Source organism: Solea solea, chromosome 16 (genome assembly GCF_958295425.1).
Source record: "Solea solea chromosome 16, fSolSol10.1, whole genome shotgun sequence".
Lineage (NCBI taxonomy): Eukaryota > Metazoa > Chordata > Actinopteri > Pleuronectiformes > Soleidae > Solea > Solea solea.
This window is the reverse complement of record NC_081149.1, coordinates 7,586,950-7,703,310: the sequence shown is the minus strand read 5'-3', so window position 1 is coordinate 7,703,310 and position 116,361 is coordinate 7,586,950. Positions and strand designations below refer to the sequence as shown.

General features: G+C 40.9%; 2 protein-coding genes across 4 annotated transcripts; one reads left to right on the top strand and one right to left on the bottom strand.

Annotated features, from left to right (window-relative positions):
- Positions 1-34,060: 34,060 nt before the first annotated feature.
- usp31 (ubiquitin specific peptidase 31) lies at positions 34,061-49,041 on the bottom strand. The gene is made up of 16 exons (XM_058653295.1): positions 47,850-49,041; positions 46,995-47,129; positions 46,552-46,646; positions 46,363-46,455; positions 45,237-45,372; positions 44,729-44,876; positions 44,456-44,636; positions 44,032-44,143; positions 43,853-43,947; positions 42,381-42,458; positions 41,250-41,379; positions 40,689-40,808; positions 40,365-40,590; positions 40,119-40,277; positions 39,521-39,673; positions 34,061-38,602 (listed from the first exon to the last, which is right to left on the bottom strand). Exons 1-16 carry the CDS (start codon positions 48,372-48,374, stop codon positions 37,113-37,115), a joined length of 3,876 nt encoding a protein of 1,291 aa, XP_058509278.1. The 5' UTR covers positions 48,375-49,041; the 3' UTR covers positions 34,061-37,112.
- Positions 49,042-55,030: 5,989 nt separating this feature from the next.
- On the top strand, positions 55,031-106,326 carry baiap3 (BAI1 associated protein 3). Of its 3 annotated transcripts, none has more exons than XM_058654308.1 (34): positions 55,031-55,203; positions 67,966-68,108; positions 77,829-77,916; positions 78,986-79,069; positions 79,304-79,411; positions 79,840-79,899; positions 81,592-81,658; positions 83,599-83,812; positions 84,013-84,057; positions 84,851-84,928; positions 85,988-86,093; positions 86,245-86,352; positions 86,451-86,543; positions 87,478-87,581; positions 87,691-87,808; positions 87,980-88,104; positions 89,418-89,508; positions 90,064-90,120; positions 90,209-90,306; positions 91,431-91,482; positions 91,565-91,716; positions 91,813-91,936; positions 92,787-92,927; positions 94,294-94,389; positions 94,602-94,817; positions 96,198-96,266; positions 96,354-96,433; positions 97,597-97,705; positions 98,880-98,951; positions 99,051-99,134; positions 100,109-100,229; positions 100,298-100,421; positions 100,511-100,716; positions 100,920-106,326. In XM_058654308.1, the coding sequence occupies exons 2-34, from the start codon at positions 67,975-67,977 to the stop codon at positions 101,021-101,023; spliced, it is 3,528 nt and encodes a 1,175-aa protein (XP_058510291.1). In that variant the 5' UTR covers positions 55,031-55,203; positions 67,966-67,974; the 3' UTR covers positions 101,024-106,326. The 3 variants fall into 3 exon arrangements, 2 of the variants coding, with proteins under 2 accessions (XP_058510291.1, XP_058510293.1); XM_058654310.1 differs by having other exon boundaries at positions 55,031-55,208; XR_009242552.1 differs by lacking the exons at positions 99,051-99,134; positions 100,109-100,229; positions 100,298-100,421; positions 100,511-100,716; positions 100,920-106,326 and adding an exon at positions 98,165-98,262 and having other exon boundaries at positions 98,880-98,945.
- The last annotated feature ends 10,035 nt before the right edge of the window (positions 106,327-116,361 follow it).

Genomic DNA, 116,361 nt, shown 5'->3' with positions numbered 1-116,361 from the left:
TGCTGATATCCGCTGACCTGCTGCAGTTTCACGGTGGACCACCCACACAGTGATTTATTTGTAGCCACCTCCACAATATTAACACCAATTGTCAGATCTCTTTTTTTGAAAGATTAAAATCTTATTTCATGTGACAGCAGCATGAGTAGAGCTGTGATTCATTCATTCAGCTCCTTCCAACCTCCCCCCCCCCCCCCCCCCTCCATAATTCACACAGACACATCTGTACACTCTGACTCATCATTTTGTGCTCGTCCACAGATGTGATACAATCACATCTGGTTACATGAGACAAAATTGACTTCTGTTTTGCAGCCAGTAGAGGCGCCCCCCGATGGCCAATTTAGAGAATACAGTTTCTAAACACTTCCACGTTGGCTTTATTTTGCACATTTGAGACAAAGTCTCAAACAAATTGAACACTTAAAATCTAGTGTTCATCTAATCTTCATTTACATTTGTTATATTTTTTGAGAGTTATTCTGGGCAAAAGCACTTATACTCACAGGACACGTTCTGGTCACGTTTGGTTAAAATAAGCAAAAACGTCCAGACAGACATTTTGAGCCTTAGCTGTTCAAGGGTTAAGAGCTCATTTAGTTTATTTAGCCTCATTTATTTGAATCCAATTTGTATTGAGCATCGGTGAAAGATGCCATACAAATCACGTGCCGAGTTGTTTGCATTTCTATGGATTTTAAATTAACTTCCACACTTCGTATGTTATCTGTAAGTGTCAGATTATGACCCACTGCAAAGTGTCGAGAGACGTCATGTGTCATTCTGTTTGCTGCTGGTTTTCTTCTTTTGTTTCTCAATCTCATGCTGGTGCTTTGACATGCACATTGTAGCCCGACTTTAAAGTCCATGTCTTTTCTTTTCCCCTTTTAGACTTGCCAGCGCTTCCACTTTTCTTCAAGGCGTTGAAGCCGAAAGTCTCTGAATGGGTTTTTCCCCCTCTTCTCTCAAAATAAATGACTTGTACGCTACATCCGACAGCAATGATCTAAACAGAACGACGTTCTTATGGTACTTTTAAAAAAATTCAACAACTCTGTTTTTAGGTCATTGAATTAAAGAAAAATCACATTATTATCATCATTATTATTATTGCTGCTGTGAGTAATTTCCAAAGTTTTAAGCTCAACTGGATTTGTTTTTCCTGCTTTGGCAGACATCGAGTGGTCTCAGTTCTTGACAATGAACTTTGAGCAGAAAGTTAAACCTTTAGATCTTTAGTTCACGTCTGTATTCATGTGTGATGATAAACACAGAATTGTGTGATTCTGTACTTTCTTGCATTATGCACATTTTCCAATGCATACATTTAAGCATTTAAATTCATAACATGAGTTTGGACTGTGGGTCATGCAGTTGTAGTGGTTACCACTGTTGCCCTTGCAGCAAGAAAAGCGGAGGTTCTCTGTCTCTGTGCACCACACCTAACACCCTCATGTTTAATTTGGATTTTTGTTTTGAAAAACTGAGTTCTCGTGACACAAGTGTACATCAACGTCAGCTCGTTCACAACTTCAACTCATAAAGGCGCACATTAAAAACAACACACAAGAATTTCCAAACATTGCCACCCAGCCCCAACTGTTCACCCAGCCCTTCCTCTAGCAGTAAGTCTCGCTTCTAGCAGCGAGCTACTGCATATATAGGGAGAGGTCATGATTACAAAGCAGCCTCAGCTGTGACTGCCTCCATGAGCCATGACACACCTGCACTCCCTCATGCAGCTGACTGCCAGACACGCCCACTTCCACACACACACACATATATGTGTATCTATATATATATATATATATACACAAAAAAAATCTATTTATGCTGTTCTCTATCTGTCTCAATCTGTTTATTCTTCATTACATTTTCTAATAAAAAAAAAAAATTTTGCATCAAAAACATACAATTTGAAGTTGTTATTTAACGACATCAAAGTTGTGGTGACCTAAGAACCCAGCACTTGTTTGAATCTGTATGTACAAAATACAAAACAATGGGAGTTTTATTTATTTATTTAGCTTTACCTGGAAGGAGGAAAAGTTTGGCCAGCCCTGATGAAGAATCACTTGCTCTGGCAAACAAATTCTCCCACACGTTATTGCCTAAATAACCCCTACTTTTCATTGTTAAACCTGTTAAATGAGCTAATTTAAGAAGTTTATACTGTTATTGACAAGCTCTGGTTTAAAAAAAAAACTCTTTGCCGTTTGTCTGAAATTGGAATGGGGAAAAAAATTGGTATTCACTCCCCATCCAAAGGACTCAGCATTAGACACAGGTTTGTATTGACTGCGTAGCCGAAATTGTCAGTGACAACTGGGTGAATGCACTTGTTTCCTCTTTTGCTTGTTTATTTTGGCCCTGACTCTGAACACCGTGACATTATACCACACACTGTTCAAGCTTCGATCCGCCATCGATCAGTCACTTCTCTGTTTGAAAGAGGGACTGGAGTGAAAGGTATAAAAGTGTAAACAGTGTCATTGGTCTCCACGGTGCCTCCCTCTGATGTGTGCTGTGCTGTTTTTCGTATTAAGGATATTTAAAGACACTTCTACAGGCGCCTTGTTAAATCTGAGGCATTCAAGAGGGTGATAGTTGAAAAGCCTTTAATTGTTCATGGTTATTGAATCAGATCAACTGTAACCTTACAGTATTACACTATTGTAAATGTTTTTTTGGTATTTAAATGTTAACTTAAACGCTTGTGTTTTATGTGTTAATCCACAGCCCTGTGGTTATTTACAGCAGCAGCTAATATCAGCACAGATTAAGGACATTGGCCAAACACAACACTACAAATGAAATGTTAAAAAGACGAGGTGCTGATGAACGAAAATTAGAGTGCAAGTGCAGAGATAAAAGATGAACATGACAGGGCAAATAAATTCAGGGTGACATGGGTGAGCGGATATGATGCATGGATAGCCGAGCAAATACAGTGTGTCCTGGCTGCTTGATTAATGCTCTGGAAATGGATAGTGGCCTTTCAAAAATCCCAGAATGCTGTCATGCATTCTCGCGCACGCCGGAGAGTTGAGCCTCTTTGCCAAAGACTCCCAAGACAAAACGATATGTCAGGACTGCAGCCACACGTGGTTCATCATGCAAAGGTCACTCATATTGCAGCGCGGAGGAGCATCCAAAGTCAACAGGAACTGCAATTTGATACAGACTCTCCGTTTGATACTAAACACTTCCCGCTCCTCCAGTCTAAACAAAACCATATTTCACCCCCATAAAAGTCACTTTGTGGTGTCGACACGACTCTAGAGGTTTTCAGGAGCCTTTTTTGGAGTCGCTTCGGGCCTTGTTTTGATTTGAAATCTTATGAAAACTGAGGTTTTTCCTTCACAGGGTTAGAAAAAACAAAACAATTCAGTTGAGAAGTGGGCGTGGTTGGCAGCAGTCGCAGGTGTGCTAGTTGCCACGGCTGGTGTTGCTTAGTAATCATGCTCTCTCCCTTTATAAGCAGCAGCAGCTCCAGCAGACCTGCGGCAGAAGAGTCACTGCTGCACATGAGGGATGTTTCAACATGGGGAAGTCTTAGTGTGTTTGTGATGTGTGTATTTAGCTGTTAAACAACCAGCTTTATTCCTAGTGTGTCCCTAAAACCCACAGTGGCAGCAAGACATTCAACTTCAAAGCCTGGTTGACCAATTACAGGGGAGATGGGGAGTAGGCATAATGGCAACAATAAAATAAATAAACTGTGGAAATCTAGTAAGCAAAGCTACAACGAGCACAGGTTTGACAAGGTCTGACGCACAGTGTGATGTCACAAGCCACAAACTCTAGTTTCCCTGTGAAAATCTTCAAATTGAGTTTTTCAAAAAAATAAAAATACCTGCCTCTGTGTGGACTGGGCTTGAATATGGACATAAACATGTGCTTCCTGATTGTACTCCTCACACCTCAACCACTAGCAGTAAATTCAGAGTTGCTACACCCTCATCAGTAGTTGTGTTTCCAATACTCTTAAAAGTGCAAAACCTAAATATTGCAATTCAAAAAAGAAAATCATGACAGTGTAACACTTTACACGTCACTGGACATCAAGTAGGGGGGGGGGTCACATGACCAGTTGTCACTTCAGACAAAGTGGCACTGTATGTTGTTCACCCCCTGCCTTCGTCTTCTGTTAAACAATCACTCCAAAAGTAGTCGCGGCAATCGACATCACTGTTCCAAAACCATGGAAACGCAAAATGCTTCCGGCCGTCTTTAAAGTGGAGTCTCGGAATGAGGTTTCATGAGAAATCAGAGATTGCGCCACTAGGATATGAAAAACATATCCAAGTAAATCGTCATTGGTCCTTTTTTTTTCTTTTTCTTCAAACTAACTGCAGATGATGCAAAACTGTTGCACATCTGTTCTGTTTGCAGGTGTGCTGGCACTGACATTGGGAGACTATCTGATTTTATAAACTGTCCCAATCCAGGGACCATCTCCCAGGGATGATTAAATCTGCTTTAAACCAAAATATCCTGGTCTGTTCCTGTCATTCGCAACATGTTGCTTGCAGCGCCCCTAGTGGGCCATGAAGGAACTGTTGGTGGGCCTTGAGATGTCATTACATAGACAAATGCAAAGGTTTTTAACAATCAAGTACTTGGATTATTAAGTGTTTGTTTATTTTATGCAAAAGACTGATTCCAAGTTGACTTTTTCTGTCTTGCATTTAAAGCTTTGGTCTCCGATTTTAAGACTTTAAATTTGGCTCTACCATTAAATTGTTGAATAGCTGGTCTGTGGAGGATAACCCTATTGCATCACCAGCTTCTACCCTTAACTCTTGTCACCTAGCAACTGAGCTGCATCTGGACACAAACTGCATGTAATGTAGTACATTTTAACATGATTGAGTTGAGTCAAGTATTTATATTTAAAGCACATTCTTTATTTGTTCTCATTTGCCAACATATCTTATCAAGAGCCAGATAGTCACCTGGATCCTCTTTCCATGGGAAAATGCTTTAAAAATGGGACTGCTCAGTCACATCACTGCGATGCATTCAGCTTCCAGGATTGTGACGCTAAAATGCTTACTTAAATTTAATGCATTAGCTTTTTCTTTTTTTTCCATCAAAACAAACTACGTGTGCTGTACTTACCAGGAAAATGGAACAATATCTGTTTGTGCTCATGGTTTGGGTGAGATACGCTTAAGCTGCTGCAGTAGAGATGTTTGTTCTCTCTTCACAGCAAACAGCAGCTGGTTTCGTGAGACTTGGAGCAACCAAAGTATCTGTGTTTTTGTTTTTCTGGGCAGAGATTTTTGGGGAGAATGTCAGTCGCACAGGAATATAATTCACAGAAATGACTCGACACTGTTTTTCATTGACAACTTTTACCAACTTACCACGTCAACATGTCCACTTTTACTGTGACCGGGACACTGCCTGCTCTCACACAAGGGAAGACTCCAGAAAAGCCTCCTACCTGCACAATTTCATAAATATTAAATGTCTCAAGAAGCTAAAAAGATGGTCCCACATATTTATATGGACTAAGACTAAATATACTAATAACGGATATTTCCATTTCCTCTAACCTTAAGTTGACAAATATACCAAATGTGATAATTCACATTCATAAAACTGGAATGATTGTATGCAATTGAATGCATGATGATCATTAAAATGGTAAATTGCATAAAATCTTAGTATGGTAGTGCTCCATATTCTCTACCCTTCAGGTAGCTCACAGTCTCAGGTTGGTGGCGCCTCTAGTCCAACATTCAAAACGATCCCGAGAAAGATTTAAAAGCCATTTCTAAACGTTCTTTTCTACTTAAATATTTGGACTTTGAGTATTGCTCTTAACTTTGAGTAACGGTTAAATGTTCTAACGGGCCAATCAGGCTTAAAGGGTTAAACTACTGTAACCCAGTATACAGGAAGTCCATTGGAAGATTGATTGGGGTCATCTTTAAATGGAACACGTCCATGTTGTGTTTATAATATTGCATATAAAAGCTGCTAGATGCTTCTGTCGTCGTGTTCCGGTCGCTTCAGGCACGTCAGAGGGGGAAAAAACAACATGTTTGGGAGGCATTCTGCAGTCGGCCAAAACAATGTCCTTGCCAAACAGATCTGCAGAGTGAAATCAAATAGCTGGCAGATTCGGGCCGGGTTCACCAAGGCTACATCAGACATACTTTCAGTTTATCCAGAATGCCTCAATGAACATCAAGATAACATTCATGCCTTTCTGGGGATAAAATGAGTGGAATGAACTTTGTCTTTGAATGATAACATGAGGATTACCTTGAGCTGAGCACATTTCCAAACGTCACATCAATACTGACCGGCGTCGCATGGAAAAATCTGAAGAATTGCCACAAATGACAGGAAGTAAACACTGAACAAAGAGCTTATCGTCCCATATCTGCATTTCCCTGCCATGTTTGTGTGTTAGGTATTTCTTTACATATTCATAAACAAACTAGATATATAGTTGTTTATGAATATGTATTCAAATACCTCACATACACTTTGAACTAGACGGAACAGGCTGCAGGGGCAACTCGACGTGTTATGATCTGGAACAGGCAAGTGGTGAGATGTATCTCAGCATCATGCAAGAATAAATAGTGCAGTATTTGAAATTGTCCAATTCCAAATACTGTACATTCAAAGCATGATGATGCACTGCGGGGATGGGGAGACGTCACCGAATCAGCATTGTTTTGAAATCAGGAGCCTTCAGCAGAACTGCCGGAGAACTTCAAAGGGAACCAGTGCGGCGTTGTAGTTTTTGATCATTGGCAGACAATTGATCCTTAGTGTTCAAAGAGTATTTATGCTTCAGGCTTTCCCGGGAAACATTTCAAACAACCTGCCATGAACAGTGATCGCAATACCAATAGTGCGAAAGATGCAAATAACACCGGCTGTTTGTACAGTATAGTAGCTGTTGGTTTATCTCTTGTTTTTAAAAGAATATTAGTAAAATAATCACTCGGTAACATTGACAGTGAGTGCTTTAATGCAGGGAAGGTGATTGTGCTGACTTTAAAAAAAAAAAAAAAAAAAAAAATCCAGTCCTCCTACCCAAATTGACAGATTGATCCACGGCTTTATATCTACATATTTATGACTGGTTTCATTAATGCACTGAAGTTTAGAATAAAACTTTTAATAACTTGTGTGTGTGTTTGTACACCCAGCCTGTGCAACACAGTGCAGCTGGAGTTCAAACTGAGCGCTCTCTGATCTAATTTCACGACACCAGTGTGTGTGTGGATGAGAGCGGGCAAATTATCTTATTGGGAATAAATAAAGCTGGGAATAAGCTGACTATTTACGCCACTGTATTTTAACGGGATATTTTTTTTTTCTCATACTTTGTCCTGATTCAAACCAGGAAATAAGAATAGATTAACCGCTAGGAGGCGACTGCTTGTGGCAAAAATTGTTTAACTGGAAGTCTATGGGAAAATGAGACTATTTCCACATGATTTATAACATTAGTAAACTTTTTCTGAGTCGTTTTATGGTCAAAACCTCTACTTTCAGTCTCTTCAATAGACAATGATGTAGGTTTTGTCAACAATGTTCCAATTTAGAGGAAAATTGATGACAAAGCATGACACCAGCCAAATTGAAATCTCTGCACGTTCAAAGGGAGCGTTCAGATTTCTACTCTGAGGTCTCACGATGGCTGCTGAGTTTACTGCAGTACTGTAAGAGTAACAGACGTTTTTCCACACCTTTTTGGAATATAAAGAGGATTTCAACACCTGATAAGTCTTCAAAAAGTACAATTCTAACCTTGTGTTCAGTTCTCATGACAAATATAGAGACTAAAGTTTTCTGGAGAAAATGCTTCCTCGGGACTCTTGCAAGAAGAAGACATCTCACTCTATCAACATTTCCATTTTTCCCTGATTTATATTTAAATACTTTTCCCATCCTTACATATTCTCCCATATCTCCGTGCGTGCATGCACACAAATCTGCGTTTTTATGCATATGTTGCTGCTTGTGACATATGGTATCATATTGTCCTTTTCAGCTTCTTCCTTTAGGGGTCACCACAGCAGAGCATCAGCCTCCATACCGTATCATATCATGAATTCAGCTCAATAAAACATGTACCTAGCAGCTTTTCAGCAAGAAAATTCAGCATCTTGCAGTTGCATAAAGACGGTTTCTTCTATAAATCACCATAGAATCTGCAAATATAACAGCCATTTAATGGCCTAATGTAATCTGTCATGTTTGTGTTTTTTTTATTACGGCAAAGTCTTAACATTTCTTGCAAATTCCTCTACCCAAAAGAACCAAATCTGCAAATATAAAAGCCATTGGTTTAAAACGATGCCGTTGATTTGTCGAACAGTGACAGACAAATTCCGGTTTCACTCGAGGTCAGCGAGGTGAGGTCTGTCTGAGTGAACCTCACACAGCCAGGCACTTTCTGTGTTCTTCTTGGCAGGGACTTGCTTTTCGCCCGGAGCCTCAGGAAAAACCCAGCTGGTCCTTTTGTGCCAAAACCCTGAGTCACTTCATGTCCAGGAACAAAGAGGCTCTGGCAAACTCACACACAGCTTTATCATCACGATTCAACATGTTGTGGAGAAGAGACTGTAAATCCACCCGACAGCCTGCGCACAAAACCCTCGCTCCAGTCGGCGTGAATGAATGTGTCACACGGACAAAAGTTGAATGAGAGTCTGAATCAAAACATTTTCAAATAACTGAAACAAATGACTGAATCCACTCAATAAATTGGACAAATGTCATTATGCAGAAACACAGATTCAAAATGATGCAAATCAGGGCGTAATTAAAGTGCCCACTTTATTAGGTACACTTTTCAAGGGCATTTAAATGCAAGTAGCTAATCACATACCTGCAACTTGATGCATTAAGGTATATAGACATGGTCAAGATGACCTGCAGAGTGGGTAAAAAGGTGATTTATGGGACTTTTGAATGTGGCACAGTTGCTGGTATTTGGGCAGCTGCTGGATGTGGGATTTTCACACACAGCCATCCCTAGGTTTTACGGGGAATGGTCCAAAAATGAGGGCCACACAGTTGTTGGCGTGGTTAGCACTCTTGCCTTTACAACAAGAAGACCCGGCTTCATTTGCACGTTCTCCCCGTGTGTGTGCATGCTTGGGTTCAAAAACATGCAGATTGGGGGATTAGGTAAACTGGACACTCTAAATTAACCTTGTGTGTGGATGGTTGTCCCTATGATGGACTGGCAAACTGTCCAGGGTGTACCCCGACTTTTGCCCTGTCAACTGAGAGCAGCCCCCATGGCACTGCAGCCCTCATGTGGATGATAAAGCCGGTAGAAGATGGATGATGGGTCTGAAAATGTGGAAATACCCAGTGCAGCCAAAAAATGCCTTGTCAGAGGTCAGAACCACACATGGTGTCAGTCGAGTCACTTTATGTGGAGTTCTGCATGCCTGAAGTGGCCGGTGAGTGTATGCATCATACAAATTGGTCTATAGGAAGAATCTCAAGGCTCTGCTGTGAAGCAATCAGACAGCAGCTCCCTGACTGTACAGCAGCCACACACAGGCTGCTCATTTGCACTCACTTCACACTTCCGATTACACAAGTGGTGTGACTTGATGTATTTATGCGTTAGTCTTTTTTTTTTTTTTTTTTTTTTTTTTTTTTTTTTTTTCAACCATTGCACCCACACCTCACTGTATCCTCCTTGCAGCGAGCAGCAGGTGCTGCCGACTCGCCGCAGACGGGGATCTGCAGGCAGACATGTTATGCACCGCGGCGCCCCGCTCGGGTCGCAGAGCACGGAAACTGCAGTTGTGATACTGACTGACAAAACCTGGTATTTATACCCTCCAGCCCCACATTCTAATCTTCACTGCAGGAATAGTGGCAAGACATTTTAACAAGCTTGCAACCTGCAAGCAAGAGGAGTGGCTTTTTTTTCTTCTCTGATTTTAACACCAGTGGAAACATTTTCATATCACTACATTTGCATGGCTGAGTATTTCTCATAAAAGATGCCATGTCAAAAGTAATGAACCCAAATTAGCAATCATGTAGCGCTGTGCTAATCAAACTGTGGTACCTGTACCACTGGTGGTACACGTACCTCTGGTGGTACTTTCACCTTATCTCTTGCTGCACCTGAATCTAATGTCACTATACCAGTGTGTGTGTGTGTGTGTGTGTGTGTGAGGGAGAGGAGGAGGATGATGAGGGTGCAAATTATTTTATTGGGAATAAATCTGGAGAGGAACTTGTTGGATAGTATCTGGTTTGCGCAAACAACCAGATGCATTGTGGGTGCAGTTGTGTTTCTGATCATCTTTCCCTCCTTGTTGGGTATGTCTGTTTGGTGGTGCAAGTTTCTGTATTTCAATTCAAGAAGGCCAGGGTGTTCTTCACGGGTGAATTTGATGTTTACGTGTGGCCATAACAGTTTATGAAAACTGTCCCTGTGCTATTTAATACAAAATTGTGTCATTTTATACAAAATTGTGCCATTTAAAAAAAACAAGGTGAACTTATAGGATAATGCTTGTCAGAACATGCATGAAAAAGATGATACTTTTCAACGTTGTCTCACGTCAGTCATGCTCCGCTTTACAAATGCCTCTCCCGTTGTTTTCTGCACAGAAGCGTCAGTAGATGACAGGCAGCCATGATGTGCTTCCGTATGCTTTGAGTTCAGTGTACGGTAACAGAAATGGCAGAAATGTCAGTGCTGGTGTAAACAAGATGCTGATGAGTAAAAGTTCTATTTTAGGGTGAGGAAGAAGCTAAGAAAGTAATAAGCTTCCATAAATGGGAATGTTGGGCACTCTAGTGTAATGGGTGTAAAAATAAATGCAATGGACACTGATTTAACGCATGTCATTTGGGGAATATGAATGGAAAAGCCTCTTGTATGCAGCGTTAGCTTTTTCAGAAAATGTATTTACCAGAAGCTTTACTAATCCATAATGGTAATCCAGGGTCAGTTTCAGCACAAGCCCGATTTTCAGAACATAAGGTTGGAGGAGTTGACATTAATGTTGAATATTTTTTTTTTATTATCTGACTCTGCAATTTCTGGAGGCTAATGATCGTGATTGCGTTTAATCAACCAGCAAAACAAGCAACTCTGGAGCATTTCCAGCGTCACTGTTGCGTCTTTGTCAAGTGAGATTTGACGTTTCCCCCATTAACCTCCCACTCATTCCTACTTTTTTCAAACGACTATAAAGCAAATGGTCCTTGAAATTGTTTCGTCTTCATTAGTCGAGATGCGTCTCCATCACGAGATGAGCCGCGGTCACGGAGAGTCGCTAAAGATGAGCGATAATTGGATAAAGATTGAGGAATCGATTGCATTCATTTATTAGCGATGTGTTAATCATAACTGAGCTATATAATTATAGCGACACTAAATGGTTTTAAAATGCCATGATGAAATTAGAAGTAGAAACAAATGTGGGTTGTTGTTGTTTTTTTGGCAGGAATTTTAACTTTCTTTGGTCAATGCTGAGCGGCGGCTGCGCTTAAATAGATTATGAAAAAATATTGGGCAACAAAGCTGTTGTAATAAAATGCACATTACAGGAGTTGCCTTTTCAGAGCTGCGTTAGCGTTTATTTAATATCCATGAACTGCAGACACACTCAAAATGCACAACTTCTATCAAAGCTCTGCCACAAGAGTTTAGAAATGTGGCTTTTTAACTTTCATTCAATTTAGCTCGCCAACTTTTGCCTGTTGTATGCCGCTGGATATGCCAATCCTTTCATGTGGTGCAAATTGCATGACTGTTTCAACAAAAAAAATAAACCCTAGCTTTAATCGTGCCTGAAATATCCCGTGTGCAACATTTGGGATGGTTTATTGACAGAATAATAAATGCATACTTACCCCTAAGTGTGTTTTTTAACAAGTGTAAAATGGCTTAAAATAAAAGTTTGATTTCATAGCCGTGGAATAAACCTTTTATATTCGGTAAGGATCTTGTTCATGGAGACCACTGTCATGTTTCTACAGCAGCCTGAATGGACAAACAAGGTTTTGAAGCAGAAACCATTGAACTGCTTCCACTAATATTAGTCACTCATGTGCTGAATACAAAATACTATAAAAATATCAAAATACTCATTTTTAAAGATGTGAGCCCTTTAAACCGACCATTTTAGCCGGTTTGTTGGAGCTGAGCTGGAAATGGTGTCAAATAAAAATGCACAATTCATGCCGCATGCATGGACACAGCCAAAAATGATCCAAAAACGAATGTGTAACAGTGTAAAATGTGTACAGTTAAACTATACTGCAAATGATGTGTTGACTTTTGCTCGAGGTGCATGTGGGCGTCATTTCAACATCCACAGATCATGCTGGTTTAACCTGTGACGCAGTCGTCGGAGTCCTTTTTCTGGAATTGGGGAAAGCAGCAGAAACAAGTGGGAGCTGTTTTTCTTGCATTATTTTTTTTTTTTGCAGTGCAGACGGCGCGGGGAGACTTCTTTTGTTCTCTGGGACGTCTCGCTCTAGCGCTGTGTTAAAGAAACAGCAACAGTCTGGTAAATAACATGTCAAAGTGACGTGATTCATTGGCAGCAAGTAGAGCAATCGTGGATGTGGCCACTGCGCACACAAAATAATACAAACACTGGTGTCGGGGAAAAACACAGAAGCACAAAACTGTTGCCTCCGTTTTTACACAGAATCAAAAAGTACAGTTGTACAGAGTTGGTTGCTGTTCATGACTTTTTAATAAGAGCAGGGTGTTTCAGCTGTTGAGAACCACCGTGTCTTAATAAATGAATTAGAAGAGAGAACCAGCGTGTTTGATGTTCAGAACAGCCTGTAGGAGAATATTGGGTGTTCTGGTGATGCACACGTGAGTTTGCTGCTGCAATGTGCTCATTAGATCTCAGTAAACCCACTCAAAAAAACACACCAACCAAATATCAAATGGCTGAAAACTTTCTTGACGGCTGAAGCAAACTCCCTCCAGACTTCACATGCAGCGGCTTCTAATTCACGTCACTGCCTCGACCGAAGTGGCTGCTTCGAACTCTTTATTATTGAGCGCGATGTTGACTTTCATCACGTAAAGGTACAGTGTGTAAAATGTGTATTGTTGCACCTGAATTAGACTTCAGTAAGTGGGCTACCATGGTAGTCCAAAAATGGCGGCCATAGACCCAGCTCCTTATATACATTTAAAAGCCTCAATCTGAGGTTAATGGAAAAACGATTCCTATAATCGGGTGACGTCACCCAGAAGAATTTGAACTTCCAGCTCCAAATGGAGATTCCAATTTTAAATAAGTCACAACTGGAAATTCATGGGCGTCGCCTGCCAACGTTCTCTTTATTATCCTCAGAGGGGCAAAATGAACGAAAGATAAATAAAACTAGACAAACAACATTTTACAACGACGGAGACGAGCAGCTACTATGTGAGATTATTCAATGATTCAAGAGGCCACACCCACAGATAAAAGTGAAGGTTAAAACCCAACTGTCAATCACACTGGTGTCCACTCTTAGACGAGATGAAACTAGTGATTGGGACAATTAACTTCTCAGGAAAATATCTACTGGCACTAGATAATATTTTCCCACAGAGTCTCCCTCTGGTGGCTATTCAATATTCTTACTTCCTGATTAGCTTCACTTGTCAAAACCCAGAAGCTTACATCCACTTTTACAGATAAAGAGAACTTTCATTTATCCTCTTAGGGCACTTCAGTTTTCACTGATTCACTGCTCCACACACAACATTCATCAAAAAACACACAAACACTATATTAAAATGATAAACTGGGCTAAAAAACAGGGTTTTGAATGAATGAGGAAAAATGAATAACTAAAAGTATAGGGAATAAAATCTGCCTTGACTAAAAAGTAAAGTAAAAAATGGAGTCCAAAGGTGTTTTGCACATCGCCCTGCTCGTATATAGTATAGTCATAATTATACTTTCTACATTCAATCTGTCACTTGTGCTGAGCCAAAGCAGTCAGAGGAGACAATGCTCCATCACTGAAATGATAAAAATGCTCCGTAACCTCTGTTTGCAGAATTGAGACACGATCAATAACAATCAAGACTCTCGATTACACGAGAGGGCCTATCTTGTTTGGGCTGCCTTACCCTCACATCTTGACCTGTGTGTTCCGAGGGTGAGGACAAATGACGCTCACTTAGCGCAAACTGAAATATATTATTATCTCTGCTTTGGCTTTAAAAAAGACAAAGACTTTCTCACTTCCAACACTGCACCTTCACCTTCATATATATGAGATTTCATTGGTGTTGGGAGATATTTTATAAATCTGTCACACACCAAGTCAGAGAAGAGTCTCTGTACTGCAGCAGCATCAGTTCATCCCCAGAGCTGAGCAAGGGATACTCTCACTCCGAGATCCGGGGAGACTTTAAAGATGGTGGCAGATCAGCTGAGAACTGCGGATGAGAAATGAAAGGCAACGGGGGGGAGGGGGAGGGGCGGGAGGAGAAGAGATGGAGTGAAGTGGGAAGTTAAGATCTCCTATGCGACGCTGTCCATGCGAGTGTGCCTGCAGGAGGATATACCTTATATAACCCTGCAGTCGGTGAACACACTGCATGTGCGTGTATACACGTTTACGTGGCAGCGTTGTCATGAGTCGACAAAGAAAAGTATGGAGTAAAGAGTCCTGAAGGTGGAGTGGCACATTTCAATACCTGACGTACAAATAAAACATACCGAAGCTTGAAATAACTCAATTTGTGTCAAAGTCCATGTACATTCAGATATTATTATTATTATTATTATTATTATTATTAGCATCTTTTAAACAGGGCTGTCAAAGCCATTAAAAGTATGTAGAAGGAAATAGTTTCTTGTGCATAAACTCATTATGTTATGGTGTTGCTCTTTTGTTTAACTCAGCCACAAACGGCTGTGACAGTATAGTAGTACAAGAACTCGGTGAGCTGTCGGTGGGTGGGTGTGGGTGAGTAGTAGGTATGCGTGTGTATGTGCGATGTCTTCCATCTGTTGGATTAACATAATTTCGTTTTAGCCATTCATTTCCTATGGCGGTCACAGGTGTGACTAAGTTGAATAAAGCATGCTCAATGTGGAGGATTTCATGAGGTCTTGAGGGTAATAAAATGCAATATTAATGTGTTGGGAAAGTTGTAAAATCGCTCAGATTATAAACAATATATATTTTATTTTTGTTTTAGTTAAAGCACGCCATGTGTGATTCAACTGATTACACAGAAATAAGACACCATCCATATTAACCTTTAGAACACAGCATTTCAGTGGTTATAAGTTTCTTATATCCTTTTTTCAGCACAACCTTAGCAATCTGATCATTTTCACCAACTTTGTAAACATACCTGAGTAAAAAGTACTAAAAAAAATGTAAAATCTGATTTAATTTATGAAATGTGGAAGTACGTCGGTTCCAAAGTTCACTTGTTTTTGTTTTTATGAACAAAAACCAAAGAGAGAGTATAATTTTGACTTCTGCACAATTATTTCTGCTTTATCACTACTAAAGATTAGATATAAAATGAATCATAACTTTGACTCAACAACACATAAACAATTGTGTATTATTCCCACTGCAATTTACTATGTGTTAATATCCATCACCTAGAATCCTTGCTTTCACTGTTGCATCCTTTTTCCACCAGGATGTCAAAGACAACTAGATTTAATCCCTACAAGAGAACTGGAGCTGTATAGATCATATTTTTCATGCCGGGTGTTTATGACACATAAGCAGCTCTGAGGGAGAAAGTACCTGTGTCTGCATCTTTTACGACTCTCCTGCTAGACTGTTTTTTTTCCTGTCAGGAAACTAAGTTTGTCACTTTGTGAACCTTTCACTTTCCTCCCCAAAAGTCCATGGGAGGAAAAAAACAACAATTTTAGCTTTCAGGATAGAAAAGTAGTGGGTCGACTGCTGCACTCAGTTATATACTGATTTTTAGAAGTAACTTATGCGACCCCACGTAACGTTCCTTTTAATTGCTTCACGTGTTGAACTCACTCGCAGAGATTTTCGTCTCAAATCGGAGACTCTGGCAGACGTCTGAGAACAGACTGCTGCTGTCATGTGAGAGGATCAGTTTAATGAGGTTTATAATCTTTTAAAAAATGCATTCCTTACCTGGCACAGTGAAGCAGGAGTCTGACACAATTGAATTTATTCTCAATTCAAATTTTTCTTTATTTTTTAAAAAAAAAAAAAAGACCCCAGTAGTGGTTTTTTTTTTTTCTTACTAAATCAAAAGTGATTTTGAGAAAGTGCTCAGTAATTCCAGTGTATCCGCCGTGCAGCACTTATTAGTATTCCTTCACACTCCGTAAGCAGAGGGTCGTTAAAATACCTGACGGTAAGTCCGACTGCACGTTGTGTTTTTTTAATAGACTTACATAAATAAATAAATTGCTGCAATTAAACAAGAGCGCAGGTTCGACTTCAGTCCCCGAGCGACGTTTCACGCTGCGTTCATCCATCCAGCTGCTGCGAGAACAGAAAATTGATATCGCATTACCGTGACGCGTCCATTCTGTTCTCAGCGGCGCGCAGGCCGACCTTTGTCTCATCTCAGTTACGTGGTTTTAACGGCTGAATTACAAAGACGAATGAATGCCATGCCGTTGATAAAAATCAGGGGATTAATAATAAATAAAAAAATGACGTGTGCAGCATTAGAGTGATGTATGATCACGAAAGTGCTGCCATGATCATAAAGGCGTGAGCTAACGCCTCCGTTTCAAATATGTGTCTTTGTTTTCTTTGGGGGTAAATGATATAATAAAAGCACAAGTGATTTATGACGCAATAAACTCGGCTGGGGAAAAAAAGACTAAATAAGGTTTTATAATCATTGCCGCAAAACGTATCTTTAACTGACTGATTTCCACTTTTGTGTATTTCAAGAACTGTAAATCATTCCTCAAACCTCCACTTTTTACCTTTGACTGTCGATTGTGGCTTCTTTTCTTTTTTCTGCTTTATTAAAAGACCGGAGCACAACTCTGACCTGACGGACGACTAATCGTGAAAGCCTCCATATTACGCTCTCCGCTACCAGAACCTGTGCACCAAATTAAGATTAATTACAGAACAGGCCAATATGCTGAAATGGGAAATTATATGCTCCCAGGAACAGAGCTCTATAGATGCTCTGTCTCAGTTAGTGGAACAGCTTTTAGATTGCACTCACACATCGTTATGCTGAGCACAGCAGGCGCGAGGTTCACTGTCTCTGTGTGTGTTGTGAGGCTGTTAATGGCTGGCGGGGGGGGGGGGGGGGGGTCTCTGGATATGATGACACTGATTAAAGCCACTTTCATTGCAGGTGACGTCCGAAAAACACATGCCGGTGTTTGTCTGTACAGTCCACTGCGCCTCAGAGCATCAGCTTTTACCTTCATTATGAGGATCTGTGTGCAGGCGGCATCACAAACGAGCTGAAGGCCTCAAAGATGAACAACCTGCGTCCACACTAGAGCATGGACAAACATACAGAACAGTAGGTAGGCGGGATGTGAGCTGTGCACAAAGGAGGTACATCCAGCAGCTCGGTCTGTGGCTGTTTCACTAGAAGAAATCAAACTTTGTATGAGAATAGACTGCAGGTCACAAGGGACTAGTATTTTTCTGTGACCCCTAATCAGCTGACTGCTGTGGGTGGAGTCAGTCTAGCTTCACCCGGTCTGTACCATGTACCCTAAGGAAAGGGTGGCAAAAATGGAACGGTCGGGGCCTAATGTGTACCCAACAGTTCGACTCATAGTACTTTCAGACAGACATGGCTCTGATTTTGGCTCGGGTGCTGTTCTGGAGCCTCAGAACCTTGGTGCTTTCTGGTGAACCGGCCTGCATTCACAACAGTTTAAGAGGAACCAAAGTGGGAGGACGTTACACGGCGTTACACAGGCGGAAGTAAACACAACGCCAGCAAACTCTCCATACTTCCTCTTACTTTGGGCTTGTCTTCACAACCCAGAATATGACACGCCCACTATTTTGTTGTATCTTTTACATTTTGTTTTGGTTCAAACACGCAGGTCGTTTCAGAATTAGGTTTGGGAACTGAAAGTGGCAACGCGGCTAATCGTCGAGACACGGTTGATGAGAACAGATCGGGAAGTGAATGTGGTTTGACTGCATCACTTTCAAAGGTCACCTTTTTTTTTTGTGGAAGAATCAAATCTAGGCACTTATCTATTTTTATTCAGACTAACAAAAGTAGACAGTGCCACAAACTTTGGTTCATAATCTGCCACAGAATGATGCAGACAAGACTAGCATCCCTATTTCTTTTTGTTTACGTTCAGTGTGTGTGTGTGTGTGTGTGTGTGTTCACTCAGCTGCACACACTCTTCATACATCCCCGACAACTACTGAGAGCATCCTCTTCTTTGATGCCGATACTGTAATGTTGACAAAGCCTCTCCATGTATTGGAGGATACACTTTGATCAGCATGGACCGGCTCAGCCACACAATCCCCACCCCCTTCCACCCACCCCCCACCCCACCCGCTGTGTACATCACCAGAAGAGAATCCACGCAGCGAGAACCAATAGAGAACAGGAGAAGGAGTGGCACCTGCCGCTTTATGTAATGTGAGGACTTCATTGTTCAGCGGGCAGCTCTGTGTGTTTCTGCTCTGCAATCTGTGAAGCATTATGTCCTGGACCGTGTTCAATCCTCTCACCAAGGATGGAAGCGGTGATGGGCAGCTGGTGGCAGCGACACGCTTCTGCACTATTTCACACATGCCAGACTCTGACACGACATTCATACATTCAGTACTGAAGGCTCTGCACACTTGCAAAAACAATCCCGACTATTTAGAAGTAGACGCGAGCGTTCTGTCCTCGCAGCTTCATCAAGGAGAATTCACAACCTTTTTTTTGTAATGGGACCAAATGGAGTTGTTTTTTTTTTTGCAGGATGTGCTTCGGCGCTGCAGCGGCCAATCCGTCTGATGTTGTACAATAGATGGATTATGTCCTGCACAGGTTTATCGCCGCTCGCAGGGCTGACGCTTAAGCTCCAGAAAAATGTCCAGACTTTCTCTGGAGTTGGTCCTTGACATATTAACTAGTGGTACGCAAGTTTTTTTTTGGTTTTTTTTGGTGATACTTGGAGGAAAATCCGAAATATTGTCCTGTACCAGGATATGTGATCAGTGGAGCAGAGGAATTTTGCCCGGAGGGTGTAGAAAATTAAACATTCATCATAAATGGAATAACAATTGGAGTCACCTTACCTTAAACTTTTTTACCACGTGAGCAAAATTAGATTGAGAACCTGTGGTTCTACACCAATCAGAAGAGATGTGAGTATGAACGGTTGGACAAATCACTCGTGACATACAGAGAAACCGAGTGCACCTGACCTTTTTCCCCCCCATGTCAGGTGGATTTGGCTCCAGCCAAACTGCAACCCTCAAACATTTATGGGTGGATGTCACTGAGGGAAACATGAGGGGTGCAGCAGTCCAAACCCTGGTTAGAACTTTTGGAGTTGAGATTGAATTTCATACTGGGAAAAACCAACAGAAATGACTTTAGTTCAACATGGAGAAGTGGAGACAGCATTTATCTGTGCCGTGTGGGTTTTTCACACTCTGAAAACATACAGATTTATTAAATACAAACTCATGAGTGTGACTGTGTTTGTGTCTCTGATGTTGACCCTGACAACAGACCTGTGACCTGCCTCTTAACCTTGGATGGATGGACAGGTGGACGGCATGGACACAAATCTAACCGCAACTACTGATGTCCTCTAATCAACAACATAACCCCGTTCCTGACTCCCCGCTCCAGAGTTAATGGCGGGTTTTTATAGCTTCTGCATCTGTGTCGGGCCTCATCACTCCGAATGTATCCTCATCCTTCAGCAGAATTTTAGAGTGAACCCGAGACTGAAGAGTGCAATGATTAAATTCCCACCTTCAGCCACAGAAACTCAACACTCGGAAGGACGGAACAAACAAACCGAGGTCATTGGATTCACGTTCCAAATGGCGGCTCCTCGCGTCGCTGTGTTAGTTTCCCCCTCTGATCCTCCTGTGAAGAGTCTTGTACGATGTCACGATGACGTTCCCGAGTATCAAACGCAACGAGCTGGTGACTGTTTTAATGCTTACGCTGCAGTTTGGTCTTAACTATGATTCATTACTGTCACCGGATCTTCTATGAAAATAAAAGAGGAGCCCGAGGAGGCAGCTGAATTGAGCCACACTAAATTGCTGTAAATTGCCTCTGTGTTGCATGTAAAGAGTTTTTTTTTTTTCTTCTCCAGGAGTTCATTTCGGTCCGTTTTCTTTCCCCCGTCCCTTTATTTCACCGCCAATTAAAAATGCATGAAAATAAGAGTTTTACGATCCTCATGAGCCGCCACTGGGTTTTCAAGTTTACATACTCCGGGCACAGTTTGATATTTTATTCATTAATGTGTTTCCTTACATCATAATTATAGAGGTGGACTTAAACAGTTTGCCTGAGAGTAACGGCTGACATTTCTGATTTTATGAGGCGCTAACTGCACCAAATCTTCTGTGTCTTCGGGGCTTGGTATCGTGGCTCAGAGTTACGGCTAAATTAACTCTTTAGAACACTTTGGCTTTACAGAGGAGATAAAGGCAGCCATACTGAGGTCAGAAATGTGTAGAATGAGAGGTAACGCATTACTCATCAGCAAGGGCCCAAAGTCGTCCACATCTGTTGTTTTTTTTTGTTTTTCTTATTAAAAATTGTCTGAAAATGTTTGTTTTTTTCATATTGCTTAATTATGCATCTTCATTAATGTTTTAAGAATCTCTAGTTGTTGTAAGGGTGGAGCTTAAATACGAGGTTGAAAAGCAAAGTTGCTGCTTGTCATTGAAGTGAGGCACTTTGGAAGGCCAGTCGAGTCTGATGGGAACTAGAGGGACTCAGTTCTTCTAAATTAAGGTTCTGCCTTATTAGGACCAGTTTTTGGTCTCCACAAGGACCACGGGTCCTGACAAGGTCAGCGTTTACGCCAGGAAGGGTTCTAAAGAGGTGACTAATACAAGTTCTCACACACAGAGAGCAGAGGCGGCGGCAGCAGCAGCAGGGGTTTGGTTTTGGGTGCTGCTCTGGTTAAAGCCAACGCTTGGCTGACTCGATACAGCGCTGCTAGTGCTCTCATTAGTCAGTTCCTATGGGAACCAAAAAAAAAGAAAGAGCTTAAAAGTGCCTTTTTAAATGGTCACCAAATTGTACTGTGTACTAAACCTTGCTTAGTCTTATCTTGTGGAATATAAAGGAAGACCTATAATTCATTCTGCTGGGTTCATTGTTGTTCTCATTGGTGAAGAGGAAGAGCAAAGCCTGGGGAATAGGATCGTGTCTCGTCCCACTGTTAATTAGCAGAGCAGAGAGGATGGCTTCTCTTTCCCCTCAAACTTGTCATGAACATGACACAAGGCCATTAGGTGACGGGGGAGTCTGACTCATTGTGATATTGCCCAGATACAATCTGGAGCTCACTTCTAATTTTAAAAACTATCTTTAAGGGTAGAGGTGGAGGAGGGAACAGTGGCGGACACGGATTCAAATGCTCGAGCCCTTGTTAGTTTACCACCGGTCCCTGCGTGGTTTTTAATTAACAGCTTTCAGTGAGGATGTGTCGTTTTTTTTAAGGCAGCTGTTCCAAAAGGCGGGGTCAGGACCTGCTTCTGTGTAAGGCCTTATCGCTCCGAACATATCTCTCGTCCTTCAGCACAATTTTAAACCTGAGACTGAAGAGTGTGATGATTAAATTCCCACCTTCAGCTGCACAGAATGTCTGGCTCTAATCAGGTACTCCATCTCAAAACTGCTTTCTCGCTGTGGACTGTTAAGCCGCGTTTCCACTGAGTGGAACGCTTCACTTTGGATCGTAAGGAATGTGTTTTTTTTTTTATTGTTTATTTATTTATTTGCGTTTTCCATTAGGAATAAGACCAAAATAACCCAGCTGTTCAATTCTTGACACCCTTCCCTTGGGGTACCAGAGTAAAACGGACAGTACGCTCCACCCACAACAGGTAGGTGATCGGGCGACAGAAAAACGTCACTCCTTTTGTGACCGGTGTTTCTTCCACGCCCGCGGTCTAATCCCATACAAATGTCCACAAACTGTCCTGCTGCTGTTTTGTTGTCTTGTTCGATGTCCTCAGGCACGGCCAACACCAAACCGAACAGCACCCTGACGGAAACACGGCATCAGGGCCCCCCCAGGTAATCGCCCTGCGTTGCCTACGCCCCTGCATATGTGAGCACACATTGATCATGTGCACATTAAACCAGCACGCAGTGTTCGCCAGAGGTGCGTCGGCAATGTAAAGCAGTTTTAAATGAAAACGCTCAGTCAAAGAGTGGCTCATTTAAGAGTGTACTAATATAGTAAAGTCATAAATATCCTTCAAACTCCATTAAAGCAGCAATTCAAATCCCTTCGCTGCTTCAGGTTTCCATCAGGATCATTAAGAAATGTGGATGCTTTTGTGATGTGGAGCTGCATTAGTCTTTCTTTCTCTTTCTCATAAATGTAATTTGCCATATTCAAGGACATGCCAGCCTTTAGGTGCAATAAATAACAGTTGTGCTCTTGACAAGAATCATTAAATTTTCATTCCAGTTTGCAGTAACTGTAGGTAATAATAATAAAAACATTTACATGGATCCTAGTGCTTCAGCAGGTTAAACCATCATCCGCCGCCAGGGTTCTGCTTTTCACAATTTAAGAGGATTGTCCGTGACATGGAGGGATGTGTGTGTGTGTGTGTGTGTGTTTGAAAGGAAAAGGAAATAAAACCACATGATGAAGTGTTACTTTTAGAAATATGACGGGTAATAAAGAATCTCAAGACCAAGATTAGCAAATACTGTGTGTCTGACCATTTCCCTAAGCCCAAGGACATATTAGTGCAGCTGGAGAATATTCATTCATAAATAAATAATGGTGAAACGGCTTATGGGGGCATCTGGCTTTATATTCATATTAGCTCCTGTGCTCATGAAGCCATGTATCATGATAAAGGGGATTCATGAGCGTCGAGCCTCTTTTAAAATATGGTTCCTTCCAGCATTTTGTTGTTGTGGAGGAGGAGCAGCATAACACAATGAGTCAGGCGGTGTTTCTTTTGCTTTTACTGCATTAATCCAATACAATGTAGATATGTGACCAGGGGGAAGAAAATTGTCTTGGAATGGTCGCGTCGGCTTGGCTCGAACCATCTAACAGGTGGTGAAATGCTTGTTAATGGTTGGAAACGATGAGAAAGTGATGTGTCGCGATGTGCGCTCACTTTTCTGCAGGTGTGAAAGCAACAGAAAAGCTCATTGTGGTATATTTCCAGATATGTGTTGCATCTTTCCTGCTGCACTGACACTTGTTGCTTTCAAACCTGCCCTGCACATGCTATATGAATCATTCCAACATTTGGTTTCCTCCTGCACACTTTGTTACGTACTTTATTCTAGTAAGTTTTTGCATTTCTGAAAAAGCCTCAATGGTGTATGTTTTGTTCTAGGTTGGGCGAACATTTAAAATCAAATTACTTAATTTATGGCTGTTTTCTGGACACCCAAATTCCTTTTTTAAAGCAGCTAATTTTCAAATGCGATCACAATTGCTATGATTAGCAAAAAAAAAACGCGTTGGTTCTCGAATTTTTTTATATCAAGTACTTTGTGAGGAAAATAGTGAGTTCTCGAAGTAACGCCATTATCGCCAACGTTAAAATACAGTGGTGTTAATTCACAAACTAAACACACGGCTTTCTTCTTTCAGCTGAAGTCTTTGAGGATCATCTCACACGAGCTATGCAAACGTACTTGTATGTATGAAAATTGAGAGGGGGGTAAAAAATAAAGCATGCTTGTTAACTTATTTACATTTATTTTCTAATTGACCTTATCCCTTTAACACCTAAGCCTCAAAATGTCCATGTGAACAGTTTTTTGCTTATTTTAACCATAAAAGGGCCAGAAAGTGCAGGACGCCCGGATGTGGCCCAGGGGTCGTACGATGTCCAGGTCAGCTCTAATGTAACGTTCAGATTAATATACCCATCTGTTGTTCTTTCAAAATATAGGTAATTGGTTTTAAATGCAGCAATAATAAAGATATCTGTATTAGCCACCCCGTCATCCTGGAATGACTTGATTTATTGACGTACGTAGTTGCGTTAATTGAGTTTTAATTAGTGACCAGTTTGTTTTTGATGTGGTGGTTGTTTTTTCTGTCTTGTCTGGTTTTATGATGCCACGTTTAAGAGTACTGATGCTTGGCCAGGTCTCTCTTGAAAAAGAGATCTGAATCTCAATGAGACTTTTCTTACCATGTGTCCACTCCCATGTTGATCTGGTTAGTCTTTACAGTACATTTACAACAGATTGTGCCATTAATCCTGATGATTTAATCATGAATAAATTAAATGAATAAATATTTCAACTGAAATCAATGCAGAGAAAAAAAAACACAAAAATAAAACACATGTCACATTAACGTGGAGTTTCAGTCCTCAATCACAGTGGAGCTGCAGCTGAATCCATCAAGGGAGACACAGCAGGACACACATCCATAATCTCCATGTCATGCACGCCATGTCAGAGGCATATATATATATATATATATATATATATATATATATATATATATATATATATATATATATATATATATATATATATATATATATATACTGTACATACTACATGCAAATGAGGAACCCAATTATTGACCTGCTCGCTGACAAGGTGCAGGCATGTTTTATCCCACCTTGATGGAAACTTGGCCAAACACAGAGAGACGTGTCACGGGAGTAATTGGTAAGCACTGTCAGTGGAAATCTGCCGAACAGAGCGAAGGGTCATTACATCTGCCTGATGCAGGTCGTATACAACCATCACAACAGAAGAATGGGATATTTTAATTCCTGCTGCAAACCACCTGGAATTCACAGCTCTGCCGGTTAAGCAGTGACCCACGCTGAAGATATTACTACAGCGAAATAAAAAAGATTATTTTGCATCTAATGAGGCATGTGACACACTGTCAGACTGACATCTGGGTATTAAGATTTTTTTTTTATGTGGAAAAAGGCAAAATGTAGAGTTTTCTGTTTGCATAATTCTTGTGGGCGAGAATAATAATATTGAGCGTGTTTCTATTGAGTCGTTTTTGTCTCATCACATTGTTGAGAATCTTTGAGTCGCAGCTCAACATCACAACCCTGGATGTACGTGAGAAAACAGAAGTCCTAAAATGTCAAATAAAGCCATTTAAATGCATGTATATGCAGACGTCGCACAGTTAAACGTCTCCTTTTCGATGGTAATAAAATAAATCACTTTAACAACCTCCACAGTGCATTGTATCAAAGTATTCTACAATTCTGAGGTGTGTCTAGGCCTACAATAAAAATAATAATAATATTAAAGACGTTAGGTCGGTTGTCCAGTTTGCAAAACTATAGGAACAGACAGACTTGTAATGTGTCATGTTGGTTCGATGTTTTTATTAAATGACTTTTGGTCTCTTGACAGACTAACAGAGCACAGGTTACAATCAACTCCACTTTTGCCGTCATCACGTATCTTAAAGTATTTCCAAACCGCTGACATAGTAACACATCCGCTTATTACCGCACACCTGCTGAATATACACGTGAAGTAGTATCGGAGAATACAAGTACACAAGGGCAGCATATACCTGGAACTGATACTGTGCATCCCCAGTTGTTGTTGTTGTTGTTGTTATTATTAAAGTAGCTTTGTTCCAGCAGCCATTGCATAATTGAACAAGGAACACTGCACATTTTCTATAGCTTTATTTAATTTTCTATAGTTTTATATCTGTCATGCCTGTGCTGTGTGAAAATATTTGCCAAAAGGATGCCACCGTCCTGAAACTGCAAATCTACCAACTGGTACAAATGAAGTAACATAAAGTTTAGCAGAAACTGTGAAACCTAAGCAAAAATGCTTCTTCGCACACACGCTAAACCGGAGCACAAATACCAGCTCACTATTGTGATATTACATTTTTTTTTTTCTATAATATATACAAGTGTGTTACATTAACAAGAAGAGAGAAAATCTGTGCATCACCGTAACAGCATTGTGACTGGAAGTCCACGTGTGTGCACATCTATATTAAAATCAACTCTGCGTTCGGAAGGAGCTGATCGAAATCAGGAAGAGTGACAATTTCTCTCTGTGCTAATCTTGGTGTATTTGCTTTGTGTGAATACACGAGATAAAGGAGGGAAGGAAATGACGAGAGGGAATAATAAAAATTCAATAAAGAAAACAAGGAAGAAAGGGTTTGTTTTTTTTGAAAAACACACACAGGCACCTATTTTCATTGAAGTCTCAGTCCTCTTTAATCACATGAGTCCCCTGGTGGATACATTTTACTTGCAGGTATCATTCAGCAGTTCTGATGGTGCATGGTCCTGATCCAGAAGACCACACACACACACACACACACACACACACAACACATGTGCCACAGCTGCTCCACCTCCAGCACCACTCCACTGGTGCCTTGGATCACTGCCCATGTTGTCCGGCACTGTTCCGCCTGGGAAAGCGCTCAACTATCAATCTCCAAACTTCCAGCACGCACTGACCCAGCGGACCCCGGACAGTTCCTACACCACAAATCAAAGTGCTCTCCCTGTCTGTAATAAAAAGTCTGTTGCTGTCTTGTCCTGCTTTGAACGTCACCCAGTGAAGGTTGATTGAGTGGTCTCAAGGAGAGAGGGAGAGAGAGAGCGCAAGAGAGACTCTCAATCTTCAGTTATTTGGTGACATATCGTGCTATCATAAACATGTCATCCTTTTAAACACAGCTTTTTGTGGTGTTTTAATATCATTTGTCCACATCATTTACTTCATTTTAGATTTATGTTTCTGTTTTTGATATTAATAGATTCATTTAAATATAATATTGTGACGTATACGACGTTCCATATCAAATTCAGCACTTTTATTTTGAAATTCGGTGAAATACAATATGAAAATCTTGACAGCGATATCATTTTCCCGCTAGAATGGCCCCCCCCTTGGCCAGACTAGATGCTCACTGGCCCCCAGGTCATTTGTGTTTGACACCCCTGCCTTAGATCAAAAGGGTAACAGCGATTTGTCACTTGCCAAATAATGAGCCCACATGTATCTGCACTGTGAAGCCTCAGGTCTCATGACAGACTTTGCCTTTTCCATCAGCCACGATTTAGTCTGAATACACCACAAAGGTGAAAGGTATAACGGGATAAATGACTGACTCTCAAAGCTGTTCTAGGAACATTTCATCACTTCATATTGCTGTCGTGACAGACTCTCTCCCACACCGAAGTCCGTAAAGAAAATCTACTCTTTTACCAAATGGGGCTTCAGAATATGCAGCCTCTTTGTTTGAATGGAAATCTATAGGAAAATAAGCCAACAAGACTCCATTTTGCTATTTGTTAGTGTTAGTATTAGTATCTCATTCTTAAGATAGAGGAAACATCTTGCCAAATAGTGAGACCTGCATTGCAATGGTATAATTAGTAATAAAGTATTAACAATCAGATTAAAAACCTAATTATAAGTCATTTACCAAACCGTTATGAGGTCAGTGCTATAGTGAAGTGGTCGCAGTTATTTAAAAACGATCTCCACTGCACTGCCTGCACCTGCACACAACTTACAACTTCCTTTTTATGGATTGAAATTATTTACAGTTAAGAGGCGGCGTCACTTTTTACTCTCCTGTTTTATATGTGAGACCTCGGTTTAAGTGCGAGGCCTGGACACTATAATCTGTTGTTACAGACAGGTTCATGTTGGTGACCTTTCGCTGTGGCATCACATGCATATTATGCTTAGGGTCTCGCACCTCCCTGCGAGTGCCTCTCTGTCTCTGTCTTCCCTCTGGTCCTTCCCTTGAATTCCAACCTCCTCCTGCTCCCTCCTAAAATCGATGATGATTGATTTTTCGCCTGCGCTCTCCGGGGTGGAGTCCAAAAAGGGGGACAAAGGAGATAAAACCACAGGCGAATTGCTGAAGTAACTCCACTGATATTCTGGTGAGAGAGGTGCTGTTTGGATTATGTTTATTAACAAAATAAAAGTTTCATAGGACGAAGCGACAGGCGGCTGCCAATCAAACAGAGAGGAGATGAAATACTTCACACACACTATAGATTAAGCGCTGCTGTGTGTGGAGTTGCTTTTTATCGCAGGAGTACTTAAAGCTGGGGTAGGCAACATGTGGTCGGTGTTACTGATCAATAATAAGCTTTTGTTGTGACGTTAGAGAGTGAACTAGACTTCTGTGCCTCCTCTAGACTCGTGACTGAAGACGTGGACCAATCACAGGGCAGCTCAGGGAGAGGGTGAGTGCGCCACCTACTGACTGATCTACCAAACAACTGCATGTAGATGGAGGTTAATGCAAGATAAGACGCAGGAAACTGCGTTATTGTTTCTGAAATGTGTCCCAAATGTCCCTATTTTGTGTTAGTGTGGACAGCAGAGCTCACCTGTCTCACGCAGGTTCTCGGCAGCAGGTGGCGCTCACCGTGCAGTCAACCCTGTGTATTACTTGTGCTCCGTGATTAAGGAGCTGAATGAACGTCACCATTATCAAAATGATCCATGTTAGAGATAGGAGTTAATTAACATTGACATTTTCATAGAATTCTTACATGGAAATATAAATAATGTAAAGTAAATCTGTAAAGAAAATAAATATATATACAGTATATATATATATATATATATATATATATATTAGCTCCTGTAAATTCAAAGTGCATGTTAGTGCTGACCTGTGGAGTTTAAATGTACACAAACCCTTTCCAGTCTAATAAAATATGCAAAATAACAATGTTCAAAAAGGTGTAGGGTGACTAAGAAAACTGTGCAGTCCTACGCCCGTTCTTTTCTGTCCTTCTTTTTCAGAGAAACATTCAAACAAACGACAAAACAAGAGGCCACAGTGACCTTTGCCTTGTAGCCACCTAAGTCTGAAGTGGGTTGTTTGTGCCAAGTGATAAGAAATTCCCTCAAGAGACTGTGTTCAAAAGATCAATCCTGTTTTATAATGCGCAGTCACCCTGCCCCGTGACCTTTGACTCCCCCAAATTTTAAACAATTCATCCTTTTTTGAGGGTAGCAAAGTTGCAGAAAGTATTCTGGAGTATGAGAGAGACAAATGGACGAACCTGATCAAGTGTTGATGGATCAATAGTGGCTCATCGGATCAGAAAATTAAAATTGTATGAGCTGCTCTGCTGTAGTCACACTTTATAGTAAAATTATGTGGAACCACTGTACAATACTACCTCTTTTACGCCTTATAGATAGTTTATAATTAGGTTGTTACCCTTTTATAAACATTAGATGTCATGACACGTTAGATAAAAAGGGAAACACAAGTTTGCCACTTGCCAAATAATGAGCCCACATGTATCGGCATCGTGAAGCCTAAGATTTCATGGCAGACTTTTATAATACATAGACACCCTGACCTCCATGACCTTGGACTCCCACATTGTAAACAATTCATCTTTGAGTTTGAGGGTAACAAAGTCGTAGAAACCATTCTGGAGGTACCAAGCATGAGAGACACAAATGGACAACCTGATCAAATGTTGCTCGTCAGATGAGAAAATTGGAAATAACTACTCATGTCCATCTAATCTGAGTATTTAAATCCACAGGAACATGGAAGGTCGTTCTTACTGCTCATTAAAGCGAAAATAATCCGACTTTTCACCCTTTCTTTTGACCACTTCGCACCTGAACGGCAAATTTCCCAACCACGTCTGGAGATTTTAAAGGTGTTTGAGTAAAACAAGTGGACACTAATCTGAGCTCAGAAACACCTGCATCTACATTCTGCACCGAGCTCGAAGATCTTGAAATAATAATCCCGCCGAGAAATTTAGAGCCGCTCCCGCTTCACACAGCCTTTGAGGTCTCGGGTAATATAATAGCAGCGAGACAATAAACAGTAGATTTTCCAGGATGAAGGAGGATGAAAATCGTTGTCTTTGAACAGTTAAAAAAAAAAAATGCCTTCTACAGTCGCTGCTAAAGTACAACTTGTAACCATCAGTGAGGAGATAAACTCCTTTATGGAGGCAAACTGGGGACAGATGGAAGAAGGATCAACAGGCTTCTGTGACAAATGTGGAGTCGTGAAGCAAAAAAACACACAAACCTCAGCAGCTTCACTGCTCCATTAACAGATTATTGTTTCATTGCCACATCAGTGAGTCTCTATAAACCACTGAAATCAAAGAGCACTGTGTTTGTGTGTGTGTGTGTGTGTGTGTGTGTGTAGTCCTGCTGGGGGCCAGTTTATTAGAGAAAAGCTCCCTCTAGTGGAGAAACCCAGCACTGAAAACAGAGCCGGGAAACTTTTTTTTTTTAATCAGATTTTTCATTTTGTACTTGCATGGGTAAACCAACAAAGTATGTACACATTTGGGTAATTTTAAAACATTTAAAAAGTGCATATATATATGAGAACAAAACGGAAATAAATTAACACAGAAGACTAACTTAAAAACAGTTCAAAATGTACAAAATGAAGTAAAAAAAAGAAATATTGGAACTGTATGTAAAAAAATTAACATTTCATAATACAGAAAATCCATGAACCTGGTACAGGAAAGACAGTATAATGGCCTTAATAATTAAGTAAACAATGTACACAAATGCAACATACTGTATTTTACAAAATGCTTTGTGAATGATTGAGGAAAACATACAAGCGTCAAAGTGGAGACGTGCTATGGATTTCAGCACTTATAGTGTTCATTGAGTTCAAACCCGTGACATTCATTCATTCACTCACTCATTCATTCCACAGCTCTTTAGTTTGTGTATCACCCAGATACAAGGTAGCCATTACCATTTATTTAGCTTAAGGCTTCTGAAAAGTCTCTTTTATGATTGAAGAAGAAAAGGCATAATTGAAGTGTTTCTTTTAGCTGTCGTACCACAAAGTGTGTGAGGAACTGGAAGTTTCACTTGCAGTTGATGTCGTTGGAAATTTGGATTCTCTAAATCCAAACTGATTCAGGCAGAAAAGCATTTTTTTTTTTTAACAACTCGAGTTGTTTTATTTCCCATTTAGCCTCAGTGTTGCTGCTTTTTGGGGCTTCTAAGTCACTGTTTGTTTGATAAACTTCCGTTTTCTGACTTAAAAAGTGATAAAAATCACATTACGGTGAGAGTGGACCAATGTGGAATAAAAGGTTTCAACTCAACATTTGCATGTGAATGTCACCGTTCATCGTAGTATAACGTGACATAAAAACTTTGCTCTCTTTTATTGCATTGAGCTACAGATTTGTTTGCGTTGCCTTTTTTTCTTATATTTAATGCGACCGAGAACATTTTGAATGGGTTGACGAGGCCTTATGTTACAATACATACATTAAGCTATAACCACACAGATCATCTCATCCATAGTATTGTTTCTGCTGGTGTACAACAGTAAATATTAAACATCTTTTTGTTGGAAAAATAAAGAGAGAAATAACCCACCGAGTTTGGTAGGAGCACCCAGATCAGCAGAAATGAAATGTATTTATATTATATAATGAAGGAAAAAAAAAAAATACTAAAAGCGCAATTATGACATTACATATGTTATTACACAGGTGAGATTTTAAGGTTTAATCCCTTTACCCGACAAACGTGAAATACTCTGTAATTTACAAATCCCTAAATATTGGAATGGTGTGCAAATGAAGCGATGGATTATACCAGCCATGCGCTGCCCCCTGCAGGAAACTGTACACAGCTGCAGACTCTTGCATAGTTGATGGAAAAAAATACATGCATTAGCGTTTTCATGCAATACTGCATTCCTTTTATAGTCATTCGTCATCGACTTTGTACATTTATGACGTAAAAGGAAGCGAGAAACCAGAGACAGTTTTTTTTTTCTTCCTGTGTGTTTTCACTCATTTGTGTCTGGAATATTCAGACAGAAATGAACAGCAACACATCAATGGACTTTTGAGAGATGTTTTTAACCCCTTTTAAACTTTCCTTTATCAAACCGATACACATCAAACAATCAGATATGATTCTTGGATTATTGCTTCACCACCAGAACACTGGTAGACGCAGAATAACAAAGTCTTCAGGTAGGTTTTCGTTAAGATTGGACGACACTGATGGTAAAGAAAGTTCCCGTTTGCCACTAAATAACTGCAGGTTGCTGAAATAGGGCTGGACGATTGTTTTCCCGTTCTTTTATTGCCTTTTCTTGGTCATCAACTGCTTTGTTGTTTCTGCCATTTTTGGAAAAACGAAAAAAAAAATGGCAGGAAAAAAAAAGAAGATGACTTGCGTGAATTATGGAGAGCGACTGTGACATTTAACGTGTGAGAACGCCGCGCGTTACGCCTCAAAAGAGTCGATGTGATACAGTCGGATGTTAGTGTTACTTTAACACGGTTTTAATGTGTATAAATATCACATTAGAACCATGAAACCAATGGGTTGGTGAGGTTGCTCAAATGCCACATGGGATTAAAAAAAATTTGCTGCTACTTTTACCGTTTAATAGCACTTCTGTCGTACACAAAGGGCTCTTTCATTTTTAACCTCACGCTCTCTTGTGTGTGCAGAATACCGTGTAGATCAGGGGCCTCAAACTCAAACGACCCAGTGGGCCACTGAGCGTCTAGTGGGCGGGTGATAAGAGCTTAAAATGATTCCATCGTGATAGCGCAGTGACGCTATTTGTGATGACGTGTAGTCTGCAATAAAGTATTTATAAAAAAAAAAAATATACAGAAATGACTCGGAGATTAGGTGGTGAACTCTGTGTGAGTGACGCCACGCCCCGTTCCCCCAGAAATGGGAGTCACTGATACATTACTCAGCGAAAAAGTATTTAATGCCAATTATACTACGTTCACTGTTCATTATGACACATTCGCAGTATTTATAGGATTATATTGTCCAGCCCTACGCCACAACACAGTGACAACAACGTTTGTATGACGCACTGGCTTTCGATGACGGCTCTACACTTTCCTAAACCAGAATGTCTGATTTTAAAATGTTATAATAAAAACTGTAATGCTGTTAGACCCAAAGCAATAATGTGTTTGATGTCATGGCGGTGATGAGAGTTATTATGGAAAACAAGGCAACAGGCTGCAGCTTTGAGGAAGAAGAAAAACCAAAAAGGTTTGGCTGGCTACAATCTCATTTAAAAAGAAGGAAAATAAAAACAGCTCAATTGAAAGGATATTGCATCCTAATGTGCTGGGTTGTGGCTACATGAATGGATTAATAATCCAATAAATGGCGTGTCAGGATAATCCTGCTTTTGAAATGCACACTAACTACTACAGCACAATTATAGAGTGAAAGTCAAAGTGGTCCTGCTTTGATCCAAAGTGCCACGCACAGGTTCCTGATAGATAACGTAGAAAAAGAGCAGCTAACAGGAAAAAGCCACCGCAATTTAACAATAAGGATGTTATTTCTATTCAACATTCTATTTTTTTTTTTTTCTTATCTGGGTCGCACAAAGTTTTTGGGGGGAAAACTGTGGTGTAGAGCAGATAGCTCCTTGCATTATTATCACCCGAGGACAGCACACGGTGTCGAGTCAGAGAGGAACACGGCGATAAAAATGTCCCGAGGATACGCAGACGGTTCTGGCGTCAATCTTGTTCAACGAGTAAACTGACTGAGACAATCTTTTTTTTTTTTCTTACCACACACTAAATGTCAGGTTTGTGGCTCTGGCTTTACAGATATATTTTACAAGTTTCCAACAAAAATAAGTCAGAGTGAAGGAATGCAGAATCAGTGTTCTTTTACACATGGCTGTAAGAAGCTACTGCGTTAGACTCGGAGTTAGTCCATGTGAACTAAAGTGACTTTAGGGAAATTGTCATTGCAAAGAAGAGATTTTGATTCATTATGTGTTCAATAATATCCAATGTTATGCAACTTGATCGAGGTCTACCGATATGGGTTTTTCTAAGGCTGAAGCCAATTTTTAGAAATCAGGGCATAAAGAAGAATAAAAATGTGTAATTAAGGGCAAATATAGGCCTGATTAATTTCTCTACCTCTACACGTTATGTACATTTCTTCTGAAGATGCTGATTGTCTCTGCGTACCATCTCATATGAAACAAGGTTCTTTAAAAATGACATTTAAGGACAAACTAGAGCTCGAATGTGGTAAGAGAAAAGTCTTGTGATGAAGCTAGACTGTCAGTTTCAGCATGGCCAGAATGTGAATGTGTTTTCAACTTGCTGTCCGTCTATTGCCGACGTATTATTACGTTACACATGACGCTAGTATCCGCTCATGCCATAAAAATAACAAACTTAAAGCTTTAAACTGCGTGGCATTTCCTCTGAGGACTAATGTAAACCTGCAATATGCTACAGAGAAACAGAAAGACTCCCGATATGTAATTCAATTTAAGAATAGGATCAATTCTTAAATTAAAAACCCGCTTACTAATGAGCTCACCCACACCCTTTCACTGACAACATACACGATGCTGGTATCTAACGTGTGAATATTGCAATTAATTCTACGACGGTTGAGCTGTTCAAACGGTGGCTGACATCGCAGCAGCTGAGATGACATGAAACTCTGATACTGCATAAAGGAATAGAGCCCGTGTCTTTACAGCACCGGATAGTGGGCCAGCATTTGAGCGGCTCATTGATCATAATATAACAAATGAAAATGGCTCATTATCAACATTCAGTTTCAGCCTGATGAAGAAACGATAACTGTAAAAAACGCGTTGTCCTCTCCGAGGAGGTACCACAGGTTATTGTGTGAAACGCTTGGTTGGTTTCGTAGGTTCACTGAAGTCTATGTGGTCACAGTTCTGAACATTTTTTTTTAGAAAACATGGTAAGAAACGTCAGTGCCGGAGGAGCAGTGGTCTGTTACAGCACCAGGAAGAATGAAGAGGTGATTATTATTTTTCCACCCCCTCTTTTTAAAAAAAGTCTCCTGAAACATTGAAATGAATGTTACCTCTCACCATTCCATGCCTAAGGCCTGCTGACTCTACTTTTTAAGATATGTTTTGAAAACATGGATCATTTATTTAAAACAAAAGTGATCGTAGTGTTCTGGTTGAAGCCTCTCGATTTTGCAAATTGGACCGGCACAAGCCGTCAATCACACCGGTGTCCACTCATTACTTGTTTCCTCTAAATGGGAAAAAACATATTTACAAGATGACATCATGTGCTGTTGATGATTAAGCGCTAAAACAATGACCTTGTCAGGAGAGTGTCTGAACTAAATGAAGTGAGGAAACAGTCTCGTCTTCTCAGACTTCCAAACGGAGCGGTATCGCCCCCTGGGGGCTATTCAATAGATTGTTCATTCACAACCAGAAAACTACGTCCACTTTTTTTGTACACGGTCTGTTTTTGAAGTCATGTACAACCATGTTTAAAAATGGGATACTTACATTAAGATAGTGTGTGTGTGTGCATGTGTGTAATATATATACTTATATATATATATATATATATATATATATAATTGTTGAGGGTAAGAGAAAACTACTTTATCTATACAAAGTGCAAACAACACAACATTCCTACTCAGTGATGCATACAGTAGTAGACTACTATGTTGCCAAAGGCAATTATTTGTTTCCATGTACAGTATTTGAAAGGCGCTTAAGATCATTTTCATGTTGCTCGTGGGAAGAAAAAAGAAAATAAATGGGCTATATACTTCTCCATGTACATATCTGTACCAATGCATCTATACTCTATGTGGATGCATTTTTGCTTAACTTAAAGGGTTTCATTCCAAAAAACTTAATCTCTTTTGAGGGGAAATTAGGAAAGTTCTGTAAGAAATTAATAAAAAATACATTTCTGTTGAAAAGGTACTAGTATTAAACAAAGATAAAAATCTGTCGCAATTTATGTACCGATCGTTGTGATTGACTTTTTTTTTTTACCCCCTTTTTGGGGAAAGGGGACCTTCTATATTACATCGCAACTATTCATTTAATGGTTATAATAATAATAATAATAATAATCCATATCCTGATCCTCGATACTTTTCCAGACAGACATGAATGTACTCGAGTACAAACACATTCCGCAGCTTTAGACAAAAAACAATCGTACTAACGTCACAAGGTGTGAGGAGAAAGAAACTCTGATCGGCTGAAAACAATCAATGAAAAGTACATAATCATTTAGCCACAACTATTTCGGAATGAAACTCTTTTTTTGTGTGTGTGTGTGTGTGTTTACATGTGTGTGAGAGAGGAGAGAGGGAGAGCATATATCGACTCTGCTGCAGTATTTGTCAAGAGACCATTATCAATGTTGTGTTTCTGTTAAGGCTGCAACAAATAATCGATGACTGATCCACGACTAAATGAACCACTTCATTTTAAAAGGTTCCATGACTTCAACCTCCTTTAATGTGAGTATTTTCCTGGTTTCTTTGACCAACTGACGTCAGAAACGAGGTTTAAGCATCAACATCTATGTTGGGGGGAAAAAGGTCTATAAAATCTATAAAACATATACAAAGTACCTCAAGACTAATAATGCAGTGTTGATGCGAAGAAGGTTAACATGTCTCTCATTCCCACTACTTTTAATCAATAGGATGCTGCATTTTAAATCAGCCTTCTCCGGCTGAATATTTTTTTTAAACATGTAACAAGCCTCTAGTCTGAAGGAAATGTAATTGGATTGCAAGATTACAACGGGGGAAATTCTGTCAGCTGTCATACAGGCCGCGTATAAATACCATCAAACTGGTTGTGCTGAGCTGCTGAATGCATATTATGCCATGCTGATGTACTCGCCATAGCAGAAATCGCCAAGAATAACTCATTCAGATTCTGATAAAACCCAATAGTTAAAAAAAAAAAAAATATCTTAACCCTCCTACACATCTATTGTTAGATCCATCGTACAGAACCTTAACATTGCATGTGTCTCTGAACAAATACGTCGAATGCTCTCTGAAATGTAGGCACGAAGAAAATAGCTGCAAAATGTATGTTCAGTATTCCTATAATGGATTTGTATGTATATGTGTATATATATATGTATCATTGAGGCCTCTGTGTTGTACGTGCAGGAGATTGCATGCTTGACAGCTTCCGGGAAGACGCCTTCTTTTCTAGGGGCTTCTTCCCGTTAGTGGGAGACTTGAGACTTAGGTCAGAAGTGGAAGACTTGGACTTGCCTACATTTAACAGAGTGCGACTGAGAGAGCTGGGGGGTTTGGAAGACTCTTTCGTCTCTGACTTTGTCTCACCTCCGCGGGTATCTGTAGACGCCTGTGGAGACACAGCGTCTCCTGTCTTTGCGTTATCGGTACCGTTGTCCTTGGCTTGTCCGTTCTGCTTGCACGTCCTCTCTGAGGCCTTTTTAGCGAGCAGGGTGCTCTTTCCCAAGTCAGCCGACCGGCGGCTTTCCCTTTGTCGAAGGGCGCTCTTGAAGAAAGACAGCCCTTTTTCCTCGGACTTGCTGCTGCGCTGTAGGTCTCTGTTGGACACGCTCGGCGAGCGCAGGCTCGTGACAGAAGAGCTGCTGCTTGAACTCCTCACAAATCTCCTTTCAAGACGGTTGCCTTCACTGCTTTTGGAGAGTGAAGGACGAGCTACTGAGCTGCCTCTCAGATTGTTGGCCATAGGGCTGGTGTGCATAGAATCTTTGCTGAAGCTCCTTTCCACCAGTCGTTTACGACTACTCGTGGTGCTTTTATCTGCAACACTGGAGTTCTTCTTTGCAGTAGGTGAGGGTGACGCAGACGATTGAGGTGTGGAACGGACACATGGCTTGTGCTGCGGTGTTGATTCTTGAAGCTTAGTTGCTTCCCTTGTTTTGGAGGGAGTCCCGCTGGGTGTTGAGGTGCTTTTCTTTACATTTGCACCATTCTCTTTAGTCGTGGTTAACTTCTTGCCTTTCACAGGTGTACTGGAAGACGTCTCAGAGGCGGCGGGCTTATGGGCGGAGCACAAACGTTTTTTGGATGTTTTTTCTTGCTCCACTTTGCTGGAGCTCTTCGCAGAACCTGTGCTTTCTGCCTTTGAGGCAAATCCTCCGATACTGCTCTTGCGTTTCTGTTCTTTGGAGGGAGTTGCTTGGGCGGGTAGTACGTTTTGGTCTATAGCTGTGATCTGGTTGTTGTTTTCACTTGGCTCATTTTTGCTGCTCTTCTTTTCCACTGGAGTGGGAGCCCTGCAGTAAATCATATCTAAGAACCTTTTATTATTGTCCTGGTCACTGACGTTGCTCTCCATCATAGACAATGGAGTCCTGCTGCCAAAGTAGCGCTCGTGTCTGCTGTAGCTGCCGAAACAGGATGTGGATACCTTGTCATCGCAGGCCTCTCCTATCCTCTCCAGTGGAGGTGAACATCGAGAGTCCAGGGAGAACCGTGAGGGGGAGTTTGACCTCATTTGCAGCTTCGCAGAGAGAGACCAAGAAGGCTTTATCCCACTGTCGCTGAGGGCTAAGGGACTCGCGATGGATGAGCGGGAGGACAAGCTCTGACGCTGAATGCTCCTCACAAAAGGACGAATAGAGAATCCTCCTGAAAACAGGAAAACAGAAACATTTTTAGTTAGGTCCTTTACAGGCATGCACATGCAGCCCTCCTAGCAATCTGAATCATAGCTTAATTGGCCTAAAGAGCTTCCGGAAATCCCAAACGTATGCAAATTACAAAAGCTTTAGAAAAGGTACAATTTCAGTGCTACTAAAATAAATTCTTGTAATGTGGCCCAAGAAAATCCAGAGAAATATTTAATGCTGGTGCCAAAAGTTGATTGTGTAATAACACATAAAAATACGGTTTATACAGCAACATGCATTACATAATTTGAATGCTGGGATCTGTAAAAATCTCCGTTAAACACAGGTTTGCCTGTCCAACATTTTGGGACGATGCTTACCCTGTATTCTCAGGGATTACATAAAGCCTGCATTTATATTAACCACAAGACATAAGTTCCAGCCAGCATCTGTTTCAAAAAAGGATTCTATTGGAATGCAAGGTTTCCCATTCTGCTGCGCACGTCGTCTTGTTTGTCTCAGTAAAAGATGAAAAATGAAACTTTGGTTTCACCCTCAAAGTTTCTACTTTGATCCCTTTGAATTTTTCCTTCCGACTTAAACACAAAAAGCTCTGAGAAACCTTCGAGGCATCTTTCAAATCCAAAAGAAATATTGTTAGTGGAAGGAATAGTGGACTCTTGGTACAAAGGTTTGTGTTGCTGTGGAAAACACGGCAACAACCCAAGCAAACATGCGTCTATGAAGATTTTCTCTTTTCTCATCAAGTGATAGTTTTCCATGCGTATGGACTTTTTGTACCGAGTTTGGTCTCTGGATTGATATAAAAATTCTAATAACATGGTGTTGCTTCTGTAAGGTGTAATGACAACACACACAAAGCAGAGACATCAAAACTCACAGCAAAAGAAAAACATATTTCAGCATCTGTACTCACCATCATCCTCATTGCGTTCACCGGGAAACTCTACGGACTCAGCCAGAGAAGCCAGAGAGGTGCGTCTGGACGAGGCTCCGGAGGCCAAACTAGCAGGTCTGCTGCCAGGCAACCTGTTGACCCAGTGATCGCACAGGGATGAACTGGTGGAACCTGAGGAAAAAAGATAAAAAGTGTGTTCAAAAAATCCCTAAAGTTGGTTGATGAAAATCTGAGTTACTCCATCGTACAGCACATGACAGTGTTGGTGTCTGTCTACTATTCAGTTTGACGCCATAACATTTGGAATCCATACGGCACATATGGAATAACCCATGACGCTGCCTCTCGTTTCAGAAACTGAAGCAAATGCAGAAGTGTCTCAAATGTGCATTGTTTTGTATGGCCATTGGAGGGCGACGTTTGTATGTACAGTCCTGAGGAGTTCAAGGTCTCCAACACTAGTTCAGGTATTTTTTTGTAAATTAGGTTCCAAAATAGCGTGAATTGGACATTAAAGAAGGTTATATATAGAGGCGTGGATACTTTGTGATTGACAGCTAGCACCAGCTATGTGCATGGTTGACTAAAATACTGCAAATATTAAATAGGCACTGACCAGCAACAGAGCTGTTGGCTGACCAGGAAGGAATAACGGTCCTCCGCTGGTAGAAGAGTATATAGGCCGTCTGCTGACACACGTCATCATCAGCTACTGGTGAAACTTCACTGTCGTCAAAGCAGTACCACTGACCATCAATGGAGTTCTTACAATAAGCTGCAGATAAACGACAACAACAAAACAATGGGTTACATGGATGCATGGTAAGAAAAATTACATTCATTTTATTTGCAACTTTATTACCGGTGTAATGGCCTCCATGCATGTTGCCATGGTGGTTGCACACAGCGTACAGGTCATATAGGTAGTCGTCGGGGTTTCTTCCCAGTCCGTAGGGTCTTCTCCATGGCGACCAATGGGAAGGCAAACTCCAGCTGCTCTGACTCCTCTTTACCACATGAGGCGCCATGTCCATGCCCATCAATGGGAACCGCACCATGTTCTGCATCTTCACCCTCCGGTCGCCCTCCTGAGAAAGACGAGCGCATGATACAGACGTGGATTAGCATTTGAATCAACTCTCATGTCAAGCAACACTTCCGTTTTTTTAGCAAAATGCTGAAATACCTGTCTGAACCGCTTGAGATGCAGTATGAGTACATCCGGCAGCGTCCACAGGCTGAGCTTAATGCGGCCCTGCTGCAGCTGCTTGCAGTGGGGACAGCGCCAGGCGTCGTCTGGGGCCAGCTGAAACACACACACACACACAGCCCAAGCAGCAGCCATCAAGGACAAGCTCTAACCACACTGCTTATAAAATAGGCCTCACACAGGATGAGGCCCAGAGTTTTCCTCTCCATTCTCCTCTAGAAACGTTCACAGGCGAGTCAAACCACCGTGCATATGTACGTCTGCGTTCAGGATTTCGAGTTGAATCCAAACATAGCATTAAAAGTCAAATAAACAGTAAAAATACAGTGAGTGAAAGGCTTTTTGAACTTTAGTGGAAGTATAATAAACCAGTGGGGAGGAGACAAATGTGAGGCCATAAGTCAAATCATACTGGCCACTGACATGTGTGAAGGCAAATTTAAGATTGAAGTTTTCTCATGTCAAACGAATGACTCTGCAGAAATCAACACTGTCCGTATTTGTGAGGCGTGCACCCGCAACATCTCCAAATATTACCTGCTCCTCCTTCGTGTAGAGCTGGAAGCACTGAGCGAGGGTGCAGGCCTGCGGCTGGCGGTGATGTTCTCTGTGCAGATACACACTCTCGGCATCGGGAATGTACTCCTCCTCAGTGTGTCCAAACAGACTGTGAGAGGAAGAACCACAGTCGGTCACTTATTCAACAGCTCAGACATTTTAAGTAGTTTATTACATCTGACTGTGGTATATATTTAATGAAGAAAACTGAACAGTTGTTGGTGACATTGTAAACATATTACTATAGAGAAAAAGTTAACTCAGTACTTGGTACTGTCCTTAGGTCCTAAGGATCAAAAGGACCCATGAAGAACATTTTAACAAAAAAGACAAACTCATTAACAAACAGAACTCTAGCTATCTGGGAAAAGGTCACAGCATTCACAAAGAAGTCTGCCCTCTCTAATGAAGACTTAACTCTAATAAACTCAGTGCTTCAGTCAACAGAATTAGATAAAGTAAAACTGGATTTTCTCATATATTGATGCCATCACTTCGGTGCATCTTTCAATAAAACACAAAACACGGTATCTGATGGTTTATCTCATATTCAATTTAAGAGTCTAGTCTCCTAGAAAATGTAGTGAAATGAGTGGTACAACCTGTTATTTGGCGTAAACATCTCTCTTGAATTAATACGTTTGCAATGAGCTTTTTTAAAATTCCTTAAATCAATGACTTGCCCAAGGAAATTCATCAGAGAAAGTTGGTTCCAACTTAAAACATACTTTTGTTGGATATCATCTCCTGGTTTTATCGGAGCTGTTTGTGTACTTTTTTCAGTGTTATTTTGAAGCACGGTGTTTGCTGTGTTTAAACAAAGCTACATTAATAAAGTTTTTGATTAATAATTGATATGATTCATATTAAAGCTGCAAGAGTGGTCGACCGGGCCCTCGCTCTCCAGGACTAAAGGACGACATCCATCTCCTCATTTTCCACAAACAAAAAAAAAGTTGAATGTAATGTAATGGATTTTTTCAGTGTTCCTGAAATTTGGGCAAACTTTTGTAAGCTTGCGATATCACAAAAAGGCAGAAATAGAAAATAACAATTGGAGGAAAAACAGCATAATGAGTATAATAATAAATGTTAATCTTTGTCACTCACTAGTCCTTGGTCTCTTTGTCCCACTCGACCACAATCTTCACATGTGGTGGTCCACCTTGTCCACAGGACTTGTACGCTCTGTAATGGAAACGGATGATGTCATTAAAGCAGGTGTCATTAATAAAAGGAGTTTCAAATCGCCATTATTTATTCATGTCACTGTAGGCGGTGAAAAACTGTTTGTCTCACAGTAGACGAGCGATTAGTGTGCAAATTGTAACCGTGGTCAGTGTGAGAGGGTGGGTCAGTCAAATGCAATATGGAAAAACTTACACTTTACAGAGCAGACATATTTTCTCGATTAATTATTTGATCAGAAAATGTTCCCAAACCTATAAAATTATATTTTCTAATGTCCCATTATGTCCACAAACTAAAATCTGTCAAGTTTTTAATGCTTTCTTTGTGATATGTAACAAGGAAGAGATCTTCTTTTAATTTAGTGATCAATTAATAATGGATTAATCAGTTAATCGTTGCAGTGCACAGCACACTATGACATTTCTGGTTGTCCCGAAAGCACCTGTCGATTTGTCAAAGTAATAAACACACCTTAACAAACCAGCAACGTTACAACTTGTTTGATTATTAAAAACTGGCTGGATGTAGGTTGACAAACCGGGTTAACAGTCAAAACGTCCTGTTAGGACATGTCGTCTAATCAGAGAAACAACAGCGTGTGTGTGTGTGTGTGTAAAGAGAAGATCAGCGGATGGATATGATTTTCTAAGTCCCCCGATTACCCAAGATTACTTCTGCCTTTACCTTTGTGGTTATAACAGTATTTGCTTTGATTTCTGTCAAATGCATTCTTCACTAATGAGAATGCCAAGAGAAAACACACATTACTGAAACCCTCCATGCAGAGGTGATTCATCCAAATGAAAATAATCTATATTTGACCTATAATTACTGTACTGCCACACTACAAACTAGTGTTCAGTTTCTTTTGTGCTTTTACTTGGCTGCATTTGTCTGGATGACATTTCAGACTAGCCCAAACTGTTATTTTGTGAAAAGAATTAACATTAAAATGTAAGTAATTATGTGGCTTCTGCTGAAATATTGTTATTTTCACAAAATATTAGTGTCTATGCAGTATATATTTGCCAAATAACAATATTGCAATCATAATTTTTCCACCTTGAATTATTATTTTAACATAAAATAGCCACAGATAAATAAAAATAAAAGCAAATACTCTACTGTTAATACGATACTCCTTTCCTAGGTCAGACTGGAAAGCTTTCTATCCTCATTAAAAAATAAATATTTTACAAGAGCGCTTTTACTGGGTTTCAGTTTGGATTGTTTCTTTTATGGACTTTCTTTTCTTATCTTTTAGTATCTTATTCTGCAAAGCACTGTGTAACCTTGTTTTGTAAGTGCTACTGAGAGAGTTTCTGTCTTTTAAATTAGCTGCAGCAATAAGTTTTGGTGATACGGTGATTGTACAAAATGTCAGAACTGACCTTTCCACGGTTGGGTGGCACAGCGGTCGCTCATCTTGGGGGAGGAGGTAGGTTATACCAACAACGCCAACCACCCGGAGACTGAATGGTCCCACCTACACATAGCAACGACACCTCTGTTAATAATTCTGTGAGACCAGTACATCTGGTTTTTTTACGAGCAGTGCCCAAACACCTACCTGGATGTAGACGCCAGGCCTCAAAAGATGACGCATTTTCTCCAGGATCTCTTTTTGGAGTCCATCCCATGTCACAGTGCGCTCCATGTACAGTACAAAAGGCAGGCCGAACCTAAAACAACATAATAAGCTACTATTAACTGTTCTCAAGTTCTCAGTGAGCTTTCAAACTTTGGTGATACTCTTTATTAGCCTCTTCCACAATGAGTAACAAAAGATAAAATGAGTGTGACTAATGACTAAAATACCTCCTTGACTTCCACAATGGCACCCTGACCAACTGCTAATTTGTATATCTTCCTTTTTTTTTTTAAATGAAGATTTCTATCTACTTCTGCTGTGACATGAGTATGAAAAATGTGTGTAATGTCACTACAGAAGAGACGAAAAATAAATAAAGATAAAAGTTTTGTGGTTGTGGTACCTCTTTCCTTGGTGGCCGGTACAAGCTCTGTTGCACACCAATAGGATAATTTTTTCTGGTCCCAGGTTTTTATTAGGTGATGCAGTTACAGGAGTCGTGGCCCCCTGCATGAAAGACGGCGTCCTGCTGATTTCAGTCCCATACTTCAAGTTGTTATGATTCAGGTTTGCGAGGAGGCTTCCTGTGAGCAATTCACAAAACAAGCCGATTTAGATTTTCTTCTGATGTATCAGTTTGAAGAAGTTTTTTTGAAAAGGGTAAAGAAAGCATCACCTCGTTTTGTGCGTATGTTTTCCAGTTTGAAGGTCTCTGGCGTCTCAAAGGCAAAGATGGAATCGCTCTCTTGAATGATATCCAGATCGTCGTCGTCGTCACAAAACGAACGATGGAAGCCATCGTAGTACATTTCAGTCAAGACGAACTGAAAAGTAAGAAACAAAAATAAATAAGAAACCATGTAGCCCTCCTAAAAATGTGTATTTATATTGTGATTCCAAAGTAAGCACAGTCTCAGTTTCACTTCACATGCCACTCTGGCTGTCACTGACATTTACTCTCATGGCATTTTCACCCTGTCACTTTCCATCAATGTTTGCACTCTGCTGTTGCAGCCCTCAGGAAAAATGTGTTTATAAACCTGTTACGCTCCAACTGTGTATTGAGCTCACTCTATGAAGAAACCTGACTTTCTTTCTCTCTTTGTGTTGAGCTAACACTGTGTGACTGTAATGATATAGCCTCGCGTGACAGACCCAGAGCTGATAAATGACAGAAATAGCACCTGGTCCAGTGGGATCTTGGTTTCGCGTGACACAGCATCTCGGAGGCGATAGACGGTGCTGTTGAGGGGAACAGCTACTCCAATCCTCATACAGTGAGAGTATTTCCCCTGGTACACCACAGTCACATACAGGGGCCTGGAAAAAAAAACAAGGTATCATAAGTAATCCAAGAAGGACGACAACAATAACCTATTAATATGTCGATTATTTCCCAAAACCTTGAAATTATGGGGTTTGCAAATGTCCAAATTATTAAATTTTATTCACTATATGGAGCAAATAATGCAGAAAATATTCATATTCAAGAAGATGAAAAATAAAAGACCTTGTTTTAATTATTTAATAAATGCTAAAAGTGATTAATCAATAATAAAAAATAGTTGACAATATATTTAGTAATTAATAATAATGAATCATTCCAACCCTATTTTCTACACAAGCATGGCACATTTTAATAAACAAACACCATAAGGACAGCTTTATTTACTTCACAAATGCGTGATTTTGTAGTATTTCCTTCTTGGTTCTTTATGTACGTTAAAATGTATAACAAAAATATGAAAATGTACAATAGTGGTTACGGTTCAGTGTGTAAAATTTAGGTTAAATAATCAAAATAAATGCACAGATGGGGTAAATACCATTTAAGCACCCCATATGGCACTGTATTTTGAAGCATTTAAAAGGAAAAGGAAATGTGCAGACAAAATATACCAAATGAGTATAACAACAATTCATAAATTAATACTTTTAAAGCTGAAATAAATAAATTTGCTCTCCACTCACACTGACTTCATCAATATAAAATGTTTAGGGTGTTTTTTTTTTTTTATTCCCTGCACTGCAGAAATGCAGAAAATAAATGAGCTCACTCATTTTGCTTTTTGAAAGTGCGGGTTCCTCCCTGTGCCTTTTGTTTCTCCTCTTACACACTCAACCCCCCCCAATAAAAACAGGTTACATTCCTCCAGAACCACACATACGCATGCACGCACACACACACACACACACACTGGTATTTGCTCCAGGTCCTTGTGAACTTGTTAACACAAACTCATGCATACGTGAAGGTGAAAGGTGTCTGTTTTTGTGGAAGGCTGCAGCACAGCTCGGGTGTGCACTCACCGTGTGTGTGGTAGTGGGATGGGTAAAGAGATGCAAAGGAAGGGATCGAATGTATTGCTCTGCTTTTGGCAATGTGGACAGGTGAGAGAGGATCTGTTTAGAAAAACAAATACATTTCTCATTAAAGCAAATTATAGGAATATTGTGGGGGGAAAAAGAAACTGAACCTCTACTGGACATAAAGCCTACCTGTACTGAGCCTGAAACAGTTCCTGTACGAACGACCCAGCAGAGAGAGGAGGAGAAGGCCCCTCAATGCTTTGATCATCTTCTTCAACAGGGGGCTGAACAAACACACAGGTTACATGAGTCCGATTTAGAAATCATACATAATAGCAGACTATTGGTGCTAATATGCTAGCATCAAACAAACAGCCTTCACCTACCCTGGTGTTACTCAATTGTCACATAAAATCATGAGAAAACAAGACGAGGCAAGTCTAGCTCAAGTGAAAGATGCTGATAGACCAGAATTACTAGTTAAAATATAGTGCAATGTAATAACACACTTGAAAAAAAATGTTCAGCCTTAGACAGTAGACACAGCTGTATGGATGAGCAATGACTGTTAACGATGTTCTTGATATTGAAAACACAACTATTCAGACACAAACACCAGTCTCGAAATTCACCTTTACAGGAGGCCTGCTGTTAGGGTTCACTATGTTGAGATCCTCGTGTACTCTGTCCAGCAGCCACAACAGAAACTCCTGAGCATCGTGCTGAGCGTTCCCTTTAAACTGGGTGGCGTTTTTTGACACTGCATTCTGCAACAAACCATGAGACCCAAACGTTACAACCCATGCCATGTTACAATGTCAGCAACTTTGTAACAACACTATGTAACTCCTTTATTTTCCCTGAAAATAACAGCTTCAAACTAATTTTTGATGGGTCTTGCAATCTCCACCCTTGCACTTAGTGAGTTTGACGGGTGAGGGTCAATAATATACCAGTTAATAACAGACAATACCTCACAAAGCCAGAATCTGAAGAGTAATGTCAAAGTGGAGTAATTTAAAAATACTTAAAAGGTCATTAAACATCTGCTGTCATTATGGCATGTCTGCTATAGCAAACGTATGTCCACCAAAGTTACAAAGTGTTGCATTAAGTAACATCAAAAGTGTCAGTCATTAGGTTTGACGAGCATTTACACATCTTATATTATAATAAACATTGTTATTGCTATAGATAACCATCTACAATAGTATAGATACCAACAATGCCATCCTCTGTACTGTGTTGTTTTTTTTAATAGGACAAGAATTGTTTATGACTGAAAATGTTATGTTTCACCTAAAATCCCAGACTGAAGCTGAGAAACCCAGTGTTATAGATGGTATCAAGTATTGTCTTGGGTATCAGTAACAAGCATGGAATTACAGTATTGTGACAACCCTGTTTACAACTGATATCTACGCCTGGGACACGAGTCTTACTGCAGAAGAACATCCTTGTAACGACACAATGACAGTCACCCTTACCTTGAATTCTCTGCTATGCTGTGGTGTATACTCAAACGTCCATAAAGCCCGGACAAGTCCTGACAGTTGCTCCGTGACCTCTCCTTTGGCCAGAGGACCTTTCCTCTGCAGATGCACACCATTTGTCTTCGGCTTGTCTTCGTCCCCCTCCTCGTCTTTGTAGTGCTCCAGGACCAAGTACTCAGCGAAGAGTTCAGTGTTGCTGAGACACTGCAGGATTGCATTCATGAAGCAGGTATTCCCATGGTTTTTGAGACCTGACACTCCAGGCACTCTGTCCCCACAAAGGAGAGCCCCCAAGTCCCCATCGTCCATGGGCACATCTTTACTCCCAGATTTGAAAGTGGAAAACCCTCCATCATCCTTGTCCTCCTCTGTTGGCACCTCAGATCCAAAGTGTGATAAGGCTGTCAGTGTCCTCAGGAATCTGCTCATAAAACTGCCCACAGATCGCACTGAGCCTCGCCTGAACAGCTTCTTGCTGAAGCTCGACTTCTTGTCCTTGGTTGCGGCTTTGCAAGACATGATTTCTTTATTACAGCTCTCAGACAGACGTGCTGTACAGAGTAATAACCATCTCTGCGACTCCTACATGCTGCTCCATCACCATCACAATACTATATTTACACATCAATAACGCCAGCGTTAGGTGTGTAATCTAATCTGAACGCGTAGTAACATTTTAATGAGAGGGTTCGTGTAATAAAGCATGCAGCTGAGAGTGTTTACCTTCAAACTTGCGGGGAAAAGCGTTAGCATTCCGTGCACTACAACCATTCCCGTAAAGCTGGCCGAGGCCACTAACGTAAAAAGCGTAACGTTTACATTTCTCGGCTCTGCTGTTTGTGTGCGGCGCTCGCTCCACAGTCACCTTGTTTGTGTTGTTTTGCGGTTTGACTTCCTGTCCCGCAGCAATGAATCGACAGCGGTTATGACAAGAGCGAGGACGGCTCAGCGGCGACGGCTAGCGTAGCGAACGCTAGCTACAATAACAAGAGCCGCGGAAACCGCGACAGTCCCTTTTTGCCAGGACTTCTACATCCGACAGAGACCGACAGTCCGCCATGGTGTGCAGCCGGATGCACCCAAAGAAAAGTCCGTTTCCGAGTTTTCATAACCTCAAAGTACTCACATTTTTGGAGGCACATTCGGGCTAAACTACCAAAATAGCGGAATCGTTTTTTTCACTTCATTTTCTTCTTACTGTGTTGTTGGCAGCGGGTCGTAGAGTTGGCATCTGCACGGGCGCCTCCTACCGGACTGGAGTTAGAACGACAGTCTGCATAAATTCCAGATAGATGGATATGATTTAGGTGCAAAAATATAATAATTTGTTATTTTAGGCGGCTTCCAAGGTATTCAATGTCACCTTACAGGCAGAGTTAGAAGAAATGAACAACAACATTAGGAGAAAACAAGTTAATAACGAATACAATCATTATATACAGAGGGATTTGAAACAAGAAAACAAAAAAAGTGAGTGTGCTAGTTTGTGTTTTCAGATAGTATTTGAAATATAGTCAGAGTTACAGGAAATAGTGTCCCTTCCTGCTTAGTGAACAAAGTTCTCTAAGAAAATTGAAAATGTGTTTTTGTTTTTTTTTTCATATTGAAGTCTGTATAATGACCTGCACAGGTCAGCATTTTTTTGTTGTATTGTATTTTTGTTTTTCCTACAGCTGAATAAAATACAGTACAGCACTTTTTTTTGTAGACGTTTCCAAGTTACTCCATGCTTTTAATGAGAGATCACTAAAGAAACAAATGTGGGGAAATAATTGAGCAGAATCAAAGTTTTAAAAATGAAATCATCAATTTGTCAAAACAATCCAACTTGTTTTTTGTTTTTTTAAAGAAAGAAATAGGAATAACTGGGTTATAAATGCTGAGTCTCGTTGTCAGTTCACTGTTCTGCCTGAGGGAGGCACACAAGGCATGAGAAACAAATGAGATGAGAAAGAAGAGGTGAAGGATGTGTCCAAGATAAGTATATTTATTTATTTATTTATTTAAGTATATGTCAAACAATAATGTCACAGCGGTCTGTTTGTCTGCATGTGGATTTTGTGTGTTTACACTGAAGTGATGTGTCTTTGCAGTGCAGTATTTTCTTTATGAAGTGTAATTGCTCCACTGAAGCTTTTATGTCCACATCTGATTGTGTGGAATAAAATAGTCAGGATATTATATAAACAGCGGACTCAACATGGAGCAGAGCCTTTTAATCAAGATGAATCATCTGAACGGACAATATAACAAATTTCCTCTTCATCACTTAACAGTGTGGAGAGAAGACATAAATATAGTAGAGAAGAGGGGGGGAACACCCACAGTTATCACAAGAACAGTTGGTTTTAATGATGCCAAATGAAGCTTTAATTATTGAAAAGAAAAGAAAAATCACACTCGTCTTACCCAGTCATATTGACCATAAGGACAATCTTCAGTTTTCACTGTTTAAACAAAAAGAGCTGGATTCAATTCAAGTATCCCAATCCACAAAAAAACCTCATGTGCAAAATATTACATTCTTCCCAAGAGACAATAAATGTGGCTTGAAATATTGGTTTTGCCATTTTAAAGGTTTAAAACTTAAAATATGGGAACCCAATAATCCACATACTGTAAATAAAATGGGGAAAAGTGAGAGAAATTCTAACATGTAAACATTAAGTTTCCATCACGATGTACGTCAGTGACACCACATTATCTCATGTATATTTACTGTAGGCCTGTTTGTCCTTCTGTTGTTATTTCTCTCATTCTTTTGTGCTGCTTTTTTCATTTTAGGCCATGTTGAGTCCCTCAGGGCAGGGGTCAACTCAAATGACCATGGGGTCACTGAGCATTTACTCTGGCCACTAGTTTTGAAAAAAAAAGCACTTAGCTGGAGCTTAAAATGATGTCAAGATAACGCTTGATAAAATTCTGTGAAATAGGTTTCATAGAATTTCAAAATAAAAGGTATATAAACGATAATATATATATATATATATATACATATATATATATATATACTTCACAATAACAACGTATTTATGATGCAAAATGACACTCTAACTACAAAAAATATATAGAAATAACTTGATATTAAGTGGGTGGGCCACATGAAATAGACTGGAGGGCAACATGTGGCCTGTGGGTCGCGTGTTCGAGACCTCTGCCTCAAGGTAACTATACTAAAAGAACTATTACGTTACCTTACAAAGTCCTAGTTCCCAATTAGCGACAACTGACCAGAAGTTTAGGAGGTGTCTCATAGTTTTATTAATTTAATTAAGCAGTAAATCTAGTGTCACATTTTTAGTGATTATTTTGTATGATAGCCTGAATATGAAGGGATGAAAAAAAACATCTGAACTCTTCATGAGGTAAAGGTTTGTGTAGTTCGCATGTGAAGTTTCCCACTGCTCTTTGAGCAGCCGAGAATTGCGCAGGTTCTTCCCGCCTTCCTAGACATCGTTGTCAAAATTAATGCTGCATAAAAAGTACAGGTAAAAGTAGAAATGTACACTTCCTATGACAGCTCCTATTCAATCACACGTAGGGAGACGCCACCAACGATACTGGGCTGGATTTGTCTACACCTAATCATTTTCCCCTACTCTATATGAATTTACCAGTCAGTCACTGTGCAGGCATTTGAAATGTCTGATATTAAGTCACGAATCCCACATACCTACATATTTAGCTCATCATAAGCAGAACAAAGTGGGTCAAATGTGAGCGGGTGCACTTGTGAACCTGTCGGCACGTCTGCCAAACCTGATGACAACATTAAAACCGACCAAAAACAAGTCGGTTCGTTCCCTCTGTTGCACTTGTTTACAAGTCTTGAGCTGCCGAACATGATGACGAGCATGGCGTTTTTGAAGGGAACAAAATAACTGAAATATGCAATGAAAACAAAGTCTCTTTTCCGCTGAGATACATGTCATACATATTCATTAGAGAGATGAAAAGGAAAGAAACAAAGGCAGAGTTGCATCTCTAGAACCAATTGCAACAAATGCTTTGACTTGGCAGTCAAGTAATTGGAATTTATTCAACGTTTAATTGACACATTAGTCACAATTAGTGCAGAGTCTATCAAACAGTTTCAAAAATACCTAAATGTATCTGCTGCATTTGCTTTTTTATTGAACTGTACCTTTAATAAGACAGAGTCCTTTGCTTTTCCTGTCAGTTTGTAACCAAATCTTCTGCTTGTTATTCTCCGTCAGCACATCAGTTGCAGCCAGCTGGGGGAACTTCTCTAATGATGTGTCCATGGAAACAAGGCAAAAGGGTCACATGTGTCTCATCACTCAACATGGGAAAAGTCTCCTGTTTGATTATTTTTTTTTTTTTTCTCAAATGGTGTCAAAACACATCAAAATGAAACAGGTCAGAGCTTTTGAAGAGTGTTTTTTGTGTGTTTGTTCGTCCACACTCAATCAGTCGTCCCTGAAAGTTGCATTATTAAGGAGACACAAAGTGACGTTAAAATAATAAACCACGGCTCATTTATTATCCAATCATGGCTCATTCAACAATCAAGTATTGATCATCATTTTATTTGAACCGGAAAAAAAAAAAATAGTGGATGAGGGATTAATTTCCAAACATCAGGCAGCAGCTATTACCCAATGCAGCGTTTTGACCTTTTACACGAGTGCAAAGAGAGACCTAAAACAAGCGTTTTTTAACCTTTTTAAGGAACCTGATGTTTGCAGTGTTATTTACACAAACAGAGCAGTTATCTAGAAAACCAATTTCCAATTCTAATGTTTTGGTTTAAATCATTCCACGTCCTCCAGTGAATGCTTCAGAAACTCCTCTCTTTTTTGCGTATGTGTATTTTAAATTAGAGGAATGATATTACTGTAATCGCAGGATGTGGACAAGCGTTGACTTCTCTGACGCTGATGGGGGGGACGCACTGGTGAATTATCAGTTCTTCATCATGAGATGGCTGCGGCTCCTGTGATAATGGCCACGTGTGAAATCATGTCTGTGCTTAGAGGGAGAGGGAGAGAGAGGGAGAACGAGAGGGAGAGAGAGAGAGACACCTCTCCCTGCAAGTATGTAATTAATGTTCCTGTGCCTATTTAAAGCATTTGTGCCTTTCCTCTCGTGTGCAAACAGATGAGTGGGAAAGTGCCTGACATGTTCTCTATGATGTTCACCATCCACACAACCTTCTTCACATGTGCTGTCAATATTACTGTGAGACTGAAGAACACTGTGTCTCAACAGGTGTCAATAGCCAGGATTGTGTGTGTTCGTGTGTTTGTGCTTGTATTTGCATCCTCTTTAAGACCTTCTCTCTGGCATAAACACTGACCTCGACAGGACCAGTAGTCCTGATGAAGACCAATACCTGGTCCCAATGAGGTAACACCTCATTTCTTAGGAACTGGCTAAGATTTAAATTGTGCTTAAGGTTAGAGTAAGTCTCCAAGAAATGAATTTAAGTCAATGTCCTCTGAAGTCATGGAAACCACACTTGTATTTGTTGCCTCCTTAGGACCTTCTCTGGCAGTAGTCCTTACGGAGACCAAAACCTGGTCCTAATGAGGCAGAACCTCATTTCTGAGGAACTTAAATTGTGGTTAGGTTAAGTTAGGGTTAGGGTTAGTATCCTAACAAGAGCAACTGTACAAACCTGTGTGTGTGTGTGTGTGTGTGTGTGTGTGTTCCAGGTATTACTCATGTTGTAGGGACAAAAATCAAGTCCCCATAATCTAAATTACTACATTTTAAGGTGAAGACATGTTGTCTGGTTATGGTTAAGGTTTGGCCAGTACTAGTAATGGTTAAGGTTAGAGTAAGTCTCCAAGAAATTAATTTAAGTCAATGTCCTCTGAAGTATTTGTTGCCTCTTTAGGACCTTCTCTCTGGCAGTAGTCCTCATGGAGACCAAAACCTGGTCCTAATGAGGCAGAACCTTGTTTCTGAAGAACTGGTTTAAGTTTAAGGCAAATATTTGAATTGTGCTTAGGTTAAAGTTAGGGTTAAGTTAGTGTCCTAACAATAACATTTGTGCAAACCTGTGTGTGTGTGTGTGTTCCAGCTGTGTTGTGGGGACCTAAATATGTTCAAACAGTCACATTATGGGGACTTGTTCTCCTAAGGACACACATCAAGCCACCATGGTGAAGACATGCTAAGGTTAGGGTTAGGCCAGTATAGTTATGGTTAAGGTTAGTGTAAGTCTCCAAGAATTTAAGTAAATGTCCTCTGAAATCATGTTGTGTTTTCATGTCCCATTCAAGTGTTGCTCGAAAATAACAGCATTGAAAATACACTGTTTGAGCGAATTAAGCACAACAGAGTGTCAGTGAGACTGACAGCGGGACCTGGTTCACCTCCGTCGCTATGAGAATTGTGTTCGGCGACATCCCTCAGCAACAGTCAAGTGATGCCTTCAAGTGCGCACTGTAAAAATTCCTACTTTTCCTATCCACCTCAAAAAGGGCTGTAAATGTTTCAAGCAACTTAAATGAAGACAGTTCTTAATTATGCTGCAGTTACTCTTAATTTAAGTGTAACTCTTCTGTGGCCAGTCAGTTTAGAGGCACTAATTATGTGTTCCACTTACATTGAAAGACACAAAAGTAGTAGAAATACACAACACACAGACAAATACCTACAAAACCTGTATGTTCTATAATTTTTCATTTGAGTTATTGTAACCATGATGTATTTGCTTTATATTACTTTATACTATTTTACTTTTGTTCAACATAGAAAGTCCCATTCACATTAAAAAAAATATGTGTTAAGTAAAACCTGGTTGAGGCAGCTGGCATCACAGACAAAACACAAAAATAATCTGATGGAAAATCATTAAACTACAAATCAACATTTCACTTTCAGCTAGCTTAATGGCTAACCTTTAATCCGCTAACCCTGTTTACTTTGAAATAGAAAGCAATAGTGAATGCTCATAATAGCTGAGGCACAAGCGCCAAAATAATCCAACTTTTTTCCCCCACAGATAATTGAAAAATGTTCCCAAACTGTTTAAGAAGGATTACAGTAAACATTTTATTCTTCAATAGTACCTGGCACAGTTACAACAACCCTCATATTATTTTGAGATAAGCTAGTAATTGCCATATTTCCGACAGTAGACATAGACCATGAAGTGTCCCTACTGCTTCCTCTGACCATATTTGGGCGAGCATCGGCGGCGCGTGAGCCCAGGAAACAAGAGCAGAGGGACTGAAATGAACGTTTTCGTCTGTTTTCCTCTCACAAGAAAAATATCCACACGGTGCCGTGACAGAAGTTAGACCGTGAAGACAACAGCGAGTTAGACACTCAGAGACACAGGGACACACAGAGACACAGCTGTCCTGACACACAGGTGAGGTGAGCTGAGATTATTTCATCATTGAGACCCCCTTTTTTTTGGGTTAAATTACCACTCTAGTTTAAAAAATGCGTCAGAGGCTGCTTAATTTGCACTTGTTGATTAGAATGTAGTGAATTTTTAATTTTAAGTTGTGTTAACATATCTGTTTGTCTTCAATTTTATTCAAAGTGTTATTATTTATGTCAGTTTTTTGAGAGGGAGACTTTTCAATGTATGGTTTAAACCACTGTCTTTTTTTTAAAGTGTGCATATGGTAATACACTTGTGTCTCATAATCTGTCAAAAACCTGAGTTTTCAATCCTCATCTCATCCAAACACTGTCATCATGTAGCAGAACTTATTTTTGAGTATAACACAAACACAGTGGAGGCTGGTTTCAGTGAAAGGGTGCATGATATTGTTGTTTTGGTTGCTGCTGCTGCTGTTTTATATGAAGACTCCACAGGTGGACAGTGTTGTATTGTTTTCTGACTCACTGCTTGTGTGCATCTCTAAATGCTCTCTTGTTATAAGGAGTCAATTTACCACCCACTTTACCACACCCATTAGCTATCAATTAATAAATCCATCAGTAAATAAATAAGAAAAACATGATACACACAGATGCAACACAGCTTGATAAATTCTACTCATAATTTTCTCTTTTCTACTTTTATCTTAAGATAAATCCACATGAACACTGCATGTATGTGCTTCATGAACCATTTACATGATATTTAGGGTTTTTTTTTTTTAATCACAGCAGATTTTACATTTTTCTTTTAACGATATCCGATTCGGTGATTTTGCACACCGATGCCAACGCGTCTCATCCCTGACACAAGTGGTGCTTTTGTTCTGACCTATTCACATCTATCGACCGTCACTTTTAACCCTCTCTTAGCCACTCACACACAGCTGGAGATTTTTTGCACTCCGTGGGTGTGTGTGCGTGTGCGTGTGTGTAAATCAATTGGCGGTGCTTGTGCACACACTCACACCTCTCAGCCAGAGCTATCTTTACCCCCCACCCCCACCCGCTAATGGCAACAGCAACAGCGAACCTCTAATTTACCTGCATTTTAAATAATGACAGTGGTCAAAGTGTGCAGCACATTTCACCTCCAGTCTCCCGTGTTCTTCTTTCACTGTTAACTGTCTGATGTGACCAGTGTGTTTTAACTGTTCTTGTATGAACATTTAAAAAAAGAAAAAATCGATTTTCTCGATGAATGTAGTGTGCCATGTAGTGGTTAACATGTGTAACTGCAGGGAACAAAGAACGCGCTATATGTATCATGGCATTTTGAGGTTGTGGATTAAGTGGGATTGGACACATAAACACAATTTAGCCTATTACTATTAAGTATTTGGGCCTGTACACATGAGGCATTTTTGTATCTGCAGTTTGAGCCCTAAAACACAGAACATGGGTGTAAGTATCTCAAAATGCCACTTGCGTGTGTTTTTGTTCTTGCTCTTCCATTCGCCATTGCCGTCTTCACGGTCGTCATTTATCTCTTCGCGTGTTTGGAGTTTGTGCACAGCTTGCAAGCTTCAAGCGCAAGCACCACGTCTTCTCTGTTTTTGGTGTATTTCTCTTCTCCCACGTTACAGCACCACATACAGGCCTGGCATATATATATTACAGCGTTTAGTGTCATTTTGGAAGGTACAGAGACAATGATCGTAAGGAAAACCGGTCCCGGGGGCAGAGAAGGGGGTGTGGTTAGAGCTATGGGTGAATGTGGATGTGGATGGATGAACACATTATACTCATACCTAATTAATTTCCGGTTATTTTTGACCAGAAGCCTCAAAGGTGTGATTTCAAGGGTAACTAAACACCCCTCTTCTGGGCTTACTCTCCCCAGTGCCTGATTTTAAATTAACGGAGCCTGAGACAACAAGAGTGGACGAAGAAATTTCAATACCTTTGTACCTAAATCAGCAAATAATATTAACTAGATACCCATATACACTGGTTTGCACCTGAAGAAAAGTGGTGTAAGGGTTAATTTCACTTTCATCAAAACAAACGATGCAAAATTCAGTGATATTTGTTTAGGTGCTTATTGTGGTGAGTGAGTGCAGTGAGCTCTTGAGGCAATTAGATAATAAAACCCACTATTTATGCTTTGTGAAAGTTGTATAATCCGTCAGACCTGAGCGAACACTTTCTTTTCAAAGAGTCGTTTAACTCAGTGGTTGTCAAACCTTTCATACCAAGTACCACCCGAGAAAATACTGAGCTGTGGAAGAACACGCCATTATCGCCAACGTTAAATTACAGTGGTGTGAATAGGTCGAGCAAAGTCAGCCACTGACTTTTTACAGGAGGTACTCGTGCTACACGTACCACAGTTTGAGAACCATGGGTTTAACTAATAACTGAAATCGTCTTTGCCCGTTTCATAGACTTTACATGACAGGATTCTGATTGTACGCTACCTTCTTCTCTTCAGAGGCTGCCTTGTGGGGAGGTTATAATGCCACATCAGACTCATTATTCTGATTTCTTTTATTAATTAATCACCCCCTCTTATTATAACACAGTGGCTCAAATTTGCCTTTAAAGGAGTGCCTCCACATTGCTTTTGCTCTTGCTGCTCACTCAGTGAAAGTGGAAAAAAAATCAAAGTTATGGTAACGCTGTTTAAATATAGTGTTGGGTTGTAGTGTTAATTATAGCAAGTGTGAGCGGTTGCGGGAACACAGCGTATCACTTGTGTCTCGTACGGTCAGATTGATGTTTCTTTGCGTAAAAAAAAATATGGAGGTGGCATCGTTGCTTTTCCCTAAAGACTCAATAGCTGCTGTGTTTTTGTTTTTTTGTCTGCCAGAGTGAAACAAAAGAGTGTATTATCTGCTGTATAATAAGCCTGTGCCATTGTTTAAGTTTGTGCGCAGTTGTCAGACGATTTCTGCCTTCAGCTTTGGCTGTGGTGCAGACAGACGCCCTTTCCCAGAGCTCCCAGCCGTCAGTTACGGGGGATTTTCTCTGGCTGTCAGTCAGTTTCCAAGCCAAAGTGCTCGTCATGTGCCTTGACAACACAGACGACCAGATGCACTGTTTCTTTCTTGCTGGATTATAGATTGTGTGTTATCTGTAGGTGCATGCAGTATAGGTCACATCGATGACTGCATGCATGCACTTTTTTTTAAATCAAGTCCCTTGTGAAGCTTATTAAAGGTTTAAAACAGAGAGTGACGGTTTCATCCTTTTAGCCCACACAGTATGTCCGTTAACGCCGGTCACATAACGGCATTGATTGCCACTGATGAGGCTTTTGGTTCTGCCTTTAATGCGCTGATAGTCCTGGTTGTGTCTTTCACTGACACTTCAGCATAATCTACTTAGTGTCATGATTTGAATATATGTCTCCTCGGGCTCGTGCGGTTAACTGACGGAGGTCACAATGTGCATTTCATTCAATAACACTGCTGTCAGTGTCATTATGGTTAATATTCTCCTCCAGGAGACTCGGGTTGGGAATGTAAGGCATTAAACATATGCTTTTATAAAAGCTGCTTCTCTCTTTTACTCCCCCTCCTTCTCTCTTGATCCCCCTCCTCTTTAGCCCATTTTCCACTGGTGAAAACCACACCAATAACCACAGACATCTAGGGGCATAAAAAAGGAAAAGAAAAAGGGATACACTAAATGACTGCGATATTTGATGGCATCATACTGTATTATTGCATGCATGAGTCGTATTGATGTATAATATAATATCGAATATCGAATATCCTCAACATTTGTTTACTAAAGGTAGTTCTATTGTTGTAGTTAATCCTCCTACCACTAGCTAGCAGCAGGCTTAAGTCCATTTGACTCTCTACCAGACAAAGAAAACTATATATTGTTTGATATATAACCACAAAACACAGCCCTGGTTCGTCAATCTGAAGTTTGTTTGCAGTAAGAATGGATTCAATTTTGGATGCTGGTATTATTATAAGCACAATATTGGCCGATATTGGCTTCAAAATGCATTATTGGATATCGGCAAACACACCAAGATATACACCCCGATATAACTATTGACTAACACAGTGGATATGCTGCTACCTCCTTGACGTCTATACTTACAACTATTATTTTTTATGTTGAGTTTAGTTTGTACAAAGAAGAAAATTTACATCTACATCATGTGAGTATGTAAAATATGATGTTACAAAACATCACAAAACAACGTGTCAGAAGCAGGAAACGCAACAGAAGGAAGCAGCAATTTTTGCATAAACCAATATTTGTGGTTGGTTTTATATGACCATGGAAATGTGCAAATTTGTTGTTACTATTGCTTGATTCTTGCCGTCTAGAGACTCATATTATACCGGTTCTGTTGCAACATTATGGCGCACACTGTTCAAGCAACAATCTGAAATCATTCAGTCGCTGTTTTCCGAAACACTGGTTCGTGAGGTCGAACGTCGATCACCTTTTTTCCCCCAAGAGTTTCTTCTGCGTTGGAAAGAAAACGTGTCTAACGGCTCGTTTCTGTGTAAACGCGTTCTGAAGTCTGGAGAGGGAAGAAACACTTAAAGAAAATGCTCCAGCACAAAGGATTACTTAGTTTAAAAAGGTTTGTTAATGAGAACCATTGTGAAGTGACTGAACACATTGTATCGATCTACTTCAGTATATCTGGTGGTCTTTTGTCCTGTTTGTACACATCAGGGAAAGAATAAGAAGTAGGAACAACATTTACACTGTAAAAAAACTGTGAGCTGCTGTGTTTATGTGTTTTATTAAAAAAACAAACACTTAAATTCATCGTGAACAATTATCAAGAATCAAAAATAACAAAATCAATCAAACAAACATCTGAGCTGTTAGCATCTAGTCAAATGGATGTTTATTAGAGAGTTTACAAAAATACACAGGAGTAGCAAATATTGTCTAAATCAGCCGGGGTTTTCTAAGCTTAAGTACAAAAAGTGCTTGGTAACTGAGTTAATTCTGCATTACATTATAATTACAGTGAGAGGTTTCCCTCAGAGAAATGTAATTTTCATTTGTATTAATAAAAAATAATGAAAGCACACGTTCACTCAATTCAATAAAGGATAAAAAAAAACAAAAAAAAAACAGAGCAATAATTAACAATGTGATAATGATTTTCAAACATAATTTCTTATGCATCGATTGTACCTGTATGAATCATAAATGAACAATTAGCCAACTGGAGATTCACACCACAGAGTGTGATGGTTATACTTGTGTTTATATATAACACTCTGCATGTTTTCATCATCTCCATCAGGGTCTTTGCCCCCACACCCTACCCCCCAAGCCCAGCCTTTGTAGAATCCCGTTCACCTGTATTTACCAGCTCCTTTTTTTTTCTTTTTTTTTTCGTCTGCCGTTACCATAGAGACACTCCAATTCTATCAGCATGGCAGCTTTGGCTACCAGGCTCATTGGCTCTCACAGGAGAGAGACACTGGTGAGCAAGTGTTTCCCTGGCATGACTTTGACACCAGTGTTGTGAAAAAGGTATTTACTTGGCTTTGACGGTGTTTCCTTGGCAGCCGGCGCCACACCGACGGTGGCTCATCGACCCATTTTGTCACTGAGGGTTGACGGCTGAGACAGAGTGAAATCCTGTTGGGAGTGATCCACTCCTGTAATTGAAATGAGTTCATCTGGGAGACAGCTGCTCTGCAGTGCCTGTTTGCTGTCAACACTCCAGTGCCTTCCCCGTGTCTGCTTGGAGTGGATTTGGTGTGAACCATGGAGCTGTTTCTCTGTCGTCGGTATCGCCATAGTTTGAAGTGGAAGAAAAACAGCGTCTGAATGTGCCACAGGTGTCTCCACTGCCGCGTCGTTATAACACTTTTGGACAGAAATCATGTAATACGACATGAAAGGTGAACACATTCTCCCCCTCACAATTTTGGACCTCTGGTGTTCACGAATTCACTTTTATTTCAGAAACCAGCCTCTCCAATACTGAGAATTTGGAGGAATCGAAAAATCGAGTGTGCTCATTTTAACCAAACCTATTCAAACCCCAGTCCAATGCGATTAATATAAGCTTTGGTAATTTTGCATTACCCTCTCTGTAACACACACCTGTTACCATGGCTACAGCATTTCCTCTATTTTACTGACAGTGTATGTGTCATGTATAAAGGTCATGAAGGAATGTGTCCCCCTGAACTCGGATTTCCAACACGGAGCAACCTCACATAAGACGGCAGCCACCATTCAAACAATGCTTCTTTTACCGTTTATGTGCTGCATTCCATTTACATCGGAACTTGGAAAATGGAGCAGGGAGTTCAGCGCGTTCCAGAAGAAAGTGCAAACGTATCCCAGGGTAGCCACTGTTAGCAAATAACAACCTCTACGTGGTACCTGGCAAAAAACTATGTGTGTGACTGACAGAAATGCTCCATTTGTAGCCGGAACTCTAATTTTTTTAGTTTTTCCGAGGAAGGAATGCCCCCTGACCTTAGAAAATATTTTGTATGTCATGTTGTCTCTGCATAAATAATACCGTTTTTCAAGAATGCCATTCACAAAACAGAAGTAATGTATGTACAATATACTATTGTTAGCATTGAAAGCATCTTATTGATTCCTTATTGATCTAACTATTCTTCAGCGTTATCAATACGCTGAGACAAAGACGTGTTATAAGTTTTCGGTCAACCTGCTCCACCGGAACACGCTGCACTTTTCAGTTATTCATTATCTAAATGGTGCCAGACCAGAAGATGACTCTTCCCCAGAGGGACGAGGAAAGCAATTTCTCCACTTTGATGTTATTGACAAAGTTAAATCAAAAGAACGCTGTTTATCTTCAATCATTCTCCCTTTGATTAGAGAAGGAGACAGTGATGAATCACCAGAATTATTGACCTCACAGTCTGCACCTGCCGAGTGGGGAGTGTGTTGAAACTATTGGCGATTTCAACTTTTCTCATACAAAGTTTGATATGAACATATCGATTAATGTTTCTTTTTTTTCATATCACTCATGCTTTTCTCTCTAGATGTTTGTTGTTTATGTTTGGTGTGTTTATATCTAGGCTTTTCCTTTCACTGCGGGATATTTGGTTCAGTTCACATTGTGATCCAAATGAGTTATGATTAACACAGCGGAAGAAAAAATAAAAAGTGAACAACGTCGTTGTGCTGTTGGATAAAGTTTGCTTTCGGTTCACAACACAAACAGAACCTAATGTACTGGAAGACGCGGCGCAAATACATACAAATACAAACCCCAAGTGTGTTGATTTGGTGGTTCCAATTTCTTTTTTTTCCCCCACTCACAGTTATATAATCTGTCTAATTCTTTGCAAACCTCAGACAATTGAAACTCCCTTTGTCAAGAAGATTGTGGTCCATTAACCCTAAGTGTATAGAGATGGCTTTGGGACACAGGTCAGATATATATCTGTTAATATTTAATCAATATACTACATCAAAACATGAAGGCTCACTGTAAGTGGTCTTAATTCAAGTAGGTAAGGTCACAACCTGGGTCAAATTGCAGACACTGAGCACATATTGGAGACTGGCTGGTCATTATTGAAGTCTTTTGTCAAAAAATACACTATATCCTAGCTTTGATTGGCATAATATTAAAAAAAACCTCACATATTTATCATAAGGTAGCACATCATTTCTGTTACATTTATACCTGGCTTACACTCTAATCCAGTTAAGCCAAAGACTGGGTTGGGACCCAAAGATCAGTAGCAGGACATTGATTTTGGGGTCCGCAAACAAATTTGCAGACTTTTGCCAACCTTAATAGTTAATATGTTTATGTTTCAAATAATGAATTTACAAAACATTTCTTGGAAATGACTTGTTTGCCAGGGGGCACATGGTTGGTGTAGTGGTTAACACTCTTGCCTTTGCAGCAAGAAGACACCGGGTTTGCCACACGGTCAGAACAAAGGCATGAAGTTTGCATGTTCTCCTTGTGTGTGCGTGGGTTTTCTCCGGGTTCTGCAGTTTCCTCCTACAGTCCAAAAACATGCATTGGGGATTAGGTAAATTGGACACTTTACATTGACTGTGAGTCTATCTTGTCTATGTATGTGTCCCTGTGGTGCCATGTGGAGGATAAAGCAGTAGAAGATGGATGGACTTGTTTACCAATTAAAATTTATATTAGATGTTAGGTATTGTGGGGAATTAGTTGCTACACTATACACACAAATTTGCTCTTGTCACGATCTTCAAAAAGTGTGTCCTCCTATAGAAAGTCTGGGAAACACTACCATATTTGAGCCTTTGAAATAGAAAACTTTAGAAATGCTGCTGGCATCATTTCAGTCACTTAGTGTCTGCCTTTTAGTATGAATATGGGACAAAATGATGAAGCAGTTGCACTTATTCCCTGCCTGATTAGATCTTATCAGTGACAGGTAGCTGTAAATGAGAGGCATTACTGTCATTTCCACTTTATCTCTCATTCGATTTAGCTTATAGCTGGCTGTAACTGTATATGTACGCACCTCCACCTTTGAATTGGAAATGGTCCACTGACACATCGCATCCGCCTCTGTGGATATAGTGGAAATCAATATGTGGAATTTGGAATGGAGGAAATTCCAACAGCTGTTCACCGGGGTGCATTGTAAATGTCTCTTTCGATGGTATCTGTCAGGGTGGGAGGACCGACACTTCAGTCGAATAGAGTAAAGTGTGAATACTCCAAGTAGATAACAGATGTCAGCCTCCTGGATCGATAGCATACTGTCCTTTGGCTGTGCCAGAGACGCGACTTGTACCATGAATTTCTGGCTTATTTCGAGCTGGCACGCCAACTGTGAGCTGCTCTCTGTGCAATTGGACTGAAGCAACAAACATGAGCCAATATGTATAATTTCCTGCATCAATTTGGTGTAAGAACTCTAATTCAAAACAGGCAACCTTAAACAGTGTCAATTTAGAAAAACATGAATCAACATGGCACAGAATCTCTTTCGACAATGGCACGCTGAGCTAATTATTGTGTTTTTTCTTAATAGCTGTGACTATCTGTGTTTTTTTTTTCTACTGGTTGGAAAGTCGGAACCAGCTCGCCCAGCCCACGGTTCATCGCTTCTTCTTCATACAGATGTACAGACACTGGCTGTCAACTGTTGAAAAGAGTGTCTGACTGTCTGAGTCTGTCTCACTGTCCTCTGAAACAGCCTTCCCCTCAATCAAATCCTCTCTCTTGTGTCCCTGACAGTCCCCCCCCCCCCCCCTTTTTTTAAAGTCTTCTGCCTCTTCCTGATTCACTTCTGTTTTGTTGTAATGGTTGGAGGCGCACAAAAGACTTTCAGAGTGATGAAGGTGGAGCCAGAATCACAGTGTCCATTTCGAATAAGTTAATAACTAAAGTGTAAAAGCAAAGACAGGAGTGATTGGATGCTGTTGAGGAGTCTCTTTGATTTCTCAGTTGCTATGCAGATGTGTCAGCATCCCTGAGCGGCTTTCTGTAGACACTGATGCCGTTGATGTGGCTGATACAGTTGCAATTAGCTTTTTCTCTATTTGATGTGAGCGTTGGAAAAATAAACTTAGGCTCGCTGCAAACACTCTTGCCTCGACACTGCCGTGAAATGTTGTGTAGTGTTGGAAAAAATGTGGCAGCTAATAAAGGTTATAGTGTTCCTGCGAGGATTTAGTGAGTGGATTCAAAATTGAACCACAGGTATTTATAGACGCCCCAACCTTCTGTCAAGATTAAAAGGATTAACTCCCAGTAAAGGCTCTATACTGTATATACATAATGATATACTGGAGAAACCTAATGAAGTTTGGTACCCGACTTATTTCCCTCACAAAAGAATAGCACTGCACAGAAAAAGAGGACAATGCACTTCAAAATATCCACACTAATTATGTGGCTCTCAAGTGAGTCACATATTTCCATTCAGTGTTAAAATTTTGTCTTCCCGTTCCTAGAAACTGCTCGGTCATCAATGATCATTATTTACACTACATTACATAAGCTAATAGAAGAGCACTCGGCGAGCACAGAGGCTTAAATTCTTTACTATTTTTACATTTTGATTTCACTGGATCAAGAGGACTTTCTGGGTCTGTATTAGGTCTGAGCAACTAATCAAAATGTTATTGAAATCGCAGGAGGCACAATATTTTTTAAAGCCAAAAATATATAAAAATAATTATTGTCTTGATCTATACACATCTTATTCTACAGACTGAAGAGAACATCTTTGTCTCCGACAGATCTGCCCAAATATCAGTAACATTTTGAATATGTTTTTCTAATGAAAATGAGAATGAAGATGTAAAAAATGACCATTCCCTCTGATATCGCGAATCACGATTAGATATTTATTCAAAATCATTCAGCCCTAATCTGTATAGAACTTAACCTGCTTCTCTTCTTACAGATTACATAAGCATGACCAAAATTCACTCACTAAATGGGACTTCCCATGTTAAATTTAAATTGCTGCCAAATCTGTAATCTGGATTAGACCTGGATGAAATTTAGTCTGACTGTAGAGTGTCTGACATTTTGTTTAAATTCAATTTAAGTTTGGACAGAGGTGTGATTTTTACAGATGGGCCCATATTAAGAGGTAGGGATTCCTTGAAAAGTTACATACTTGTGTGATCACCTACCCATCACATGGAAAATCTGATCGATCTGTCAAAGTTGACAGGAAGTCGCTAACAGAGGGACACATTTACAGTTTAAACCACACTGATGGAAACATAACCTCCTGAGCAGAAGTAATAAAAGCAATTCAACCATTGATTAGGTATCAAGTTTTTCATTTGGGGATCCATGGATATTCAGTTTTTCCAAATTTGACTTTCATGTTAAAGGAAAACCAAAATGCCAACAACCACAAAAGAGGGCAGTTACCATGTTCTATATCACTTTTACTGGTGGGAAATTCAGATATTCAGGGTTTCACTAAATTGCTTTCATCTGTGGGCAGCACTGACGGAGCACAATTCAGTTTAATGTCACCATGTAACCAAAAAACAAGAGTTCAAATTGTGTTGCTGGAAAAAAAATACCTTCTCTGTTTGAGTTAATCGCTTAGCAACACACTGCCAATATCCAAGGCCCTCAAATAGATTCTTCTTTAAAAAAAAAAAATTAATCTTAACTCGATAGTCACGATGTCCAAGTAAAACTTTCCTCCGTTTTGTGTTAAGGGTTATCTTAATGAGCAACCTCAGTGGAGCCGATTCTGCTAACAGTTCCAACCTCACGAAACATTCAAAATAATAAAAATAAAATGAAGATGATGATGATAATAACATGATGTTATTATGAATTATTTATCTCCATTTATAGATTTGTTTAGCATCATCAATCTTTTTACTGTGAACTGTCAAACTCAACAACAGGTGTTCAATGGGGCGTCATCATTACTTCACTGCTGATCTGAAACAAAGCTGTTAGATACATGCATTTATTTCAGAGTCATGTGACCCCAGAGTGATTGCAGCCATTTCCATACAGACAATAACCAGATGTTTGCATGTGTGCAGCAGGTTTTATGATCAGTGGAAAAGGGGCTTCAGACTTTAGACTGTATACTTGTGTATCTTGTGTCTGTTTGGTGCATCATGAGGCCATGATGCATTCTGCACATGATCAATAGAGGGCAGTGTAGGTGTATTCTGTACAGCGACGAACAAGTAAACGTACTGTAGCCGGTGACAGATAAGTAGAAGTTGAACCTGCAGGAATGAATTATCATGTCATGTTGGAAGAAGTCATCAGTGGAGTTTCTGGGTAAAGCACCGTGGTATTAACAAGCCCTGGTATCAAAACCACTCAAATCTTCTGTCATAACGTGTGAAAGGTTGTTTGTGATGACTCATCAAAGACAGAGTGCAGGAAACCTTTGAGTAACACAACCCTTTCCCCTCTGTGTTGGTGGCATGACAGCTGAAGAAGTTGACATTTTTGAGCTGGTGTAGCAATATTCATGAAACTACTGTATATAATTTAGACATTTAAATGGGAGTGACAGACTTTTGGTTTTGTGGATACTGAAGCAACTTTTTTGTGTATTTCTTTCTTTCTTAAAAACCATAGAAAAAACCATATCGGGGGGCCCTGTTTTTGCTTAAGATGATCATCGGAATCTCATACGATCCCATGCTCAGTTAAAAAGCTTGTAGTGTATCTACAGCCTGATACTACACTTCCTTTTTACATTTTGATGTTCAGCTTTTTATATCATTTGACTTTGACTGAGCCCTTTTTGAAACATTTTCCAGGTCAAGTGTTGACCCTTCAGATATTTCAGGTCTGAATGTTGAGACATTTCTAAACGTTCCTGCCTCTTCGGCTCCATTTTATTTATTTTTCCATTTATAATTGTACAACCGTGTTTTTGTGACATTGCTATTATGCAGCCCTTGCAGGTCTCTGCTTGCCATGGCTTCTTAATTTGCATATCTTGTACAAAGTGTGGTCCTATAAATAAAGGTCAAGTGACTATGAGCTCAGGGAGTAAAAGGTGGGAGATAAATTGCATGCCCCCTGGCACCAGGAAGACTCGGACTGAGCTAAAACACATCTTCCGCTGAGGAAGAGTGTAATTATGTTGAAAGAGAAGGGGAGTGGGGGATGGATCAGGCCAAAAGGAAAACACCTTGGATTGAATGTATTCCTAGAAAGAGGTGGCTGTATAAAATTGAAACCCACTGTTGAACGTACTTTGACTCACTTTTCCTAGAATAGCGCTTGTGAATTACTCCTTCATGTCAAACGCAGTGTGGAGTGACAGGTTCTTTGTGTCACCTCTGGCAGTGAAACACCATGACGACGCTTCTGGACCTCAAGAGCAGTGTGCTGCGGCAGGTGCAGCGGAGCCAGTCGCTGAGGAGCCGACGGGAGACGTCGCCCTCGGCCAGCAGCCCCCTCACACCATATCCCGAGCCCTTACCTCGCAGGTGAGTCGTTAGCGTTAGCACACATTTATGCTAAGATATTACTTTGAAGTGCTGAGGTCTTATGCTGTACAACTGATTAGAAATTAGGTTTGCCATGGTTTGCAACGATTAGCCGACGTTGAACCTATTTAATTGAAACTCGGGCAGTAGTTGTATACACCAACTGCATTCTGAACCAACAAAGAAGAAGAAAGGATGAAATGGGGCCTATATTTCAACAATGACTGATTCACCGAATGTAATTGCACTTATTACATGAAGAAAACATACAATTAGAAACAAAGCATTGCTTCCTCGTAGTAAAATAGTCCGTTAGCTTGGGTGTTGAAATGCGAACATACCAATTGAGCGCGTCTCCCACCAAACTAAATGATGTTTTATACATTTATACATTTACACTCAGTCCGCAAAATATCACACTGCTGTGAGGAGGGAGAATAACAAGCCGGTAAATAATGAGATTGGAGCAGTTATATTATTATATGACCATCGTTAAACTCAAGGCAGCAGAGGTTACACTGTCTCCTTCACCTCACATACATTGAAGTTAATAATAGAAAAAGATTCCATTGTTGCTGGGATGTCTCTGACAAGTAACATATGTGTAAATTGAATGGAATTCTGCGCATTGATACATACCGGGCTCTCTATGTCTTTAGTCCCTAGCAACAGTCTGTTACAGCTGAGAAGTGGTATAGAATAGTACCAAAATAAATGGCCACAACCATTCCATTCTATGCTACCCTTCCCTTTGGGTACCAGAGCAAAACGGTAAGGTACATTTAGACCAGTGGTTCTCTATTATTTTCTGTCATGCCCCCCCTAGAGGACAGAAATGTTTTCATGCCCCCCGAATTGAAATACTATTGAGAACCTGATCATTTTTATTTATTTATTTGTATAAACCACTGTATGAGTTGTCCTGCCCTGCCTCTCAGACTGTGTCGGACGCATACAGGAGGTACTGAACGATTCTGTGAATAAATCTTTTTATTGAACTGATTCTAATGATTCAGTTACACCGAAAACAACCGCTTTGACCGTCCATGTTGAGGAGGTACAATAAAGTAATGGAAAACAACATGCCTGATACCATACCTGATACAAGAGTCGAGTAGAGTAGTTCTAGAAGTATATAAAGTAAATGCGCCTCAACCAAGCAGGAAACAAAGCTGCTGGATAACCTCCTTTGTTGTCTGTTGCCTTGCGTTTGATGGAATCTTTTGTTGTCGTAGCACCAGTATGACATCACGCGACGTGGTTATCGGGTACTACCAAACCATACCATACCGTACTGTACCAAACCAAAGCGTACCATGATGGAAACACAGCATTTGTGATATGTTCAGTGTATCTTAGGGCACACAAGATGGCAGAAATGTGTTGCCCAAACTCTTTTGACGATATATGTTCTGCTTCTACTTATCTGCTGATTCACTGTCAGACACATATTCAGACAATGGGAAAGTAATAGGAGGCAGATTGTTGCCATCATGGGCATTTAATAGCCTCACTAATCATTATTTGGGAAAATTGAATTGCTAGGTAGCTGAGGATTTAGCATCACATGCTCATTAGCAATAATTCTTGTCTGTTATTAATCTATTTTCCTCTCTGCTTAAGCTGCAGCTCATCATTTCTTGTCACCGGCGTTTTTAATGTGGCTGGCATTTATTCCACAGTTGTGACTTGCTGTGAGGAGGCCATGCACAAGCTGCCTCTCCCCAAAGGAAACATCTCCTCGCTATTACATGCACAGTCAGGCTCTGAGGGGATCACAAATGCTGCTCTCTTGTATATCGGTTTACGCCGCATGGTTCTAATGTCCTCACGTCTCCTTCAACAACATAGTACAGCACACTTCTCTCTCTGACTTGAGTGATACATCTTTTTTGCAAACCACTTCCTTTTTACACGTTTATGTATGCGTTTGAGTGTCTATTTGTGTGTATTTGTACTTGTACTTGTACTGTATGTGTTAAATACTCTTTTTTCTGTCACTTTGGCGGACCTTTGTTGTCATGGTTACGGTCATAAACACACAGCAACGGTTGTGGAACGATTAGAGATAAAAGAAACAAAAAATGAATCAATGTCCTCGTCCATCTTTATTTAATGTTACGTGATTTACGTCGCAAATACTCGCACCAATGGAGGTCTATTATGGATTATGTCAGCTGTTAGTGGAGTAATTGTTTATTGTCGCCATACATTTGCCAAATCCACCTTTCATAGCATCCACATAATCATAGATCTGTGGCTGTGTCAATATGAATTCTTCATAGTTTAGGTAAAGATAATTAGTTACACTGACAGAATGAGTGTTTATACTCATTTTGACCTTTTATTTTCTATGTACACTTACTGTACGCGCATAGTTGTCTGTATGTACTTGTATTTGTATACGTGTGTGTCCACTGTAAGGCCTTTTTGTAAATGTACTGTAAACATGTATTTGTATGTGCACCGTATGTCCGTTTATTTTCTGTCGTTGTCTTACAACTTTCTGTAATGTCTTGAATAATGTCATGTGTTTACTTGTCTGCTTTGTCCTTGTGTTCTTGAAAAATAAACTGGTCTTAAGTGGATTATGTTGCCTGGTCTGGATCTTGTCTGATCCTTTCCAATGTTTTTATTTTTGTTTTTTGCTTCGTGGCACAGGTAAAATCAAGAAGCTGTTTTTTTTTTTTGTTCTTTTTCATCACTCTTATTGTGAAGCTTCATCTGAAGCCAAAAGTAATAGTATGAACCTGAGGTTTCTATAGCAACCTAAACACAGGCTGCGACCACCACGATGTGAACTTATACTTGTAATCACGACCATGTCTATTTTTAACCACGGAAGATAACCTTAGATGCTGTGTTGAAGACTGATCAATTTTGGATTTGAAAGACGCTAACACTAACCAACCTATTTTTTGTCATTTGCATGCTTTATTTAATATCCATACAGTATAGAACGCTACCTCTCGATGGCTTATTTTATATTTTTAATTATGTTGAATCTGCTATTTGTGTGTTCTGAAAGATAATTTAAACAGTCAGTATCTCACCTCTTTCTCATTTCCTATTCCATCTCCCCAGTGTTGCAGCCCTCACACTGAGCCTCAGCCGTGCACATACTCTGAGCACTCATCATTAGAGGCAGCCTGTTGATCTTTGTTATCCTCTCAGACTGCCGCTGACCGGCCTGGACTCCCACTTTAATTGAGAATTTGCAAACGAGGCCATGTAGATTTGGGCCACTCTGTCCACAGTTGTTGACCCCGCACCAGTCGGTCGTCCACGCTAAGCTCTCTGCGCAGCGAATGGCACAATGGAGGTGAAACATGTTTGATTAAAATGAGCAGAATGTGGTTTTCGAGCTTTTATTGTGGTTGGGATGTGGTGTTATATTCACAAGACGCTGCCACAGCTGAGCTTTACTTCAGAGTAAAGGGAACGGGAATTACATTGAAAGTGATCGCGTGACTTATTTTTGTTTTATTCCACTTCCATGACTTTATTGGATTTTGAATCATGAGCTTGGCGCAGACTCATTTATGAATTCCACTCCTCGGTGAGTGAATATCTCATATTTGCCTAATCAATGCGGAGTAACAATTTGAAATGACACTAAAGGGGATTTAAAGGATAAGGCCTGTATCAGTTGATATTTTACTCAATGGTTACAAAGCCATTGAAAAGACCAAATCAATCAATATGTTTGTAGTTTCCTGATTTGGTAATCCTGTATGTTTGATTAGTTATTATTTAATTTTCACGGCACTTATATGAGCAATCATGCAACAGGAACAATTCAAATCCAGTGCATAGCTGTGCGCTGGTTAGCAGTGGTACCTTTTTCTTCTCCATTTTTAATCTATTATATTATATTACTAATATAATCCTCGATCCCATGACGCTCTAAAGATAAGCTGCATAGATGCTGTGTTTGGTCAATGACTGAAAACTGTTGTGGAGCTGCAGTATACCAGTTCAGCATAGTCATGATGACACTGCGTCCTATTTGCATTCTGCTTGGTGTCAGCTGGTTTCATCGCTCTGCTCATTTCATTTTATATTACAAATCCCACTTTTCAGTCGAGCTACAGTATTCTCTGTTTTTTTCTGTCGTCGGAACAAGTACGAGCAAGTCTGTTGTTCGTTGTCTGACAAAAATCACCATACGCCGCGCATGTTACATACGTAGTGCTGAAGCCACAGAGTGTTCTATTTGAGCTGTCTTCTCATATGAACAGTGATTCTCTGAATCACACCCGATGGTCCAGACATCAGTGGATTACCTACAGTTGACAGTTGCCCTTTCCCACATGCAGTGCACAACTGGAGAGCGTCTGTGTGAGACATGTTTTTTTTTTTTTTAACCCACTCGAAATATTTCATTAGGTTTTCGGAGCAGGATGGAGACATGGCCAGACATAACACAGCCTCTGTACCGAGCGTTTGGCAGTTCATTAGATTCCGTCGTTATAAAGTCCACATGCACTGCTCCTCGTCGAAAAACAGTTCAGGGCTGAACCGCAGGTGTAAAAGCAGCTTTGGACTGTCACAATCTGTCCAACTGGGTAAAGAAAAAGTGCTGTGCCACTTACAGGACTGAACAGAAAAGAGGTGTGACCCACTCAGATCATTACTGTCAAGTGTCTTACGGATGGTAGTCGGCGCCAAGTTCACACTACATGACATTCAGAGTTGGAGGATTTCTGTGCAGTCACCGTGAGCTCACACTGCGCGAGTGATCGGTGACACAACGTGATTTCATCGAAAACGGGAGCGACAACTCTTTGGACATGCAAGCCTGACTCATAAATACAGTATCTGTGTGCCAGGGGTCACCTGTGCACTCTGGGCATGTTCTCCTCCGTGGGTGATACCTTAAATAAAAAGAGAGCTGCACTCAATAATCAGGTTGACAGACTTTTGTTTCTGGGAAATAATGTAAGGAGGGTCCTCACGGGTCCTTCAGAAAGAATTCAGGGCCCTTGAAAGTTTTTCAAAATTCTTCTGAATAGACATGGGTCACTGAAAGTGCTTGAATTTTGGGGCAGAAAAAAGTTAAGTTGATATTTAGATAAAATGTTTCCCTTGTTTGTTTACCTACTGCTCCCTTGCTTGATGTACGTAGATTACGTAGATTCTTACAAGTTGCCCTCCCATCTTTAGCTGTGTCACCACATTTGGCCCTTGAATTTGAGGCGATTGGTCCTGGAAAGACCTTGAATTTGATGTCAACCAACCACAGTCCACTGTAACATTATTACATTTGAGCTAAAAGCTGTTGGAGCTTCCTCCTCACTCCGTCACTTAGTTCCTGTTGAGAGAGTGTTTATTCCATCCTATTCTATTGAGTGTCATGACTACTCTAACACGAACAGAACTGTTAATAAAGTAACAATTATACATTTTAATAAAATGTTACATTTGTGGAGAATTGAGAGGAGCAGCACGAGGGGGGTGGCCATTATAAATGAATTAAAATGTGATTATTTTAAAAAGTAACAGCCCTATTACATGGTCTTTCACCAGGAGGAGCCCTGACTTGTGCGTTTACTAGGGATGAATCGATACCATTACATCCGATGTCACAACCTTAAAGCAGAACTATTTTCTCTACAGAGCTCCCCCTACAGTTTTGGAGTACATATTTAAACGACGCCACTGTGAACATCCATACATCCATTGTCTAGCACTTTATCCTCACTGTCGCAAAGTCTCAACTTCACGAGACCTCCTGATTCCGAGGATTATGCTCGGCAGTTTATCTGCTAACCGACAGTAGGGGGAGTGGAGACAGCTCCATTAGAAAGACATTAAACTGTTACAATGACTCAGAAGCTGGTATGTTAGGGTAGAAATCCCGCATGGTTCCATTTTAAGTGTCTACCAATATCGAATTGCACGTACTGGTTTTGCATCTTTCTTCTTTTCACTTAAAATAAGTCCAAACAGCTCACACATCCCCATGGTGCCAGCCAAAATCACAATTCCGGGGGGGCTTCAAAACAAAAGTTCAGGCTCTTCTTTTATTTTCCCCGAGTGTGTGGAAAAATTGCCCTTTATTGCTTGATTTCAAATAGCTCTCGCTCAGCCGTTGTACCACTCGGCGAGGAAGTATAAACTGTGAAACACAATTGGGAAGCACCCGGGAGGATCCGGGTTGGAAATAATTTCACACCAGGCCGCTGTTCAAGTCTGTCAGTATGCCGATCTGCAGGAGACGGCTGGTCCTTTCACAAGCTATTGAATGGAGGGATTCGGTTTGAGCTGTCGCGACTGACGCTGTCTCTTCACCTGTTGTGTTCTAGTGCTTGACCAAATGTGCAATTAAAGTTAAAACCCAAGTGTCTGGTGTGCAGTATTGTAGTGAAGTTCGGCTCTTGTCATGGACACCCTCGGCTACGATTGGAGCTGAAGGTTGATATTAGACATTGACAACCGTGACTAAACCGATTAAAAAAATCAACTTTTTTCATTAGAATGCTTACAGACGTCACAATGTCTTTCATGCTGCACACGACAGTGATGTCTGCACTATTAATTACTATGTATGCACTGCCATATTGTATTGGAGTGTGGAGTGAGAGCCCGCTGTCACCTTCACACTCCACATTAGCGCAGTGTTTAAAAAACATAATTCTGTCAGATGGAAGAAGTTCACAGTGTTTTCTATTTATGTGTTCCTGCTGATTTACTCTAAAAATGGAGAACTATATTGTAATTGAAGTGTTTGAATGTTTGAAGAACCTGTTTCCTAGCAACATCATATCAGTTTGTTATTCTGGTCGCGTGTATGTGTGTGTGTATAAGAGAGGGATGGAGACAGAGACAGAGTTTTAAAATCAAAATTAACTGTTCTTTCAATATCCAGGCTTTATTTTCGTGCTCGTGAACACATCATTCCACAACTTGACGCAAAGGATCCCAGACTGTCTTGGCAAATCCTCACGCTGTTTTGACTGATCGACATATTTTCTGAAAGGGGAAAAAAAATGCCTTGGATGAAAATAGATGTGGTGGGAATTGAGTCTCATAGCGCAAGCATTACAATCAAACAAGGCTTATTTTTTACCACACGTGCAAATGAAACCTCAGATCTCTTCAGGGGGAGCGGAGTTTATTTGTGGAGTCGTTCACAGACGGAAGCCTGAAGCTTTTAAACACGCTGTTTCAGATGAGAGAGGAGGGAAAAAAACAACTACTCTTTTTGTTGAGTTGTTTAATTTTAGCAACAGTCATGCAACAACGGCACCTGTAAAGTTAAGGAGTGAAGTATTGAGTATCTTCAAATTGTGTAATTTTCAGTAGTTGGATGGATGGAAATTCTTTGCAAAGTTGAGAGTAGAGAGAGTTTTTTTGGACAGTTCTTCCATAAATCCAGAATAATCCACAGATTAATGGCTGGTTGGAAGTAACTCTGTAAACTGTGTGGGTGTCCATTCATTTGCACTCTATTCTCCTTTTTAATGATTACATTGTACCATGAATCACGGACTAATTAAAGGTTCCAGCAAGTGGCTTTTAATTAAATGCATCCACCTCTTCACGTGCTACGGTTTTGACGCCAGTGCAAACCTGACCATCTCTCCCAGCATGGCTGCCATTAGTCTTCATCAATGCCTCAGGGGTTTGCCATCCGCTCCACCCCCCCGCCATGGTGAGAGTCAGTGGGTGCTGGCATGGGCTGCCACACGCCCGCTGTGATGCGATGACGCTAATAAAGGAGTGTGACGGGGGCCCCTGTGGACGACTCTTCTGCATAATGTAGTGGGGAGGGCATGAAGACATGAGGAAGGAGGCTGAAGCTGGAGCTGGGAGGGTGGGGATAGTGGAGCGAGGTGAGGATTTGTAGGCAGATGGCACGACGGAGCTGATCACGATGGTTGTGCCACCGCTCAAGTCGGCGTTGCAGTCTGCCCTGGCGATTTCTATACAGGCCACGGCGGGGGGGGGGGGGGGGATGAAAGTGGCGGCACTGGCGGTGGCGGTGGTAATTGTAGGGGGGGATTCCCAAGGTGTTGAGCCCAGCTTTTCCCTCCCCAAATGTGTCTGCATCACCATGACAACTGTGGCTGGCGGGAGTCCGGGAATTCACTTGCACCTGGAGGAAACGGAAAACATCATTTGCATTTTGCACACAGCCCCGCTCATCATAGTAGATTAACTTGCTGCATGCACAGGGCAGACATGATAACGTTAATGTGTGTGTGTGTGTGGGGGGGGGGGGGGGGAGGGGCATCAGATAGGAACGTGATTGACAGATAATAAAAAAAAGTCAATTGCCTGCAGGAGTCCAGTAGCCCATCGTGAGCAGGAAACAGATCATGTTTACTGAAGTGTGTGCCAGAAAAATAAAAATGGATCACTCAGTACGTTGCCATGCACAGTTAAGTCACGCTAAGCCATTTAATTGGATTACTGTCCTTGTCCCAGTACACAAACACTCGCAGGGAATCGATTTATTGAATGAAGTGTGTCCGTCTCCGCGAGGCTCGGTGGAGATGTGCCCCCATTTCAGCTTGTTAGTATTAGTCGGTTTCCCGTTGACCTATCCACCTTACTCCTGGGGGCGCTACAGGAGAAAATGATTGTGGAAGAAACTTCCAGAGCAGAAGTTGAAGCGGCTGTAAACTAGGAACCCGGCTTCAGGATGACACTGTTCACGCCTGCAATGCACGAAACTAAAGCCCAGGCTTGGTGATGAGGGAGACTAAGGCTCTCGCTCGGCTCCCTTTGTCTGACTTTAAATAAATACACGACAGCGACTGACCTATTGTTTTGCCGTGGAAATACAGCAGTTACTGAACTCCCAACTGCATTATCTGGCTGTGTTAATCCAACAAATAACAAGTATTTTAAACCTCTTCTTTTAGTCGAAATGACACGATAATTAGTTTGGGTTTTTTCCTAATGTCATGTAAGTAAAGAAAAGTTAGCTATGTTCATGTTATTATGAACTACAAACTTGTGTATAATAACTGAACATTTTATGTGATAACTTGCTTTTGGCTACGTAAAACTCAGATTTAAATTGGATTACAAAGATTGGGATATCCATGGTGATGCCGGTTTATTGTAAAAAAAAGTTCACCTCTGGAGTGAAAAGAGAGTCCTCCTATGCAAGGTCACCTGATCATGTTACAACATGAAACATTAGGCAAGGCAGCTTTATTTATATGACACATTTCATACACAAAGGCAACTTATTAATGTGCTTTACATGACAAAATGTACAATTTGAACAAAACCCAATTATAACACGAATAAAACAGAGTACAGAGTAATACAAGAAGAAAGAAACCAAAACATTACTTGACTACAATGGAGCATAAAACGACGTTCAGACAAGGTTATATGTCACTATCATGTGAAAATGTCTTCTTTTAACATTTGATTGTAACCTTAAAAGTTTCCACACTGTTATGTAATACTGACTCATTTTAATTTCCCTGGCATGGCAGGGAATTCGCTTCCATCAGTGACAGATGCTCCTCCGTGGTGTCTGTAAACAGGACGCAGTCCTAACGTCTTTGAAACCCACAGTGTTTTCGCTTCCTCTCCAGAAATATTCTGATGCCACACTGATTAGTACAACACGCTTGTCGCCTCAGTCTTTCTTTCTTTCTTTCTTTCTTCCTTGTAAAGTCACATCTTTTTTCCCAAGTGTTTCCATCTCTATTTTTAGAGCTGACTTGTCAATCAGCTCCCTCTTCTTGGCAGGATTTCCGAGGAGAGCGTGGAGTTCTTTGAGCGCATGAACGCTGTCCTCCAGAAGCAGGAGAACATGCTGCGGGCCGCGGACGCCGAGGTAACTAACCACACACCCGCCCACCACCACCAACACCACCACCAACCCCTGCCCCAAGTCCCCTACATTTCTGTGCGTTGCACTGTCGATGAACATGCAGTGAGTGCAGCTCCAGCAGCTCACCACCGCGGCCAGCGTGACGTCTTTGGACAGAAGGGCCGGGGTTGAGTTGGGTGCTCTAGAAGACTGGAAGCTCAGCTGTGACAAGCTGCTGTCAGCATCTATGTTCAGCTCCTCCTGCTGCTGCCGCCACCGCTAACAAGGCGACGGCGCTTCAGCAAACGTGTTTACTCTGAGTTTTGACGACTTCATTTGCCAAAGGAAAAAAAAAAAAAAAAGGAACATAAGAGCAAAGTGTTCTGCATCAAAACATAAGGAACGGTCACACCACATGTTGAGTTTTCTTGACTATGTTCCATGTTTTTTATTGGCCAACTGATGCATATGTGCTGGCCAGTAAATCAGATCATTTCAGATGGAGAAATAGGTGCTAAGTTATCAGAAACGGAACTTTAAACTTTGATAATTACGATGCAGAGATACACGTGCATTAATGTTTGCATTCAAAATTATTGTAATTTAAGGTCTAGATATTTGGTTTTACTTAATAGTTTTCTTCTAATCCGTGCGGTTTTCAGTAGATTTTATTGATATTAATTTTGATAAAGACATATGAGGAAGCATTGGCTGTATTTACCATGCATATATGGGTAAATACAGGCGTAAGCTATGACTACCAATTTTGGGATGTGTTAAAGATTTGTTTTTTTTTGGTCGGTGTCGATAAACTAAAAAGTGAGGGAAAGTATAAAATGATGTGTAAGTCAACAATTGTGTTCAAAAGTCATCGTGTGGTTTCTGTGAAACACTGAAACAAAAAGGAACTGTAATAGTAATTGGTTCTGTTACTTCTTAAAGCAGATGTCAGTAAAGACAAACATTGGATTAAAATGAAAAATGACGCGGTCGCTATACAAATAATAAGGAATATAAAAAGAACGATAAATAAAACAAAGTCAACCTCCCGCTGGTGTTTTTTGGTGAAACTGTGTTTTGTGTAACCTCACAGTGTGAAAGTGGAGCCTGCACTGTGCCGCCGCCCCAGGAACACGTGGACCAGGCCTTCATCTCCGACAGAATCAGCAGGACAGAGGTGTGTCCGCTCAACTTTTCCATTTTCCATCGCGTCCTTAACGGGGATTAAATGTTTAAAGCCACAGTCGCAGAACACGGTTATGTTTCTGTTGCTGCTGTTGTTGTTTTTGTTGTGTTTTGTCTAATCCTTTGCTTTTGATGTGCAGCAGAGCAGAGCACATGAAATTGACGGAACATGAGCGCTCACATTTGAAGGGCTGTTATTAAGTGGCGCGCGTGTGTTTTCATGCAGCTGGACCTGCTTTATGAGGAAGCTGTGTACACAGTGGTCAACAGGGTCGGCGTGCCTTCAACGGAGCACGTGAAAAGTGACGAAGAGCTCTTCACATACTTGCCCAAGGTATATCCGTCCATATCTACTGTATCTATGTATGTTTACGTCAAAAGAAAACAGTCCCCCTGAGCTCAGCGTCGCTGATTTTCGCCTCACGCGGAGAGTGTTTGTCGGTCGTGAGGCTGTGAAAATCAGAGCAGATGTTCTCGCCTCAAACCTGATTAAACATCAAAGCCGAGTCACACAGAGTGTTGATATTCTGCTGTGATGATACATTCGTTCTCGGCTGAAGGACCTCGGCCTCTTGTCCGGAGTTAATCTTCTGTTTATTTCAAGATGTTTGTTTCCAGCCGGTCAGGAGCTAAACTAAAGAACCAAAGGGGAAAAAAAAAAAAGGCGATCAGGTTGAGGAAGAACACTTTCATGATCTGAAAGCTGAGAGTTTCCATGGTTGTGCATAAGCAGCTTTCTCTGTCTGGTCATTCCTCCCAAAGGTGTTTGATATGGGCGAGGAGGAACATGACATCATTCTCCAAAAAGTCCAAGAATCCAAGGTGAGTGTCTTTTTTTTAACAGGACTCACAGGTTGTCCTAACTGCACATGTTCACCTCTGCTGTTGCCATGGCAATCTGCAGCTCTCCTGTGTCAGATTCCTCCAGGAAATTTCCATTTTTTGGTATCGATGAGACTGTACCGCACATGTCATATTCAAGGTTGAAGTTTTAACCTACAGATTTAACTTCTTGCGTTGTAAAAACAAGTGCATATGTTGTGCATCACAGGAAGTATCATCCCACACAGTTTACTACTTTTTTCTTCTTGGGCATAGAACCCAACAGTTATATTGGAACTGGTGTATTTGAGTTTATTCTGCAGGGTAGGGACAAGAAGTAGTTTGACTAATCACGTTTATCAGTTGCTCGCAGGTAAAAGTCGGTGTGGAAGCACTACACATAGACTCATTTTAAATGTGTATTCATGATGCGTTCCATTGACATCGGTTGGATGTCTAGTTGGAACTGGTAGTGATGTCGTTAGCTGTTAAGGCCCTGGTATACTTCCGCCCCACCAGTAGGTGGCGTATTAAGCCCCGCCCACCAAGCAGAAAAAAAACTTTCGACAACAGGAGAAGTAGTCGCCAAGGCTAGTCATCCGAGCCTCAAACTGGCGACCCTTGAACCGCCTGACATCCCGAGTCCCCCGCCCAACGAGCCGCTTGAAGCAGAGGGAGCCGTAGCATCATTCTCTTCTTCTTTGGTAGGAATGCGTCCAGACTTTTACCGCCACCCAATGGTGAAGTCTGATACTACAGGACCCTGGCGCACGAGTATACCACGGTCCGCACTTGGGTGTGCACGGCATGTGTGCGGAAGTATACTAGAGGCCTTTAAAGATGAAGAAAATGGCCTTAAACTGGAGAGAACATTTGACTGTGTGGTTTAAATCACATATAGTCAAATGAAGAAGCAGGATATTATTATTATACTGTCAGATCCCCTGAGATTTACAGTACAGTGAGCAGTTATCCCAAAGGTTTTTCTTTTTGATGCAATATTCGGAGGGATTTTCTTTCTCAGAACATTTAAAGCAGCTCATTTAAACCCAGTGTGGTGTAAGCCCTGTTCTTTTTGTTGCGCAACGCTGCGTGACTGTGAGTTTACGATGAAGTACGGGAAACTGGCTTTTCGATGGACTTCAACGCACTTAGAGACGGGAATGGAAACCAACAAATCATGTCATGATATGTCACATAAAAATACATCATTATATATATATATATATATATATACATATATATGTATATATATATATATACATATATATGTACTGTTAGCTGTGATTTAAAACCTGTTACATGAGTCCCTCTGCAGTTGTAGTGTTCAGTGGGATTTCATGTGTTGATGTTTTGAACACTGCAGTGGTGAAAAAAAGAGGTGACAGCCTGGTCTGAGGAGCCATGATTGCAGTACATTAATGCCCTTGGAGAGTTCTGCCGGTGTCTTTTCAAATATGTCTTAAGAGCTCTGTGTGGCCTTTTGAGCGACTGCCTTTAATGACAATAATTCCCATTCCTGCTGCCTTCAGCTTGTACATTAAGTTTGGTTGAGTTCTGCCCCGTTACTCTCAACGCTGTGAGATCAACATGGAAATACTATAGATTTCTGCATTTGTTTAATCATTCTCATGACACTTGCTTTGAAAGTTATGACCTTGCATGACGTGGTGTGATTCCCTCTTCCCACAGAGAGCCAGCTTTTCTTTGAGAGTCTCCGTTATGAAGGCAAAGAATCTGATGGCCAAGGACGCAAACGGTGAGACAGCTCCAGTCCTTTTTCTCATAGAAAACACAATAACCCAGTAAAATGTGGCTCGTCCAGCAAACAATGGTGGGAACTGACAAGTTTTCAGAAAAGGCACTCACTCAGTAAATCTTTAAGTGATTCACCTCCTGCCACTTCATAGAGCACTTTAGAGCAATAGAGCTGTTAGATAAGTAAGGCTGTTCCAGTGATAACACGAGTGCTGCTGCGAGGATAATACACTACAGTACGGTACGCGATTGTCCAAAGTGCTTGATAACTTCACAAAGTTCTCAGATTTAGATGTTTCGAGTTTATCGCCCATGACTGAAATGGGAAAAATCCTTTTGCTGTTAACAGATCTGCATACAGATTGTTCTCACCTTTTACAAAAGTTAATTTCATTACAACTTTATAACACGGTGTGATATTTCAGGCACTGATTTCGGAATTAGGGGTCAATTCTAGTATTTTATCATTTCCAGTGGCCACTAAGTAACCAAAAGGTTGCAACTGCAATGGTCCACAAAATGGCCACTCGTGTTTCCACCTTTGTCACCTTTCCTGCGGGCAAGCCAGGTCTCATGAGATTTGAGAGTGAGATTCTCACTTAGTGACACAGGTGTGATGTTGCCAGACTCTTACTTAAGACTCAGGGTCAGAAAAACTTTGTCTGCCGTCACAGAAAATTGGCTCAACACACTCACAGCATCTCAAATGTATATATATATATATATATATATATATATATATATATATATATATATATATATATATGTATGTATGTATATATACAGTAATCATAAAGTAAGTGTATTGTGGCATAATGCGTGAATGAATGTTTTAACTTTCTTATTGTTTTAGATGTTTATGGTAGTGGGAATAAAGAAAATGCAGTTTAAAAAAAAGAATTTGAGCATTTTATTGGACATTTTGTTGACTGTCACAGAATATACAGCATCACATTAAAAAGTATATATGTAAAAATATTAAAAAATAAATAAAATACACATACGTATACTGTATGAAATAAGAATAAGCTGTGTATTGCGCTCGATCTGAAAGGCGTGTGGACTTTATAGTTTTATAGTCTTGTAGCACGTCCACAGCTGTTCCTCGGTCTGTTGGTTCTGGCTCTGATGGGAGGAGAAGGGGGGTGAACAGGGAATGTGTGTGTGTGTGTGTGGGGGGGGGGGGGGGGTCTCTCCTCAGGAAAAATATACAGTGTAATTAAACCTTTTTATGGCAGATGTTTATCCATGATACAGAGTAGGAATCGACAAAAGCCATGTATGTATACTCTATTGCTTCCATAATGTTTTAAAGTAGCATTTATTCACATATCTGCTTCATAAAAAAGTAGGGACCCAGGCTGAAAATGATCAAAATTTCCCTTTAAATAAAAACAACAGTGCGACAAGTTTGTGAAACTTACATTTGATAACTCTCATATTAAAATTGAGGCTGCTATAAAGTATCATCAAGTCAATATCTGGTCTTTTTTATCTCCATATGTATGTGCTATTTGCATATAATATACTGGCATTTGTGTGACAATAGAAGTAATAATTACGCTATTGTTTTGAATGATTACAGACGTGTGTACTACAGTTTATGTACATAGTATTAAGCCGTACACACTCATTTCTTTATTAATGGGCTGATACATTTCCATCGTTTCCTTTGACCATAACAAACTACTTGTGCCCACTTCCCATACGACCTGTAATGAATCTCAGACAAACCCAGTGACGTCCACTCACACTGATTACACTGACGAGCACTTCAACAAAAAAAAAGAAACACAACACGGTGATTGTAACTGCGGTGATGGCGTCCCCGTATTCCCCCCCTCCCCCCACGCTGCTGTAACAGCATCATTAGCGCAGGCACAAGAAAGACGTTTTACACTTGCAGTGACCTTTTCTTTGTGTCACACTGACACCTGCCAGGGTACAGTGACCCCTACTGCATGCTGGGAATCCTGGTGGGCCAGAGTCCCCGGGAGATGGAGGAGAAGAAGGAGAGAAAGTTCAGCTTCAGGAAGAGGAGGGAGAAGCTGGAGAAGCGATCCAGCACCAAGGAGGTGTTGCCCGCCAGGTGCATCCAGGTGACCGAGGTCAAACCGGAGACTCTCAACCCAGTGTGGGACGAGCACTTTGTGTTGTGAGTGCAACTCTTTAACCTTTCGTAGCCGACGTGATGATGCATGTGACGGGAGGGATTCACAGTTTCCCATTAACCCCCAGATCTATCAAGTCTCTGTGGACTGATTTAATTGTTCTTTGTCAGTGTTTACTCATGCACATGGTTTCGTTGAGGAGTTTTTTATTGGTTTATGTTGTGTTTTTTTCACCCTTTTACAGTGAAATAGATGACGTCCACAATGACCTCCTACATCTGGACATATGGTAAGATTTTTACACATTAACACTGTGGGGTTATTCATCCATTGTCTACTGCTTTAGCCTCCACATGAGGTTTGTAGAGAACCCGGAGAAAATTCACATCCACACATGGAAGAACATGCAAATTCCACCCAGAGAGAGGCCCTTATTCTGACTCACAAATCCCAGAGGTCTTTTTGCTGCAAGGCAACAGTGCTTACTACTATCCCGCCATGTGCCATTGGGTTATTCAGTTGTGTTATATTTGCTTCAATGCTGATTGGAAAAAACAACACACAAAAAAGTATTTTCATGTATTTTCTTCAGCTAATGCTTTCTACATTTTCTACTTCGTATTTTTTCATTTTCTATTTCCATTTCTGCTAAATTCTTATAGTTTTACTGTACAGTTTTTAATCAGACAGAGACACAAACCAAGAATTTCAACACTTCATACTTCATTCAAACACATAAATTCCAATTAAAACCAGACAGTACAAAGCTTAATGATAATAATAGTAAAAATAATAATAACAATAATAATATTAATGATAATAATAATAGTTAATACATTAAATGTATGAAAATATATGGAATCTTTAGATGGTTGTTTAAGTGCAGTGCGTGAGAACTGTTAAAATGTAATTTGCACAAAACAAAAACGTGTTAAATATGTTTTTTTCTATTACCTGAACGTCATCTGATTCAGTTTTAAACTGTCTGTGTAGAATGGAACCACACTGGTCTGGTCAGTAGAGGAACATGTTTGCAAGCATGTTCTTTCCGGAGTTTCTCATGACGTCTTCTCTGTCCTCAGGGACCACGACGATGACGTGTCTGTCGCCGAAGCCTGCAAAAAGCTCAATGAAGTCAGTGGACTTCGAGGAATGGGCAGGTAGAGGAATCTACATCATCGCAGTCATCTCATGCAGAAAGATTTAAATGCCACTCCTTCACAGGTTCCCCCTTCTGTGCCAAATTACCCTACATTTATGAATCATTCATTCATTCATTCATTCAACTGGCTCTGCCGCCGTCAGTAGATGAATACATTCTAGCTGCCAATCAAAGGGGTTATTTCCATCTGAATTAAGCTCGCGCATTATAGCATCCGGCTTGTCAATTAGGTTTGTTCATTTGTTTTCTTTTTTTTTTTTATCTTTTCATCTTGAATAGAGTCTGACATACAGGGAAGCCCACTGTCAATTTAGCTGTGAGCTCGGTGAGTTCAGTCGTGTCAGGGAGAGATCAGGGAACGGCAGACGTGTCTCCTGAAAGAATGTCACTCAAAGCGACGAAGGGACAAAGTGATCCTAGGAGGATGTGCAGTTTTTCCTCTTTAACTCTGAAAAATAAAAGAAACATGAGTTAATAATGCAAGTAAACACGAATTTAAAAGTGTTAGAAAGTCTTTGAATTCACCAATCGTTATAAAACAGGGCCTTCATTGGTGTTTTCAGTTCATCTTAAAAGCCTAAAAAAATTTGGTTTTTATTGTTACCATTTATTTTGTTGGAACATTTTTTACATATAACTCAATCAAAAAAATGTTTAATTGATGAAAAAAATAAAATAAAAATTTGGCCAAAATTGTCCCCAACCCTATGAATGTGATATTTTTTTAATTAATCTTTCCAAGTGGAATGAATAAAAGTCAACTTTCAACTTTTGCTACGCCACTTCACATAATTTTCATATGGACAAACACAAACACATGATTTTCTCAATTTTACTCGTTACAACTGAAAAAGAGACAGATTGGGCAACTGTGGCATTTAAGTTCTGGTAATAAACAGTCACACTTCTGCACAGTTGTGAATGAAGGATTTCTTTCGAGTGCTATAGCCATAGCATCTTCTTCAGGTCTGCAAAAACAAGAGCGCCACCCGGTTCCCCTTTAAAGAGCTGCCTACACCTTGGCTTCCACCTCACACACTGCCCTCTGTGTTCTCAGGTATTTCAAGCAGATAGCGAAGTCGGTGCGTGCCAACGGCTCCGCGTCCTCTGGCTCCGAGGAGAACGCCGACGACTTCCTCGGCTGCATTAACATCTCTTTGAACGTGAGTGTTCAAAGTGGACGAGTTCAAAACAAACGGCTACAAAGTCGGATGTGCACAAACGAGCCACGACTGCATAAAAAAAAAAACAACAATAAAAGGATTTCCCTGGAACTGCATCAGTGCCAATAATGAACTGGTTTCCTCGCTGCAGGAGGTTCCTGTCATCGGTTACGACACATGGTTCAAACTGGAGCCACGGTCGAGTGCATCCAAAGTTCAGGGAGAGTGTCACCTGATGCTGAAGCTCTTCACCAACCAGGTACTGCACGTGTTACATAATGTAGATTGTCGTCTTTAGTTCAGATTATACATAAGAACGGGTGTAATATGGGAGGTGTTTTTGTTTTGTCAAATCAGAGAGACACAACTTTATCCAAGAAGGAATCAAACATCTCCATTCACAAGAAACTGCTGAGTCAGATTGTGGAGTATGAGCATGCACATGTTAAGGTGAGTCTCCTCCATGTTGTATAGTCAAAAATATCTTTATAAATGAAGATTCTCTGCTGTAACAACAAAATATTTTTTTAAATTATTTTATCTTGGGTTAAATTGGACTTACCGCTCAAATCCACTGAGTTTTGACAGATATGATGTTTTACAGTTGATACTTAGGTAAATGTCGCCCCGTTTCAAGCGTCTTTCATTGCTTAATATACAAAGACTCGGCCTACACAGAACAAACTTCGAGTCGTTATTACTAGCGGTGCTGTGGACACTGTCCACTGTCTCCTTTCGCCGTTGACGTGAGAAAAAAAATTATCTGTCTCACCAAAGAAAATAAAAAAGTCTGGCTTTGACCAAGATCCCAGAGGGCAGTCACTTCAATCAATAAAAGTGGATGCCATGGGTGAAGAGACTTTTACAAGTTGCCCTCCCGTCATAAGCTGTGTCAGCACATTTCGTCCTTGATTTTGAGGGAAATGGTCCTGGAAAGTCCTTAAAAAGTCATTGAATTTGAACCGAGTTGTGGGAACCCTGTGTAAAAGATAGGGATTTACTGAACGTCTGAGAATGTTTTGAAGATTCTTACCTTCTTGATAGAGTGAACATTTGGTGAGTGGTTGAAGTTTGTTTTGTGTTCAGAGACGCCACTGCCCTCTAAATATGACTTCAGTGTTTTTGAAAGGTATTTTCATGTGGGTGAAAACTATCGTCTCTCCACCAAGGACGTTGGCATAAACTCAAGCATAAAGGGTGGATTTGGGTGGATTTTTTCTGCATTTGTAAATTATGGCCCAAAGACATTTTGGTGGTAATCCTGCTCCGGGTTCAGGATTTGTATTTCTGTATGGGCACTTTGGGAAACAGATTCTTCTTGTACTCGCCACAGTAGCCCATGATTGATTGATATGACTTGCATATCCACCACATGTGACTCCAGAGAGAGCCCTACAACTGGAACGGACAGGTTTGTCCTCCAGCCTGGACTGTGCTGACTCACCACGCGGTGCAGACTGATCTCTCACCTCTCCAACAGGCCATTATGTGAGTTTTAACGGCTGGATGACATTGATCAAATCAAATGTGAATGTTTTTTTTAATCGAGGTAAAAAGGTAAACGCTTTGTTTTTTTTGTGTGTGTGTTTTGTTGTAGTCGCTGGCAGTGCTACAGCGGCCACCATCGGACCCAGAGGGTGTGCTACTCCCTGCTGCTGCGCCTCCTGAGAACCATCGATGCAGAGTGGGACCCTCCCACTGTGAGGGGAGACCTGGTAGGTTTTCCGCCACTGGCTTCCTGGTAGGAACAAACCTTTCATCATCGGGAAACAGTCACCTCATTAGCTCAGCTCTTCACTGACATTCATCAAGGTTTTTGGTTCAGCCAAAAATGCCTCGCGGCCATTGTTCTTGAAGCTATAACTGAGGGCCCTTCCTGTGTCCAGGAGAGGCAGCTGTCAGACAGCTTCAGGCTGTACACAGAGCACTGCCTGTGCCTGATGAAGAACATGCGTCAGGTTTTCCCCTGCACCAGCGCCGCTGCCATTACGCGCTACGAGCTCATGCTGAGGTAAAGTCACACTGCCATCACATCACATCACGCACCCGCGCCGTGCTGCCATATCAACAACACGCTCAACCTCTCACCCCAACAGAGACACACAGAGAGAGACTACGAGCAGTCAGTCACACTCTGTGGAGGGAGCAGCGCCTCAATCATTTCTCATATCAAAAAGAGATTTTACACATTTTGTTCCTGGCCTTGTTGAAACACATTGTGGAAACCTTTTTTTTTTTGTTTTTGTATCTATCCCCAGGCAACATTTATATCCTCTAAATCACATAATGCTTCCATTCCAGCAGTAAAGGCAGTAATCTGATTATGTCATTCACAGCGTTAAACTAAAAATTACAGATTTAGATACGGTATAAATGCAATTTGATCGCAAAGCATGATGGAACTTTTAGCTCAGGGAAATCACCGTAAATCGTAAAGATGAATTCTTCTGAGAACATGAGAGTCCACGGTGGATTTCATGGACAATCTATGCATTTAGTCTTGATGTTGAGGACATTTACACCAGAGAGGTCGGTAAACAAACAACAAATGTATAAGATCTTTGTTGGTATAGAGGAAATGTTCTGCTTTTGATAAACTAAAGTCACCGTCCTTTTTTTCTCTCAGCCTCAAATTACCATCAGGGAATCAAGGGAAGTGATTGAAACTTCAGAAACACACTTCTATCGAATGCATAACCACTGAATCCCTCTCCCCAAACCTTATTCTAACCAAAACCAAACCTTAAAGCTGGGGTAGGCAACAGATTTTTGGGGTTATGGATCAATAATTTTATAATAACATCTCAGGATAGTGTAAATGAAGTGATCTGAGAGAGGACAAGACTTGTGCCTACACTGCAAAGCAACCTACAGAAACGTGTCTAAGAGAGTTTAATTCTCATCATGAAGTCTATGAACTCTAACATTTGAAATGGTCTCATCCAGCATTTTCCTCACATAGAAATGACCCACAATGTACAATGTGCTCCCACTTTTCATATACAGCACATTAAAGGTCACACCAGGGAACTACGGTGGCCTTCACAGACCAGAAAGGACGTCATTCCTCTTTGTTTCCATTAAGCAAGGTCCTTACCTTCAGGACATCATGAAAGGCTAATTTTAACCATATGGTTTTAATTATAAAGCGATAATACACCTACACAAACAAACTTACCCTCCGGAATGTAACATGCACACTCGGTAAATAAATTTAGTCAAATAACTTTGACTAAATTTGAAAACACTTCAAATTGATTTATTTGACCTGAAAGATGAAAGCTTAAAGATAAAGCTATTTCTTTTCCTGTCTGTGTGCACCAGGGGGATTGGCTACATGCAAAACATGCGTGCGTTTAAGACTGTATGCCCCCTACGAAATGAGCTGCATTTGGACATCACCACCGCTGTCAAGGTAACAACGAACAATCAAAAAATGAAGTTTTGTACGTGTACTTAAAGCAACGCTATGTAATCTTTGGTGAAATTGCTCATGTTTGCTGTGGCAAATGCAGCACAATGGAAGATATTAAGACACTTAAAAATGTAAATAAGGCATAAAAATACTTCTCTGGCCTATAACTCATCGGAAGCAACTAAAGTAAATGTCCATATGTAAAACAGTAGACAGCAAATTATACGTATTGACACATATTACAAAATGATAATTGGAATAGTTATACAAGGACAGAATATCAGGTGCAGCGCGGGAATGAAATTCTCCCCCATTACAATTCAGTGACCCATCATCACGAGTTTAATTGCATTGCATCGTGTTGATTTACAGAGCGTCGTAAGGTTCAAGGCTGCTTTATTGTCATCCTGAACATGTTGCCACATAATGAGAATGAGTTTTGATAGTCGGGTCGAGACGGCGCACAGTAGAGTGCAGTAATAGACAAGAATAACAAATGATGTGCTGCATAAGTCGTGGTACGAAGAAAAGTCATTTGTGTCATTGTCTCAACAGAAAGGGACAGCAGAGTGGTACGAGAGCTTGATTGCACGTTATAAACTAGAGGTTGGGGTAAGTTTGTCCTGATTTTCATGAGTCTTTAATGAATCCAAATTCATTATTTATCGTCGTCGTACTGTGATTTTTGGATGTCTTGCAGACTCTGGAAGAGCAGCTGAAGAAGCTGGTCCAGGTGGTGGACGCCGTGTGTGCCGACGTACAGAGAGCCCAGAGAATCTACAACAAACTCTTCTACAGGTGAACCTCAATACTGAACACGTTAGAAGACGATAATTCCATAGGTATTAATGATAGATGGGAAAAATGGAGAAATGGAGCTGGAACACAGGGAAATCTTTTGGCGCTTATAGCATTAAGTCCCATTTGTATTTTACGCAAACGACGGACATGCATTAGTTTCATCTGTCGCACAATGACAATACCGCCGGAAATCGTGGGGGCATTTATTATACAGTAAATAGTCCAATTAGTCAGGAAAACAACCAAAAAGAGAGTCTTTAGGAGCATTAAAAAGCTCGCCGGCTAATCCCTGCAGCCAGAAAACAAGAGAGTGACTTCCAGGCGCTCGGCTTCACTCACTGACGCGCCACTGGAATGCGCCTTGTTTGATTCGAGGGGCTATCTGATGAAGCAAGTTGTCAAAAAAATCGTGGCGGACATACAGAAATATTGAAAATGCTGCTCGTCATCGACCTCTCTTATCGGCAACACCGAGGAGGTGTTTGGTTATTTCATATCAAGCGCAATAATTTGTTGACGTGGTACTCGGCACTGCCCTCTAGAGGAAATATTGCGTGGTGACGGAGATGACGTTTGAGACGGACGGACGTGAAATGGATGAAAACAGAGTATACATTTTCTGTTTCTGTGCTCAAGGCATTTGGCGGGAAACTGTCTTAACCTCTTTTTGGAATTCCGGCTCCTGATTGGATAAGATAAGATTCTCCTACATTTACTATACACTCTAAACCAGTGAAAGCTGTCAGAATATTTAGCTATTTAACGACGATTTTAACTCAATTATTTCATGACGCCAGCTTTAAGTTCAGACTCTGGGGATTTAGTTTGGCGGCGGTGTCCCACCAGCTTTTATTTGAAACGATACCTGGTACCAGCACTCAGGCCACATGATTTAGCAGTGATACTAATTAATTTCATTCCACCTATTTTAGATTTGCTGCTGTTATATTCAGCAAACCACACGTATGAAAGTTACGGCTTACTGTAATCGTCTTTGAGCTCAGTGCTGTGTTAGAATCTGAAAACCTCAATACAGAATAAATCACACAAAAAAGAAGAACGATAATCCTGCTCGCTGCTACAGAGACACTTATAAGTGTCCTTTGTTTTTGTGCCCACAGTGCTGTGAAAGTAGATTTCCTCAGCATATCATACAGACAGTTGGAGAAGCAGGTAGGTGCTTGAATACGTGAAGAGTGAAAACTTTTCTTTCTGCGGCTGCCGGAGGTTTTACAGTTCTCTCATCGTCCCCCAGGTGGCCGACGACGTGAATGGCGCGATGGAGCGAGTGTGTGGGACGCTGGAGCAGGAGAGTTCCAAACTGACTCAAACCATGGGCGAGACCATCTACGAGCTCTTCATGTCTTTGAAAATCCTCAAAGGCTTCCGGGAGTTTCTTCCACTCAAGTTGGTTTGAATCCGTTTGGTTAAGAGATTTGCGGCTGGATTCATCCGTCTGGTCTTCAGTTTTGTGCTCACACGCGTTTTGTCTGACGCCGACAGGGATGCTAAAATGTTGGCCCTGACGGGCTTCCATAACTGGTTCAAATCCTCCATTCACAAGTGGCTGCAGATCATTCACGACAGATCGTGTGACAGGATCCGTAAAGCAGTGGAGTCAGACAAGGTGAGCGGGCCTGTGCTTGAAATGATGCCAGTGTGAAGACTTGTGTTTTATTACAGCTCCAAATGACAAGTAGAGAAAATACCATTGAACAAAAGAAGAAAAAGAAAAAAACTGATGCATATAAAAATAAAAAAATTCACACCCAAGACACTTAAATTAACATCCATCACTTTTTTATAAATATAGCCCAATTTTAATATCTAATCATTCCGTCCATTGAGCCGTTGATAAAAGAGTTTTTCATAAGAAGACCACCTTTCCAAGTTCTACAAACCCCCCCCCCCCCCCCCCAAAAAAAATTAAAATTGGTGAACTTTAATTTTAAAAAAGAATAGGAAATAGTCTAGTCTGGCAGGAATAAGGTTTTTTAATAAGGAACTCGCTGCAGGTGGATAATAATACAATAATCTTATCTGGGATGAAACAGAGACACGACAATCACAGGACACAAAGATGGAACTGTGTTGGGGGGGGGAGGACAACAGAACGTGGGTGGAACTGAAGGGGAATGGGTGTGCGCAGTCGTGTGAAGACGACGCTGAAAAGAGGGAAATACAACATAAAACAAGATATTTACAAGGGAAGATGGTCACGGCGATATCGTACCAGGAATATTCATTTCAAAATCCAGAAAAATGACTTAAATATGATCAAAGTATCACAAGAAAACACAAAAATTGTCTTAAAGTGCATATTAAAGGCTATAAAAACACTTATTTAGGGGAATTATGGCCAATTTCTGCCAATTAATCGTGTCAGTGTCATATAGACTCATAGACATAGAAGTAGAAAAGTACATGTTGCATGTTTCATTCATAAACTCTCCGTGTGTTGTTGTTGTGGTGAACAGCTGGAGTCCGTGCAGCAGGCCCGACACAGCTCCTCCGCAGTCGAGGTGACAACCTGCTTCAGCCAGGTACGGGAGATCTGGCTCCAGATGGCCTGGCCAGACTCTGCGGGGGCCTTCATCTTCGTCACTCGACTGACAGACGTGAGTGCTGCTCTTTTAGCGTTGACACGAGTACAGTCACGTCCTCCTGCACGCACACATACACGACTCAGAGAGGAGACCCACGCACCTCAGGACGACAACTCGTTCTGGCTTAAAGTTGCACTAGGTAACGCTTTGGTAAATTGTGTTGTTGTTGTTGTTGATGTTATTCTTCTGCCTCTGAAACTACTTGAACTGAAGCACAACTATCAGACCTGGCTGAGGGAGCGCTTGTGTGTATACAGCAGCACCGTAGGGGGTGGGTGGGGACGAGAAGTGCTTAACCCATCAAACTGCTGAATAACTGCGTTTTCTGAGCAGAAGAATTTACTTCTGAGACTTTTCATGTCTTTGTCTTTCTTCCTGTTTTATTTCACATATAAGCATTTAGCACACGCTTTTATCCACAGCGACTCACAAAAGAGGAATAAGCTACATAGAAGTAGTCTTGGAAAGAACTCCACTAGATAGGACAGCGAGGACAGAAGGTGCTCTTGGAAGAGCTTCTTGAAGATAGACAAGGACACACGGCCCTGTTCTGGTAGCGCTCTGTAACATGGAATGACACATGAGAAGAGTCTGGATTGTCTTGTGCCGGGCGTTGGCACCACCAGATGACAATCCTTTGATGAACGGAGTCGTCGAGGGGTAACATGAGCCTTTAGGAGAGCATTTAAGTAAGTGGGAGCAGACCCATGAAGCCCTTTGTAGGCTAGCATCAGTGATTTGAATTTGATGCGGGCGGCTGAGGGTAGACAGGTGTCTTCTTATTTCCTGAGATCTTAACACCTCAAATGTCCAACTAATGCTTCTGTCCAAGTGATTGGACAGAGTAATGAAAATAGAACATTTACACTATATGGAAAAAAGTACTGAATTCAGGTGTTTCAATCAGACTCTAGGCCCCTTATCTCAGACGAAGGACAATCTTAACACGTCAGCATACCTAAGATATTTTGGACAATGCTCTGCTTCCAACTTTGTGGCAACAGCTTTGAAGAAGGCCCTTTTCTATTCCAACATTGATTTGTCTTTGAGTTTGGTCTGGAAGTACTTGACTGACCCGCCCAGAGCCCTGACCTCAACCCCACCAAGCCCCTTTGGGATGAACTGGAACAGAGATTGTGAGCCTGGGGCTTCTCGTCCAACATCAGTGCCTGACCTCATAAATGCTCTACAGAATAAATGAGCACAAATTCACACAGAAACACTTCAAAAATCTTGAGGAAGTGTGGAAGCTGTAAAAGTCCATATTAGCAGTTCCTGAAGGTCTATATGGACACTCTTGTCCATATAGTTTATATTGATCCCTGATAAGCCTTGCTTTCACTATGTTACTAGAGAGTAACTGTCATTTTCCTCCTAGAACTTCTGCAGTGAGGCCGTTTGCTACTCAGAGATGATAACGCGCAAGATTGAGAGGAACCAGCTGGGCCGAGACCACAAGAGCTTCACAGTGCAGGTAACGCCCGAGGCAAAGCAGAGCCGGGGGAGGGAGGACAATGACGTGGGAAGTAAATGTCAGCAAGTGTTCTCCCTGGCAACACGCGAGGCTCCAAAGGAGCACAGATATGTTTACACTCCTGTCATTTACACACACCCACCTCCCCCTCCCACCTCCCACCTCCCCCTCCACCGATCTTTATTTCACCCCTTCTCTCCGCTTGCCGCCAGCTCTGCGTCGCCCTGAACAACACGGAGCACGTTCGAGTTTTCCTGGGCCACTTGCCCCAGGACTTGGACTGGCAAGGTGTGGAGCGGGCGATGGAGGAGTCCTGCGGCGTGGACGGGAAGGATCAGGTGTACAAGGCCCTCAATGGGCAGCTGTTCAACATGGACCTGGACCTGCAGAGAGAGGCCAAGCGCCTCATCGCGCTGCTCACTGACAAGGTGAGCACCTGTGGCGCTGCCACACCTGAGCGGGCGAGACCCTCGGGGAGTGTTGTGACAGTTTGTCAGTGTGAAAATATGAAAACACGCCACTGCTCTATTTTTAATGCCTCCAAGAAAAAGGGGGTTTACATTGATAATGTGAGGTTTCTGCTGGCAGTGACTTCATGTTACGTGGAATGAGGTACTTACACTTTGTCAGTGTGTTAGATACAGCTGACTTTGATCTGCACCCTCGCTGTGCTGAGACGCAGGTGTGTGTGTGGGGGGGAGTTCAGTGAGACTCTGGATTCAGATAAAATCCCGAGTCCGCTTTGTCTGAGGCCGAGACAAGACCGAGTAAAAATGCATTTGATTCCGAGACGAGACCGAGACCTTCAAAAAGACCAATCTCGAGTACTACATCACTAGCAACCAGGCTTCTATTGGACAGTACTAGCTGTCAATTATGGGTTTATGTCAAATGTTCCTTTCAGTTGAAACATAAGTTACAAATTTGACATCGTGTTCTATTGAAGAAGATCTGAAACGAGCTACTGAGACCATTAACTTTTTGTTAAAAAGAGGGAGGTAGCTCCATTTTCCGAGTTCTTTTTTGTAACCCCCACAGTTGCCCCCTGGTGGCTATTCGGTATATTCTCACTTCCTTATTAGCTTCACTGGCAAACTGGAAAACGTAAGTCCATCTTTTTAATATACGGTCTATGCTTTTGCCGCTCAAAAAAGGCTCACTTATTATAAATAAATAAAATGATTGTCAGCATTATGGTCCCGTTTGTAACATTTTTAATATACTACCTATAAGTATGTAGGTATGAGTGTATACAATCACTTTCAAATGAAACTTCACAGCATGAGAATAATATATGTACTTTATGGACATAAGGCAAGCGCCTTATAAACCTGATTCAAAATTAAGAAAAGGAAGCGAGAGGATTTTTGTTGTTTGTCGTTGGTTGCAGTGTGCAGATTCACCACTAGATGTCCCTAATTATTACACACTGGACCTTTTTAGTCGATGAAGTCTTAAGAACATGTTCGGTGCTTTACGTGGTTTTTAAACAGTCGTCTGAGCAGGAAAATAAAAGGTTTCTGTCACTTTGTGAACCACTCACTCCTCCTCACCTGAGTCCATTTACAATTACAGTGATTTCAGTCTGCTGCTGCCTCCAACCCTTACTTTTATTTTGTGACTACAGTGTTTGAAAGCTGTCATTCAGGTTTAAAAACTTTCAGACGGAGGCAGAAGTAGAGCAGCACCTCCTGCGTCCTGTGAGGTAAAATTGATATTGTTGTCAATGGACTGTGTCCTAGAATTGCTGCCTACTGCGATACTCTGTACGTAAACACAGCGTGTGAGGGACTGTTACTTCTGTGCAGATGATGCCTGAGCTGCGGAGGTACATCCAGCACATCAGCCTTTCACCCGACTCCATCAACAATGACGACGTAAGGCCTTGACTTCTTTCTTCTTCATTCATTGTCAGAGCAGTGGGTGTTTGCAGGGAAATATCTTCCACTGTCCTTTTTTCCCAGGCTGTGTCTCCTCTCATGAAGTATCTGCAGGACACGATGCTCATTCTCACTGAAAACCTTGTAAAGGAAAACCTGACGAGGTAATTACTCTCTTTCCCGTGATTATATCGTGGGTCTCAATTTGTTTTGTGCAACGAGCAGATTAACACAACTGCTAATGGTTATAATTGTTCATTTGTTCCCTGTGTTGCCATACATCTAAAGGCACATTCAGTACAAAAGCATGAGAAAATGAATGCTTGCGTATGTATGAAGTCGTATACCGTATAAGATTACTCTTCATTTTCTATGATGGCCATTTTTGACTGGGAATTGTGGAGGAGCTCATGAGACTAAATGGTGAAAAACAATATTTATGCTTGAAAAAAAAGCTGTCAGTTAAATAAACACTCAGTTAAAGGAGATTTTTAACATTCAATAAACCACATAGAGGCTGAGGTCCATTTATGTACACGTGGAAAAGGCAAAGCTGCACCAGGATCTCAATACCCCTCTGCTAGTTTAAATATTTTCAAGATTCCTTAGATGAGAGGTCTCAAACCTGCGGCCCGCAGGCCAAATGCGGGTCCCCAATCAATTTCACACAGCTTAATATGAAGATACAATGAGTTCATTATAGTCATATATACTTTGTTTTTTGGCATTATGCATCATAAATACATGAATATTGTGAAAAACAAACACTTTTATTTTGAAAATCTGAATAATATAGTCACAAATATTCTTATTGGGATATAATTTGAAGATCATATCGCCCAGCTCTACTGAACTGTTTTGCCCCCGACTGACCAGACTAGATGCTCAGTGACCTCCAGGTCATTTGAGTTTGAGAGCCCTGACTTAGATATTGCACCAAAATGTCTGAGGGCACAAAGGCCTGGAGAAAGTATAAGACATCTGGACTTAGATGAGATATTTGGCGTGAGGCTGTGCAGAATTTAATCATAATATCATCACATCTGTTTCATTTTGACTGTTTCACCCCAGCTCCGCTCACGGATGTGCCCATAAAATAAATCACCGTTTTAAAAGTATGAGGTAAAAAAAAAAGTGTCACGGCTCATCAAACGAGACCGTTTATGCGAGCGTTGCCGCGGTGACGCCCCCCAGACATGTATTTCGTTGCGGGTTATTATTATACGGCTGTTATCAAGGCTGAGCGGGGGGGGTACAGGGGTGTAATTGGATGTGCTAATAAACACAAACTTCTCACGCCTCTCGTTGTGTCTGCCGCCCCTCGCAGAGCTCTCCAGAGCATGTGGGAGCTGCTCCTGCGAATGATCCTGGACACGGTCGTGGAGAACAGAGGCGTCCAGGTGGAGTTCTACAACCGCTTCCAGTACACGGTGGAGGTCAGTGCAGTGTGGAAACATGGGAATATATGCCACACTCCACAGGGCAGAGTAGTCTTCTTCATAAAAAAGATGTATGTCTACACTGCTGCTGCTGTCATCATCCTCATCATCATCCTTTAATGAGCTCAGTATGCTTGCCGCTATCGTGCAATCATTAGCATATATTAGAGTGGGGAGTCAGTAGGTAGTAGCTCAGTGACTCACTGAGGTCCCTCGTGAATGACAATGTTGGAGCTGATCTTGTTGAGAAGAGTGGGCCGAGTTTGGCTCACAGAGATGTTGTTTTTTTGTATTAACAACATTAACAAAATTAACAGTTTCTCTGCAGTCTGTCTTTCAGCGGACTGGCTGATTAATTGTGCTCTCCTACTTCAATGCAATCACTAAATGAAATGATGAAACGCGTCTCCACGGTGCAGAAACATCATTCTACTAATGCAACTTTAAATGCTTTAGTACCAGGTACAGCCATGGTGATCCATTTGATCATCCATCCATCCATCCGTTCATCCGTCCATCCATCCAACCATTCATCGTCCATCCGTCCGATTCTTGTGAGTAGGATATTTCAAATATTTCTGACTTTTTTGCCTTCCATTAATATATTTGTTCCGAGCTTTTTTTACTTCTGCAATGGCATTATTTTGTCAACTTGCACATCCATCCATCAACCATCCATCAACCATCCATCCACCATTGTTGTTGTGAAAGGCTATCTTAAGAACATCTTGAGGTAATCCTTTGAAATTGGTACAAACATTCACTCGGATTTAAGAATGAACTTTTTAGATTTTGGATGTAGAAGAAGTTCCAGGTCCACTGTGACTTCACAAACCTGTTTTTCGCTGAATAAATACAGTTACTATGAGCCTGTGGGTTTATGTTTTCATCCATCTCTGTCCATTCATCCATCACATTCTTGTGTTTGTGTTATCTTAAAAATGTAAAAATGGACTAACCCTAACCCTAACCTTGACCTCCCTGGGTAGGTCAGCTGTCTTGAGGCATTACTGTATGTGTTCACATGGTCAGTTCATTCATCCATTCATCCAAATGTCCAGAGATGTCACAGTACAGACCTGCACTTGGACTCAAGGATAGACTTCTTAGAATAACACCTATTACCCTCTGGAGCAGTAAGTGTTACATGAATTCTTGTTCTGTTTTTTAGACGGTGTTGCAGTTTTTCCACGCTAATGGACAGCGTCTTTCCCTGGAAGACATGAAGAGTGGCGACTACAAGGTAGGTCTTGTTGCAGTCAATCAGGTTTGGATTTATGTGCCTCCACCCCACTGTGCCATTCATCTCCTTCCCTTTGCGACTGTCCTCACGCTGCTTTAGGTCCTGGACGAGGAGCTGCGGCTGAATAAATGCTCCTCCTTTGAGCTGATTGAACAGTACTACCTGGAGAAGATTTCCCACCAAGTGCGTTTCATCTCACCTGCCTGACAATCATTTTAGCCCCTGAGTCCACAGAGAAGTATTGATTGGACAGCACAGCACTGTGACTTCTGTAGTTTTTACATCTGAGAGGGAAACATTTGCCGTCTCTCGACCAAAGTCACGATAGTTAACGAAATACCGAAAATAAAGACCTTTTTAACACCGAGCGTATCGCAGAAGAGTTTGCGCCATCGGAAAAAAGTCGCAAGTCAAAGCCAACGTTTGGTTATTACGGTAATTTCACTCGCCCGGTTTTAGGAAGCCAGCGAGTCTTTGTCTCCAGAGAGGAGAGAGTTGGAAAAAACGCCCGTACATAAGTTTCCATTTTTTTGGCCTGTTTTTGGACATTGAGTCTTAAAGACAAATGTTGTTTTAAATATGTTTTATACTGTTTTTCTTTGTTTTAAATTGTTAAATCAGCATTTTAATATGGCAGTAAAGTGCAAATAGCTGCCAGATATTGAAAGTTATTCTGGAAATATGGGCAAAAGCACTGAGTTACTGGACATTTGCTGGTCCTTCTATGGTTAAAATGAGCAAAAGACCGACATTTTGAGGCTTAGGTGTTAAAGGGCTGAAATGGAAAAAAATATTTTGTGAAGTGAAATAAAAACAAAAATTCGAGTTTAAAGACTTACTAAAATTGTAGCGAAAATGTGTTTAGTTTTCGTCTAACATAATCCTTCTGGGTTCATATGAAGTGTATTTATTCTGAAACACAATACTTATTATCACCTTTTCGAATCTCGCACCTAAAGCTAACACTAAAAACAAATAAAAACTAAACTAAAACTAACAAACCCGCTCTAAAAACGAATAAAAGCGAACTAATTTCAAAAACAAAAAGTCAAAATGAATTAAAAACGATCCCGAAATTTTTATAACCTTGCTCTTGACCTGGACTCAAAGTAAAAATGCTTTTACTCTGAATGATACGATGTACTTTAATGTTGCAGAAAACACTCAAACATACCCGTTACGGTCGGATCAGCGTCAAGTGCTACTACGATGCTCCAGAACAGAGACTGACGGTGGAGATTCTTCACGCCGCCGATATCATCGCACTGGACGCCAACGGTGAGTCTGAGTCAAACACAGCCTGGTGTTTTGAATGTTGCCGTCCAACTTTCAAACTCTTCCCTCAGGTCTGAGCGACCCGTTTGTCATCGTGGAGCTCTGTCCTCACCACCTCTTCCCCATGGCCAAGAGTCAACGCACGCAAGTGAAGCTCAAGACGCTGCACCCGGTGTTTGACGAACTCTTTTACTTGTGAGTCATAAAGGAAATGGAACCATAAATGCATTGATTTGTGGTCTAAGCTGTAAGTGTGACTTGTTTTTGTCTCCTGTGTTTTCCAGCCACGTCAGTCCTGAACAGTACAGACACAGGTTTGCCTGCTTGACCTTCACTGTGATGGACTACGACTGGCTCTCCACCAACGACTTCGCCGGCGAAGCCCTGGCTCCCCTGAGCGACTTCTGCTGGCCGGGGAGACCGAACGCCTCGGCAGCCGGGAAGAGCGTGCAGCCGGCCATTCTGCACCTGTCTCGCAGTAAACCCAGCGGTACATAAACGCAGCTCCAGGCTGTATCAGGAAATTCTTTCTTTTCAAATTTAATATTGTCTTCTTTGGGGACCGGGGGGAAGGGGGAGTGTATAGGTCTGGGTTTCCAATTACTTCTCCAATACACCATGAAAAGCCATTCAATCTAGTCATATTTGTGTCAGGTGTAGGAAGCGCTCTCATCTGTTTGCTCTCCCCTCCAGAGAAGCCAATCATGAGGATGCTGGAAGCTCGCGTCGGAGACAGGGAGGCTCAGGAGTTTGTCCGCAGGCTGAAGGAGATTGAGAAGTCGATGGAGGAGGAGTGAAATCCATCAGCGCTGCCCCGTGTCCGTGTTTCCTGACCTCGTCTTGCAACCTGTGCTTTTTGTACCGGTACGATGTTTACAATATTTATTTATTTATTTACCCCCCCCCCCCCCCCGATGTTATTGTTTGTTGGGTAATTACACCAAAACAAGACAAAGAAAAAGGAAACCGCTGAGGTTTTCCAACTGCGAAAAGAACATCCTGTCACTGTGCAACCCGACGCTGTCTCAACTTAGACTCTATTTTAGAACTTAGACGATCCTAAATGTTACTAGTCTATATTTTTTTGGTAACAAGGTAATGTTCTATTTGTTGTACGATCTTTATTATGATAGAATTCACATTTTAGAACTATTTTGTGGAAGTAGCTTACATATCCAATTGTGCTGAGTCAAAGTCTTTACCTCAGATTATGCTCATTAGTCGCGGGCGGGTGTTTAACAGATTCATGTTCCTCACGATGATGATGATGATGATGATGACGACGGAGATACTTTAGTAGAATGTGAAAAAAAACGAAACAAATCGTCGTTGTTTACCGCCAACAAAAAAAGCTGTGAATTTAAAACCTACTGTGACAAAGAAGTGACACAGTTTGCAGGGGAAATTCTCTTTGTGAGAGTGGGTGTTTTTTACGTCTGACAGATCAGCAGTCAGTGGAACACAGGCCTGCAGGCAGACGCCACAGCTCGGGTTCATTTTGACTCTTCACACTGGTCTTTGAAAAAGCCTGTGACCAAAGAACCAATATTCTTTTAACTCCTCCTCACTTCTCTCTTTCCACCTGACAGCAGTCTGTGACTTGAGCATCTCTCCAGACACCTTAGTGACATCTTATCTTGACTCTGTTTATGGAGAGGGTTTTGATACTGGATTTAAAGAGGGGCAGAGACTCAGAGTCGCGGATGTATGGTGGGAGTGAATTCCAGAGATGGGGAGCAGAGCGGCTGAAAGCTCTGGTGCTGAGGCGGGCGCAGGGTACAGTGAGGTGGAGAAGGTCGGAGAAGGTCAGAGAGATACGGAGGGGTGAGGTTGTGGATGGACTTGAAAGCATACAGGAGGATTTTGAATTGAATTCTGGGATTGACCGGGAGCCAGTCATGTGCTGGAATAAAGGGGGTTCTGATGACGATGCGGGGCAGCTGAATTCTGGACCAGTTGAATTTTATGGAGGGATTTGTGAGGGAGACCAGAGAGGAGAGCGTTACAGTCGAGGCTGTGAACAAGGACTGAAGTTGCATGGGGGTGTTAGGGAAGGGCGGAGTCCATTAATATTGTGACAAAGATGGAAATATGCGGGTGATGACACCCAGACTCTTAACCCAGAGGGGAGGGGGGGAAACGGAGGAGCTGTCAATGGCGAGGGAAAAACTGTCAACTTTGGATAATGTGGAGAGAACGAGGATTTCTGTTTTATCAGTGTTTCATTTGAGGGAGTTAGAAGTGAACCAGGATTTTATTTCAGATAAGCAGTCGGTGAGGGAGACGGGGTGGGAGTGTGGAGTTTGGCGAGCTGGATAAAAAGCGCTGGGTGTCATCAAGGACAGCGTGTGATCTCACTTTGAGCAAAGATTCTTCTCTGTCAGAGGTAACGAGTAGTTAGTAACCGTCTGTAGCAGGTGAACAAACGTGATAACGCACACAGACACAAACACACTGGATAAAGTGGAAGAGATCAAAATATAAAATACAGTGAATAACAAATGTATGAGATCACCCGTCATAAAAATGGTGTTATTTTTTTGGCGAATAACAAACTGAATTCACCTTATTTTATTCTCAAATGTGAGGCGGAGATTAATCAAGCTTAACGTTCAACCACTAAAACTAATCTGTCTCCTCAGGGATGCAAGTAAATAACTATAATTTCACATCTTAATCAAGAAATAATAACATGCTTCACATTTGTTCTGGGGTTTATTTTTTATGAAACAGTCAGTTTGAACATTCACGGATAACAATCATCATTTTTGTATTTTAGCATTACTTACTGGTGTATTAACGTTTACAGAAACATAAAGAAATGATTTCTGATTATTACCAATGCTGTCAGTTTAGAGCAGCTGTGACTTTGGATCTAATACATTTGTTAAGCACTGTATCTGGTATAGAAAATCAGAATTATAAAAACATGTATGCAGAGTTGTAGTTCTCTCACATTAATTACATTTGATTTAATGTTAATTTAACCAGGAAAAACTGGCATTGAGATTAAAAATCTCGTTTTTGTAAGTGTGCCCTGGCAATTTATTTCAAAATGATGTCGTGGAATTGAGGAAATTGCAGCTGAAGTTGTTATTTTATTTCATTAATTTGGGTATCATACTGTGAAAACACAAAAAAATATTATATATTATATAATATTATATATTATTTCATTTATTATGTAGTGTAAATAACCAAACTTAATTGATACAGAGTTCAAATTTATACTTAATTTTAGTGACTTCTCTTTCTTGCGTCTATGCTGCTGATGAAAGAAACTTTATTATGTATGTATATATATATACAGTATATATATATATATATATGTGCAGAAATTCGGTGGGAAACGACCATAAAACTTGGCAAAGCCTTTGTTAATGCAACTTATTCACGCACATCGTATACATTTCAAGGCTCGCTGTGGGTTTTAAATCTCTGGAGGTGAAGAGAAAGGAGAAGCATAATGAACCTGTGCTGTGGCATAATTATACTTAAGGGGAAAGGCAGCATTTGGCTGCCTGTGCCTGCAGCAGCAGCAGCAGCAGCAGCAGCAGCAGCAGCAGCAGCAGCAGCAGCAGCAGCAGCAGCAGCAGCAGCAGCTCTCATTGGACTGGCAGACATAATTTAACACCAGCTTTCTCGTCTGTGACTGAAAGGTCTTTACTTGATCACTGCGGAGGGAAAAAAGAAAACACACACAACCTGTAACTGAAACGTCAATAAGCAAAAACTCAAAAGAAAAAGAAAAAAATAGAGTAGCCGTGACCTGTCGAGCTGATGTGAATCGTAGCAAGTCTGAAGGGCTCCTTTCCTAGTTAGAATTTAAATTAAACCATGAAAATGTTCAAATCTAGGGCAGTTCACAGTTTTTTAAAAGCACAAATGTCAATATTAGTATGAAATCTTCTAAATGTCGTCATTTAAGCACAACATTTGTGTCAATAAAAACATTTTTTAGGCAGTGTGATTATAAATTTGACTTTTTTCTTTCCTGTAGACTGTAAAGATGGATGGATGATGGCAGCCAAACCATCTCAGTCGCCCCCTGGTGACTGGTTGTAGTATAGGTCTTAAAGAGCTTATGTACTACCTCATATAAGTATATTCGTATAAGTGTAGAATCATTTTAAATACTGTATCACCGTAGCTACCATGTTTCTTAATTTTCAGGGGATGTTACAAAAACGGAAATTATGTACGGCAGCTTCAGGTGTTTTTTTTGTTTGATAGATTACATTTTAATGAGATATTTAATGTCATAACAGCTGGAACTTACAATTGCTAACATTAGCTGTTATTTACCCATAAATCCAAATGTACTCCTCGTCAAAGTGGTTAAAAATGCCATCTCATTCTGGACAAACCTTTATATCTCTCTAGGAAACTGGCCCTTGCAGATTAAAAAATGTAGCTTCATGTTTACAATTAGTAAACACGTGAGCAGATGAGGGAGCAGCAGGTCACAACAACTGTTTTCTGTCAGCGTTCACGACAAACGACGGCTTTTTAAGAATTTTTGATTCAAGACAAAACATCGTTTCAGACAAAAACCAACAGGGTCACGCCGCAGTCATCGTAGATGTGTGTAGAGAAGAAAACACTGTAGCAGGTCATGACAACTTTCACACCGACAGCATTTTGATCGTGATGTATCTTTACAGTAGCTGCTTGTGTCGTGCTTTGTCGTTCCCCCCCGCCCCCCCCCGTGGAGTCGTGAGGATAAAGCACGCAACAACAACAAAAAATTAAAATATATACGTATATATATATATATAAATAAATAAATAAGTATAAAAAAGAAAAAAACATATCTATGCCTGCCTGGAGAGTGTGCTGCATCACAGGGATCGTTCAACCTGTCGCACGTGAACAGGAGCGAGGAGACTTTTCAGATGGTCTGAACAACACTTGCCTTCATGTTTGACATTGAATGTGTTTTGTCAGTATTTTCACTAAAAAAGAAGAAGAAGAAAAAAAAAATCACTCTCCATCTTCTCCACGTTCACGACAACAACAACAACAACGTATTATTATTTTTAAGTGGTTTATTTGTCAGTTGAAGGAAATGTTCTTCGTTTCCAGAGTTGCAAAATGAACACGTCACTGTGCAGAAGATGTAAGATTAAGGCAAATTAAAACAAGTTTGTTTTGCATATTAAGTCAAAAAGGTGAGAATTAGTATAAACTTGAAGTCTACTATCGTCTTATGTCAGTGCTGAAGATTTCCTCTACAAAATGGATTATTTCTTGCATGGACATTATAATCCATCCCAATCTGGATTTGTTGAACCAGAGGAGTTCAGTTTGTTGTGGACATTTCAACATTTTAAAGACTTTTAAATGCAGAAAATAATCTTCTTGACATTTCAAGTGTATTCACAAAACTTGAAACTTTTAAAATTTCAAAATGCAAAAAACACACACACACTTTATTCTTGCTCCATTCTTGAAATGCAAAATCTTAACTAATATAAATGGTTTACAGGTCAATGAATTGACATATACTTTATTTTTCAGTATTGTAATTCTGTGCCTATGAGGTTGTCCAAATGAATTAAAAAAGCAACCTCACACCTCAGTCACCTCAAATCAAACTAAGAACATTATATATAGAATTGATTATAGGCAGATAAAGACAGATAAGATATTTTCAGAGTCTGGAATCGTCTGTGTTCGCTCACAGTATTGTAAAAGGTCCAGTATTGGTTGAGTAAATGTTCAAGTTTTAGGTGAGTATTTTAAATTCATAGTATTTTATCATCGTTTTCATGTCCTAAAACATTTCATAAAATAAAAAAAAAAACACTCACACGTCAGACTGTGAATGAACCGATTATCATCGACACGTTTTATTTCAAAGTGTTTCGAATAAAAAAAGTATTGTTGACCGAGTCTGTGGTTCGTGGTGTGCCAGCTTCATCTCGAGGCGTCAGCTGGTGAAACGTTTCTTCAACGGGCCAAAAAAACACCTTGAGTTTGTTATTGTACAAGTGAATTATTTGTCCTTGGAATTGTAAAATGCCTGTGTTGCTGTTTATTGGATTATACCATTGGGAGATGTCTATAACCTTGAATAAAGATTGTATGTAAATTTGAATTTGCCGTCTGAAATAATTTAATTTATTATATATTATATAATATTTTTATTTTTTTGCTGTGTGATATGGGCGACCAAAAAAAGACAACATTAATAAACAACTTGTAAAAAAAAAAAAAAAAAAGCCTTTTCATCAGCAAACCAAATCAATTCTGTCATTTATTCAATTATTAAAATAGTTCAATGGAAGTAACTTATCCTGGAGAATCACTAGGTCTTTTTCAAACATGAGTAAAAGTAATACAAATGTAATAAGGGGAACAGACGGGGTTAAATAATAAGAAGTCCAAAATAAAGGTCACAAGGGCAAAAGGGTAAAGTCAGTCATCATTCATGACCAATCTGTGAAGATTAAGATTGGAGATTCCTTGACCTTTGACCCAGCACGTCGCCTTCCCTCTGCAGGAGTGACCTCGGGATCAAACGCACCCTCTTAAGGAAAGCACACAGAGACACCGTGGAGCGGGAGTGTGTGTACATCCCGGGAGACTCATCTCGACACAGTCGTCCATGCTTTGTTCGTAGATGATGGGGATTTTTTTTTCCTTTCCTTTGTACTCGTTCAAAATGACAAGGCCAGTGATGACCGAAGGTTATTGGATTGTGTGCTGGCTCAGGTGGGAAGGAGAACATGTCATCTAATGTCTGCACACCGTCCATCCATCCATCCATCCACCGCTGTCCCTGACAGCTCACTATACTCTAATGTCTCAGTGCAGCTGTGCTCGTCCATAATACTCTCACCTCTCCTCCTGTCCTCGACTCCGGCTCCTGAAATACAGACAGAGAAAGACCCAGTTTCCTATTTCAACCACTAGATGTCGTCATATCTTTGCATACCAGTTGAAGTCCCATTGCTGTGTCTTAACCCTTACACACACTTTGAATTATTTCTAGTGTTTTACAGACTTTAACTGTGGAAATATTACCATATTTTTGTGTTTTTTTTTAATTGTCAAATTATTCTACTAATCTCATCTAAAGCAGCTTAGGCCAAGAGGAAAACAATTGGGCTTGTAAATGGAAGGGTTGCTGGTTGCTGGAAGGGCTCCTGGGATTGAACTCTTGAAATTCTACTATGAGCAAAACAGTTTTTGAGGACTTTCACACAGAATTCCAGAGTTTTCAAGGTCTGGAAAACGGCATTTTTCAAAATTCCATACATTTCAAGGCAAGACGAGTTTATTTGTATGGCACTATTCACACATAAAACAACTCAAAGTGCTTTACGAGGGCATTTCTTAATACATTAAGAAAATCACCGAATAAAAGCAAGACATTCAAATCCACATTTAAATTAAAATAGTCCTGAGAGATAAAAGTGTGATTTGCCAATACAGAGTGCTTTTAAAAGACAAGAATGAACTGATAACTATGATGATTATTGGAGAATTTAAGAAAAAGCTGCAGTAAATAATAATAATAATAACAATAATGTCTTCAGGCCATTTAAATGAGCTAGGAATTCTTCTGCTCTTCCACAGGTGAAGAGCAGAAGAATAACTGAAAGCTGCTTCACTTTGTTTTGATTCTGGGGAAACACACAGTAAACCTGTGCCCGAGACTTTTAGACTTTAAGAGTTTCAGATTGACCAATTCTGATATTGTTGTGATGCTAATCTGTGAGTTTAAGCACTTGGATTATACATCATGCGCCACGTGACGTTTGACAGCCCCGTATCACTCTTTCAGTGTTGTGACCCCGGGGTTGTACTTTCCTTGTCCTTGTGTCTGTCTTCTGTCTTTACGAGTGATTGAGTGAATGAGTGAGTGAGTGAGTGAGTGAGTGAGTGTGTGATGGGCTGCAGGTGTGCATGGTGGACGTTAAGGCGGATCCTTGAAGATGATTGGTCCTTCACAGGAGGTTCTGGTATAAGAGGCCTGGTCGGCACAGCCGTGGTGGACTTTCTTTGAACCTGTCACTGCCTGCTGATGTTGTGTGTGTGTGTTTTTCAGGAACTTCTTTGTGTGTTGTTGTGGGTTTTTAGGGGTTAGGAGATGTTTTTGTTCATGTGGGCCTCAGTCGTGTTTTCCCCTACACCTACAATGTTACATTATTCATCCAGAAAGTTGACAATTTATGTCAAAAACTAACTTCTATTCGTCCGAGTGTTGTGTTGCAAAAATGAGCTACAAAGAAGTGGGTAACACAAATGTGCAGGTATTACAACAAAGGTTGTAGGTGGTTTAGAAGTGTGTGGGTCTCCTATGAAGTTTCCTGAGCAGGTTTTCTTTCAAGTTCCTGCCGCAGAGGGAAGGAGGGAGGGAGGGAGGGAGGTGGGGAGCTTCAGCTGGTGATGATCCCCAGGAATGTTGGCAGAGTCTCTGGACTGCTGCTGCTGCTCCTCTGCTGGCTCTGGCAGATGCATTTAACAGCACTCTGATCCCGTGGTGTCTTATCTCCCCTCAAACAACCCTAATCCCCCCCTACCCACACACACACACACACACAGAAATGTTACACTGCAGAGTCCACTGTGGCAGCTCCCACACACACATGCACGCAAACTACGTCCAGTTCCCCCCCCCCCCCCCACCCCTCGGGCTCAGATTTGAGATGACGCACCTACAGATTCCCTGACGTGGCCCCGCGTGGCTTTCCAGTGACGAGCGTCACCACAGGTTTATTCGCGACACCACACCTGATACGTTCATCTCCCTTTTCGGAAACTCAACACTCGAATGGTCTGGTCACGAACTTGAGGAGTCATGAAGACGTTTCTTTAGATTCTACACGAGGTACTTGGTAGTTTCATTGCCTCGTTTTCCATGCAGCCGTTTGATAGTGTTGAACAGAATACATTAAACGTGTTTCGTCATGACGGTGTGCGTAATGTCCCTATAAGAGTGCAGAGAGATGCAGTTTACTACAGCTGAAGTTTAGTTCTGTAAAAACAACAATTTAAAAACAGAACGAAACTTCACTTTTTCCCCCCGACTGTCACACGAAATCAAAACAAAGGATCACAGTTTTTCATTCGTTCCGTTTCAACTGTGACGTGCAGATTTGGCCGCAGATTCTTATGTACATTCAAATGAAACCTTGGAAAGAACCTCGGGGGGCACTGCGAATCCAGGCCTGTCTCATTATCGCGGAAGTTTCTTGACGTGAACATGAGATGTTTGTTTCCTCGTGACTTTGCTTTAAGAGGATCTGAAACGCTTACTTATCCTTTTGTCACGACGCGGACCGTCGTCTCAAGTGCAATGTGTGAAAGGGGATTTTGCAGCTTCACAGCGAACAGTCTGTTCCTCGTTTCCTCATCTTTTAGGAATTTACAATAAAGTCTCGGGAACCATCCTGCGTGTTTCATTATAACGTGTGAAGATGAGAATCTCTGCGTTTCCTTTCCACGCACTTCAAGTCGTGCCGTCTTGTGTGTTCGTTGCATCCAAGCAAGTATTAGAGTTTGTGAGAGATCCACATTCTCATCATGTTGTGACATTTGTGTCTACAGCTTTGAGAAATGGGGTCACATGGTCGGTGTAGTGGTGAGCACCCTTGCCTTTGTAGCAACAAGACCAGGAAATGAAAGGAGAAATAATTATATTTAACCCCACCTTTATCAGCGACATGCATGTTATTTATTGTTTTTTTTTGTTTGTTTTTTTCCATTGTCACTGATAGATTTCAAAAATCAAAGTCCTGCCTATGTGTCACCTGTTAAGCGCTATTACTGTGAAGGTTTGACCCTAAAACGCTCCACGGATTCTGAGTATTGTCTCCATATGTCTCACCGTATCAGACTCTCACACCTGCTCTCGGACTCTCTCGTCGCTGCTCTGACTCTGTCACCACAACCTCTAATATCGCAGGCCAGATAAAAGTGGCTTGTGGGCGGGATGTTGCCCATGTGTGCTTTTAAAGCATTCTGCAGATACGTCCTCTATTAGGACCTTAAGTGAATATGTGACTTAAAATATGCCAAGGCCTCAGACATGTGAGGTTCCTCAAACGCTAAGGAGATAAACACCTGTGTTCTGCAGGTGGATCCTTTGCACAATTAGGCACCTCTGAAGTCTTCATCAAATACTATGATGGGGAGGTGGGGGACGGCAGGGTGAGGAGAGGACAACACAGCGAGTCCTTTGTGGTTTCAGCGCTTCTGTCAGAGCGAGCAGAGATAATACCAGACAGCTTTTCCCCGGAGGAATGCAAAATGTGTTTGGGCCCGAGCCAGTGAATCCACTGAGCCTTTTAACAGAGCCCATCACAGAATGCTGCTCCATACAGAGCTGTGTCCACAGATCTCAGGTCAACAACATGAAGAGATGAACAACAACCATTCGTAGACATAAAACACAATATACAACTAAAATGCAATACAAATATAAAAAATCATCTCTTGTCAATAAACAATTGGCCTCATCCATATTCCTCTTCAGAAAAGCTTTTTTTATACATGTTTTTAAACAAATTTATATTTGTCCTCCTTTGTTAGCGCCATCATTTTTTAATATACTGTGCAATTAAATGGACATCAGATTCAAGGCTGTTTGTGTTTCTTTGTTACGCTGCGTCGTGCTGGTATGATGTCACTGTTTTTATTATTATTATTATTATTATTATTATTATTATTGGCCACACGGTGGTGTAGTGGTTAGCACTCTCGCCTTGCAGCGAGAAGACCCGGGTTGGAACAAGGGCCTTTCTGCATGGAGTTTGCATGTTCTCCCCGTGTGTGCGTGGGTTCTCTCCGGGTTCTCCGGCTTCCTCCCACAGTCCAAAAACATGCAATGTGGGGATAGGTAAATTGAACACTCTAAATTGACCATAGGAGTGAGTGTGAGAGTGAATGGTTGTTTGTCTCTATCTGTGTGTGGCCCTGCGATGGACTGGCTAACTGTCCAGGGTGTACCCCGCCTATCGCCCGATGTAGCTGAGATTGGCACAGCACCCCCCGCGACCCTCTGGTGGAGGATAAAGCGGTAGATGATGACTGACTGACTGACATTATTATTATTATTCTTATGTTGCCTTCACACGTACACGGTGGAGTGACATCAACACATCACTGTGGCTCCTCTGCTTCACTTTGCTCGCATCGTGTGAGTCAGAAGTTGAGAAATGTTCAACTTTCCAAGTGCGAGCACCAGCCAGTCAAAACACATTATGCAAATATATTGAGACGTGCGAGCCAAACAAACCATGTTTTATACTTTAAGCTTCAACAAGGCTGTTGTCACCATTGCAGATGTTTTTTTTTTTGCACCCTACTATGACGCAACATTTGCAACTCGTTATTAGGGCTGGGAGTCACAGGTTACCTCACGATACGATACGCCATACCAATACTATCACAATACAGCCATTTTGTCGTAATCAATATACTGCAAGACAATCATGGAGCGATACAGTGCGTTATATCTGTCTAAGTGAAGAAAACAAAACGTTAACGTGAAAAGTCAAAAGTGCAGGATTTCTCTGTTTATTCACATAGAACATAGAAAGTGTATAAATGCTATTCTTGGACATGGATGGAACATCTCTTAACGTTGCTTTCTCCACCATTATCCCGCCGCAAACTCCCTCATTCATCTGAGCAGCGCCACCGTGAGGAGACATGAAGTAGCGACGCCCAGCAAGTAAAACTGGCAGGCACCGTTTACTCTAGGGCGCCTTAATTTGTTCATTAAAATTTCGTTATTCGCCTATTGCACGAGGAAAGACGACGAAATGTCACCAAATGCATATTTTGACGCACCCCTAGTGGTCGACCCAACCTGTCGTCCAACTGAAACATAACTATGGGTCGTTTTGGTGTGTAAAAGTCTGTCGTGGGAAGCAAACCTGTGTCGATTTCGCCAAATACAATGGTTTAATCACGAAGAGCTGCCAGTGGAAACCTCACAGTTGGAGGACAGTCTCACTCCGAACACCAAACATCAAGCCCACCCACTGTGGAGCAGTAACGCGATGCGTACACGTGAGCCGACCGACCTTCACGCAGGATCTGACTTGTCCTTAGACTCAGGTCTTGTCCGTCAAACGAAACTGAAAATCAGCGAGTGCCACCTTCAGAGCTGCTGTACTGCAGACTCTCTGAGCCTCTCCAGACCTGGCACAGACTTTACCCACAATTCATAGCATGGTAAGAGTATTAAACTGAGTGACAGGGGGGGAAACCCAGACCCCTTGGCAGGAGCAGGTTTATAGACCTACATGCGCTCGGTAGCAATCATAGCACGTTTTCCTTCCAATAACAACACTTTCCAAATGTTTTTATACGACTTAAGCCAATACCAACACTATGCTGCTGATATAGCCGGTTTAAAATCACAAACATTCTTCTCTAATATGGGCCTCACTTTATACTGACCACAGAAACACTTCCTCTGGTCACTACAAAGGTTAACAAGCAAGATTGAATGTTCATTTCTCTGCACTTGCAGCTGACGCGTCAGGATTTAGCGTTTCAGGCAGAGAGTGACGAGTTCCAATAAGCAGCAGTCGACTGGGGAAGGCGGGGTTAAAGGCTTATGTCTGGCAATAAACATGCAGTAAATCCAGTGAAAGATGACATGATGATAAAGACAGGCTAGAGTGACTGGATGTGAATGTAAAATCATATACTTTGAAAATGACTCACTCATGAGCTCAAATGGAAAGGTCACTGGCCACTTTATTAGGTACAGATGAACCTGGTCATTTTCCAGTGACCTCTGGTATTAACAAGGAATGATTTCAGTGAACTGATGCTGACTTCATATTTACTGCTCTCTGTTAATATTAGATATGGCTGTGCATGGAATTTCCAGTAGATGAGCAGCGTCTGCCGTGTTTATCAAGCTTATCTGTCTGATTGAATATTTGTTAAGCAAGCAGTTTATATTGGTTGATTATATCAACCATTATATCTTTATTGATTCCTCGTCATATCCTCATGACACAATAGATGTTACCGAGGTAAGAATGGGGTTTTTCATAGTTTAAGTTAATATTTAAACAACAGTACACAATAAAGATAAGACAATGTGACATTTTAATTAATTAAATCTGAACTGCTTTTTAAAAAAGAAATAACTACTGACCCAATTCCAGACAAAGGAAGACTTAAAACATATCTTTCTACTCTAGCCTTTTCCTATTTTATTCCACCCTGTGTTGTATTTTACTCTTTTGTTTTATTCCAAAGTTAAAACAGGGTTTTTCCTTTTTGACTTTCGACTTTTCCTTTTCATTCCACCCTGTGTTGTTGTATTGTTGTATTTGCTTTTTCCTTTTATTGTGAAGCACTCTGCTCTCTTTTTATCTACTGACCGTCTGATTAATCTGTCCACATATAATAAGGTAAGGAGTGCTACAACACTCTCATCATAATTTCACGTTATTTCTTTCTCAAAATCGAACTTTCAAATCAGTGTAGCTATTTTTATAAGATTATGGGGGCAGCATTTATTCAGGTTTTATTGGATACGGCAGAGCAGCGTGAAAAGGGGAAAGAGGGAAGGCAGACACAAGTAACCGCGGGATGGAACAAATTTTTGCTTTTGAATTTCACTTTCAGTTTCTTCCACGGAGACAGTTGGAGCTAATTTCATGAACAAACTTATCAAACGTCGCCCTTGTGCTTTCCCTTTAAAAATCTATATAAATAATGACTATAAACATTGTTTTTGGGCCAAACATCGCAATATGTGCTCAACCTATGAGGGTTTCACATGAACAGCATCTGACGTCCTAGGCCAGAGGAGATTCTTTGGTGATGTTTAGAAACCACTGATCATGTCTTCAGCTCTCTCGCTGGTTGACGACAGGCTGAGTCATCGCGGAGGTGGAGGATGATGGTTCCACACAAAAAAAAAAAGACGTGGAGTCCAGCCAATTTCAAAGTTTGATGCCAGAGATGGAAGCTCAGTTTTGGGACTTAAATGAAACCAGAACCTTTTTTTTTCTTTCCTCACGCAGGCTTCTGTGAAGGAGGCATTATTGTGGCAGGACATGTCCACATGAGTCTTCTGTTTATCCTCTCAGTTTCAGCAAACACATCAACTGTGGTTCCCTTTTTTTTAGTTATGGTCTCAAACACGCACATGCAACCCTGCAGCTGCACACACTCGTATGCTTCTTCAGCTGTAATCGTTCACTCAAGACTAACAACAGAGTTTTCAAGAAAAACCCTGGTTTTCTGAAACCATATGTTTGCTTACAAGTGCTGACCGTGTTTACAGGAGAAGAAACAGGTATTAGGAGTCATTCATCAGCTGGTTGGACTGTCTGTGTATGTTTGGTGCTTTTCCATTATACACTTCTAGCACTACTCGACTTCACCTGATAATACCCAACACTAAAATATGACGTCGTCAGACTGCCGGCCACTGTTTGGTCAGAGAGTGTCGTCACTGGAAGAGTCATGAGCGCGACGTCCGACACAAGAATCAAAACGAATAATGCCGAACCGCAGAGCAGTTAAAAAAGACTTAAGAATCCTGAAAACAACTAATCGCAAGCCGCTCAGTCAGTGCTCCGGTCATGCAGGACGTACTGAACGATTCTGTGAGCAAATCTTTTTTTTTTTTAATGAACTGATTCTAATGATTCAGTTGTACCGAAAACGACTGCTTTGTGAAGTAATGGAAAACGACGTGACTGACACCAAACCAAGGAGAGTCGAGCCAACTCGTGCTAGAACTGTATAATGGAAAAGCGCCATAAATGTTCTTAACTTGACTGGTAAACCTTTACATTACATTGAGCCAATATACTTTAAATCGCACATATTTTAAAGGCCCAGTATGTAAGTGTTAGACCCCGTTCCTACTGGGTGGTTGGGTTGTTGAGTAGTGAGGGCGTGTTTAATGAGGATTCACCATCAGGTCAAATGAGTCTGCATTGCATGCTGGATTTATTGGCTTTAGCTCGAAACAGCATCGGTGTAGAGGCAAAAACCTGAGAGAAGATGCTAATTATTTTTCTTTGCTTACATTTTTTTCAGCACAGCAAAATTCTGGGTAATTTCTGGTGCAACACTATGTCGTCTAAGATTATGTAAATGGCCGTGACAGACGAATAAACATAGAATGAGCAACACATTTCAACATGTGCAAAACGTTTTTTAAGAAACTTTGCAAGTTTGTTTGAAACTCAAGCTCAGGCACTACAGTTTGTACTCTGCCCTCTAATGGATGCTCATCAATCATGCTAATGTAAATATGAAGTACAGTTTGTGGGTATTAATGGTTATATTTCGAACGCTGCGGACTAAACAGGAACATTTGATGTGCGGTAAATGTGTGAGCTGTTAGAATCTGAGCATGAGAACGTTCATCTGACATCTGAGGATTTATTTGAGACACAGTTGTGGACACGTCATCTCATTTCCAATAAATGAAGAGCAGTGAAAATCTGAGCATCACTAAATCTGTTGTGTTTTTATTTCCCGCACTTGTAGACACACTGTTTGCTTTGGCACCGCAAAAGGCAAAAATGGCAAACTAAGAGGGGGGAAAAGCCCTGAGGGGAATCGTGCCAGCAATGTGGCCGGGATTAAAAAAAAAAAAGTTCAAATGAAATCATTTTCCTTTGGCTCTTTGTGTATTTTTCATCACATTAGTCACATTAGTCAAATATGACACACGGTTCTACTTTTACTACCACAACACAATCAACACGTAGACCTTCTGTGCCCGAAAGTGTAACATGGTCTAACTGCACCGGGGCATGAAGGTCTAAAGGTCATAAAATGTGAAGACTCTTAGGAAGACGTCCGCCCACATTACCAGTGCACCAGTAGCTTTGTTTACATGGACACAAATAACTGAGAATAAAAGTGCTCTGTGTAAACATGCTAATCCGGATACTCTGGAAAGTAAGTTAATTCCAGTCAAGAGCAGTTTATGTTGATCGCCATTCCCATCAACGTTCATGTAAACATGACTTCCCAGTTTGTGTTATCATGTGTCCACCCTCCATAAACGTGCTCAAGACCCAACACAGTTTTTGAAAAAACTGTAGACTATATTGGCGGTGATTCGCTGAACATCATACGTTGGGTGCACATTTAGACACAGGATCCACGCAGCTTTCCAAGTTCC

Bases quoted from the DNA above. Each gene is read 5' to 3' on its own strand.
- usp31 (XM_058653295.1), bottom strand. From the start codon at position 48,374: ATGTCTTGCAAAGCCGCAACCAAGGACAAGAAGTCGAGCTTCAGCAAG. The intron at 47,130-47,849 runs GTAAGGGTGACT...GGTTTGTTGCAG, and splicing joins AGCATAGCAGAGAATTCAAG to AATGCAGTGTCAAAAAACGC. The intron at 44,637-44,728 runs GTGATGCTTTCT...AATTGCTCACAG, and splicing joins AAACATACGCACAAAACGAG to GAAGCCTCCTCGCAAACCTG.
- baiap3 (XM_058654308.1), top strand. From the start codon at position 67,975: ATGACGACGCTTCTGGACCTCAAGAGCAGTGTGCTGCGGCAGGTGCAG. The intron at 94,390-94,601 runs GTAACGCCCGAG...GCTTGCCGCCAG, and splicing joins ACAAGAGCTTCACAGTGCAG to CTCTGCGTCGCCCTGAACAA. The intron at 94,818-96,197 runs GTGAGCACCTGT...ACTTCTGTGCAG, and splicing joins TCGCGCTGCTCACTGACAAG to ATGATGCCTGAGCTGCGGAG.